A 144,179-nucleotide genomic window follows, 5' to 3' on the forward strand; every position below is an offset into this window, starting at 1 on the left:
CCAACTCATTTGTGAAAAACTGGGTCAGGAACCTTCTTGATGTGTAATGAAATGTGATGGTTGGCAATGAAAAGAGCTTGATGTGATGATGAAAATTGATGCTGCAATGCAGAAAAACCAGATTGCTCCAAGGATAGAGTATGGTTTAGGTGTCAAGCTCCCTAACACCTAAACACTGTAAACTATGTAAAATTAGCTGAATAACTGATCCTTCCAATCTAGTAAACTTAAGAACATCTATAAAATCAATAGATATTAACATTCGAACATTTTTACCAAGGATGGAAAGAAATGGCTCAAAAATGATCATCATCATCATCATCAATCGTATTTATTGAGCACTTACTGTGTGTAGAGCACTGTACTAAGTGCTTGGGAAGTACAAGTTGGCAACATATAGAGACAGTCCCTACCCAACAGTGGGCTCACAGTCTAAAAGGGGGAGACAGAGAACAAAACCAAACATACTAACAAAATAAAATAAATAGAATAGATATGTACAAGTAAAATAAATAAATAAATAAATAAATAGAGTAATAAATATGTACAAGCATATATACATATATACAGGTGATATATATATATATGTATATATATAAATGATGCATTTTGGAATATTATCATGCAAGCTCCTTGAGAGCAGGGACCAAATATTAGCCATTTTTTATTTAATCAATGATATTTTGAGTGTTTACTGGGTGCAGAGCACTGTATTAAGTGCTTGGAAGAATACAACAGAGTTGGTAGACATGTTCCCTGTCTTTGTGGAGCTTACAAGTCTAGAGGGGGGCACTACTGAATGCTATTTTTATTGTATCCTCCCAAGCTCCTAGAATAGTACCAGGAAATATTGATGATGATTACAATATTGGAAGCCCTATGTGGGATAGGAACTATGTCCACGCTGATTATCTTACAACAATCGATGGTATTTATTACATACTTAACTATGTGCATTACACTGAACTAAGTGCTCGGGAGAGTACAATGCAACAATTAGCAGTCATGCTCCCTGACCATAACAACGTACAGTCTAAAGACATGCTTGCATCTGTCCCAGCTCTTAGTACAGATCTTGTCACATAGTAATCATGTAACAAGTGTTACAATTATTAGGATAATTATTCTTGTCATTACATTGCACCAGAGTATTTTACTTTCTCTTGGTTTGCTCCAAGTGTGGTATTAAAGACATCAAATAGGGTGTTCCTTAATATATTTTCCAGAATATGCCCCTGATGCCAAAAAGATAAGATTCAACCATAACCAGCCATTTCCAATCTCCATTTCATATCCTGCTCATCTTTAACTAAGCAGTCTTTGCTTACATTATATGTCTTCTGCTCATGGAATTGAATCAATATACTTCTACAAATGTTTACCAGCTAGGCCCTGAAATGGGGAGAATGAGAGAACTTGTATAAAACAATAAGTCTGGTTAAGAAGTCTCTAGAAAATAAAGATAAATATCCCATGGTTTGGGTGATTTCCCTTGAATTGGGAGCTCAAGATCCTTGTCTCTTGGGAAAATAAAAAATACCTGGTGAAAATTAATCTAGAAGCAGAGAAACAAATATAAGATTGTCTTCACCACCAAAATTATAAATTTTGTCTTAATTCATTTTTGTTTCACCTTTGGCTCCCACTCCCTCCCTTAACATAAGAATTCCCTCAAATGACGAGAAATAGCACAGTGCTATTTCAGCATCTGAACATTGCCTTCTTTAGCAAGCAATATTTCCCTTGAGCTTCCAGATTGAATAAATGAATTGATAACAATCATAACTACTGAGTACTTACTGTGTGCAGAGTACCGTACTAAGCGCTTGGAAAGTACAATTCAGCAATAGAGACAATCCCTGCCCACACAGGACTTACAGTCTAGAGATCAACAGAATTTACTGTGTCCCCATTGTATTCAGAGCACTGGAGGGTACAATAAGAGGTAAGAAACATGGTCTCTGTCCTCAAAGAACATACAATCTAATGGGATTGTAACCCAAGATTATTTAGGGTTAGGAGCTATTTCTGATTATCCATCTGATTATATCTGATTATCTGATTATTCTGATGATCCACACATCCACCAAGCTAGCTTTCTTCCTCCCTTCAAAGCCCTACTGAGAGCTCACCTCCTCAAGGAGGCCTTCCCAGACTGAGCCCCCTTTTTTCCTCTCTTCCTCCCCATCCCCCCGGCCCTACCTCCTTCCCCTCCCCACAGCACCTGTATATATGTTTGTACAGATTTACTACTCTATTTATTTTACTTGTACATATTTACTATTCTATTTATTTTGTTAATGATGTGCATTTAGCTTTAATTCTATTTGTTCTGACGACTTGACACCTGTCCACATGTTTTGTTGTCTGTCTCAATCAATCAATTGTATTTATTGAGCGCTTACTGTGTGCAGAGCACTGTACTAAGCGCTTGGGAAGTACAAGTTGGCAACATATAGAGACAGTCCCTACCCAACAGTGGGCTCACAGTCTAGAAGGGGGAGACAGAGAACAAAACCAAATATATTAACAAAATAAAGGGCTTTGTTCACTTTTCATTCACATTCATTCAATCATATTTATTGAATACTTACTGTGTGCAAAGCACTGTGCTAAGCATCTGGGAGAGTACAATATAACAATGAACAGACACATTCCTTGCCCACAACAAGCTCAAAGTTTGGAGGGAGATACAGGCATTAATATGAATAAATAAATTACAGATATATACATATGTGCTGTGGGGATGGGAGGGAGGATGAATGAAGGAGCAAGTAGAGCAGCACAGAAAGAAATGGGAGAAGAGAAGAGGAGCGTTTAGTCAAGGAAGGCTTCTTAGAGGAGATTTGCCTTCAGTAAGGTTTTGAAGTGGGGGAGGGCAATTATCTGTCTGATATGAGGAGGGAGGGCATTCCAGGCCAGAAGTAGGATGTGGGCAAGAGGTCGGTGGCAAGATATAGTTGAGGTAATAATAATAATAATAATATTAATGGCATTTATTAAGTGCTTACTATGTGCAAAGTGCTGGGGAGGTTACAAGGTGATCAGGTAGTCCCACGAGGGGCTCACAGTCTTAATCCCCAATTTTTTTACAGATGAGGAAACTGAGGCAAGAGAAGTTAAGTGACTTGCCCAAAGTCACACAGCTGACAATAGGCGGAGCCGGGATTTGAACCCATGAATTCTGACTCCAAAGCCCGTGCTCTTTCCACTGAGCTACGGTGCTTCAACAGCCTCTTCCCCATTGCATTCAAACATGTTTTACACATCTCCTATCTTAAAAATAACCCTCCTTTGACTCCACAGCTCCATTTATCACTCCATCTCCCTCCTACCATTCCTCTCCAAGTTCCTCAAAATAATTGCTTTCACCCATTGTCTCCACTCTCTCTCCAATTCTCTCCTTGATCCCCTCCAATTTGGCATCCACACCCCTCACTCCACAGAAACATCCCTTTCTAAGGTGACCAATGACCTTCTTCTTGACAAATCTTATGGCTTCTAATTTATCCTAATTCTTAGACCTTTCACCTGCCTTCAACACTGTGTAGGCCACCCCCTTCTCCAAGAAACTTTATTCAACCTTCGATTCATTGACACTGTCCGCTGTGGGTTCTCCTCTTATTTCTCTGACCACTCCTTCTCAGTTTCTATTGCTGGCTCCTCCTCTACTTCAATCAATCAATCAATCAATCAATCGTATTTATTGAGTGCTGTGTGCAGAGCACCGTACTAAGCACTTGGGAAGTACAAGCTGGCAACATATAGAGACAGTCCCTACCCAACAGTGGGCTCACAGTCTAGAAGGGGGAGACAGAGAACAAAACCAAACATATTAACAAAATAAAATAAATAGAATAGATATGTACAAGTAAAATAAATAAATAGAGTAATAAATATGTACAAACATATATACATATATACAGGTGCTGTCGGGAAGGGAAGGAGGTAAGACGGTGGGGATGGAGAGGGGGAGGAGGGGGAGAGGAAGGAGGGGGCTCAGTCTGGGAAGGCCTCCTGGAGGAGGTGAATTCTCAGTAGGGCCTTGAAGGGAGGAAGAGAGCTAGCTTGGCGGATGTGGGGAGGGAGGCCATTCCAGGCCAGGGGGATGACGTGGGACAGGGGTTGATGGCGGGACAGGCAAGAACGAGGCACGGTGAGATTAGCAGCAGAGGAGCGGAGGGTGCGGGCTGGGCTGTAGCAGGAGAGAAGGGAGGTGAGGTAGGAGGGGGCAAGGTGATGGAGAGCCTTGAAGCTGAGGGTGAAGAGTTTCTGCCTGATGCGCAGATTGATTGGTGCCCACTGGAGCTTTTTGAGGAGGGGAGTAACATGCCCAGAGCGTTTCTGGACAAAGACAATCCGGGCAGCGGCATGAAGTATGGATTGAAGTGGGGAGAGACACGAGGATGGGAGATCAGAGAGGTGGCTGATGCAGTAGTCCAGACGGGATAGGATGAGATCCCACCCTGTGACAGTGGGGGAACCTAAAGAAGCAGTTCTCAGGTCCCTTCTGTTCCCCATCTATACTCCCTCCCTTGCAGAACTCATCTGCTTCCATGGCTTCAACTACCTTGTCTAAGCAGATGATTCTCAAATAGATCTACTTTTCCATCCCTGACCTCTCTCCTTCCCTTCAATCTTGCATTTTCTCCTGCCTTCAGGACATCTCAAACTAAATACATCCAAAATAGAACTTATCTTCCCACCCAAGCCATATCTTTCCCATCATTGTAGACAATACCACTATCCTCCCTATCTCATAAGCCCATAATCTTGACACTGTTCTCAACCGATATCTCATTCCACCCACATATTTAATCTTTTACCAAATCCTCTTGGTTCTACCTTCACAACAGTGCTAAAATCAGCCCTTTCTTCTCCATCCAACTGCTATGATACTGATTCAAGCACTTATGTTATCCCTACTACTCTATCAGCCTCTTTGCTGATCCCCCTGCCTCCTGATTCTCTCTACTTCAGTCTATACTTCACTCTGATGCATGGAACATATTTATTAAAAAGTTCAGTCAATGTTTTCCCACTCCTCAAGAATCTCCAGTGATTGCCTACCCACCTCCAAATGAAAAAAACCTCTTTACCATCAGCTTTGAAGTACTCAATCAACTTGCCCCTTCCTACTTCACCTCACTGATCTGCTACAGGCCAGCCCACTCGTTCCTCAAGTAGAAGGTTACTAATTTTTGCCAGACCATCATTCTCAGCACCATTAAGGTCACATCTCCTCCAAGAGGCCTTCCCTGATTAAGCCTTCTTTTCCCTGCTCCCTCTCCCTTCTGTGTGGTCTATGCACTTGAATCTATGACCTTTAGGCATTCGATATTTGCCCTATATTTAAATTGTGTAATATAAGTGATTTATATTAATATGTGTCTCCCTCTCTAGACTACAAGCTCATTATGGTCAGGAAACATGTCTTACAACTCTGTTGCATTATACTCTCCCAAGTGCATAGTGCAGTGCTCTGCACAAACTAATCATTCAATAAATACCAGTGACTGATTGAGATGCCCTGGGATCTACTCCCAGCTCCACCACCTTCCTGCTGTGTGACTTTAGGCATCACAAATTCTCTGTGCTTCAGTTTCCTCATCTGCAAAATTGGGAGCCAATGCCTGTCTCCATCCTACTTAGACTGTGAGACCCATGTGAGACATGATTTTCTTGTACCTACCCCAGTGCTTAGTTCAGTGCTTGGCATAGTAAGCACTTAACCATACACCAGTTACTTGAATTTAGGGCAGTAGCATGGCTTAGTGGAAAGAGCATGGCCCTGGGAGACAGAGGACCTAATCCTAGGACATCTAATCCTAATCCTAGGTCTGCCACTTGCCTTCTGCGTGACTATGACCAAGTCATCTAACTTCTATGTAGTTTGGTTTCCTTAACTGTAAAACAGGGATGAAAAACCTGTTCTCCCTCCTATTCAGACCATGAGCCCCTTGTGGGACAGGATTAACTTGTATTTACCTCAGTACTTAGAACAGTACCTGATATGTAGTAAGCACTCACCCAGCTCCTGTCCCTAATTACCTGGCCACATAGTTTATCAGCTTCAAACATGCCATAGTGGAAAGAGCATGGGCCTGGGAGTCAGAAGGTCATAGTTTCTAATTCCAGCTCTGCCGCTTGCCTGCTGTGTGACCTTGGGCAAGTCATTTCACCTCTCTGTGCCTCAGTTACCTTACCTGTAAAATGGGTATTGAAACTGTGAGCCCCACGTGGGACAGGGACTGTATCCAACTCTACTACCTTGTTTCCAACCCAGTGCTTAGTACACTGCCTGGCACATAGTAAGCACTTAAATACCACAACTATTATTCCCCCCTCCTCAAAAACCCCCAATGGTTTCCCATTCACCTCCACATCAAACAAATTCCTAACCAAAGGATTCAAACACCTCACCCTTCCTACCTTACCTCCCAGATTTCCTACTACAACCCAGCTCACTTTGTTCCTCTAATGCCAACCTACTCATTGTACCTTGAGTTCCTCTATGGAGGCCTTCCCAGACTAAGCCCCCGCTTTTTCCTCTCCTCCTCCTCCCCATTGCCCCCCAACCCTCCCTCTGGCCTACCCCTTTCCCATCCCCAAAGCATTTGTATATATTTGTACATATTTAATGATGTGTACATAGCTAATAATTCTATTTATTCTGATGGTATTGACATCTTTCTACTTGTTTTATTGTCTGTCTCCCCTTCTAGACTGTGAGGCCATTGTTGGGTAGGGACCGTCTCTATATGTTGCCAATGTGTACTTCCCAAGCACTTAGTACAGTGTTCTGCACACAGTAAACACTCAATAAATACGAATGAATGAATCTGTTTCACCACTGACCTCTCGAACACATCCTGCCTCTGGCTTGGAACTCCCTCCCTCTTCATATCCAACAGAAGATCACTTTCCCCACCTTCAAAGGCTTATTAAAAGCACATCTCCCCTAAGATGCCTTCCCTAATTCCTCATTTGCGATTCTTCCACTCCCTTCTGTGTCACTCTTGAACTTGGATTTGTACTCTTTATTTACTCCTCCTTGATCCCCACAGCACTTATGTATATATCCATAATTAACTTTTATTAATGTCTGCCACCCCCTCTAGACTGCAAACTCCCAGACTGAGCCCCCCATTTTCCTCTGCTCCTCCTCCCCTCCCCATCACCCCTACTTCCTCCCTCTGCTCAACCCCCTTCCCTGCCACACAGCTCTTGTGTATATTTGTACATATTTATTATTCTATTTTATTAATGATCATCATCATCATCATCAATCGTATTTATTGAGCGCTTACTATGTGCAGAGCACTGCACTAAGCGCTTGGGAAGTACAAATTGGCAACATATAGAGACAGTCCCTATACAACAGTGGGCTCACAGTCTAAAAGGGGAAGACAGAGAACAAAACCAAACATACTAACAAAATAAAATAAATAGAATAGATATGTACAAGTAAAATAAATAGAGTAATAAATATGTACAAACATATATACATATATACAGGTGCTGTGGGGAAGGGAAGGAGGTAAGAAGGGGGGGATGGAGAGGGGGACGAGGGGGAGAGGAAGGAAGAGGCTCAGTCTGGGAAGGCCTCCTGGAGGAGGTGAGCTCTCAATAGGGCCTTGAAGGGAGGAAGAGAGCTAGCTTGGCGGATGGGCAGAGGGAAGTCATTCCAGGCCCCGGGGATGACGTGGCCGGGGGTCGATGGCGGGACAGGCGAGAATGAGGTACGGTGAGGAGATTAGCGGCGGAGGAGAGGAGGGTGCGGGCTGGGCTGTAGAAGGAGAGAAGGAGAGAAGGGAGGTGAGGTAGGAGGGGGCGAGGTGATGGAGAGCCTTGAAGCCGAGGGTGATGAGTTTCTGCCTGATGCGCAGATTGATTGGTAGCCACTGGAGATTTCTGAGGAGGGGAGTGATATGCCCAGAGCGTTTCTGGACAAAGATAATCCGGGCAGCAGCATGAAGTATGGATTGAAGTGGAGAGAGACATGAGGATGGGAGATCAGAGAGAAGGCTGATGCAGTAGTCCAGACGGGATAGGATGAGAGCTTGAATGAGCAGGGTAGCGGTATGGATGGAGAGGAAAGGGCGGATCTTGGCAATGTTGCGGAGCTGAGACCGGCAGGTTTTGGTGACGGCTTGGATGTGAGGGGTGAATGAGAGAGCGGAGTCGAGGATGACACCAAGGTTGCGGGCTTGTGAGACGGGAAGGATGGTAGTGCCGTCAACAGAGATGGGAAAGTCAGGGAGAGGGCAAGGTTTGGGAGGGAAAACAAGGAGTTCAGTATATATACTTGTGTATATACAATATATATACAATGTGTATATATAATTCTATTTAAATATTTTGATGCTATTGACACCTGTCTACTTGTTTTGTTTTGTTGTCTGTCCCCCCTTCTAGACTGTGAGCCAGTTGTTGGGTAGGGATTATTTCTATCTGTTGCCCAACTGAACTTTCCAAGCACTTAGCAAAGTTCTCTACACACAGTAAGCGCTCAATAAATACGACTGAATGAATAAATTCAGTCTAAGAAGGGGGAGACAGACAACAAAACAAAACATGTAGACAGGTGTCAAAACCATCAGAATAAATGGAATTATAGCTATATGCACATTATTAATAAAATAAATATGGTAGAATATGTACAGTAAAATAAATAGAGTAATAAATCTGTACAAATATATACAAGTGCTGTGGGGAGGGGAAGGGGGTAGGGCGAGGGGGAATGTGGGGGAGGAGAGGAAAAATGGGGCTCAGTCTGGGAGGGCCTCCTGGAGGAGGTGAGCTCTCAGTACAGCCCACCCCGCACCCTCCGCTCCTCTGTTGCTAATCTCCTCACCGTGCCTCGTTCTCGCCTGTCCCACCATCGACCCCCGGCCCACGTCATCCCCCGGGCCTGGAATGCCCTCCCTCTGCCCATCTGCCAAGCTAGCTCTCTTCCTCCCTTCAAGGCCCTACTGAGAGCTCACCTTCTCCAGGAGGCCTTCCCAGACTGAGCCCCTTCCTTCCTCTCCCCCTCGTCCCCCTCTCCATCCCCCTCATCTTACCTCCTTCCCTTCCCCACAGCACCTGTATATACGTATATATGTTTATACATATTTATTACTCTATTTATTTATTTTACTTGTACATATCTATTCTATTTATTTTATTAGTATGCTTGGTTTTGTTCTCTGTCTCCCCCTTTTAGACTGTGAGCCCACTGTTGGGTAGGGACTGTCTCTATATGTTGCCAACTTGTACTTCCCAAGCGCTTAGTACAGTGCTCTGCACACAGTAAGCGCTCAATAAATACGATTGATTGATTGATTGAAGGGAGGAAGAGAGATAGTTTGGTGGATGTGTGGAGGGAGGGCATTCCAGGCCAGGGGAAGGATGTGGACCGGGGGTCGACGGCGGGACAGGCGACAACGAGGCACAGTGAGGAGGTTAGCGGCAGAGGAGCGGAGGGTGCGGGCTGGGCTGTAGAAGGAGACAAGGGAGGTGAGATAGGAGGGGGCGAGGTGATGGAGAGCCTTGAAGCCGAGAGTGAGGAGTTTTTGCTAGATTCGCAGGTTGACAGGCAACAACTGGAGATTTTTGAGGAGGGGAGTGACATGCCCAGAGCGTTTCTGTACAAAGATAATCCAGGCAGCAGAGTGAAGTATAGACTGAAGTGAGGAGAGACAGGAGGATGGGAGAGCAGAGAGGAGGCTGATAAGTAGAACAGTCAGGATAGAATGAGAGATTGAACCTGCAAGGTAGTGGTTTGGATGGAGAGGAAAGGGCAGATCGTGGTGATGTTGTGGAGGTGAGACCGGCAGCTTTTGGTGACAGATTGGATGTATGGGGTAAATGGAGAGCAGAGTCAAGGATAACACCCAGGTTGCGGGCTTGTGAGACGGGAAGGTTGGTAGTGCCATCTACAGCGACGGGAAAGTCAGGGAGAGGACAGGGTTTGGGAGGGAAGATAAGGATGGATAGGGAATGGGTCTACCAACTTTACCAAGCAGTGCAGTGTCTTGCACACAGTAAGTGCTAAATAAATATGATTTATTGATTGATAGTAAGATCTTAAATACCATTAAAATAACAAATGCAGCAGAGCTGGGATTAGAACCCTGGTCCTCTGTGTCCCAGGCCCATGTTCGTTCTACTGACCAATGCTGCTTCTCTTAACACTCTCTTTCTCTTCTGCTGTTATCCTGACCTGGCCCAGAGGGTGGCTTCCGATACACTGAGGAACAGTCTGGAAGAGTGAATGAGCAATCAAAGGGAGAGGGCAGCTATAAACGGAGAGCAATCTGGGCAAAGAGTGATTTTCATCAGTGAATCATAAAAAAGCCTTTTCAGACTAGTGAATAAGAATAAAATACAAAGAAACATATCCCAGATTGGGAAGGTTTGAAGGGGAAAGAAAAATGAAGGAAGAATGTTGAAGCAACAAGTTGACCATAATTTCAGATGTAAAATGCATTCACAATTTCCTAATATGGACACGATGCCAGATTAAGATTATACTCCAACTTCATCTCACTGAACTTGCCATTAGAATGGGCCTATCCAAAGGGCATTTCAACAGGGAATTGGATTATGGTAGTCTTTAGAGGGCCATCAGTACAACTCTGACTGAACTGGACTGTAACCTTAACAGTGAGAAAGAATAAACTCCAGGATTAGGGCAGGGAAGGACTCATAAGGTTTTAGTTTAAATTTAGAGTTTAATGCTTTTCCAAATTCACTAAACCTCTTGGGTCTTGAAATAGGACCAAGTAGCTCACAAAACATTTTCACATTAATTTTAGCCAGTCCTGCCTGTAAACTGGAATGTGGAAAACAGGCTGGTGAATATTTTGGAGCCTTAAAATTAGTGCCTGGTACAGTGCCAGAGTGCCTGTGGGTACTCAATAAATGTTAATTGGATTGAATTGCAAATGATTTGGTTTTTCTAGCACTAGGCGCCAACTCTGTTTAGTAGGCCAGTTTGATCCAAATCTCCAAAAGTTCAGAGTTGGGGTTGTGCTTGTCAGAACGAAAATCAGGAGGCCTCATTGCATCACTTCAAAAGAAAACAGATCAATATAGAGTGACATTAAAAGGATTTGGCTTGTTCTTAAATGAAAGAAATACCAAGTAAGGAGATGACGCTCCTGACTCATATTGGATGCTTGCTTGGATATAGCTAATGCAACAAAGATAACCAGTTTGGACCAAACTTGTGCAGGTCAACCTAGTAAATATGTTAAAATAATGACAGCAAATATGGCATTTTAAACTCTTGTCCAGTATTATTATTTATACTGCAGCAACCTCCTTGTTGACCACACTGCCTCCTGTTTATCCCGAATCCAGTCCATTCTTCATCCTGCTGCCTGGATCAATTTTTCTACAAAACCAATCAGTCCGTGTTTCCCTACTCCTCATTAACCTCCAGTAGCTGCCCATCTATCTTCCCATCAAACAGAAACCCCTTGCCAGTGGCTTTAAACGCTTAATCACCCTGTCCCCTCCTATCTTACCTCAGTGCTTTCCTACTACAACCCAGCCCACACACATAACATAATCAGATCAGACACAGTTCCTGTCCACAGTCTATAAGATAAGGAGAAGAAATGGTTTTGTACATGACATCCTTGTATGCACTTCACAGTATGTGCACCCTTACCTGATTCCTCACTGGTACAGCCACTGCTGCAGCAGGAAATGACTAGCAGAGATGAACAACCGCGTGTGGCACCTCACAAACCACTAGCCCTATAATCAATTCCTCCCAGCTGGTTCTCCCAATTCCAGCCTTCATGACTGGACTGGGCTTGTATATTGTTTAGGATGGGTGATTCCATCATTTTTTCCATCAAATTTATTTTGTTAATGATGTGCACATAGCTGTAATTCTATTTATTTTGACGGTTTTGACACCTGTCTATATGTTTTGTTCTCTGTCTTCTCCTTCTAAACTGTGAGCCTGTTCTTGGGTAGGGACAGTCTCTATATGTTGACAATCTGTACTTCCTAAGCTCTTAGTACAGTGCTTTGCACAGAGTAAGTGCTCAATAAATACAACTGAATGAATCTTTTGGGAGCGCCTTTAGACTAGGCCCAGGTATCTGAGATAAGCAGTCTGTGGTTTCTTCCTCTCTGTGTTTGCTACTACCATTGGCTTATTTCTCTGTGTACTGTCTTCCGTATTTTGCAAAATATCAATGCCACCTTATATGATTAGGCAAAATAAAGTACCAGCCCAAAGCAATGGAAAAAAAACAACAACAGAAGAGTTGTATTAACATTAAAACAGATAAAATGTGCATACATTTAAAAAGGAGGAGAATAATGGATGTTTTGATGGAAAAGAACAATGCCACCTCTTCCACAATGTATGACATTAAGGCTCCGAAAGAACAACTGTTCATTTTTTTTAATCCAAATTCTGAGGCAAGTAAAGCTGTTGCAATTGCAGTCCTCTGCAGGCCCTCAAGAGTAGAGCTGCTAGTTAAGGTTTATGAGTGGTTTTCACTGAAAGTTGCACAAGGAGCTTGTACTCTGACCCACTCTTCTTTGAAAAGGAAATGATTATTATGAGCAAAAACTACTGACTGAGCTGTGAACATTTTCGGACAAATGACTTTTGTGTTTAAAGTCTGTCATTTTTTGGAAAGATTGATCTATCTAGTGAACAAGAATAGGCTGACAAGGAAGTTAAAAAATAAATACCTGTGTTATTTATTGAGTTCCCACTGTATGCAGAGCAGTGTACTAATGCTTGGGAGAGGACAAGCAATAGAGTTAGCAGATGTGATCCCTGTCAACAAGGTGCTAACAGTCTAGAGGGAGAGACAGTTGTATTACTACAAACTCTCCCTCTCCCATCATCTCAACCCCTGAACAATATAATGCTTTGGACAAAAACTGGCTTATTTGGGGGATACTAACCTGATTATCTTCTATCCCAGCACTTAGTTCTTGGCACATATTAAGTGTTTAACAAACATTATTATTAATCCCTCTAAACTGTAAGTTTGTTTATATTGTAATTCTCCCAAGTGCCAAGTGTACAGTGTTCTGCACACAGTAAGCCCTGAATAAATATGATTAATCGATTGATTTCTGTCACCATATAACCTAGCAAGTTCAGGTAAATCTAATGCTGTTCGTTTTAAGCTGAATAAAGCCAGACTTATTAGTTTTAGGCTGTTACTTTTATTGACTAGAAGGAAAATGAGATCACCGTACACTATTCAAACACCCACTTTTATAAAGCACAGGTTTATCATGGATGGACAAAGTCACCTTTTTTGGTGGGTTTCATCACGTTCTTTTGTTATCGGTGGAAACATTTTAGAAACATAGTCTTGCCTAAAGAGAGCAAAGCTAGTCTACACTACTGCAGAATTCATTTTCATGAAACAGAATTAATGCTGGTAATATTTTTTTTTTTTGTGATCTTTCTGCCTGTCAGCATAGCCTCCCTGTTCAATGCATAGACCAAGGCATGATCTAGAATTTGAAATACAATTATGGAGGAGATTTCCTGAGAAAGTTGAGCAAACGTGAAGGACCCTGAGAAGATTTTCAACCTAAGTGTCTTGTTGACTTCACACCACAGGCAATAGTTAAAACAGGGACTAGGACCCAGGTCTTCTCATTCCCAAATCCAGGTTTTCCATTGCAACTCTGGGAGTCAGAAAACTAGGGTTCAAGTCCCACATCTGCTACTTGCCTGATCCATGACTTCAGCCAAATCACTTACATATCTCCGTACCTTAATTTATTTCCTCACATCTTAGACGGGGATAACACCTATTTCTCTCTACCTCATGGAATTGTGAGGCTCAAAGATGATATTTGATGTGAGGGCACTTTGGAAAGGTAAAAGGTGCTACCTAAATTCAAGGTATTAATATTATTATAGAAACTGCCATTTTTAAATATTACTTATGCCTAGGATACAGTTCAAAGTGAAAAAAAGAAAAGCATGGATAAAATTATGGCCTGGTGTCATATTTGCAAAGTCTCTTCTGATTAAGATGAATTTTAACATTTTAAAGGAAGAAGTAAAGAAATGATTTAGCAGAAACTTTTGAAATGGTAAGGAAAATTCCTTGTCATGAAAGAAATTAACAGTATTTATTGAGTGACTTATGGGTGCTGAGCACAGAAACTAAGCCCTTTGGATAGTAAACTAGAACCTGAAGACACCATCATGACCTTCAGGGATTTAACACGCTAACAAGTAAGACTGACACAAAATAGAGAAGAAATGCTTAAATAATAAAGAATGCAAATTGTTGTGAACAAAAATACTATTGGAGCATACGAGTGCCTAAGTAACAATCAATCAATTAGTGGCATTTATTGTGCCCTTACTGTATGAACAGCACTGTACTATGTGCTTGGAAGAGTTCAATACAACAAAGTATTGCCCACAAGGAGCTCCCTTGCCCCTTGCTCCCTGCCCAGAGGAAGCTTACCACTATGTTCACTGGCTGTGATCTGGGGATATGAAAAAGAAATCCAGGAAAACCTCCTGAAGGAGGTGAGAACCATATTGGCCTAGTGTAAAGAGTACCAAATTAGGAGTCAAGACACCTGGGTTTTAATCCCGGTCCTGCCTTTTGCCTGTTGTATGTCCTCAGACAAGTGACTTAACACTTCTGTGCCTCAGTGACCTCATCTGTAAAATGGGGATTCAATTCCCTTTCCCTCTCTCCCTAAGACTGTGAGCCACTGATGGGACAGGGACTGCATTCAGCCTGATGATCTTATTATATCTACCCCAACACTTAGCACGGTGCTTGGCACATAGCACTTAAATACTATTGTCATTAGCATTGTTAAATGAGATTTTAGAAGGACTTAGAAGATGGGTCAGGGAACATTTCTACCAATTCTGCTAAACTGTATTCTTCCAAGTGCTTAGTATAGTGCTCCATATACAGTAAGCAGTGATCGACTGATTGATGGATGGATGGGGAGAGCTGAGTTGAAATGAGAGAGGCTTCCAGGCAGAAGGAAAGATACTAGTCAAGGTTCGCAGGTGAGAGTGGAGTATGAGGCACAGTGAGGTGAGCTTGGGGGTGGAAGAACAGAGAGAACACCAATAAACTGTGAAAGGGATGTACTATAATAACAATAATAGTGATGGTATTCATTAAGTGTTTACTATATGCCAGGCACTGTACTAAGCACTGAGGTGGCTACAAGCAAATCAAGTTGAACACAGCTCCTGTCCTACAGGGGTCTCAGCCCCAATCCCCATTTTACAGATGAGGTAACTGAAGCACAGAGAAGTGAAGTTACTTGCCCAAGGTCACACAGCAAACTGCAGAGACATGATTCTTTCATTCATTCAATCGTATTTATTGAGCGCTTATTGTGTGCAGAGCACTGTACTAAGCGCTTGGGAAGTACAAGTTGGCAACATATAGAGACGGTCCCTACCCAACAGCGGGCACAGAGTCTAGAAGGGGGAGACAGAGAACAAAACAAAACATATTAACAAATAAAATAAATAGAATAAATATGTACAAATAAAATAAATAGAGTAATAAATATTAAGAACTTACTATGAGCCAAGCACTACGTTTGATACACGCAAATCAGGTTGGACACGGGCTGTCATTCATTCAATCGTATTTATTGAGTGCTTACTGTGTACAGAGCACTGGACTAAGCGCTTGGGAAGTACAAGTTGGCAACATATAGAGATGGTCCCTACCCGACAACGGGCTCACAGTCTAAAAGGGGGAGACAGACAACAAAACAAAACATGCAGACAGGTGTCATAATCGTCCCATGTGGGGCTCATAGTCTCAACCCCCACTTTACAAGATGAGGCAACTGAGGCAGAGAAGTAACTTGCCTAAGGTCACACAGCAGACAAGAGTGACCTTAACCTAGGCTCCTTCCACTAGGTCATGCAGACTGTCTAAACTATGAGCTCCTTGTGGGCAGGGAACACTTCTACCAACTCGACTGTATCGTTCCATCCCAGACACTTAGTCCTAGTTACCCGGTAAACACTCCAGTTTCATCCCTGACCTTCTGATTCCCAGGCTCATGCTTTATCCACTATGGATATTTGAAGCTAATGTGTGTGCAAGAAAGGGAGATGCAGAGACAGATAGAAAGAGAAGAAGAAGATTGAAATATTATAGTGTAAGGAAGGAAAGTTTAGTGGAAAGAAATAGAAAAAAGGCCATTTCAGGTTTTAATATTAATTAAATTTGGAGTAGAGTATACTGCCCAACAAGTTGCACATTCCACACTGTTACTTTCATTCTGAAAAGGCAGAAGGAAAGTAAACAGAAATCTGGGACTTATTCACCTAAGCTTCCAGGATTTGTCATTGAATAAGCACATTCTCAATCCAATGTCCCCTCAACCTCAGCTTCTTACATTTACAATTAGTATTATGGTAATTGATGCTGATAACCAAAGGCATTACCAGATCTTCAAGTGCCTCCTGAATCTCAAAAGAAAGATTAAATCTCTCTATACACAGTTCAGCTTTAGTGTTAAGTGTGATGTTAAGTGGAACACTATATTCTGCTTTATGGTTAATGCATGTAAATGCATGTAAATTACTTAAATTATTTTGAAAATTGCACCACCCCTAGCAAGCAGATGAGCAAACTAAATCTATTTACAATTGTCTGCAACCCTGTTGCAGATCAGACAATTCCCCCAGTTAAATTGTATATGGAAGTCACCGAAAGTGACACAAACATCTGCACTGCAGTCGGCTAATAGTGTAGTAGGGAATCTAGGATCATGAGACCTTCCCAGAGAAATGGCCTGATCAGTTAAAGAGATGCAGGGCCAGAGAAGGATAAACAGATATGACAAATCCTGAGCTTCTTATACATGTGTACAGGGTGGTGTTTGTTATTGCCTGAGTTTAAAATGTCTAAATGTGAATGCAGCAAGGATTACATGTCCAAGACTGAACTCCTTGTCTTCCCTCCCAAACCCTGCCCTCTCCATGACTTTCCCATCACTGTTGACGGCACTACCATTCTTCCCGTCTCACAAGCCTACAACCTTGGTGTCATCCTCGACTCCGCTCTCTCATTCACCCCTCACATCCAAGCCGTCACCAGAACCTGCCGGTCTCAGCTCCGCAACATCGCCAAGATCCGCCCTTTCCTCTCCATCCATACCGCTACCCTGCTCGTTCAAGCTCTCATCCTATCCCGTCTGGACTACTGCATCAGCCTTCTCTCTGATCTCCCATCCTCGTGTCTCTCCCCACTTCAATCCATACTTCATGCTGCTGCCCGGATTGTCTTTGTCCAGAAACGCTCTGGGCATGTTACTCCCCTCCTCAAAAATCTCCAGTGGCTACCAATCAATCTGCACACCAGGCAGAAACTCCTCAACCTCGGCTTCAAGGCTCTCCATCACCTCGCCCCCTCCTACCTCACCTCCCTTCTCTCCTTCTACAGCCCAGCCCGCACCCTCCGCTCCTCTGCCGCTAATCTCCTCACCGTGCCTTGTTCTTGCCTGTCCCGCCATCGACCCCCGGCCCACGTCATCCCCCTGGCCTGGAATGCCCTCCCTCTGCCTATCCGCCAAGCTAGCTCTCTTCCTCCCTTCAAGGCCCTACTGAGAGCTCATCTCCTCCAGGAGGACTTCCCAGACTGAGCACCCTCCTTCCTCTCCCCCTCGCCCCCCCTCCATCCCCCGTCTTACCTCCTTCCCTTCTCCACAGCACCTGTATATATGTACATATGTTTGTACATATTTATTACTCTATTTACTTATTTATTTTACTTGTACATATCTATTCTATTTATTTTATTTTGTTAATATGTTTGGTTTTGTTCTCTGTCTCCCCATTCTAGACTGTGAGCCCACTGTTGGGTAGGGACTGTCTCTATATGTTGCCAACTTGTACTTCCCAAGTGCTTAGTACAGTGCTCTGCACACAGTAAGCGCTCAATAAATACGATTGATAGATTGATTGATCATTGAAGCCTATTCTCTCCGAGAAGGGATACAGTAATCATAGTAGTAATGGTATTTATTAGGTGCTTACTGTGTGCAGAGCACTGTACTATGCAGTGTGAGAGAATTATCAGGTGGGAATTAGATATGGTCTCTGTCCTCCATGAGGCACATAATCTAAGAGTTTAAGTGGAGAGAAGGGATTGGGGATGACACATCAAGATTCATTTAATCACATTATAGAGCACTGCTAAGCATTTGGAAGAGTACAATATAATAATGAGACATTCCCTGCCCACAATAGCTTACAGTCTAGAGGGTTGATGAGCCCACCGTGGGCAGGGAATGTCTATCTTTGTTGCTGAATTGTACTTTCCAAGTGCTTAGTACAGTGCACTGTACACAGTAAGCACTCAATAAATACGATTGAATAAATGAAACACAAAAATATAACCAAAAATGTAGACGAAGTAGGCTCAAAGTCTCAGCGATGGAGGAGTCTGAGAGTGTGGGAACAAGCCAGCAGCAGGGACTCTCCATATTAGGAGGGAAAGCTGCGGTTACCATGGTACTTTTCTTGGTGGCGATGGAGGGGTCCAAAAAGCATGTGAGAGCAGCTTTTATCCCCAGCCCAAGGAGCATGCCGGGAGCAGGGAGACACTCCGTGGCAGGAGAGGAGGCAATTATTGGTTTTATTGCATTGCTGTTTTTTGTTGAATATTTTGATCTGTGACCACAGATTGCACCCATTGTCCCTACCAGCCATCCTGTGATGTGTGTCAATGAGCAAAGGGGGACGGGGCAAGAGAATGTGTATGGCTCAGCTCAAACCATCACGTTCAGTTCAGAAACAACTCAAGTACTCTGCAAACATTAAGTACTTAGTAAGTACCACTGATTAAGAGTATGCCCTGCTTAGAGTAGGACATACCTCTTCCCACAAGCTTAGTACAGTGTCCTGAATATAAGTAACCACTTAACTACTATTACTACTTCAAATGTACAGTAATATGTACTGTTATGTAAAGGTTGAAGCTGTGTATTGTCATAATCATAATTTAATGAGTACCAAATATGCACAGAAGACTAGACTATGAGCTTGGGAGCATCTATCAATGGTATTTAATGAGCTCATACTATGTGCAACTCTGTATTAAGCACTTAGGAGAATACCACAGTAGGTAGACATGTCCACTGCCCACTACAAGCTTACAGTGTAGAGGGCAAGACCGGCATTAATATAAATAAATTGTGGACATGCAATAAAAGCAAAAGAACTGTCTCCTGCCCTTAAGGACCTTGCAATTTAACATTTCCAATCAAAACATTCCAAAGTACAACTATTCAAATTTTTTCTCCTTACAAGCTAACATTCTAACTACTTTTTTCTCACTTCTCTCACCATTGATCTCTCTCATGTTCACTACCTGAACCTCTTTCCTCTTTCAAATATAGCAGATCACAGCACTCCCTATCTTCAAAGCCCTTCCACTCTCCTCCAAAAATCACTCTCCCTCTCCAAGTCATGCCACCCCAAAAATCTTGGGCATTTTTATAAACATAAATAGATTTGTAACCTACAAATTTATTTATACACACCTGAACTTTTAGGCTCCGCTTATTCACTTATTTATTCCAGTAGTCGTCCTTCCCAGGGGGTAGCTGTCCCTCCATCACAGCACACCTGTCTTGGGCATCCTTCCCCTGGTACTTGGGGGGCTATGTTTAGTTCCAGAACTCAGTTATATTGTACTCTCCCAAATGCTTAGTACAGTGCTGTGCAACCAGTAAGCACACAATAGGATTAATCAATCAAACCAAATTTATTGAGAGTTTACAGTGTGAAAAGCACTGTACTGAGCACTTGGGAGGGTACAATATGTCACAGGCCCCAGGTTCGTACGAACCTGGACCTTCCTGGACTGGGGGAACTTCAGTGATACATAGTAGAGTTCAAACCACACCTCTGATTACCAAGGTTACCATGGAAAGTTTTTTACTTAGTTTTACCAACGTGCAAGGGGGTGAAACATACATACATGCACACACACTCACTCATCCACCAAATGTCCAGTACCTGTTTGTGCTCAAAGGAGCCCATTCTGCCAATGCTTCTTCTTCCTGCTTCCAAGTACTGCTGCCTTCTGCTCCAACGTGCCTCCCTTTGATTCTCTACGTGCCTCTGTCTGCAGGTGCCTCGTGCTATTCAAAACGAGCACGTTTTAACTGCCTTAGGCAATGCAACTGGGGCTCTACTTAGCAGTCACTGATTGGTCCAGGCCTGTTACCAGGTAGAACAGAGAGAAAAAGCGATGCCTCCCTCCATGCCCCGCCCCCTTTCTCAGGTAAAGCCCACCAGCTTCGCAAAATCCTTTCCTTGTTGTTATTCACTGCATCATAAACAGTCATTAATAAGGCAGCTTGTCATGGGCTCACCACACAGTATAATAGAGTCTTTTGGACTTTTAAAATAGCATTTATTAGGTGCTTACTATCAATCAATCATATTTATTGAGCACTTACTGTGTGCAGAGCACTGTACTAAGCGCTTGGGAAGTACAAGTTGGCAACATATAGAGACAGTCCCTACCCAACAGTGGGCTCACAGTCTAAAAGGGGGAGACAGAGAACAAAACCAAACATACTAACAAAATAAAATAAATAGAATAGATATGCACAAATAAAATAAATAAATAAATAAATTCATTCATTCATTTAATTGTATTTATTCATTCAATTCATTCATTCAATCGCATTTATTGATCACTTACTGTGTGCAGAGCACTGTACTAAGCGCTTGGGAAGTACAAGTTGGCAACATATAGAGACGATCCCTACCCAACAGTGGGCTCAGAGTCTAGAAGGGGGAGACAGAGAACAAAACAAAACATATTAACAAAGTAAAATAAATAGAAGAAATATGTACAAATAAAATAGAGTAATAAATACGTACAAGAATATATACATATATACAGGTGCTGTGGGGAGGGGATGGAGGTAAGGCGGGGGAGATGGGCAGGGGGAGGAGGGGGAGAGGAAAGAGGGGGCTCAGTCTGGGAAGGCCATGCTCAGTCTGGGAAGACCTCAACTGAGCGCTTACTGTGTGCAGAGCACTGTAAGCTAAGCGCTTGGGAAGTACAAGTTGGCAACATATAGAGACAGTCCCTACCAACAACAGGCTCACAGTCTAGAAGTCAGGCACTGTTCTAAACTCTGGGGTAGATACAAGATAATCAGGTTGAACATGGTCCATGTCCCACATGAGGCTCATAATCTTAATCCTCATTTTACAGATGAGGTAACTGAGGCACAGAGAGAAGTGAAGTGACTTGCTCTAGGTCACACAGCAGGCAAATGGTGGAGCTAGGATTAGAACACAGGTCCTTCTGACTCCCAGGCCTGTTCTGTAACCACTAGGCCATGCTGCTTCTCTGTTGGTAGATGCATTCCTAACCCCAATGTGTTTACAGTCAAGAGGGGGAGAAAGATGTTAATATAAATAAGTAAATTATGGATATATGTACGTAAGTGCTGTGGGGCTGAGGGAGGTTTGAATAAAGGGAGCAAATCAGGTGATACAGAAGGGTGTGGAAGAAGAGGAAATGAGGGCTTAGTCAGGGAAGGCCTCTTGGAGAAGATGTGCCTTCAGTAAGTCTTTGAAGGTGGGGAGAGTAACTGTCTGCCAGATATGAAGAGGGAGAGCATTCCAGGCCAGAGGCAGGATGTGGGCAAAATGTCAGCGGCAAGATAGACAAGATTGAGGTACAGCAAGTAGATTGGCAATAAAGGAGCGAAGTATATGGACTGAATTGGAGTAGGAAATCAAGGAGATAAGGTGGGCAGGGCAAGGTGATTGAGTCCTTTGGTAAGGCAGTTCTATTTGATGCAGAGATGTATGGGGAACCACTGGAGGTTCTTGAGGAATGGGAAAACATGGACTGAATGTTTTTGTAGAAAAGTGATCTGGGCATCAGAATGAAGTATGGAGTGGAGTAGGGGGAGACAAAAGGCAGTGAGGTCAGCAAGCACGGTGATACTGTGTTCAAGGCAAGATAGCATAAGTGCTTGAATGAACATGATAGCAGTTTGGACACAGAGGAAAAGGTGGATTTTAGTGATGTTGTCAAGGTTGAATCTATAGGATTGAGTGATAAATTGACTATGTAGGTGAATGAGAAAGATGAGTTTCGGATATGCCAAGGTTGTGGGCCTATGAGACAGGGAAGATGGTGGTGCTGTCTACAGTGACGGGAAAATCACTAGGACAGAATATAAGGAGTTCTGTTTGGAAAAGTTAAGTTTGGGGTGATGATGGGACATCTAAGTAGGGATGTCTTGAAGGCAGGAAATGCGAGACTACAGAGAGGGAGAGAGATCAGGACTGGAGATTTAGATCTGGAATCATCCACATAGAAGTGGTAGTTGAAGCCATGGGAGCGATTGATTGATTAATGTAGGCTGAAGTAGAGACAAAGGACAAACAGACAGGAGTTAGTTTTCAAAGAAGATAGAGCTGGAAAGTGGTTGGGACTCACACTTCCCAAATCAGGGAATACCGTATAACACAGGACCTAAACTAATTGTTCTGGTCCCCCTCCCTGCCCCACTTTTTCTCCAACTCTAATCTCATCCTCCCTTAGAAAAGCAAATATTTATATGTCTGCCTCCCCCATTAGACTGAAAGCTCCTTTTGTAGTATTCTCCCAACCGCTTACTACAGTTCATTGCACCCAGAGGGCACTCAGTAAATACAATTACTCCTCCTCCATTTACAACTATTTTCACCATTACTAAATTAATCTTTTTTTCTTCCTATTGGTCCCACTATTGGTAAATAATCTGTATTCACCTGTCTTCACAATCAGGTTGTTATCAAATTGAGGGCAGGACCCAGTCTTATACTTTCCCCTTATATGCTCCCAAGTGCTTAGCACAACGCTCTGCACAAAATAGTGATTCAAAAAATAGAACTGACTCATTGGGAAACTACAACATCAGAGGCAATGAAAAGCAGTGAGGTCCTGAGGAAGAGCACAGGGCTGAGAATAAGGAGGCTCAGGTTCTAGTCCAGGCTCTGGCACTTGCCTGCTGTGTGACCCCTGCTTCAGTTTCCTCATCTGTAAACTGGGGATAAAATACCTGTTCTCCCTCCCTCTTAGGCTGTATATCCAAATGAGATGGAAACTGTGCTCAATCTTATCGTGCAAATATCCCCAGCATGTAGCACAGTGCTTAGCACATAGTAAGGGCTTAATGAATACCAATAGCCAATCTGTTTCAAACTACCCCCAAATGATATGCTTTCATGACTTTGGAAATTATCAATTTTGGAACTGCCCCAGGGGAGCAATGGCTTCCCAACACCAGCTTCTTTTCATACAAATAGCTACTAACAAACTTTAAAGAGTTATAAGTTTTTGAGATTTCACAAAGGCTGAAGACTACTTCAAAGCTCTGTCTCCTGTTTCCACTGAGATACTATTCCAGACCTTCTCCCAACTTCAACATCAGAGCTTAAAGAATCACCTGGCACAGAAAATGCCTGAGAGGAAAGTGCTTTCTCCAACTCTCTGATGTCTGAAGATTTATTGTGCTGAAGCAAATGTTGAAATCCTTTTGATGTATTTACAGCACTGTTACCCTGCATTACGTCTTCAAAGAATGTGACGGCCAAATGCCACAAGGTCTCCTCAAAAATGCACCTTGGACCTAATAAATATATAAATATTCTGACATTTCCTTGACATTTACTGACTTCCCAGAGGCTCATGGTATATGAAAGGTTAGCCTATGGAATTTTAAACAGTTCCTGACTGACATAGCCTGTTTGCGGTGATTTTTTAAAATGTCTTTTCCTATCTACAATCACAAAACCCCTAGAGCTAACTGTGAAGAGTTAAAGAGGTATATGGATATTGATGGTGGCTTTAAAGTTGAAGACAAGACAGGCACCCCTTCTTCCTACTAAGGTCAAAAAGAAGCTTTATAAGGGGTTAGATTCTGCCCATTAAACCTGACCTTCTCACCCAGGGTGTTTGAAGCAATTTTATGGTACTCAATCCAGGTTTGGGAAATTTAACTTCCAGGTTCAGCCACAAGTAGAAAAGGCCCCCCTGTTCCCAAAAAGGTTGAAACTGTGCTTGTGGATAGGTAACATCAGACTGAGGAATGCAGGGCCTGAACACACTTTTCAGTGAAGCTCCCTGTTCAGATGTTTTATGTAAAATCTCCATTGAAATGAAACCATTCACAGGATCTTCATAGCTCCCTCTGACAGACATTTTCATAAACATGCCATGACATTTTGTGAGAAGTGCCTGGTCTTCAAAATGACTGGTCTTTCTATCGAGGCTCTTAACAAATGCTATATATAATTATAACCAGATTGCAAAAAATGCTACAGGTTCTAGTAGTAAAGGTAATGTGCAGCTATAAAACAATAGCTTCACAAAACGATCATAACCTGGCTCAGTGTTGTAAACACTCACTCCTAAAAGTGTGATATTAAAGTGCCAAAGAGACATAACTGATGTTGTAGAGTTTCAAATCATAAATGCAAGAGGAGGGATTTTAAAGCTACATGAGGAAACTGGAATAACTCAATAAAAGCCCACTCAAACACCAACTTTGTGATTCAGTGCCCAATTTATTGTTTTAATAAAATGCCTTAAAAAATGTGTGAATATACTGTGGTATTATATTTATCTAATTTGTTCTGATACCAAAGATAGGTTTTAGAGAAGGGTTCTTATTCTAGTGAAGGTGCACTGGATGAATAAGTTTAAGGAGCTGATCTACTTCATTCCCAAATAAGCCTTGCAGGAGAAAGATTACAGGAGGAGGCGGGAGAGGAGAGGCAGGACAGGAAAGGCGGAAAGTCCATCCTTGGCTGGCTCAGGGAATAGCCCATTTCCTTCAAAAGTAAATTTAATTCAGGCTAAACATTCTAATTTCTGCCCTGTGTCACTAGGTGTATTGGCACATTATTGTCATTCCTACCTTGTAGGAGTTAAAGCCTGCGGGGAATCAATCAATTATTTTTATTGAGTACTTGCTGTGCGCAGGGCACTGTACTAGGTACTTGGGAGAGTTGAATACAATAGATTTGGTAGACACATTCTCTGTCCACAAGGAGCTTACAGTCTAGTGACCTTTGGACATTTGATATTCGCCCCACGCCTAACCCTACAGCATTTACATACATATCTTTGAATTATATTTTACATAATATATAATTCAAATTACTTATTTATTCATATTAATGTCTATCTTCCCTCTAGAGGGTAAGTTTGCTATGGGCAGGAAACTTGTCTGTTAATTCTACTATATTATACTCTCCCAAGCTCTTACTACAGTGCTCTGCACAAAGTACTCAATAAATACCATTGATTGATTGATTGATAGTGGAGGGAATCCAATTCCTAAGGTTGACATATCAATAGGGTCAGATTGCCATGCTCCCTGAGATGCAGCCAGATCAGCCAGCACTTCACCAGAGGTTCTGATTTGGTGACTCCTAAAAGATGCCAGGATCTTCACCCACATGATGAACATGACCATACCAGTCAACAACCCACTTCTCCAACATTTCATGCTGCTGCCTGGATTGTCTTTGTCCAGAAATGCTCTGGGCATGTTTCTCCCCTCCTCAAAAATCTCCAGTAGCTACCAATCAATCTGCACACCAGGCAGAAACTCCTCACCCTCGGCTTCAAGGCTCTCCATCACCTCGCCCCCTTCTACCTCACCTCCCTTCTCTCCTTCTACAGCCCAGCCCGCACTGTCTGCTCCCCTGCCGCTAATCTCCTCACCGTGCCTTGTTCTCGCCTGTCCCGCTGTCGACCCCTGGCCCACGTCATCCCCCGGGCCTGGAATGCCCTCCCTCTGCCCATCCGCCAAGCTAGCTCTCTTCCTCCCTTCAAGGCCCTGCTGAGAGCTCACCTCCTCCAGGAGGCCTTCCCAGACTGAGCCCCTTCTTTCCTCTCCCCCTCGTCCCCCTCTCCATCCCCCCGTCTTACCTCCTTCCCTTCCCCACAGCACCTGTATATATGTATATATGGTTGTACATATTTATTACTCTATTTATTTATTTATTTTACTTGTACATTTCTATCCTACTTATTTTATTTTGTTGGTATGTTTGGTTCTGTTCTCTGTCTCCCCCTTTTAGACTGTGAGCCCACTGTTGGGTAGGGACTGTCTCTATGTGATGCCAATTTGTACTTCCCAAGCGCTTAGGACAGTGCTCTGCACATAGTAAGTGCTCAATAAATACGATTGATTGATTGATTGATTGATTCAAAGGATTGGACAGGACCTCCCAGCTGTGGTTATTGCTGCAGTCACCAGGGAAACTGACTGGCTCTGCCCCTAGGGATGCCAGTGTGACAGCAGCAGCAGAGCTCCAGAGAAGCTTCTCCCCTCAACCATATCACCCTCCTAGTGAGACTTAAGGGACCACCCAGTTTCTGCTGTGTGCTTCCTGCCTTAGAGGGCAGATGGATCAGGACACTTCAAGGAAAGAGAGGGGACAAAGCAAACAAACCCAAGGTATTTTGATGATGATAATACTTATTAAGAGTGTTTTCATCTTAACTCAAGCAAGTAGCGCTTTCTGAAATCCAGCCTATACAGTATCAGTGCAATCAATCTATAGCATTTATTGAAAGCTTACACTGTGCAGAGCACTGTACTTAGCAAGGGAATTCTTTACTAAAACAGCAAGTGGAAGGGGGAAGAATGATTGGCCATGGGAAGAAATTAACATCGCTTCTGTTCCCAGAATATCAGCCTATTAAGATATCATTGAAAAGATCAGCTAATGTGTTTAAAGGACTGTAAGCTTGTTGTGGGCAGGGAATGTGTCTGCTTATTGTTGTATTGTACTCTCTCAAGTGTTTAGTACAGTGCTCTACATACAGTTAAGTGCTCGATAAATACAATTGAGTGAATGACCTGCAAGCTCTCCCATTAGACTGTGTGCCCCTTCCTTGATGGCAGGGATCATGTCTACTAACTCGATTGCATTCTCCCAAATGCTTAGTACAGTGCTCTGGGTAGAGTAAGCACTTGATAAATTTACTCATAGATCAGGTCTCTAACTTCCTGCCCTCCCTTCACAACAGTCAATTTGTGTCCTCCAATTTGGGTTCCAAATTGACCTGAGGAGCTGACAGGAGTTCTCTTCTCCTCTACACCCCCAGGGCCTGTGCAGGGGCTCCGGTGGAGCTGGGAGAGTTAGAGGCCACTTCTGATCTCTTACCTGGGCAGCTGCCACTGTTCGCCATGCCTTTTATCAAACATTTACTCTGCGCTAAATCCTGGGATAAGTCCAAGGTGATAATAATAATAATTATGGTATTTTTTAAGCATTTACTATGTGCCAAGCACTGTTACAAGCACTGGGGTAGATACAAGGTAATCAGGTTGTCCCACATAGGGCTCACAGTCTTAATCCCCATTTTGCAGATGAGGTAATTGAGGCACAGGGAAATTAAGGGGCTTGCCTAAGGTCAAACAGCAGACAAGTAGCAAAGCTGGGATTAGAATGCATGTCCTCTGACTCCCCATGCTCTTTACACTGAGCCACGCTGTTTCTATGGTTATTCATTCATTCATTCAATCGTATTTATTGAGCGCTTACTGTGTGCAGAGCACTGTACTAAGTGCTTGGGAAGTACACATTGGCAACATATAGAGCCGGTCCCTACCCAACAACGGGCTCACGGTCTAGAGGGGGGAGACAGACAACAAAACAAAACATGTGGTCAGGTGTCAAGTCATCAGAATAAATAGAAGTAAAGCTAGATGCACATCATCGACAAAATAAATAGAATAGTAAATATGTACAAGTATGACATCACATATATCCCTGTCCCACCAAACACTCAAAGTCTACTTTTTCTCTCGTTGAGGGGAAACGAATCTGAGGCCAGGGACGCTAAATGACTTTCCCGAGGTCATCAAGCAGGCTTTTGTCTGAGCTGGGACTTGAGCTAGTATCTTCTGACTCCCAGTTCAGGGGTCTTTCCACTAGGTCACATGGCAGGGGTGCCCTGGAGTGCCCCAGCAAGGCACAAACGGTGCTTCTCAGTGTCCTCTCTGCCTACCCCTTTGGGAACCCAGGTCAGTGCTTGCTCCTTCCCACCTGCTGTTCTGATCAATCCTCCACCAGCTAGTTGCAGGTCTGGGGCAGCAAGGGCCTGGCTGTTCCCTGTCCCTGCCTGGAGCCATGCCACCCTGCTTTGGCAGCAGGGAAACTGCACTGGGACCATGTGGATTTCTGGACCTGAGGCTCCACTAGCCCCAGAGCCTTCATGTCTGGCACAGCCTCAATGGGGCAGGGTGAGGCTCGGTGTCTCCATACAATTCATACCAGAATGACTGTTGCCCTATTTTTCTGCAACTGCATTCCAGCCCACTCCAACTTGCTTTCACCTCTGGAATCAATCCCTCCATCAACTTCAAGGTGCTTAAATTTTACTCCTAGGGAAACACTTCCTTTTCTGCAAGGGCTGGTTGACCAGATTATTACATTTGCTTTGACAAACACTGAATTTTCCCCACTCATAGCTAAGAAGCCCTCTTGATACTCAAATGCAAAACTGAGTTCTATAATATGAAAGCACACATTCCCATGGGGAAGGAAACATGTTTACCAATGCGAGGTTTCCTCTCCCTCCTCCCGTACCTGCTTCCCCTGGAGTCAATCTGAGCTCTCAGCACACCTAGGCTCTGCACTTAGAGTGAGGAAGTAATAAAAAGCAGTTTCAAGAGATCACTTCCCCACTCTTCACATCTCTCAGCAGTCTTAAATGCAACTCAGTGATTCCATAGCAATGTTGTTCTGAACTTGGAGGGGGATATCTTCCTGCTATTAAGGGTTTAAAGATAATGGAGAGATTTGATCCAAGAACTCAAGTGTGGGAATGCAGCCGAACAACCTGATGCATGACCAATTTTAGTTTTTTAATGGTATTTATTAAGCACTTACTACAGGCCAGGCACTGGGGTAGATGCAAGCTAATCAGTTTGGACACAGTCCAGGTCCCACATGGTGCTCACAGTTTTAATCCCCATTGTTCCATCAGAGTAACTGAGGCACAAAGAATTTAAGTGACTTGCCCCAAGGTCACACAGCAGATAGGTGGCAGAGCTGGGTTTAGAACTCAGGTCTTCTAACTCTTAGGCCCTTGTTCTTTCCACTAAGTCATGCTTGCCTCCTCACGCTGCTGGTATGACTAGGGCTCCCAGATTTACAATCTTCAATTTCTGTGTCACATCCTTTATGGTCCTGGTTCATTAACTTCTCCTGCATCCCACAACTTCAGCTTCAGTAATCACCCTTCTTGTCATAGCTATTAGGAGCTGCCTGATGGTGTTGACTCACTGTTCGGTTTGCTGCACGTAGCTCCCTACATCCACAGTCTTCATGCCTTCCTGGCCAACGGTACTGAAAAACACATCTTAACGCTCTTTAATTGGGACCATGAAAATAGAGGGTTAAGTGAAAAAGCACTAAAAGCACTATAGCATCTCATAAATAATGTAAAGCACATTCATGCTTTCCCAAGATAGCAAAAAATGACCAGAACAATAGAAATTTTGGGGGAGTGTTAAAAAATCACAATAAACCGAATGAAATGGAGAGAGCACCGGCCTAAGAGTCAGAGGATGTTTGTTCTAATTCCTGCTTTGCCACTTGTCTTCTGTGTAAACTTGGGCAAAACACTTAATATCTCTGTGCATCAGTTTCCTCATCTGTAAAATGGGGATTAAGACTGTTAGCCCCATGTGGGAAATGGACTGTGACTAATCTGATTAACTTGTACCCCTGGCACATAGGAAGTGCTTAACAAATGCCGTGAAAACAAAACAAAACAATATTTTTAATTACCATTCTAAAATAATAAATATGAATTAATAAAATATTACGAATTTAAACAAATGAAATTTTTGTATAGCTTGGTTTGATGCTCACCTGAGTCCAGAACTTCAACCTATCTAACTTGGAGGCCATACTTAAGTTCTGTCCAAGTTTGATACCCTCTCAGGATCACACCTGGAGACTACAGCACTCATTCCATGGTAGTGTTCTCTCTGAGCTTCCTGAGTCTGTGGCATCTGCAAGATCTCTGGGTGACCAATGTCCTCTCCTTAGAGGGACTTCACTTCCTGTGTCTCAGATACTTCATCTGTAAAATGGAGATTAAGACTCTGAGCCCCATGTAGGACATGGACTGTGTCCAAACAGATTATCTTGTATCTACCCCAGCGCTTAGAATTGTTCCTGGCCCTTGGTAAGCATTTAACAAATACCATGAAAAACAAAACAAAACAAAAAATGACCTATTAGAGGTGACAGGCTTTGACCAAAGGTCCCAGGTTTGAATTACAGGAGGTCATGGCACCCATTAAGTCCCAGATAAGATTGTATTAATGAAACAATAAAAAAATAATAATAATAGTATTTGTTAAGCTCTTAATATGAGCCAGGCACTGTACTAAGTGCTGAGGTGGATACAAACAAATTGGGTTGAAAATAGTCTCTGTCCTATATGGGGCTCACAATCTCAATCCCCATTTTACAGGTGAGGTAACTGAGACCCAGAGAAGTGAAGTGACTTGCCCAAGGTCACACAACAGACAAGTGGCAGTGCTGGAATTAGAACCCAAGACCTTCTGACTCCTAGGCCCATGCTCTATCCACTATGCCATGCTGCCCTCCATCTTCCCATGCATGGGTGAAACTGGTCTCCTTGTATGATGTCCTCTAGGCTATAAACTCACTGTGGGCAGGGAATGTATCACTTATATTTTTATATTGCACTCTTGCAAGCACATAGTACAATGCTTTGCACACAGTAAGTGCTCAATAAATGCGATTGACAAAAAAAGATTGATTGATGTCTTGCTGAAATACCTTCTTAATAGACCACCTGTGCTAGATCAACATTTATCATTTGTTTTTTTTTTTCTTTGGTAGCATTTATTATTCTGCATCAGAATTGAGTTATAGCATTCTAAATGAGAAACCTGTTGGGAGAAAATTGACTACCCTAAAACCTCTAGATTTTCCTATTTTTCTTCTATATAAGATCATAAACTTCACTAGATTGTAAGCTCCTTGAGAACAGGGTTCATATCTACCAACTCTGTTGTACTTTCCCAAGCACTTAGTACAGGGCTCTGTACACAGTAACCAATCAATCAATCAGTCAATGGTACTAAGCACTTGGGAGAGTACAATACAACATAACTAGATGACACATTTTCTGTCCATAACAAGCTTACAGTCTATTCAGGGAAGACAAACATTAATACAAAAAATTTATAATATATAATTTAAAGATATGTACATACGTGTTGTGGGGTTGGGGCTGGGGTGATTATTAACTGTCCAAAGGACACAGATCCAAGTGCATAGACGACACAGAAGGGAGAGTGAGCCGGGGAAAAAAGGGCTTAATTGCATGAAATGTGACCTTAACAATTCTTTGAGGTGGATAGAGTGGTAGTCTGGCAAGTTGATTGATCGGTTCTCTGCCTTATGCTACGGCATTTGGTGCTTCTTTTCCTCCTAACTTAGTATTTTGATCCTTTTATTATCTTTAATACCCTAGTAATCTAGTGGAGAGAGCACTGAGCTCGGGTTCCTATTCTGGAGCTATCCCTAATTAGATCCCTTCCCCTCTTTCCACCTCACTTTATCACGTGGGGAACTGGAGTATCACTCTTTTAAAAAAATGAAAAACTACATGTTCTCAGAACTTCCCTCCTAGGCAGATGTTGACAGATTACAGATTATTCATAAGAGCTATAAAAATGATTAAGAAGCAAGGGGAATGATTTAAGAACAAAGATACAAAAATCCCTAAATCTACTAAATATGCTACACGGAGTTGAAGGGAGCATGTGGTAAGCATCTACAAGTATTTGAAGAGTGTAAACAGCAGGGAGGGAAGACAAGAGTAGTTTTTTTCCAAGTAAATAGAGCTCCAAGTAAATAGAGCTAGAATAAATGGCAGGGATATGAGAAAAGTAATGTGTAGGTAAACATCTTGAAAAAAGTCTATGTGTTCCTTTAAAATTCATCTATTTTTCTAAAAAAGAAAAATATCTAGCTGAGAAAACAATTCTACTTAAAGAGAATTTTTTTTGTATTTCCTGCTCCTAGAAGGTAGCAATAGCATTTATGGTCATTGCCTTTCCTTAATATGTCCTAGCTGTTCAAATAGTGGAACTATCAGACTTGATCTCCTGTCTAAATGAGACTGGACAAAGCTCTAGAAGATAAAGTGTGAAGAATCACTCTGAATTACCATCACTTCCGACAGGGAAGTCAACAGAAGCCCAGGACACTATGTTTGGGAACTTTGAACCTTTTGTAAACTCAATCTACCTGCCTGAAATTGTGTCTTTTTAACCAAAAACTCCATGATTCGACTGGCTACTTTAATGTTTTAATTCCTTTTGCAAACATCGTCAGCCGTACTAAAATTGTCTTTCTAGCCAAATGCTGCATTAGTTTTTAAAAAAGTATTTGTTAAATGCTTACTATGAGGCAGACACTATACTAAATTCTGGGGTAGATACGAGCTAATCAAATTGGACATAGTCCACGTCCCACCTGTGGCTCACAGTCTTAATCTCCATTTTAAAGATGAGGTAACTGAGGCACAGAGATGTAAAATGACTTGCCCAAGGTCACAAAGAAGATAATTTGCAGGTTAGAACCCAAATCTCTCCGACTCCCAGGCCCGTGCACTATGACTAGGCCATGCTGCTTCTCATAGTCAATTCAATTCAATCTTATTCAATTGGCTACTTTCACGTTACAATTTCCACTTTTCTCCTGTTTCTTAAGGATTAATATTTAAGTTTCTAAATTCCAACAAAATGACCTCAGAGGTTATTATTATGGTAGGTGGTAAGCATTTACTGGCTCTCAAGCACTTTCTAGACATTGGGGTAGATATAAGAATCACAATCACAAAGGTAGGGAATACAGATATATTACCCATATCTTGCAGATGAGAAAATTGAGGCACCCTCTCCAGGTCCACCAAGCCCCAGACATCTGCAATTACTAGGCCAGATCCTGGTATTTAAAGCCCCAGCACTCCCCCTTAGGATAAATGAAGCACCATCAGCCACTGGATCTCACCAAGCACTTGATAGGTCTAGACTCAGCTACTGCAGTGGCCTCTTAACAGACCTCCTTGCATCCAGCATCTTGCTCTCCATTCCATATTTCATTCTATTACCCAGATCTTCTAAAACATCATAGGGCATACATCTTCCCACTTCTCAAGATCCTCCCATGCTGCACATTCCTCTCCACATCAAGCAAAAACTCCTGACCACTGACTAAGGTGGTCAATAAGCTCTCTCCCTCTTCTTATTCTCACCCCTCTCCCACTACAACCAGCTCATATGCTTTGTTTCTCTCAAGCCAACCTACTTGCTGTGCCTCCTTCTTTTATCTCTCTTTATTTACCCCTTGCTCATGTACTCCTTCCAATGAATTAATTATGGTATTTAAGTGCTCAGTAAGTGCCAAGCACTTAAAAATCATATTTCAGTATCTTACTATTTAATGGCCCTTGTCTTTTCAGTGTGCTTACAGAAGCAGAGCAGATGCGTGAACTGGGCCAGGAACAAAGAGGTAGGCTGAAGCTTTCAACTTTTTAAACTTCCACAAACCATCTATCATAGCAAAGCAATAGGGGTGGGTGGCAGAGGGAAGGCTGAAAACAAGGGTGGCAAGATATAGAAAGTCCCAATAAAGCAGTCTAATAAAATGCAATTAATTGGATTTCATCAAGTTGCTAGGCTTAAAAAATAAGCAAAAAATCAATATTAGGCACATAAACAAAAGAAGTCTGATGTTATCTCAAAACCAGATAAAGCTTTCCATTAGGCTCAAGGTTTTTTATACTCCCATTGGGAAAATTGCTTCTCCAAGCTCCTTTCATTTTCCCCTCTCCTGAAGCTCAACTGAAAAGTCAATGATCAGAATCACTTAGCAAAATGTCACTAGGCATGCAAACTCTCTAAATGATCAGTCAATCACATTTATTGAGCGCTTATACAGTGTGCAGAACATTGTATTAATCGCTTGGTAGAATAAAATAACAGAAATATTCCCTGACCACAATGAGGTTACAGTCTAAATACACCTTTTCCCAGAAAATAAAGCCCACCAGAAATCTTGGCCTAGTGTTAAGAAAGGCTGTCCTCTCTATATAGTTTTTGCATTAAAAACCAACAAACAAAAACAATTTCCTAATCTATCCCAAAAGGAAGCCAACCACATTTCAGGCAACATCTGAGTATTTTAGTGAAACTCCCTATTGCTACATTAAGAATCTCTAGAAAGTAAAATCGTTGTAGGCAGGGAACATATCTTCCAACTCTGTTGAATTGTACTCTCCCAGGTGCTTAGTTCAGTACTCTGCACAGAGTAAGCACTCAAATATCATTGATTAATTTAGGATCACTACTGCCTACAAACAGCATTTTCCAAAGCAATTAAAGAATATCAACTTTTCAAGTATCCTCTGTAGAGATGTGATATGCCCTCTTAAATTCACAAGGGTCACACTGGATAGCAGGAATGTTCATATTTCAAAACTGTAGATGTTCATTTCCAATCCCCCATGCATACCACCTTTTCCCCAGACCCATCATTTTGGCAGCTTCTGCAAGCCTGCTTTGCTGAAGTCCTTTTGGACCCAAGAATGGCTTTAGGACTCTTCAGGGATTACACCAAGCTTTGGGGTTGATGTAGCACAGTTCTTGGTGACCCACTGCTGCTGCCATGGGTGTCAACTTCAGAACAGGTTGACTGTTGATACAGAAAATTTCCATAGTAACAGGGTCATTCTGAAGAATAGCGGGGATCTAGTCAGTCAGTAGGGATCCAGATAGGGATGGGTTCCATCTGACCCCCTGAAACCTACAATAGTAGTCATGGTATTTATTGAACGCCCCCTGAAAGATATCACTGTATTAAGCACTTGAGAGGGTATAAAGAAGTAATGTGTCTCCTTCCCAAAGAAGACTTACAACCTAGTGGGACAACTTAGTGGAAGGAAGCAGCACCACCTAGTGGAAGGAGCACGGGCCTGTGGGTCAGAAGACCAGAGTTCTAATTCTGACTTTGCCAAATGCTTGCTGTGTGACCATGGGCAAGTTACTTAACTTCTCTGTGCCTCAGTTTCCTCCCCCTAAAATGAAGATTCAATATCTGTTCTCCTTCCTATTAGACTGTGAGCCCCATGTGGGTCAGGGACAGTATCCAACCTAATTAGCTTGCACCTACCCCAGTGCTTAGAACGGTTTTTGACAAATACCATAAAAAAGAGGGGCAAGAAGGCCAGTTTTGGCAGGGAGTTCAAGTCATCTGACTTCTCCCTTCCAGGTCCATGGAAGTCTCTAACAGAGGAGCCTCGAACTCGGGATCCCTGGTAATCTCTGCACTGGGAAGTCTGACCCAGAAAGCTTCCCATCCTCTCTGGATCATCTCAGGGTTCCAAATCTACTCTTGTGAGTTATTGTAAGGCCAAAGGGGGCTACTGCCTGACCAGTGCTTCTGGGTCTTCTAGCATGGGCAGATTTAACTCTTCAACTGCTTTACCCCCATCACACCAGGGATACGGTATGTCTGCATATCGAGAAGCAAAAGTTTGGATAATGGAGACCCAAGAGCCACTGCAGATGTGATCACAACCACAATAGCAAGTTTATTGTAAAAACTGCAATAAAGAAAAGCAGTAACCAATTAATTAAGGATCTCCAGGTGATCACCAGGACCACCTGGTTAGCACAACCCCAGAGCAATTTGTCAGGGGGGAATTCTTTCTGACAGGTGCATCTGACTACAGGAGACCACAAAACCTTAATAATAATTATGGTATTTGTTAAGCATTTACTATGTGCCAAGCACTGGTCTAAGCACTGAGGTACATAGAATTTAATCATGTTGTCCCACATGGGGCTCACAGTCTTAATCCCCATTTTACAGATGAGGTAACTGAGGCACAGAGAAGTTAAGTGACTTGCCCAAGGTCACACAGCTGACAAGTGGCAGAGCGACGATTAGAACCCACGACCCCTGACTCCCAAGGCCAGGCTCTTTCCACTAAGCCACACTGCTTCTCCTAGCAAAACCTAACTGCAGTTCAGGGAAGGGGAATACTCACAAAAATGACCAGTAAACTATGAGCCTGAGTCCCTGCAACTTCTGCATTTAGTTGTAGAGTCCCCCAGGAATCCCAAAGAGTCGAGTCCAGGCCAACCACTCACCCAGCTACAGAGTGTCTCATGATTGGCTTTAACATGAGTATGTGTGAGCCTGATAAAGCCTTGCGGCGAGAGTGGATCGTTGAGAGCCAAGAGTCATGGTAGTTTCTAATTTGTTGTCTATCGAAGAGGGCCCCCCATTTTTGAGGAACTCAGAAACTGCAGGAACAGAACGTTTAACTGCATGAGCAGGCAGTTTAGGTAACGAGGGCGGGAGAGGGGGAGGGAGGGCAGAGGCTATGCCTACCTGTCCCTTGTGGAGTCCTGAATGGTGGCCTCTCTAAAATGGAGTCAGTCATATTCATTCATTCATTCAATTGTATTTATTGAGTGCTTACTGTGTGCAGAGCACTGTACTAAGCGCTTGGGAAGTACAAGTTGGAAGTACAACTGGGAAGTACAAGTTGGCACTACTGGCAACACTGTTTTAGCCGGACAGAACTGTTTTAGTGGGATGTGCTTAAAGCAGTCACAGCTGAGGGTGGGGCCTTTGAATCCCCATGGGACCTCATGAGCCCAGGGCTGGAGCTTGAGTCCCGTGAGCCTCTGCAATGATCTAGCCCTGGCTAATGGACATCTTTTTTAAAAAAAATCTGCATTATTAAAATAAATTATTATATATTGTACAGTATTTGCAAAAAGTAATCACTTGTTTTCCCCCCTCTCTCCCTCTGAAATTAAACTCTCCCCAGAATCCCAAGGCCAGACTTCTTGCCAAAGTAAGTTTGGGGGCCTGAATTATCCAGAATAGTTATCAGCTACCAATATGCCCCAATTCTCTAGCTACTTTCCCTCCTTAATACCATGACTCTGTAGATCTGATGTTAAACAATGACAACATAAAGACATTTCTAGCCTGACCAGGAGGGATCAGTCCTGGCCTCCCTCTCCTTTTTCTGCCTTGAGGGCCAGAGGCAGGACCAGAGAAGTTGTAAGGGACAGGCAATTCTGCTGTTTGGGCCACAGGAGTCCAGGTTCTACTTGCCAATCAATCAGTCAGTCAGTGGTATTTATTGGGCTCTTACTATTTGCAGAGAACTGCTCTATATTCTTCAGAGATTATAGTGTCACAAAGTTGGTAGACATGTTCCCTGCCCACAAGGAGTTTATAGTTTCGAAGGGAAGACAGGCATTAAAGAATATGTACATAAGTGCCTTGGGGCTGAGAGTCAGATAAATGTTAAGTGCTTAAAGGGTACATATCCAAGTGCATAGGTGCCTTAGAAGGGAGAGGGAGAAAAAGAAATGAGGCCTTTGTCAGGGAAGGTCTCTTGGAGGAGATATGATTTTAATAAGGCTTTGAAGGTGGAGATATTGCTGGTCTGTTGTATATGGAGGGGAGAAGTTACAGGCCAGAAGGCGTAAGTGGACAAGGGGTTGATAATGAGATAGAAAAATTGAGACCCGAGAGCCACTGCAGATGTGATCACAACCACAATAGTAAGTTTATTGTAAAAACTGCAATAAAGAAAAGCAGTAACCAATTAATCAAGGATCTCCAGGTGATCACCAGGACCACCTGGTTAGCACAACCCCAGAGCAATTTGTCAGGGGGGAATTCTTTCTGACAGGTGCATCTGACTACAGGAGACCACAAAACCTTAATAATAATAGGCTGAAGGGGAAGGCTGAACAGGACTGGACCTATTACTTCATTCCATTTGACTCCAGAAGTGATGGGAAATGGTGCAGACAAGATACCTTCAACACTGACTTGGCCAGCATACCATTGTGGAGTAACCTTTGGGATTATGGTAGTTTCCCAGTGGTAGTCAAATGTGCTTAGTAACCACGAGAGCCCAAGTACAAGAGTATCGAATACTTTTGTAAAGTCTATGAATAAAGCCTAGGTCTTGGGATCCTGCTGGCAATAGAGAGCAGTAACTCACCCCAGTAATTCCCTCATTGGCTCTTTTTCTTTTTGAAGATGTTGAGATTAGTGGTGATTTTGAAGTCCTGTGACACCTCCCTACTGTTCCATTTGTTAAGAGAGCTAGCGAGCTAGAAAAGTAAAGATGCCTAAAAGGTAAATCCTCTCAACAAAATCAGACTAATGGATGATTTTACTACTGGATGAACACAGAGGCTGGGAATACCTTCTTCCAGAAAAGTGTTTCCTCCTTAGAACCATGACAATGTATTGGATAGAGCAACAGGCCTGGGAGTCAGAAGGTCATGGGTTCTAATCCCTGCTCTGCCACATCTGCTGAATAACCTTGGACAAGTCACTTCACTTCTCTGTGCCTCAGTTACTTCATCTGTGAAATGGGGATTGACTATGAGAGCCTCAAATGGGACAGGGACTACATCCAACCCAATTTGCTTTCATCCACCCCAGCGCTTAGTACAGTGCTTGGCACATAGTAAGCACTTAAATACCATTATTATTATTATTATTATTATTATAAGGCACTGGGGTTGTACACAGGCAGAGCTAGAAATAAACTGGAACGTGGTTCCGGTAAAAGAAAACATCCCAAATGGCCGCTCTAGTTATTTGGTAACAATAACAATTATGGTACTTGTTGAGCACTTACTATGTGCCAGGCACTGTACTAAGCACTGGAGTGGTTACAAGCAAACTGGGTTGGACACAGTCCCTGTCCCACGTGAGGCTCACAGTCTCAAAACCTATTTTACAGATGAGGTAACTGAGGCACAGAGAAGTGAAGTGACTTAAGGTCACACAGCAGACAAGTGAAGGAGCCAGGATTAGAGCCCATGACCTTCTGATTCCCAGGCCTGTGCTCTATCCACTAAGCTTCATGCTGCTTCTTGGTGGCTCTTTGTTCTGGTGGGGGTTGATGACCCTGTCCACATGGGCCCAGCCACAGGTCCCACCCCCAGCTACTGCTGTCTTTGATTGCCAACTGCCGCAGTGGCCCCCTCTTCTGCTTTAAGCCCATTCCAAAGCCCTGGGCAGTGTGCCCAGTCTGCTCAACTTGTCTATGATATCAGAAGGGGCATGGGCTGGAGTGGAGCAAATAGGTGAAGCCATTCCTTGCTCTCAGCTGGTAGGATGCAGTCCCTGGTGCAGACAATCAACAGTAGGGCACGACCCAGGTCCTCCCACTTGCAGCAGGCTGAATCCATGCCTGACTCCTCTTCCTCTCCCCACATCTCACCACCAATCCCTGTAGGTGGTGGTGCTCAAGTCTGAGACTTTTTTACTTTGATCCCATCTCAGGCTTCTTGAATCTGCCTAAAAAGAATACTCCCCCACAACAGAAATGCTACACCAACATCAGTGCATGTGCCTCAAATCTGACTCATACTGGCAGAGAGAAAGAAAAATCCAAAAGGATTTGGACCAATTCATTACAGGAGTGCCAACACTTGACATGCTGATCATTATAAGGAATTTAAAATCAAGGTGGGGAGTAATGCTAAAGTACAGAAGCAACCACATGGGATAGTAAACTAAGGAGCAATGAGCGTGCCAAACATTTTTTTAATGGCATTTATTAAGCGCTTACTATGTGCAAAGCACTGTTCTAAGCGTTGGGGAGGTTACAAGGTGATCTGGTTGTCCCACAGGGGGCTCACAGTCTCAATCCCCATTTTACAGATGAGGTAACTGAGGCCCAGAGAAGTTAAGTGACTTGCCCAAAGTCACACAGCCGACAGTTGGCAGACCCGAGATTTGAACCCATGACCTCTGACTCCAAAGCCCAGGCTCTTTCCATTGAGCCATGCTACATTGGCTTGTAATTATTGAAATAATCCTTCCAAGTAAGAAAAAGGCAGGTTGTGGATACACCCAAAATCTAAACAACGGTCTGGGAGAAGGGGTCCTAAAAAGTATATAGATCACTGCAGCCAGGAGGATGGCCAGGTGCTGGTCAGGACTGACCATCTGATCTAAAATGCTCCAAATACTTATCCAACAGTATTTATTGAGCACCCATCAAATGAGAGGCACTGTACTAGATCCTTGGGCATGTACACTAAATGTAAAAAACAGTGTCCCTGCCCTTAGTGAGCTCTTGGCTTCTAAATCATTTAAACACACTCTGGAGAATGAAGACATCAGCAAGGCATGCAATAATAGGAGGTCTACTGGAATAAAGAGACCTAATGAAAAGTTCTGTGGTGAATATTCTGTGGATATTTCTCTGAGACAATGATGATGATGATGATGATGATAATAGAGTCTCCCACTGAGAATGACAGGTGAGCCTAGGACCTGAGCCTCCAGAACTAAGAACTTGTATAGAGAGAATTGATAACAGTGATAGTGGCTTGTATAGAACCAACTGTATTCTCTTCCTCTTTCCACACGTGTTCCGGCTGGTGCAGGGATATGTGAAATCAGTAAAAATAATAATAATAGTATTTGTTAAGCACTTACTATGTGCCAAACACTATTCTAAGAGCTGGGGTAGATATAAGGTAACCAGGTTGGACACAGTTTCTGTCTCACATGGGATTACAGTTTTTATCCCCATTTTACAGATGAGTCAACTGAGGCACAGAGAAGTTAAATAACTTGCCCAAGGTCACATAGCAGAAAGGTGGAAGAATCAGGATTATCTTCTCTGACTCCCAAGCCCCTGCTCTTGCCACTAAGCCATGCTGCTTCCCAGTAGGCAGGAAGGGGTCCAGCACAGTGCAAAGTGCAAGCATAGTTTTTTTGTGTTTTTTTTTAAAACTTGCAGGACCCATTCATGGCCCAAGTTATCAGAACAAGTGAGCCATAGAGCCACGACCCAACAGGCAGTTGCTTTGGTTGCCACTGTGGTCTTCACCACCTGAATTAGTCAGCTATTTTTAGGATTCTTGCTAGGCTTGTCCACCTCACGAAATGCCCTCTGAGGAGTTTCCGCCATAAACTTCCACCATTGATACAACAGTTCCAGTAGGCATTCCCCTACTTCCATTCATATAGCTTTAATTCTATTTGTTCTGATGATTTTGACACCTGTCTACATGTTTTGTTTTGTTGTCTGTCTCATTCATTCAATCGTATCTACCAAGTGCTTACTGCATACAGAGCACTATACTATGTGCTTGGGAAAGGACAATACAGCAAAAGAGATAATCCCTTCCCACAGTGAGATCACAGTCTAAAGGGGTGCGAAAACAGACATCAATACAAGTAAACAGATATCAATATAAATAAATAAAATTACAGACATATACGTAAGTGCTGTGGGGTGGGGAGGGGGGGAGAGCAAAGGGAAGTGAGTCAGGGTGATGCAGAAGGGAGTGGGGGATGAGGAAAAGTGGGGCTTAATCTGGGAAGGCCTTTTGGAGGAGATGTGCCTTCAGTAAGGCTTTGAAGAGGGGGAGAGTAATTGTCTGGTGAGTTTGAGGAGGGAGGGCGTTCCAGGCCAGAGATAGGATGTGGGCCAGGGGTCGGTGGCTAGACAGGCTAGATCAAGGCAAGTGAAAAGGTTAGCACCAGAGGAGAGAAGTGTGTGGGCTGGGTTGTAGAAGGAGAGAAGGTAGGTAAGGTAGGAGGGGGCAAGGTGATGGACAGCTTTAAAGCCAATGGTGAGTTTCTGCAGAGCCCACTACTAGTATCCAGGTTGCTGGATGGCCATAGTCGTGTCCTTTCCAGTCAATCCATCAATGGATTGTATGTTAATGAACACATTAAGTGCTTGCTGTGTGCAGAGCAGTGTATTATGTGCTGGATCAACTACAGGACTTCTGAGATAGTCCACTAGGTTGTCATCAAGACTGTGTCTCCAATACAGAGACAGGACAACGACTGACTTCAATTAATCAATCCACGGTATGAAGCAGCATGTCCTAGTGGGTAGAGCACAAGACAGGAGTCAGAAGGACCTAGGGGCTAATCCCTCTCTGCTGTATGAACTTGGACAAATCATTTTACTTTTTGGGCCTCAGTTACCACATCTGTAAAATGGAGGTTAAGCCTGTGAGCCCCATGTGGGACAGGGACTGTGTCCAACTTGATTAGCTTGTATCTAACCCAGCACTTAGAACAGTGCTTGACACATAGTAAGCGCTTAACAAATACCAGTATTATTATAAAGTGCTTACTGTGTGCAGAGCACTGTACCAAGCTCTTGAGAGAGTACAACAGAGTTGCTAGACATGTTCTCTGTCCCCAGCAAACTTATAGTATAGATTCTGATTTGATAAATTCAGCCTGATATATTTACACTTAATACCTGCTCTCCCCTTATTCTTCCTCCTATGCACACTAATTATAAATTATTTTTCCCTTGTCTGTCTTCCACTGTTCTTTGAGTACAGGGAGCATACATCTTGCTCCTGTTGCACTCTTCCTAGCACTTAAGGGAGTGTTTTCCCATAGTATATGTGCAATAGAGACCTCTGATTGACTGATGAAACATGTTATATTAAAAAAAAAACTTTCTACAAAGCAAAAAGTGAATCCTCAACCTTTGCAGCTCCTCACAATCATTACAAAAGAGAGCCCTCTAAATCCTCTGCTAAAGCACAAGGCCCAAATTAAGAAACATGTGTGAATAATATTGTTGGGTTGCAAAGTCTGAAGAAATCTAGGGCTATCCCAACTACTTCCCTACAAAAACCACATAAAAATCAATATGGAAAAAAGCTGGCATTGCTACTTTAGATGAAACTGGTTTTATGAGCATGAAGGCTTCAGAACTGTCATTCATACTAACAAATTCTATTCTCTGTTGTACCCCAAAAAATCCTAATTCCTCCTGTAATGCTAGTACTTTCCTTTAATCATAGTCATGCTGCCATCTAGAGGATGTAGCTGAGAATAGAGGTTATTCTGTTTTAGTGAACTTGTCAAAGATAGAAAGTCCTAAGGTTCATGTCAAACATCTATTTTTTCTTGAAGCAAACCAATCTCTGTGATACCTTGATAGATTTTTCTTAGTAGAGATCAGATTTTCAGTAATGGGTTTTTTTGTTTGGGGGATTTTTTTTTCCTGAGGTATAAGCCAGCTCTCTCGCCTGGCTTGGCTGAATGATATTTTCAAATATTGTATCAGTCACACTCAATGAGCTGGAATACTATTTTTGTTGATCTACTTTTGGTTAGGGCTAAGAAGCTTTTTTCAAAAGGGAAAATGTATTCCACTTAAAGGAAGTGCCATTACATAAGCCATAACATGCCCTTTGTTCAGCTTAATTAATGCACTTTTAAAAACTAGACTCAAACAAGAACACATTTGCTGAGCCTTTATATATTTTCTTTTCACAGACATCATGAGAACTACTGGATGACAAATACTCAACCATTTGGAATAGAATATTGTTACTTCAACTGCTTCACACGTGGAACAACATCATTCAAGATATGGACTGCAAAAGCCCTTGACATTTTCCAGAATTCACCATTTCATCCCTTCCAGTATTGAGCCACATAGGATCTCAGATCCAAGATGCTGTAGGGTGGACAAAAGAAGAAAAGCCTGGACAGTTTTTGGTTTTTTTCTAGAATGGAGGGAAAGATAATTTGGCACCTTCCTCTTTCCTTCTTTGAGGGGTTGTGAGGATATTCTAGGAGAGGAAGGGAATATTAAGTTTGTTTTGTAGTTATAGTAATGGTATTTACTAAGTGCAATGCACTGTACTAAACGCTTGGGAAAGCATAACAAAAGTAAAGGACACATTCTTGGCCCACAAAGGGCTCACAATTTTATGGAGAATCTTAAAATCTACAACACTGTCATCTCAGCACCGTGAATTGCACAAAATAAGCACTTCGTAGATGGCATAACTAATTACTGAACAAGGTTATGTTCTCTGCATATGGGCTAGAGAAAATGGCATAAGGTTGCCCCCAGATGCATTGGTTCTTCAATCCAGCATGTTTCCTAAGAACATAATGCCAATGTAAACAAAATTGAGAGCTTTACAACAAAACTGGAGCCTCATCATATTTTTTTTTCAAGTGCAAGAGACTGGAGTCAGTCAATTGTATTTACTGAGCACTCTCTGTGTGTGGAACACTGTTCAAAGCACTTACAAGACTACAATATAACAGAAAACAGAAACATTCCCTGCCTACAACAACCTTACAGTACAGGGGGAATATGATTGACTGACTGACTGTAACACAAACTCTCCCCCATGTTCTACGGTAACATACAGTTTAATCTCAGATGGAGTAGAGGACTCTTGCAGTCTATAATAATAAAAAAATGGAGAAGCAAGAGTCCTATTCTCTTGAAATAATTATTTAGCATGATTGTGAAACTTGCAGCAGAACTCTGGACTGCTGGGAGGCAAGGCAGACAAGCCAGCCTGGCATGCAGCAATTAGGAATGGGATGGTTTATTTAGAGCTGTGGGTCTAGAAATATCCCTGAGAGCTGAAAAAAAATGACATCAGGCCAAATAAATAGGTGAAAATCTAACGAAGGAGCAGCATGGCTTAATGGATAGAGCACAGGTTTGGGAGTCAGAAAGACATACTACTAATAATAATAATGGTATTTGTTAAGCACTTACTATGTGCCAAGCACTGTTCTAAACACTGGGGTAGAAACAAGGTAATCAGGTTTCCCACATGGGGTTCACTCTCTTAATCCCCATTTTATAGATGAGGTAATTGAGGCACAGAGCAGTTAAGTGATTTGCCCAAAGTTACACGGCTGACAAGTGGCAGAGCTAGAATTAGAACCCACGACCTCTGATCCCCAAGCCCGTGCTCTTTCCATTAAGCCATGCTGCTTCTCAACTTGGGTTATAATCCCAGCTCTGCCACTTGTCTGGTTTGTGACCTTAGGCAAGTCACTTAACTTCTCTGTGCCTCAGGTCCCTCATCTGTAAAATGGGGATTAAGACTGTGAACCTCATGTGGGACAGGGACTGTGTCCAACTTGATTAGCTTGTATCTACCACAACACTTACTATAGTGCCTGGCATAAAAATAAAAAAGGGCACAGTGAGTGAAGGATTTGTCTATTCAGTCAGACCCTGCTATTTGGCTAAAATCTCATTATTGGTAGCACCAGAGGACAACATGACAGAGTATGTTTTTTCATGCTCTGGGGCGTGAAAACTGCTACTCTCCATCCAAATGGTTACTGCATTAATCCAAGCACTTATCTTGTCCCATCTTGATTACTGAATCAGCCTTCTTGCTGAACTCACTGCCTTCTGTCTCTCCCCACTCCAGTTCATACTTCTCTCTGCTGCCCAAATCATATTCCTATAAAGAAAGTGAGTCTGTTTCCTCACTCCTCAAGAACCACCAGTGGTTGCCCATCTACACCTGTATTAAACAGAAACTCCTTATCATCAGTTTTAAAGCTCTCAATCACCTTGTCCAATTCTACTTCACCTCACTATTCTCCTACTACAACCCAGCCCACAGACTTTGCCCCTCTAATGCTAAACTACTCACTGTACCTCAATCTAGTCTATTTCACCTACTTCCCGCCCCCGTCCTGCCTCTAGCCCCGAATGCCCTCCCTCTTCATATCTGAAAGATAATTACTCTCCCCACTTCAAAGGCTTAATGAACGCCCATATCCTCCATGAGGCCTTCCCTGACTAAACCTTTTCCTTTTCTTCCACTCCCTTCTGATCACCCTGACATAGTCCCTTTATTCTTCGCTCCCAGCCCTACAGCACTTATGTACATATCGGTAATTTATTTATTTATATTAACGTCTGTCTCCCCTCTAGATTACAAGCGTGTTGTGGGCAGGGAATGTGTCTGTTAAATTGTTGTATTATACTCTCCCAAGCACTTAGTGAAGTGTTCTGTACACAATAAGGGCTCAATAAACAATTGATTGATCGATGGTGGAGGGGCTTTTGCTGTCTGAGGTGCAGCAGTGAGGCCTTTGTTGCCTGGCAGGGTTCTGAGGGATGAGACATCACAACCCTCAACAAGCTAGTTGGATTCTTAACTACCTGGTCTATGACAGCAGGGCTATCCACGGGTACTGCCCAGGTGGCAGCAGCAGGAGTCTTGCTGGCACAGCTGCCACTGCCAGGCAGATCTTGGAGGTTTCTGACCCGGCACAGTCACGCCCTAGTGACTGCACCTAAAGGCTCTTGGAATCAGTTAGGATATGGCCATTCCAGCTATTGCATCCCATAGGAGAAATGGATGAAGAGATTGTATTACAGAGAAACAACATGGTCTAGTGTAAAGAGCATGGGCCTGAGGACATGGGATCTAATTCTACCTCTGCCAAGCTGGGTAACCTGGTGCAAGTTACTTCACTCTTCTGTGCCTTAGTTTCCTCATCTGTAAAATGGAGATGTTTTGGGAAGGGAATGTGTCTGTTTACTGTTATACTGTACTCTCCAAAGCACTTAGTACAGTGCTCTGTACACAGGTGCTCAATAAATATGACTGACTGACATTAACTATTCTCTCTCCTACTTAAGACTGAGAGCTCCATGTGGGACAAGGACTGTCCCCATTCTGAATATCTTGTAGCTATCCCAGCATCTGGTATAGTGTTAGGTACATAGTTGTCCGCTTCCTCTGATAGTATTTTTGGCCAGCAGCTACCATGGATGGAAGGTGCCTTCCCAACACTCTACTGCAGAGGGACCTTAATGGGCTCCACCCAAAGTTTTCTGGGGCCAGGAAAGAAACCAAAATATATGACAGTCCTATCCAAACCTAGATCTGGTCTCTTTAGCCAACAGTCATAATACAGTGGGGTACCTATAACAACAATGTCTAGACAAGAAAAAAAAATTCATCTAATAATCTTCAACTATGAGTTCTTCAATACCTGGCTCCTGCCCCTACTAATTCACTTCAAAATCTCCTAGGCTAGAGATTTGTTACTATTATTATGCTTAATAGGTGCTATGTGAAAAAGCCCTGTGCTAACCATTGGGATCAATCAATGGTATTTATTGAGCACTTAATGCAAGATAATCAGATCAAAAATTCTCATGTGATTTCAGCTATCTTCCCCCTTTCATTTCTCCAGATTACATATAGTAATTGCCTATTTCCTTGATGCACAACAGGATGCTTCCTTTTTTAAAGGCACTTTCTGAATACCTCCTTCTGCCCAAAAATCTTTTAAGGTACTGGTTCCTCTCTCTCTCACCCAAACATCCTCCTACTCTGGCTCATAAAAAAAGGGAAAGGCCCAGGAAATCACATAACTTTTAAGACTCTAGGCCTAACTCTCCTAGCACCCTAACTAGCAGGCTCAGATACCTGTGATAGAACACAGGCCCTCGCACCCAGCTGGACAACCCTAAAACACCTTCCCAACCTGGAACCATGCAGTGATTTTAATAGGGACCACCATATATAGGAAAGGCAGGATATCCTAAATTCTGATACTTCACAAGTTTTTCTGAGGGCAACATTTGCCATGAAATGATAAAGTAAAGTCTCATCTGAGTTTAGTTGTACAAACATGTCCAAATCCTTCTATTTTGGCCATTTGTATTAGTGAAAACATGCTTTAAATCAGATTACAACGTGCCCTTCCCTTGCTCCAGTGAAAAGTTAACCTCCTTTTGTTTGTGAAATTCTTTAATTATTATGTGGTCTTTTATTGCATTCTAAATTATTACTCACACTGTTATTAATTCAATAAATTTCATCTTTTTACTCTGTATATTCATTTTTAGGACTCTTCACTAATATATGGTTACAATCATTGGATTACCCACACTTAGCATTTGAAACATATGGGCATCTGCTGAATAGTCCATCCCAATATTTACCTATGGCCCAGGAGTTTGGAAAGTATTATTTAGTACCCATAGGCCTTATCATGTTTTTCCAATGTCCATTCTTTAATGACCAATCTATTCAATCATATTTATTGAGTGCTTACTGTGTGCAGAGCACTGTACAAAGGATGTGGGACCAATTCAGAACCAAACATTCCCAACTGAGTTTTGGATCCAAACCACGTAAAAAAACAACAACAGTCCCACAGATTTATGTAATATTCAGGGATGGTAATCACTGCCCCAAACAGAAGATTCAAATCACTACCAAGCCAAGGGCCTGAAAAATAAAGATGCCACATGAAAGACTTCAAGTCAAAAGAAAGACCTGTTGAAAAAACTGCTAAAAGAAACACTACTGTCAAGTGGGAATTACCTATTCAAGAAAACCTGGCAAGGAGAGGGCTTGAGGAGGAACCTCAACTCATCAGACAGTTTACTGTATAGAGAAAAAGAGGGCCGTCACACCTCCTCACTACTAGAAGCTAGATTAATCATTAGTAGAGTACAAAAGAGACAAAAACATCAGTAAAGTTTCTATGCTGCCACTTTTTTCTTTACATCATCCTTCTCCCACTCACTTCTCAAGTAATAGATTAGCTCCATCCCACAGGAAAAGGTAGGAATACCAAATAGAATACCAAATATTGCAAGAAATTTAAATGACTAGATTCTTGTTGTTGGGTAAGGTGACCAGACAAGGCTAAGGCAGGATCCATTAAGGCCCCATTTCTGACATTTCAGAACAGAACTCTCATCACTACAGCAGTAGTAGGAGTAGTAGCCCCAGCAGCTGGCCTTGCTAGTTGAAAAGGAGGAGGCCTTTTTTCAGCAGTCAGAATGGGAACTGCCACCACCGTGTCCTCAACCATCATTGCCACAGTTCAACTGGCTGCATAGAGGCAGTATGGCCTGGAGAAGCAGCATGCCTAGTGGATACAGCATAGCCTGGGAGTCAGAAAGACCTGGGTTCTAATCTTGGTTCTGCCGCTTGTATGCTGTGTGACATTGGGTAAGTCACTTCATTTCTTTGTGCCTCAGTTACCTCATCTGTAAAATCGGGACTAGGACTGTGAGCCCCACTGCAGACAATGACTGAGCCTAACCTGAAATATTTGTATCTACTCCAGTGCTTAATACAGTGCCTGGTACATAGAAAGTGCTTAACAAATACCACAATAAAAGATAAGGTATAGGGAACAAAAGGCATACTTACAGCATTGCATAAATCTGCCCACATCTGGGACACTGTATGCAGTCCTGTTTGCCATATCTAGAGCTGCACAGCTGGTAGTGAGAAGGGCAACCAAGATGATTAGGGTAATGGAGATTTCTTACATGTTCAGACTGAAAAAAATTAGGCCCCTTGATCTGGGAGGATGCCAGCTGAGAGGGGACAGAACTGAGGCCTGAAAAATCACAAAAGAACAGGACAAGGTGAATGCTCACCAAATTGCTCCTTGCCCATGCTAAAACATGGAGACTCCCTTTGCCACTTAAGTGTAGTAGTTTCAGAATAAAGGAAACACTTTTCAGGTAACAGGTGATAGAGCACATGGAGAATGATGTGGGCAGAAATTAACAGTAGGGTCATGAGACTGGTTTGGATAAATTCATGCAAAAGCAGTCTGCACTGAGTTACTAGAGGGTAAGTTAGGGCTATGGAGAGAAAATGATAATACATTTCTAACCACTAGGATCAAGGCCACAAGATTTTTCCAAGCTTTTCGTTGCAGCGGTCAGAGAGAGATTACGGGACCACAGGTCCAACCCTGTGCATTTCTTATATATTTCCAGTTTGCTTGAAAATGTAATTATTTTTTATCTTATTTGTTAAGCACTTACTATGTGTCAGGCACTGAACTGGCACTGGGGTAGATACAAGTTAATAAAATTGGATATAGTCCATGTCCCATGTGGGGCTCACAGTCTTAATCCACATTTTGCAGATGAGGTAGCTGAGGCACAGATAAGTGAAATGACTTCCCCAAGGTTACCCATGAGAGAAGTGGAAGAGTCAGGATTAGAACCCACGTCCTCCTGACTTTCAGGCCCATGTTCTATCCACTAGGCACACTGCTTCTAATGGCCCAAAGGACTTCTGGACTTCCAACATTGCTGCAGCAGCTGCTATATGGCTTGGTAGAACTGCAAAGGCCAGGAAGCAGTGGCAGAGTTGGATAAATAGCACTGGCAATGGACAGTGGCAATAGTGAGCTTGACCTTGGCAAAGGTACTTGGATCTTGGCAGTTACAAAGGTTAAGTTTACCTCCACCACACTCCTTTATCTCCCTTTGCCTTCTCTTTTCCCTCTCCATTCCGTTCCTCTTCCCTTGGTTTCTGTCCCCTCACTCCTTTTATATCCTCACTCCTTTAAACCCCAATAACTTGCCACCTACAATTACAATATCAATGGTACTGGTTTGGGAATAAAGAACTCAGTAGAGAGCAAATGCTTGAGATTTTCTGGGCGCAGTTAACATTTCAGAGAGAAGTGAAATCTCAGTCTCAGGGGAGAAACAACAATTTTACCATTTAATACTCTTATTGGGAAATATAAGTTTTTGAGAACTGAGGGGAACCAAAACTCCCAACTAACTGATCAAAGTATTTATACAAAATGCTTACCCATCCATGGAGCTTGGCTGGGCCCACACAATAACAATAATAATAATAATAATAATAATGATGGCATTTATTAAGCACTTACTATGTGCAAAGCATTGTTCTAAGCGCTGGGGAGGATACAAGGTGATCAGGTTGTCCCACATGGGGCTCACAGTCTTCATCCCCATTTTACAGATGACGTAACTAAAGCACAGAGAAGTTAAGTGACTTGCCCAAAGTCACACAGCTGACAATTGGCAGAGCAGGGATTTGAACCCGTGACCTCTGACTCCAAAGCCCGGGCTCTTTTCCACTGAGCCATGCTGCTTCTCTAACTCAAATGGAAATTAACTAGCCAGTTAATTTGCTCCATGACGACAGGCCTGTTGGATAAATCCGGTCCTAGAGAGGATTTTTTTCACCTGAATTACCCAAAGCTATAGAGAGCAACCAGTCCATTGCTCAATCCTTTACTTCATCTGAGCTATACCAACCCACCATTGTTAAAAAAAAAAATGACATTAAACTACTCATTCTTCAGCTCTGTGGAGCAAAGAAGATGGACCATTACAAATTTTCTTCACATCCCACTTCGTTCCTTTGATTCAGGAAAGACCAAGAATAACCCAGCAATCTATTAAGTCACCACTATTCATAATACATAACTGCATTTTGACTTTTTGTTCTTGTTACCATGGTGATCTGTGAAAGAGTCTGACTTCCCACAGCCCCAGTGCACCATGTCTTGGAAGGATGAGTTTTCAAGCACAGGAAGATATTACTGTTGCTTCCCTTAATGAACAGTAAGATCTTTTCTAGCACTTTTTTTAAAATTTTCAAAAAGAAAAATGTCATATATATTTCTTCACTTGTTTAACAATCATTATGATCCTATAGAATCATATAGGTCCAATGTGAATATACTACTAGGAATGGATATTGGTGGGGAATTACACAGGGAGTAGAAGTGTGTATTAGACTGTGTTTGGATAGAGAATAAAGTAAGATTAATTGCCACTTACTAACTCTCTCCAGCCCACTCCAAATCTTTTCAGTCTAGTCTGACTCGAAAGGTTCTTCTGTGGCTGACCAGGCTGGGGCCACACAAGCCCCCTGGATGTTGGGGTGAGGCACTGGGTGACTGCACTACCTCAATCAAACAATAGTATTTTATTAAGCACTTCCTGTGTGCAAAGCACTGCACTAAGTGCTTGGGTGTGTACAACATAACAGAGTTGGTGAACACGTTCCCTGCCCAAAATGAGTTTACAGACTCCTCACAACATCCTGTAGTGTGGGTGGTGAAGCAGAGATTGGAGGGTCAGTGCTGATTCTGACTCAGGGGAGACAAGGTGGGAAGACAAAGCCAAAGTGCTCCTCTAGTACAAACTCTGTTGCATTACTAGAAATTGAGAACTCCTCTAAATGCTAAATCCCTTTCAAAATGACACAAATACCTTCTGTACCCTGTTGCCAATTTTTCTCCCTTTTAGCAAAAACTTAGGCCATTTCTTCATCATCATATCATCATTACTTATTGAGTACCTACTATATGCAGAACACTGTACTAAGCACTTTGGAGAGTGTAATACAACTGACACATAGTAAGCATTAAACAAATACCATAACCAACAACGAGGAGACACCAAAAAGACATGTGCAGAAGAAAACCTGGGAGTGATAAATGAATTGGGGTTCTCACTTCTTATAATAAGGATTTTAATAAAAATAACATTGGCACTTATTAAGTGCCCACTCTATGTTACGTGTTGGGTGGGTACAAGGTTATGAGATCAGCAATATAGACGAACTGGTTTTCTTCAAATATTCTCAAAGTTTGTGAGACATAAGTGGACATGCTTTATATATGGAATTTTCTGGCCTGTTTAGCTTTTTACCAAAAAAAACACACAAAAAAAAACCCAACACTCTGGAAGGATTCAGATGTTTTTTCCAGTGAACACTAAGCACAAAACAGAGATGAAATTACTGTTGTCAACCATCTGGAAATGGAGTAAAAAATAGCTCCATCTGCTAACCTTGGGAAGGAAGGAATTAATAAGATATAAAATATTTCTAAGTTACAGAAAAGAAATTTTAATAGTAAATATTTATTTAAAAACAATCTTAACCTAGGCAATATGGTAACCACAGCAACCAGAGGGGATTGGTTTTAGAAGAGTGTACTGGAGGCCATTACACCCTTCAGACTGGTGATAAAGCCTTTCATCACTGTTAGTCTAATGGCAAGCCATCTTATCTGGAAGTTAAATGTGATATCCTAAATAAAAAAGTATAATTCCTTTCATTCCAGAATACTATGATGCATTTATAAAACTAGACTGCAGAGATAAAGGCATTTTAAAAACTGTTTTATTTGTTCATCTGGAATCATTTGTATTTATAACCACTCTCAAGCAATCTGATTCTGCTAAACATTCAGTTTGAAAGTCTATTTTGTTATCAACAAAGGCCTTCAATTCACTGAATAAGAATTAGAGATGCCAAAACAATGTAGTCAACATTCATTCCCAAAATACAAAAGATATTTAAAATGCTTAATACAACATAAATACCCCATTAGCTAAGAATTTACATTAAGTAAACTACTAAAAATTATCAGTGCAATGTGTTAAAACTAGTGCAAAGAAAAAAAGTCAAGCATGTCCTTAAGCATGAACTTCGAGCCACACCAAACAGTTTAGTTTTTCTTTTCAGGTGAATTTTGGAGTTATTGAGAGGACAAGTAACACATTTGTACCAAAGTTGCCTCAAACATTATTTGACACTAAAGTCCTGCATTTTCCCTGGCTGCACAAAAACTACTGTCATAGCTAATTCTATGGACACTTGGAAATATTATAAATCATCTTTGGTTCAAATTCATAATTCATAAAGCTTATTTTAGAATGCAAAGATAAAAATATTATTTGCAAAAACTCTACAGGATTTTCTATCATTTAAAAATGTCTACTGGATTTGCAATTTGCAAAGATTCCCCCACTTATAAATCAAACCTTCCACTATTTAAATATAAATTTATATTTAAATAGATACTAGCTGCATCTGATGACTCAGAAAGCCAACAACTGAACACACTGAGTAATAATACATAGTTCTTTTACCTTCATATTCAAGTAGAAATAAACAATTCACTCATTTCTTTAATTTGTTTGAACATTTTAAAGAGAAAATGCTCTAATGAACTATGTGAAGATGGGAACTATGGGAAGATGTTGTTCCCAAATGGAACATTAAAAAAAGGGACAAAAATGAAACTCCTACACAGCTGCCTCTGAATTAAACACTTCTGTTCCATTTGCAGATCATACTGCCCTTGGTTATGATGTCAAATTTGTTCACGGTATCAACTCTTCCTCCATTTGCATTTAGAGGGGACACACAATCAAATCAATGACCAAAGCCACAAAGAGGGAAAGGAGGAAATGCCTAAATAATTGGTTACAGTGAAAGAATTAGAGACCATTAAAGTCCCAAATTAGCTTGCTTTTATTACTAGCTGTAGCAGTATTTTAAGAGCTAATTTATTAAGGCATTGTATAAATGATCATGCATTTTCCCTTTTAAAAAAAACTGTTAAAATGTTAAAATTCAACAGAGTACTTGAACTGATTTGCTTCATACAGAAACCATTTTCATGGGGAAAACAGTATCTCCCAAAAATACTGTAAAACCAATTCATTCATTGAGTCCAGTTGTCAGTGGCAGTAAATATTATTTCTGTGGATAGATTCACTAAATTTATATCACCTGACTAGGCCTGGACTTCAACTTTTTTGTTATATGGGGGATCAAAAGAAGAAATAATGCACTTGTTAATGAGGCAATACAACTTCTGAGAAGTCTGGACTATGACATGAGCATATTCTTAAGGACTGGGAATAGCCTGCCCTCTTTGAAGTGAGAAGACGAGAAAGCAACAGGTAGCATTACTAAATTATAGTAAATCTCACTAAATACATAGACAACAATGGAATCAAGTATAAGGACGGTTCTCTCTCCTTAACCTAGCCCCCCCAAAATCCCTTTAGATTTGGCCTTCAAAATAGGGCCTGGCTCAAAGCAGGCAAAGTTTAAAAAAAAAAATCTCATCTCAGGCTTAGTGTGTGGCTTCTACATTAAAGTTGTCAAACTGTGCAAATTCGAAGGATCGGGTTCCTATTGCTGCCCAGCCATTGCTTGAACCGCTACTCCAGACATCTTTCCAGAGAGGATAACCATTTAACATCCCTGAGGAGTAAGGACCCTGTTCGGAGAGAGGGAAAGGGGAAAGAAAGAGGGAAATAAAAAAGAACAGTATCACAATGAGAATGGCTTATTTTAATTCCCTCTCCTCCCGCTATCTTCAACCTCTCATTCTTGAATGGCTTCTTCCCGTCAATGACACTCAAGACTTCACACTTCAAAATCTTCTCTGAATTGCAAAGCCCCCTCTAGTTATCATCAATCAATCAATCGTATTTATTGAGTGCTTACTGTGTGCAGAGCACTGTACTAAGCGCTTGGGAAGTACAAGTCGGCAACACATAGAGACAGTCCCTACTCAACAGCAGGCTCATAGTCTAGAAGGGGGAGACAGAAAACAAAACCAAACATACTGACAAAATAAAATAAATAGAATAGATATGTATAAGTAAGATAAATAAATAAATAGAGTAATAAATATGTACAAACATATATACATATACACAGGTGCTGTGGGGAAGGGAAGGAGGTAAGATGGGGGGATGGAGAGGGGGACGAGGGGGAGAGGAAGGAAGGGGCTCAGTCTGGGAAGGCCTCCTGGAGGAGGTGAGCTCTCAGTAGGGCCTTGAAGGGAGGAAAAGGCCTTGAAGGGAGGACAGGGCCTTGAAGGGCCCTTTCCCTTCTTCCTACTTCCATTCCACACACAATTGCTCTCCATGCTTCCTATAAACCAACTCTGAACTCAAAAGACACTTAGTAAGAATTGTTGATTAATTTAGAATGCATGTCTACCCAGCCATCCAGTCAATCAAATATCTTTCTCAGTCTCAGTCTGCCTTGGAAGGTGCTCAGGGCAATCCTTGAAATGAGAGGAGGAAGTTCTTCGGGAAAGGTTCTTCATCTCACCTGGAGACAGCACTTGATATGAGAAGAACTCACTACCACCCCTGACTTTGAATAACTCCACTGTCAAAGCAATAGTTGACATTACTTATGCCTAGAATGGAATTTACCATTACAATGCTTCTCCTTTATTATTTTCAATTAAGAAAATCATGAAAATAAAACACGTTGCTATTCCTAGCACTTGTGTATAGACACATACAGGAAACAAACACTTGGTGCACAATAGTTTTTAGGCTACACTATTTAGAAAGTTTGATTTCAAGTTTCCTTTCTACTTGTAACTACTCCTGTTCATACTGATAGGTCAGTCACAAAAATTCAGGAACGTGTGCATTACCAAATTCATTATTTTAACATTAAACCAGAAAATAGTTCCAGATGATTCATGAACTATTTTGTGAAACAGGATCTAAAAATAAACCAAGAAGTTTGACAATGTAGAGGATTTTCTGCAATATTACAAATATGCTATTTTCTTCTACGGGAAGTCTTATAACATTTTGAAAACTGGACATAACAGTATTTCATCTCTCTGCCTACCTGCCTTTCCACCCATTCTTCTCTCAGTGCTGTCAAAACTCTTTCTAATACAACTAAATCACTCTCTTGCCTGTAGAATAAGACTGCCCAGTCTGGTCACTGGTTCAGATACAAGGAATGGGTTATAGCTGAATCCAGGGTCCCCAGGAAAAAAAGGCCTGTTCATGCAAACTTAACATGCTTTTTCTTTCCTTTTGTTTACATTTACAACATAATTTAGTAAGTCTCCATTCCCCAAAAGCAGACATATTATTTTTCTTCCATCAGGAAGCGCAAATAATTTTCTGAGTACTTCAACTGGTTACTTACATCAATTTTCACAGAAAGTGTGTGCCATGTTTTAGCTCTGACTCCAGCTTTTCCTTTGAGCAACACAATGTTTCCAGCTACAAAAGAAAAGCAAATTGTGTCGAAAGTTAAAACAAAATTAAAGGGGATTCATTATTCAAGCACTGATTATCGAGTTCGTGGGATTATCCGCTCTTCTACTCCTGTTTCCCACTACCAGTGTTGTAGACACTTTTTATTTACAGTATTTGTTGAGCACTTACTATATTCCAGGGACTATACTAAGCGCTGAGGTAGATATAAGGTAATCAGGTTGGACACAGTCCATTTCCCACACGGGCTCACAGTCTAAACCCCATTTTACAGTTGAGGTACCTGAGGCCCAGAGAAGTGAAATGACTTGTCCAAGGTCACACAGCAGAGAATTGTCAGAGCCAGGATTAGAACCCAAGTCCTATGACTCCCAGGCCCATGCTCTTTCCATTAGGCCATGCCAAAGAGCGGGACTAAGTCTCTACAGACAACAGGAAAGACAAGGTAGAAATGCATATATAATTTTTAGCCAAGAAACACCTTCCTTGTCTGAAATTTCCGATTGTGTTTATTGGTTTTAATTACCAAAAAATTCAAAGTTGCTTTGTTGCTTTTGTTTAATTAAACCTTCAGAATCTAGGTAATGGCCTGATGGAGACTCAGAACTACGATAACATTTTTTAAGATGGGAATATGCTATTTATGAAGAAATGAAAAGCACCAGCCTGTTGCAGAGTAAGAATACAAATGTACTTACCAAGATCGCCAGTAACTCTGAAGGTACCATCTGCAAAAACCCAAAAGAAAATTCCTTTGGCATTTCGAATCAGCACCCCACCCTTGTTTACTCTTCCTGCAATGAACACACCTCCTGTGTGAGGTTTCTCTATATAAATATCACAGGTTACAGTCAGATTCACCCTGTAGAACAAAGTTAATGGTTCCGGTAAGTTATAGCATTCTGAATATCAAAATAAACATCACAAATATTTTCAAATTTTCAACAGTTTTATATAGAAAAAATTTGGTTTCCTAAAGATGATATCATCTTCATTACAATTGCTAAGTGCTTACTCTGGGCTGAGCACTGCAGTGAGAGCAAAGGTAAGATAGAAGCAAAGTTGCAGTGCACTGGTATGTCAGAAAAACAAGCCATACGATAGCCCGTGTGTATGATGGAACAGATGAGTGGTTTTCCTTAGTGCTGAGCTGTGCAAAATGCAATCTTCATTTAAGAGGAGAAATGAGTATATTTTAAAGTCTAAAGATTTATCTCCCTAGCAGGATTAAAAACTCACTGAAAGAGGCTGTGTATGGCTAACTATGTCCCTTTGGTTCCCTTAGTCTTTCTGGTACTAAATAAGTGTTAAATACCACAAATAGTATACCCAGCACTACAAACTCAGCCTATTTATGAGGGAAAGAAAAAAGGAAATCTCTTTCAACTTCACATATCACAACTCAGAATAAGTGATTCTGGAATTAGAATTTAGCAGGCAATTTTGTAGATAATGAATGAAATAGAATAGAGTGCAGTTTGCTCTTCCACAGCCGTAATCCCTCTACAGTGCTGATGAAAGCAAAAATCTGCCAGTAAATTAAGCAAATTTGAAACTCAGGATGCAATGATCAGATATGTGCTGTGAAAAGGCAATTTTATGGTTGCCATTCTGATATAATCAATGCTTACTAACAAGATGGAAAGTTTTACGCAGCTTCAGCTAAAGTCTGTGTAGTATGCTCAAATGACTATTGCCATTCAACTAAAGCAAAATATGAGAGCAAAAGAATTGCTCTATCCTACTGTCACAGGCTGCCAATCTTTTTTACACTTCAACAAAACTCTAAGGTTTATCATTCACCCATTTCCTATCATTTTTTGGCACAGCCCAAGGAGGAAAACAACTATGATAAAAAGTACTATCTGAATAAGTTTGCACTGAGCGTAGTTCAGACATGAATTCATTTATAGGATAAACTTGTAATTTGACAAACTTGTAATTTGACCAGCTACAATGCTTTGTTTTTGAATCATCTGAGCTAGCCTCAGTTGGGATACTTATAAAACTTACAGATCAATGGCTTTTTTTATAGTATTGCTTCATATTCATATAGATAAATCTTTACTGGGGGTCAAAGACAGCGAACCAATGTATGACCATGGACACTCCAAGACTGTCTCTTGTAGACAATGTCATCTGCCTTCCAGAAGCAGTGTGGCCTAGCAGAAGGAGCACAGACCTAGGAGTCAGAGGACCTGGGTTCGAACCCCAGCTCTGCCACTTGTCTAACGCGTGATCTTGGACAAGTCACTTCACTTCTCTGTGCCTCAGTTACCTCATCTGAAAAATAGGGATTAAGACTGTGAGCCCTATGTGGACAGGGACTCTGTCCAACCTGGCTACATTGTATTTACCCCAGTGCTTAGTACAGTGTCTGGCACACAGTAAGGGCTTAATATCGTAAAAATATGCTTGGTGCCCCTTCCATTTATGCATCTTGCCATCAAAGATTCTGCTCTGCATCATCCTATTTTTGTACAAATGGCTGGCTAGTTTTATGTTCTGTTATCTGGGCATCCTTATTATTCCAGTTAAATAATCCACCTGAATATTCCACTTGAAGAAGAAGCAGCATGGCATAGTAGCTACAGCACAGGCCTGGGAGTCAGACAGTCATAGGTTCTAATCCTGGCTCTATCACTTGTCTGCTGTGTGACCTGGGGTAGGTCACTCAATTTTTCTGTACCTCAGTTACCTCATCTATAAAACTGGGTTAGAGACTGTTAGCCCCACTTGGGACAAGGACTGTGTCCAACCCAATTTGCTCGTATCTACCCCAGCACTTAGTACAGTTCCTGGCACATAGTAAGCGCCTAGCAAATACCATAATTGTTAATTAATATTATTACTGACCCCACAAAACCTACTCTGATGCAGGAGGCTCCCCTCATATATGGAGTTCACAAGAGTCTTGAATAAAAGTGTCCCAGGCAGGCAGAAGACTTGGTCCTCTCAGACATAAAATAAATGAAAAAGCTTTATTTCTGCTGGCCCAGTAAGAATCTTTTCATTCCTGCATTTAATGGGCCTGTGCAAATGTGGTAAGGTATCTGGGATATCTACTGTCAGACTTTTGTACAAGATGAACATTTTTACCCTTGGACAAAAAAATGATATTTTGGCACAAGAGTTCTTAAAGAATGGACAAAACCATATTAATTGACTTTGCAGGATTACTTGTGAAGGACTCAGGAATGACAGATGAACTTTGATCTTGAGACATTAATATAAAAAACCTGCGCAGAGACAATGACTGTAGTTTTAGTGGCTTGCAAAGTGTGTCCCTACCAGTTACATTCCTGTTAGTGCATGACATGTAATGAGCAAGCAGGCAGCCTGGGGTGCAACGCACTGCAAAATGCATGTGTAGTCTTTACCCACAATGACCATTTACAGGCAGTGCGCTCCTCTTCCTTCTGTAAATTATTGCCACTCTTTCCACTCTTTGTATTTACTGAGTGTTTACTGAATTGATAGGCCATTCCTGACTTCTCCCTTTCAGCAATTTAAAAGTCTTTTCTGGCCAAGGAAACCTCACACAAACCACAACAGCATTTTAAAGTCCCGTCCCACAGAGAAAACCTGAAATCAGTTACTGCAAAGATTCATTAAAAACTACTGCATACCTCTTAAAACCAAGGATACCAACCTCACCCCTTCTCAAATAATAATGATGGCATTTATTAAGCACTTACTATGTGCAAAGCACATAGTTCTAATCCTTCCCGAGGGTTCTCCCATAGTCCAGAGCTATAACTGAAGGGTAGAAAGTCTGCACTATCCCCTACAAGCTCCTACTGAAGTGGCTTTTCAGTTTCAGGAGGATACAGATGGAGTGAAACTTTCCCTGACTGCAATAGGAGACTATGGCTCCACCCACCAACACCCTCTCACGGAAGTATCCTGAGGCTAAGCAGTGTAAGAATGGCACGGGCCTGGGAGTCAGAGGACTTGGGTTCTAATCCTAACTCTACCCCTTGTCTGCTGTGTGACCTTGGACGAGTTACTTCACTTCTCTCTGCCTCAACTACCTCATCTATAAAATGGAGACTGTGAGGCCTAGGTGGGAAAGGGGCTGTGTCCAACCTGATTATCTTGTACCTCTACTCTAGTGCTTAGTACAGTGTCTGGAACATAGTAAGCACTTAACAAATGCCATAAAAAAACCAGTTATTGTTCTGGCCTGAGATTGGGGGTTCCCATGGACTGAGTTGTGGAGGAGGGGAATAGGGACTGAGGGTAAGTAATGTTAGAACAGTGTTCCTCAGTTTCATGTGGAGGACAGAATCAAAATGACCCTGTCCATTTTGTTAGCAACCACAAGTTTGGAAGGGGTTTTGCCCTGCACAAAACATCAGAATACTAGAGTAAAGAAGGCTACTTGGTAAGTAACACTACTGCCATTATTACTGCTAAAATCTCTAAACAACATTTAAAGTGGCTTCTTGTTTTTAGAAGGAAAGTGACTTTGTCTTTCAAATGGCTCAGCAGATATCTATCACTAGACATCTCATCTACCTCAGCAGTTTACGAAAAGTTCAGCTAACAATTCATTGCACTTTTTCGAAAAAGGGTGCTGATTTGCCTTTCACCAATGCCACCTACTGGCCAATTGGCAAAGTTTTACAAAGTCTGCTTTATTTCACAGGCTGAATTCAAGCAGGTCTACTTACAATCCAAAAGGTGACAATCTAAGACTGACAGGAACAAATGAGCAATTTCAATCTCCTCTTTGAGGCCTGATGTATAATTACAAATGAAGAGAGTAATTAGATGTAGGTCCCAACACCTGTTTGAAGTCAGGAATCTCTAGTTTCTAAGTCCACATTACTCTTCTCCTGGGAGAGGCACCGCTGAGTTGGGCATGTATGGAGAAACTGAAACAGGCAACTGCAAGTGATACATCACTCTCTAATCACCAAGACTGACGAAAGACAGATGAAGAACAGGGTATCAAAATCAATCAATCAATCAATCAATCGTATTTATTGAGCGCTTACTATGTGCAGAGCACTGTACTAAGCGCTTGGGAAGTACAAATTGGCATCACATAGAGACAGTCCTTACCCGATAGTGGGCTCACAGTCTAAAAGGGGGAGACAGAGAATAGAACCAAACATACCAACAAAATAAAATAAGTAGGATAGAAATGTACAAGTAAAATAAATAAATAAATAAATAAATAAACAGAGTAATAAATATGTACAACCATATATACATATATACAGGTGCTGTGGGGAGGGGAAGGCGGTAAGGCGGGGGGATGGAGAGGGGGACGAGGGGGAGAGGAAAGAAGGGGCTCAATCTGGGAAGGCCTCCTGGAGGAGGTGAGCTCTCAGCAGGGCCTTGAAGGGAGGAAGAGAGCTAGCTTGGCGGATGGGCAGAGGGAGGGCATTCCAGGCCCGGGGGATGACGTGGGCCGGGGGTCGATGGCGGGACAGGCGAGAGCGAGGTACAGTGAGGAGATTAGTGGTGGAGGAGCGGAGGGTGCGGGCTGGGCAGTAGAAGGAGAGAAGGGAGGTGAGGTAGGAGGGGGCGAGGTGATGGAGAGCCTTGAAGCCCAGGGTGAGGAGTTTCTGCCTGATGCGCAGATTGATCGGTAGCCATTGGAGGTTTTTGAGGAGGGGAGTGATATGTTCAGAGCGTTTCTGGACAAAGATAATCCGGGCAGCAGCATGAAGTATGGATTGAAGTGGAGAGAGACACGAGGATGGGAGATCAGAGAGAAGGCTAGTGCAGTAGTCCAGACGGGATAGGATGAGAGCTTGAATTAGCAGGGTAGCGGTTTGGATGGAGAGGAAAGGGCGGATCTTGGCAATGTTGCGGAGCTGAGACCGGCAGGTTTTGGTGACGGCTTGGATGTGAGGGGTGAATGAGAGAGCGGAGTCGAGGATGACACCAAGGTTGCGGGCTTGTGAGACGGGAAGGATGGTAGTGCCGTCAACAGAGATGGGAAAGTCAGGGAGAGGACAAGGTTTGGGAGGGAACTGTTTAACTTACCAGTTATAATCTCCTATAATACTGATGGTCTGGTCTGCATCAGAGGCCCAGGTGATGGGACGTTGAGTAAGCACCTGGCGTAATGTGTAAATATGCTCACCAGGGTCTGAAATATTTATAAAATACTCAAATACTCCTGTTTGATCAGCAAAATTTGGAGCTTCACTAAAAGGTGGATCACCTGCCCGGAAAACAAAAGTTGCATTACAACTTTGGGTTTAAGTTCCTTTTTTTCCTTCAACACAATTTCAAATCCCTCATTTCAAACCCTTTAAACAGAAAATATTTATAAATCAGCCACTCTGTGTCAGAACCAATCAATTAATCAATCATATTTATTGAGCGCATAATGTGTACAGAACACTATCCTATGCACTTGGGAGAGTACAGTACAACAGAGTTGGTAGACACACTGCCTGCTCACAACAACCTCAAAGTCTAGAGCAAAGAACTAGACTCATGTCCTTATTCCTTTTAAAACAGCTATATAATGATTTTAGAGTATTATCTTTGAAATTTCTAACCTTAATTTCTTAAAGAACATAAAATGGGCTTTCTACTCTTTATCAGGGGAATTATTCTAATTGGTTTCTGGTGAATTTTATTTTATATAATTCATCACAATTCACTAGCTATAAATAGCTCAGGAAAGGCTTAAGTAACCCATTTGTAGAATAAGTAAAAAGTGTTACATTTCAATGGATTTTACATCCTTTGCCCCACTCCTGAAACCACCACCTAAATTTCTCGGCTAAATTACCTGGCAAGTGCCCCCAGGCAAGTGCCCCCAAAGAGTCTGTTTACTGTCGATTCTACCTTCATGAATTGTTGAATTTTGCAGAAAAGGAGCTTGCTTTTAGCTCAAAGCTAAATAATTCAGTCAGCATATGTTGTAAGTGGTTGAAATTTCTGAATTGCCCTTTCATTTTCATGGGCGGTCATATAAAGACTTAGGGCTGGTAGATGCCCTGTCACATCCTACTTTACTCTCAGAATCTATGAGAGATAATTTTACATAAAAGGCAGGTATGTTACATGACTAATTATTTAAGGAAGTTATTTCTCAACCAGCAAAATTAGATTTACCAACACACCAACTGAACTCCTCACCAACTGAATTTCCTCAAGTGCAAGGTAGAGCCAAGCAGAAAGTGCCACTGTGGCTGGAACCCAAATCCACTGTGGACCTTACAATAGGAAGGCCACTTGAGCAGTAGTTCAGTTGTTTTATGCCCTGATACGCTATGGAAAAGAGTTATAGATGAGAGAAAATCCCAGCCCTGATACAACCTCAGCTCTCAACTCCATACCCACAATTCAAATCTCTGATAGGTTACCCTGATCAGGAGGCAATGGGATGCCCACCCTCCTCATGGGAGGTACAAGCTGTAAGCCCCTAAAGCCCACCTCTCACCCCACAGAAAAAGGAAGCTGCATCTTCCCTGAAGCCGGATAGGGTTTCCCAACATCACTATTATGGTTTGGAGTTGAACAGGTAGAAAAACTAGCTGGATTTGGCACTATAAAAATAAAACAGTTCACCACACTTCAAAAGTAATTTTTAAATCAGGGAAATAAATTTTAAAAAGCTATTCGGAGAATGTCCTGTTATACCTCTCTGGCAAAGGCATTATGAACAATCTGGGTGCTCGCAGGAGTGGAATCATTTAATGGACTGGTAGCCCCCATTTCAGGACTTCTATTACGACGGGGGGAATAGAAAGTAGTGGGGTAGGCTGTTGGTAAGTGTGGTAACTGAGATATTTACAGGAAAAAACAGTTTATGAATGGATGTTTTTGTGCATTACAAAGGATTACAACTCCTAGTAAATGACATTACGGCAACTGCACCATATATACGCAGTCCCATCATCAATCAATCAATCGTATTTATTGAGTGCTTACTGTGTGCAGAGCACTGTACTAAGCGCTTGGGAAGTACAAGTTGGCAACATATAGAGACGGTCCCTACCCAACAGTGGGCTCACATTCTAGAAGGGGGAAGGAAATGTGCAAGCCCCACTGACCAGCTGGGGCTAAAGGCTCGGTACAGACACTAAGACTTGGGGGGTTTATTTTGGCCCATATAAACCTCTTTTAGGCCCCCAAAACTAATTCTTTGTCCTAATTAATTGCCATCTATGTAACCACAAAACTAGGAAATGCACAATGTAGGATATGAAGAAAATCTCACCCTTCCCCATGGATATTTTAAAATAAAAGGTTAATTCTTATGTGTAATTAAATTTTCACAAATGGAAGAGTTATTTCAACAGTGAAAACTACCTACCAGGAAACTTTTCTTATTTCTGCAAATAAAGGCTGGCTTAGGGTCTTAAAAAAAGAAATACTTACGGACATCAAAATCATCCCTGTACGTAGAAGGAAATGGTTGTGATTTGGGAGGAACTGGATAAGTGCCTTTATGCCCTGTAGTTATAGTTGTTAAAGAATAGATTTCATCCACATCCAGGGATAAAGTGAATGAGCTTTCATTCATCTGCAAGACAAAACACACAAGACACTAAATTCCAGAAGAAAATAACATATTTGTAAAAGACCAATAAAAGCAAATGGTAATCACTTTCCACCAGGAACATTTAGGTTTAAATTTCCCAATACACAGATTTTAAAATATTGCACTGCAAGTGAGGCTAAGGAATCAACTCAAAGATCTTAAAGAAAAATGCAGTCTATTTTTCTAGTTCTGTCCAGAGATAGGAAACTAGACCAGACTATGTCTCTGGGCTTCTTTCAGAAAAATTCCAGTTGAATGAAGAAATTACACAATGTATTCCTAAAAAACTACTCTAAAACAAATAGTTACAAAGTTAAGTAGAGGTTCTGTAATTGCTCCAGGACAACTTCCTAGAAAACACAAACAGGAAGAATTTACCTGGCTTGAAAATGGAACCCAAATATGGCTGAAGTGTGTTTTCAAGGCAAGAAAATGTATTGAGCACCTCTGTATGTAGACCTCCATACTATACACTTCGGAACCACCAACATAAGTAAAAGACACAGTCCCTGCCAGTGTCACTATAACGTATGTCACTATTTGCTTTTCAAACTTCCTTGCAGGTGCACACTACTCATCCCTGGATTGAAGAGTAATAACTGTGGCATAAAGGGAACCCTAGCCTAGGGTTTCTGGGGCATTCTTGGACTAGAAAGAGAACATAAGAACCCAACCAGAAGAAATGTCCTTGCCTCTAAGAGACAAAGTTGGCAGAGGTAAACCAACACTGGTTCTTACCTTTAGAGGAGTCAGTGATTTGAATAAAATGGAGTTCACAGATTTGTATTCCAGTTTGGAATACCACACCTGAAGTGCTTTCAGATCATTCTAGGAGGCAAACACAAAAATGCAAGCAGTTTCCTTAGCCAAATAGGCCATGTAGTCTTCTCAAAATCTCTAATACAAAATTTCTCTTTTTCTCCATTGGCATGCAAAAATTGGAGTTCAAACATCTGAGACAAACATCCCTTAACCAATTAGGGTATACTTTGTGAGCAATCCATGGAGATTTGAGGTCTCTTTTCTAATTCCCAAAGATAATAATCTGGTTTATGTGCATACAAACACACACACACAAAAGATGTAGTGTAATACTTTAATTTCCCAGTAAATAGAAATAATTAATCTTATTGGAAATCAATGTTTTTATAAGCCTGTTTGCATATATATGCAGACATTCCTTGGAATCTAGAATAGGTAGGTTCTAAGAATGTCATCAATAAGATTAAATTGCTTATCTATCCCTCAGTTTCCTAACTGACCTCCAGTCTTTAACTGCAGACAGGATCTCACCACTCCCTTGGCCCTTATGAGGTTCCTGGAGCTTGCTCTCAGAGCACCAAGAGCAAGGGGAAGCATTAAAATTCATGATAAACTGTCCCCTTAGTGTCTGAGCCACATTGTCTCACACCTCCCCTGCAGAGGCTGCATTCCAATTGGAAAAAGTAGGATTTGAGAATTCTAATTCTGCCCATGGAGTTCAATGCCTGTTTTTAGTTTAAACCTTACAACTTGGTTTTCACATACTAGTGCATGTCCTAAATCCCTAATTTGCAATGCTGCCTTATAAGGCACTTCTCTTGAGCCCACGACAGAGACCAGGATGTTTCTCATCCAATGGAAAAAAGGGAATTTGTCCTAAGAGGCCTTCCCAGACTGAGATCCCTTTTTCCTCTCCTCCTCCCCATCCCCCCCACTCCTTACCTCCTTCCCCTCCCCACAACACTGGTATATATGTTTGCACAGATTTATTACTCTATTTATTTTACTTGTACATATTTACTATTCTATTTATTTTGTTAATGATATGCATTTAGCTTTAATTCTATTTGTTCTGATGACTTGACACCTGTCCACATATTTTGTTTTGTTGTCTGTCTCCCCCTTCTAGACTGTGAGCCCGTTGTTAGGTAGGGACCGTCTCTATATGTTGCCAACTTGTACTTCCCAAGCACTTAGTACAGTTCTCTGCACACAATAAGTGCTCAATAAATACGATTGACTGAATGAATGAATCTACCCCAGTGCTTAATACAGTGTGAAGCAGCGTGGCCCAGTGGAAAGAGTATGGGCCTGGAAGTCAGAGGACTTGGGTTCTAATCCCAGTTTCCACATTTGCCTGCTGTGTGACCTTGGGCAAGCAATTTACCTCCTCTATGCCTCAATTACCTCAGTTGTAAAATGGGGATTAAGACTGTGAGTCTCATGTGGGAGAGGGAAGGTAACCAACGTGATAACCTTGTATCTACCTCAGCACTTTGAACAGTGCCTGACACATAGTAAGTACTTAACAAATACTATTATTATTGGTGGTAGTAGTAGTAGTATTACAGTGTCTGGTACATAGAAACTGCATAACAGGTACTATTTTAAAAAGTGAAGAGTCCACACACAAACTTACAAAAGATCCTTTAAGGGAGAAGGTTGCATTCTGTGCTGACACGGTAAAAGCAGGAAGGGGTGGTCTTATGCACCTAGAATGTTTATGGGACTAGGAAAAAAAAGAAATAAAAAGGTCACATATATCATCAATATTAATCTCATTACATGGATAAAAGAAAATAGAGTGTTTTTTCAAAATATTCTTAGCATATTTATACCTATATGACAGTTAAAAAAACAAACTTAGGAGTTAGTAAATAGTTATGGTTAACTTGTCCCTTTCCAGATAGTGCATTTGAAGCTATGTACTGATTACTATCTCCGAATCAGAAATAACACTGAAGTCTGAGGTTCATGATTTCCATGTTTATTTCAAACAGGTGCTGTGGAATGAAATGTTCTCTTTAGGTTTCCCCATTTCCAAAGGGACCAGCCATCCATATACAAAACCAGGATTGTGTGTAAAGAGTAGTGGATACCTGAGACAATGGAAATAAAGACATTCCAACACCCACAGGAAACTGAAAAGGAACTCTGTCATGATGTGGGTGTGGCTGGATCACCTATGTACAGATCTTTGCCCTCACCACACCAATCAGAAATGCACAGTGACAAAGATGACAATTTTTACATAGAAGCAGATTCATTTAAATGTTCATGCTCAGTGTATGTAACATGCAAGTGCATGCTTAGCCTGGGCAGTAGACTGCTTGGGTGAAGAACGAAGTAAGTGATCAACATCACTCTACCTTTTGAGAGGGCAAACAAACAAACCATGGGAGATAAAATGTGAGCATGAGTGTGCGATGGCAGGTTTTTCTCTACAGAGGCTCAGTCAGTCTTTTGGTAGAGAGTCAGTCAGTCGATCATATTTACTGAGTGCTTACTGTGTGCAGAGCACTATACTGAGTACACAGAGTACAATATAACAATAAACAGGAGAGAGGCACTCTGCTAAGGGTCAAGGGTCTGCAAGGAACCCAAGCAACAAACTCAGTTCTGTTCACATAATGGATGCTTCCTGTGGGTGGATAAAAAGGGGATGAGAACTAACAAGTAGATACAGTCCCAGAAACCACCAGTGTCACTTACAAATGGGGAACAGGGGTAGGAGTTGTGCCTGGAATCCTGGCTAATATCATAATTTTTGGATGAGTACCGTTGCCACCATTTTCTTTTTAGGTAAAAGAAAAACAGAAGCTACATATAAGTTTCCTGGAGTCAGGGACAGGTTCAGGCTTTTATCATTTACATTTTATAATTTCTAATCATCATCTTCCTCTTTGTTGATCATTCTATTTATCAGCTTACTGCCAGTGTGGGCTCCCAAAAGCCCAGTTTTCTGCAAACCAAAAGCCCAATTCAGATTTGAGCCAGTGAAATGGGGAAAAGGATATTTCTACTTATATTATTTTTTAGAAGCCAGATTGCGCAGGCTTTCATCAAACCAAATCACTGCTGGGAAGAAAAGGATTAGTAAACATACTGGAACATCAGTAATTGTGTTATCAACTGGGTAGCCAAATGGCCAGCCATAAAGAAAACAAGATGAAGAATACACTGGAAAAGGACAAGTAAAAGTCTCTTCAGGAGAGTCAGAAGCTGAAAAACATGTTCTCTATCATGGCCTCTCCTTTCCTCATCACTTTTTCAAGATAGATTACTGAACTTCACTGCTATTCATAGTGTTACAGTAAGAACTAAAAACAAATTTAATTTTATACCACCATCGTAAAGTTACAGAAAATTTAAATAGGACCAAATAATTATTTAACAAAAAGACTTTCAGGGTTAGCAACATTATCTGCAACAACCACTTAGATAAGCTAATAATATTACCATAGTTTCAATTATTATAGTGAGATTCCCCATGCCATCAGTTAGAGCTACATAGCTTCCTCCTTTCTCTAAGTGGCCAACTGTTTTCAGGTAATGCCAACCTGGTTGAGCAAACTGGGTAGTATGAGCTGAAAAAACAATAAAAAGACCAGAAAATAAGAATTGTGTGTTTCATTTTGAGATAACTAGGAGCCTATGATCATATATTAAACAAGTCTGTCCATTTTCTAAAATACTCCATTTTGGAAGAAACCGCTTGCCAATATTCCCCAATATTAATACATTCCACAAATGTATATTTTAGTCAAATGTCATTGCCTCAGCTGAATTTTTAACACATAACACAACTGATTAGAGTACATGATAAAGCTTTGCATTCAAAAATAAATGAAAATCTACCTTTGCAAAAGCAAAGTAAGGTCACCATGACCACAATATTTCATTGAAGTAGTATTTATTAGTCAATACTGCATTTAAAAAACACAAATGGTTGAGTTTGCAAATAGTTATGGTTAATCTATGCCTCCAGCAAAGATTTAATAATCATTGCTATCCCAGAATCAGAAACATCATTGACTTCTTAAATCTAATTAATTCCAAATGGAGAGTATATCAATTAATTCAGCATACTTTTAAACACTTAATCTAATCAGGCATTAAAAGGCTCAAGGAAAAAGGTTTCCAATCCTTCACCCATATCCTGCTTTCACTGAGAAGCAGATATATGAGTTTTTCCTTATATTCAACCTCCATAATGCCAATGCTATGAAGAACTTATCTTTCATCAGCAGTTAGCAACAAATTTTTTATTAAGATTGATTCACTTTTTAAATACAATTTAAAATTTTGCTAGACAGCCACCTCACTTTTCAAGCAACATGCTTTCATAAGGGAAAATACAAGCTTAAAAATGACAAATCTGTATCTTCTCTCATATAAAAACTTAATTAAAACAATACAAGTTTGGAGAACAGCTGCTAAAAACCTCTGATATTTTTCTTCATATGTCCAGAACTTGGTGTAAAGGCTATTAATTCAAAATTGGGAGATAGTACTATGCTCTGAGAAACCTGTATCTGCTTTTAAGTGATAAAAAACAGAAGAATTGTCAAACTTTAAAGTTCAGAGTTCCTGAGGATTATTGGAGATCATTATGACAAGATTCCATAGCTGAAGTTGAGACCTTTCAACCCCGGTTTGGACAAAACAACAAATAACAGGTTTCTCAAAGCAAAGCACTTCTACACTGTAAGCCCGTTGTTGGGTAGGGACCGTCTCTATATGTTGCCAACTTGTACTTCCCAAGCAGTACAGTGCTCTGCACACAGTAAGTGTTCAATAAATACAATTGAATGAAAGAAAGTACTATCTCCCAATTCTGATTTCAATTGCTAGGAGTCTGCTTTTGTTCCCAGGGATGGGTGAGTCATTCACAGTCCCTTAAATGACTTTCCAAGAGGGTGGGTGAGGGCTTGGCTAGCATAAAATGAGTGGGTGGAAGCAGGAGATGGGAGGTGTGCTCTAGGAAGTATGATAAAAGAGGTAACAGGCTCCCAGACCCGCATTACATACTTGGAGACAGTTGAGAAGAAAAAAAAAAAGTCAGAAAGCAGGGTATAATTGTAAGTTTATAAAGATCAAGTTCTCCATATTGGCATATTTGCTTTTTCTAAATAAAAAGGTACCTGAAATCCAGATAGGTGTTTCTACTACATAATGGCCACTCCATGGCTCCTGGGCTGTCATCAATCCATCCCGACCATAAGGTAGTTGTTCATAGTAACTAGCTAACAAGTTCCAAGAGATTGTGCTGGAAAATATGTGTTTTTTAAAGTTAAACATATACAAATACACATATATATTGTAGCATAATCATTATGACTAAGATTGCCAAACATTTGGGAGAGCTAAGAAAAGAGGGTGAACATTCTAAAATGAGGTCTTATCAACAGTTGGGGTTATGGAAATTTGAAATTAAGGCTAAACCATCCAAGGTTCAGTTTTGGTCAATCCACTTTTAGCAGAGAATGGCAAAAAAAAAAAAATCTCGAGTGAGTCCAGCAACCTAAGGTATTAGCATGACGAGAAACAAGTACAGTGAGAAAGGATGAAAAGAATTGGAATTGCTTAGCCTGGAAAAGTGAAGGCTAAGGGGAAACAAAATGATTTCACATAAAGGAAACAATTTTATAGGTAGAAGGCTGAACTATTGTTTTCTATGTTCACAGAACAGTTAATAGCAAATGGTTTTCAAATGAATAACATGATTTAATTACACAGCTTCTAGACACGTGAGGTGAGAAATCCTAGGAAAAGCTTCCAAGGGAAATTTTCATCTTTTTCCTGGGAGTTATTAAAAAATAAATTGTAAACCATCTGACCAGCCTAGACCCTTATCTGCTTGAAGGCAGAGGGTCAGACCAGATGAACTTGTGAGAGTCCCTGCCCACCCTGTAATTTGAGGACTCAATCAATTGCATTTATTGAGCACTTACTGTGTGCAGAGCCCTGAACTAAGAGCTTGGAATGATGATGATAATAGTATCTGTTAAACTCTTACTATGTGCCAAGCACTGTTCTAAGTGCTGGGGTAGATACAAGGTAATCAGGTTGTCCCACGTGGGGCTCATAGTCTTAATCCCCATTTTACAGATGAGGTAACTGAGGCACAGAGAAGTTACGTGACTTGTCCAGGGTCACACAGCTGATAAGTGGTGGGGCCGGGATTAGAACCCACAACCTCTGACTCCTAAACCCAGGCTCTTTCCACTAAGCCACACTGCTTCTTGGGAGAGTACCATATAACACAGTTGGTAGAAACATTCCCTGCCAAAAATGAGCTTATAGTCTAGAGGAGGAGAAAGACATTAATATAAAGAAATTACAGGCACATACATAAGTGCTGTTGAGCTGAAGTGGGGTGGGAAAAGGGTGCAAATCCAAGAAGGGAGATACAGAGGGATGAGAAGAGGAAATGAGGATTTGGTTGAGAAAGCCCTTTTGGAGGAGATGTGCTTTTAATAAAGCTTTGAAGGCAGGAAGAGTGATCATCTATTGGGTATGAAGAGGGAGGAAGTTCCAGGCCAGAAGCAGGTTGTGGGTGAGGGGCTGGCGGCAGGATAACGAGATCAAGAGATTGTGAGCAGGCTGGCATTAGAGGAGTGAAATGTGTGGTCTGGGCTGTAGCAGTAAATCTAAGAGGAAGGTAAGAAGTGGCAAGGCAATCAAGTCAATCGTATCTACTGAGTGTTTACTGTGTGCAGAGCACTATACTAAGCGCTTGGGACAGTACAATATGCAGAGTTAATAGACATGTTCCCTGCACACAGTGAGCTTATATCTACAGGGAACTTCTGTTTGATGAGGAGGTAGATGGGCAACTACTAGAGATCCTGGAGGGGTGTGATAACATGGTCTAAATGCTAAAAACTGACAAGATTTTGTGCCAGACTGCATATATGGGTTGAGGATAGTGCTACGGTTATAGGCTTGTGAAACAGGGAGGATGGTGGTGAGAAAGTGGGGGGAAGACGGGTTTTGGTGGAAATATGAGGAATTCTGCTTTGAACATATTTAGTTTAAAGTGTTTGCGGGACATCTAAGTAGAGATGCTTTGAAAGCAAGAGGAAATATGAGACTGCAGAGGAGAAAGATCAGGGCAAGAGACGTAAGATTTGGGAATCATCTCCATAGAGATAGTAGTTGAAGATGGTAGAGGAATTACACTGTTTACTATATTAGGAACTCAACTATACAAGCTTTGTGCCTACTCTGAAAAGAACGGTTGTAAATGATAAGTGGGGCCGGACTGACCATCCTGGCACTGTTATATAATCTAATAATAATAATAATAATGGCATTTATTAAGTGCTTACTATGTGCAAAGCACTTTTCTAAGCTGTGGGGAGGTTACACGGTGATCAGGTTGTCAGGGCTCACAGTCTTAATCCCCATTTTACAGATGAGGTAACTGAGGCACAGAGAAGTTAAGTGACTTGCCCAAAGTCACACAACTGACATTTGGCAGAGCTGGCATCTGAACCCATGACCTCTGACTCCAAAGCCCGGGCTCTTTCCACTGAGTCACACTGCTTCTCTAATAGAAGAGTCTGATAGAGTCCATCATCATGTGATTCAATTAAAATGATTTTTTCTTTGATGCATTCCCTTGCACTTTTTATATTGAAGCTCATCTGCCATTTTTCAGCCTAGTCATTTCCTCCCAATTGATATCTGACAGACTATCACTCTTTCCATCTTAGTTCAAAGGTGTAAGACTTTTATCATGACCAAACTCTGAACATTCATGAGGTGACCACTGCAATGATTCAGAGGTATTCCTTTCTCCCTTCTGAGAAGTTTGGGACAGCTGTGACTGAGTCTGGTTAAGAGAAAAACAGATGCTGGGGAGGCTATAAATCTCACATTTATGAGGTTGAGTCCTGGGAGTTTGGTTCTTGCAGAACCCAGCTTTTGTGCCTTGGTGACATACCGGAGGGTCTCTTGCAATCTTGGGTGTGCCATATTTGATTACTGTACATGCACAACCACATAACAGCACATAAACATAACAGTGTATAAGCCCAGAATCTTTTTTTGCTGTATCAATCAATCAATCAATCGTATTTATTGAGCGCTTACTATGTGCAGGGCACTGTACTAAGCGCTTGGAAAGTACAAATTGGCAACACATAGAGACAGTCCCTACCCAACAGTGGGCTCACAGTCTAAAAGGGGGAGACAGAGAACAGAACCAAACATACCAACAAAATAAAATAAATAGGATAGAAATGTACAAGCAAAATAAATAAATAAATAAATAAATAAATAAATAGAGTAATAAATATGTACAACCATATATACATATAAACAGGTGCTGTGGGGAAGGGAAGGAGGTAAGATGGGGGGATGGAGAGGGGGACGAGGGAGAGAGGAAGGAAGGGGCTCAGTCTGGGAAGGCCTCCTGGAGGAGGTGAGCTCTCAGCAGGGCCTTGAAGGGAGGAAGAGAGCTAGCTTGGCGGATGGGCAGAGGGAGGGCATTCCAGGCCCGAGGGATGACGTGGGCCGGGGGTCGATGGCGGGACAGGCAAGAACGAGGTACAGTGAGGAGATTAGCGGTGGAGGAGCGGAGGGTGCGGGCTGGGCAGTAGAAGGAGAGAAGGGAGGTGAGGTAGGAGGGGGCGAGGTGATGGACAGCCTTGAAGCCCAGGGTGAGGAGTTTCTGCCTGATGCGCAGATTGATTGGTAGCCATTGGAGGTTTTTGAGGAGGGGAGTAATATGCCCAGAGCATTTCTGGACAAAGTTAATCCGGGCAGCAGCATGAAGTATGGATTGAAGTGGAGAGAGACACGAGGATGGGAGATCAGAGAGAAGGCTGGTGCAGTAGTCCAGACGGGATAGGATGAGAGCTTGAATGAGCAGGGTAGCGGTTTGGATGGAGAGGAAAGGGCGGATCTTGGCAATGTTGCGGAGCTGAGACCGGCAGGTTTTGGTGATGGCTTGGATGTGAGGGGTGAACGAGAGAGCGGAGTCGAGGATGACACCAAGGTTGCGGGCTTGTGAGATGGGAAGGATGGTAGTGCCGTCAACAGAGATGGAAAAGTCAGGGAGAGGACAAGGTTTGGGAGGGAAGACAAGGAGCTCAGCCTTCGACATGTTGAGCTTTAGGTGGCAGGCAGACATCCAGATGGAGATGTCCTGAAGGCAGGAGGAGATGCGAGCCTGGAGAGAGGGGGAGAGAGCAGGGGCAGAGATGTAGATCTGGGTGTCATCAGCGTAGAGATGATAGTTGAAGCCGTGGGAGCGAATGAGGTCACCAAGGAAGTGCGTGTAGATGGAGAACAGAAGGGGACCAAGCACTGAACCTTGGGGAACCCCCACAGTAAGAGGATGGGAGGGGGAGGAGGAGCCTGCATGCCCCCAAGGCCATGAAAATCAGTCTGTGAGAACAACTTCCTGAGAAAAGCACTGTGACCTACTGGAAAGAGCATGGGCCTGGGAGTCAGAGGCCCTGGGTTCTAATTTTGGCTCTGCCATTTGTGTGCTGTGTGGGCTTTGGGCAAGTAACTAAACTTCTCAGTTTCTCAGGTCCCTCATCTTTAAACTGGGGGTTAAGACTGTGAGCCCCATATGGGTCAGGTACTGTGTCCAACCTGATTATCCTGTCTCTACCCCAGTGCTTAGTTCAGTACCTAGCACAAAGTAAGTGCTTAACAAATACCATTAAAAAAAAAAGAGGAAAAAGAACCTGGACCTTCCTAATGTGATGGTCCACCCAGAGGCAAATCTGAACAGAATTTTTAAAACATTCTTAAAAGGGACATTTTTCTTTCCTTTCATTTTTTAAAACGTTACTCCACATGAGAATCGATATGCTTATCTGCAAAATAAGAATGCTCTTTATCTGGCATTTGCTGCGCTTGCTGAAGAACAGAGGCAAATTACCTATTTAGAATTTTCTTTTCTTCTGCTAATTTATATGCCCAATTACTCCCTAGAAGATACTTCATCATAAAGTAAATGCTTATAACTGAAAGGATGATAGGTGTTCAATTGTATGAGCGAAATTTACAAAATGTATATTTGGCAAAAACATCCTTACGAAGTCATGTGTCCATTTACGTAATTCTGGTTCAAGATGCGTGCCCAGCAGCCTCCACCGATTTCATCATTGAAAGTACTGTAATCTTCAGAAGACCAGAGTTTCTTCCTGGTCTTTATAGCATCTTCTACTGTGCGGGTCCCAGGATAATGAGCCCTAAATTAGTGTAAAAAAGAAAAAAAATAAAAGATGGAGGATATAGAGGTACAGTCAAGACATTCACAAAATGCAGAACCTCCATAGAACTCATAATCAAGGCAAAGGGTGAGAAATATTTGAGTAGTTTGTTTGTAGGGCACATGTGCTTGAAGACGGTCAATGTACCTAATAAATAGCTTTGTCCACAAAACCTTTAGCTACTACCAATAATGCACTCTGTCATCAATTTATCCTACTGTTTGTCCCCACTTGGAAACTATTAGTGCAAAGAATAAAGCAGCACTGCTTCTTTCATCTTCACCCCACTGTCTTTTTCCGGTACAAAAAAAGCAAAAACATAAAAAGAATCGTAAGGACTCTGATGGAGAAAAATAAAATTGGGGCACTACTTTTTTTTCACGATGATCTCACCATTCTTCAAGGAACTAAAGTAGTGCTTCAAGTATATTATCTTACATATTGCCTTAAGGATCACTTGGTAACAAAGGTCACATATTATAATAACCCAAAAATAAAAGAGGTGAGTTACAGAAAAGTTCAGGCTCCTGTGATATATCCCAAGAAATCAGAACTCAGTTTTTCCTACTGCCCACGGGCATGTTTCTGCCAATAAGGTGCACTTCTTTAAGTGAATTAGCAGCTATTCTCCCTCCTGTAGTTCAAAATTTCCAATAAAATAGATGGAGTGATCAGTAAAATACTGCTGTTTATCTGAAAGTAGAAAATTATATTTAATGTAGAAGTATAAAAATTGGTCCTGAAATGTGATGAATAACTAAATTATGATCTACACTTTTCACTTAGAAGTCATTTATAAAAATATGCAGTTTACTTATAATGGGTGGGAAATGATTCCTGCCTACTCAGTGATGTCCATCCTCTCTCACTGCATATACGCAAATGCATTTATTGTGCATTACCCTGAAAATTAAAAAAAAATTAGTGGCATTTCACATTTCCTGTTGAATCTGCCCACATAAACTATGCTTCAGAATAGAAAAACAGGCTTGTATGGTCATACCCACAGTCTTGACTAGGTCAATGAAAATGGTCGAAGAAGAGTGGGTGCAAGTTGTAAGAAGTCAAAGTTCAGAGGAATAGAAAGCATAAATAATACGGCATGAAGTTATTAACATTTTAACACAAATTAGACATCTCAGGCCCAAAAAATAAATTTTCTATTTCAGCCTAATTTATGGTAACTAAGTGACTTGCCGCCCACACCCTTCCTTTGAGTTCCAATGCTCTAGTAGGTGGATCTGCACTAGATGGTCTTAAAAAAAATTGATAGTTCACAAAATTAGAAAATCCAGAAAGTTACATGCACAGATCTAGCCAATAAATTAGGCTATGGTTTCCATTTATGAGTAACCATGTATTCTGTTTTTTAATACATCTACTTCAAATTGTTATTTGTCGGAGACATTCCCTTTTAAGATATATTTCAAATCTATACATCTCACTAACATCTTTCTGCCCCCATAAGTTATCATTATTAACTTCTCTATAGAGAGAAACCAAGGATTTAGGTCAAGACATAAAATTTGGTTACTTAATGTTGGGGGATTCCAACCCGGGGTTGTAGGACTAAACCAATGACTGATTTACTAACCACTGGATATCAAATGATAATGTGTCCTTTTAATCTCTATCAATGTTACCCTCTATTCAGAATATGCAACACCATTTGAGTGGACAAAATGGAAAATCTAGATGCTATCCTGAGCTGCGGCACAACTTACGACCTGGGTCAGATCACCACTCTGTGCCTCATTATCTTCCTCTGTTACAATGTTTCTAGCACTATCCAACCTCAGAGGTCTGATTAGTTAAAGGTTCCTTGCAAGCTGTAAAAGTGAAAGATAGCCATATTCAGTACTTCTGTTTTGGCACCTAACCAAAGAAGTAGAGAAACACTTCCCCACTGGTACCTCCTCAAGCCATTTATTTCATAGCTTTAACAGTGACTTAATGGAATTTATGAACTGGTAAACCAATGGTGCAGTAACTCATAACAGTGACCAATATAAATGACAGAACACATCATTTATCTCTTAAGAACCTACCCACACTACCACCTTCTGCAAAGCTGATTCTTATCTGTAGCTCAAAGGCCCTTGTCATATACAGCTTAAAGTTCACATTTATTTATGTTCGACCAAGGAAACTGAGGCAGTTCACTTGGCCACAAACCCACACTCAGCAGCTCTCAAGCTCACCTTTAAACATGAGAAAAATCTGACATTTAACTGCATTCATGAGTCAACATCTCCACCTCAATTTTGGGATTTCTTTTTCTATCTATTCTAAGAGTCTATTTCTGAAATTAACAGGTTCTATATTTTCAAGATTTGATCCATATACAAATGAATCCTTAGATAGCTTAGCGTGCAGAGGCAGAATTTGTTTTAATTTGAATTTTCTGAGGAACACAATATGTACGCAGAAAAAGGCTAATTTTACACACAGTGTGAAGGGGGTTTTCCAAAGCAAGAATTACAAAGTCCTTGTAAAGTGTCATATCGGGGAACTCCAGCCATTTGTTGTTTATTAATGAACTATAAAAAGCAGTGTGATCTAGTGAATAGAACATGGACCTGGGAGTCAGAAGGACCTGGGTTCCAATTCTGGCTCCGCCACTTCTCTGTTGTGTGACCTTGGGCAAGTCACTAAAGTTCTCTGTGCCTCATTTACCTCATCTGTAAAATCGGGATTAAGACTGTGAGCCCCATGTGGGACATGGACAGTGACCAACCTAATTAGTTTGTACCTAACCCAATGCTTAGTACAGTGCTGGCACATAGTAATCACTTAATACCATTAAAAAAAGCAGAATAATAATTAATCCTTCTGCTAAACAAGAAACAAATTCTCATTTTAAGGTCTATACTCCTCTTGAAAGAGAACCGTAATAATGATAGACCATTTTTTACAGTAATGACTTACTTTGTGCTTTGTTAGATCACCACTAGCAGAGTCAGTAAGAAACAAATACCCCCAATAAACTAGCATTCTGTGCCCCAGTTTCCTCATCTGTAAATCAGGATTCAATCAATACCTTTTCTCTCTCATACTTAGAATGAGAACCCTGGTTGGGACAGGAACTGTGCTAGACCTGAATACCTTGTACCTACCCCAGCACTTAGTACAGTGTTTCGCAAATAGTATGCATTTAAACACCATAACTATTATTACTACCATTGGAAATTTCACTCTGCTTGGCCCCAAGGACAAGAAAACATGCTTCACCAAAAAACTAAACTACCTTTGAATCTAAAGCTTACTCTTTCTTTCTGTACCCATTAAAAAAAAAAATTCTTCCCCCAAGGCTTGGATATGGATGAAGAATTTACTAAAAGGAAAAAAAGTTGTAAACTGTCAATTATATGCAAATGTATTAAAAAACAATGTGTTCCAGGCCAGCTACACCTTGTTATAGTAGCCTGATACCTTTATCTAGCGTTTCCTGAATGTGCCCTGCAAAAATGGCACTGAATTAATTTGTCTTCCAAAGACAGGTGCACATTACTAAAAATCGCAAGCTGATGCGTTAAGACAGGGTGTGGGATCAAACCTCCCCTTACAAAATACTCTAGTTCCCTTCTTCCAGAAAAGGTTTCATAGAAATGATTAGGAAAAAATGAAGGTTGGAGAACAGATGGTAGTAGGTATGCACTGCCTTCTCCATCAATTTGATGGTACTGCATGACTGCTTACTGTGCGCTTGGAAAAGTACAATACGAAAGAGTTGGTAGAAATGGTCCCTGCCCACAATAAGCTTTAAATCTAGCAGGGGAGACAGATGGACTAATATCTAAATTAATGTCTACATTAATATCAAATTAATATAAATAATTTATAGATACGCACACAAGTGCTGTAAGGCTGAAGGTGGGGTGAATACCAAATGCCCAAGCACCTGGGTTCTAATCCCGGCTTTGCCATTTGTCTGCTTAGGAAAGCCACTTAACTTCTCTGTGCCTCAGCTATTTCATCTGAAAAATGGGGATTAAGACTGTGAGCCCTGTGTGGGACAGGGACTGTGTCCAACCCAATTACCTTGTATCTACCCCAGCACTTAGTTCAGTGCCTGGCACATAGTAAGCACTTAACAAATATCATTATTAGTATTATTATTACAGATTCAAGGATACAGATAATACAGACAATATAGGGTATTGGGGAAAAAAAGAAGGTCACTCCATAAATAATAAAGGAAGGTCTCTCCATAAAGTCGACCTCCTGGTGCTATCAACACATTATTCCTTCCACCCACACTCCATCTCCTACATGGTTGCTTGGGTCAAGAGAGGCTTAGATCAGGTGAGTCTGTAGGCATAGGTGGAGCCAGGTCAAGTCTGGAAGTGGGCAGCCAAAGTCATATTTGAGTTTGGGATTAGAAATGAATCACTGACTTCTACATTGTTGACACTTCTGTCGTTCTCTCTGTTTCACATTCCATTCAACTGTACATGCTGGAGATTCTACATGAGCGCAATGTAAAAGCTTTACTAATGCTTAGCCAATGTGACCTGGGGAAATATTTGAGAGGCTGGCCTACAGAGCAACACCCAGCCCAATATCAACTCATATATGCAGAGTAGGTGCAAAATGCTGTACGAAGCATATGCAATATTTGATAAATGTCCTTTTTTTCCACTGCATTGAAAAAAATCACTATTTTAAATAATATCATGGTTGGCTGTCTCTCTGGAAAAAGAAGAGAATTTATATGCAAAATTATCCTATCAGCATTACAAGAAATAAATATTCCACAACAGAAATACCTTATTTCTAATCCCTTTGTTTAGGGAATTTCAAGTGTTTCTTCACACATTTGATTCGATCTAGTGGTGTGCCTTGCTCTTGTAAAGCCTAATACTAGTACTAATAAATGAAGATGACGAATTTTGGGGAATTATTTTAATGGTACTCGTTAAGTGCTTACTATGTGCCAGGCACTGACTAGGCATTGGGGTAGATACAAGTTAATCAGGTTAGACACAGTTCATGCCCCACATTGGGCTCACCGTCTTAATCCCCATTTTACAGATGAGGCACAGAGAAGTTATGTAACTTGCCCAGGGTCACACAGCAGACAAGCGGGGAAGTCAGGATTAGAACCAGGTCCTTCTAACTCTCAAGCCCCACTAGGCCTTGCTGCTTCTCAACATCTAGAAAGTAGGTGACAATTCTCTGTTGACAGGATTCAGAAACAAGAGTCAGAAGGCAACAGAGGAGTCACGTGAGGACAGAAGCCAGACTTCCTGCTTCTCGATCAATGCCCCACTTTAGAACATTAACAGGCAAAAGAGACAGTTTAATTCAGTAAAAACTTTAAGTACACAGATAAACTGCTGGCAGAGAGATAACTTTCACCCAAAAGGAAAGCCATCTAGCCTAATTTTTCTCACATTTTAATGGGAGCTGAAATAGTGAGGTAGGTAAACATGAACTGTAGCTTAGAATTATTAGAATCTTAAATATTACACTCCCATCCTTTTAAGGTTAAAATCTAAGATTTTTTTATAAAGATACATGACATAAAATATAATAAAAGCAAAATGGGAATTAGGAATCTTGATTTGTAATTCCAGCCCCATGATTATCATACTGTATAATGAGAAACACAAATTACGCTTCATGTGGCTCATGTTTCCTTACTTACCACATACAGATTCTGAATGATGCAACCCACCTTTAGTATCAAAGACATGACTGAAGGATAAGGCATGCCTCTATATAGCAGCATGGCCTAGTGGAGAAGCAGTGGGGGCCTAGTGGATAGACCATGGGCCTAGGAGTCAGCGGCCCTGAGTTCTAGTCCCATGATCTGCCACTTGCCCGCTATGTGACCTAGGGTAAGCCACTTAACTTCTCTCAGTTACCTCATCTGCAAAATGGGGATTCAATACCTGTTCTCTCTGCTACTTAGACTGTGAGCCCCATTTGGGACCTGATTATCTTCTATCTACCCCAGCACTTGGTAGAGTGCTTGGCAGATAATCAGCGTTTAACAAATGCCACAATTATTAAGAGATGTATACTCTACTGCTTAATTTCTAACATTCCTCTACACCTAAAAGAACTATAATGTTCAGAGAAACTCAGAACAGATCATCTGGAAACCAGTAATCACACTGAGATGAAGAGATCTGAGCTAGGATCAGGGAACTGAAGGCAGGGAAAATCTCAATCAGGAATGACAAGCAGTAGAATTAGGAAACCAGGAAGAAATGAAAACTGGGAATACAGAGTTAAAGGTAATTTCACTGATGGTCTTCACTTAATGAGCCTTAAAAGTCAAATAATGAATCTCTTAGATTCAAAACTTAGGTACTACTAGCAAGGTAATGAATGACACCTCAAAAGTCCTAGGCATCATTCTATCAACAGCAAAACCTCTAAAAATGATGGCTCACATGAAAACCAATAAACTTGCCTATGTAGTACAGGATCACACAAAAGATAAAAACAAACATGAACATATCAGGCAGTCTGGTGCAGCTGTCTTACCAAAAAGAAGACTAAGCCACATTTAAAAAAACAGATATCTGTTTTTCTGTTGCTACAATCCAGTGGAGGAAGAGAAAATTAGGTTGGAACCATACCTTTGCTGAACAAGTGGTAGAAAGAGAATAGAGCTTTAAAATAAAAGCATTTCCTACCCTATAACATCCACTACTCCATGGAGATCAGAGTCAAGCAGTAGAAAATATGAAATCGGCTGCCACAGGTTATCACTGGCTATGATCCTCACTCGCTCCAGATCTTGCTTATCCAGAATGCTTCTTAGCAGCTTTGGAAATAAAGAGTGACACACAAACACACAAACAATAAAATAAAAAGAAATAGAAAACAAGTTTTTAAACAATTTAAAATGATTATAGAGCATTTTTACATAAATGATAAAATATGCATTGGAGATGACTTACAACTTCATAGACATTTGTTTCAAGGTAAGGAAAACATAGCTCATACAGAATTAACTTACCGCTGCAAATGCATGTAAACCTAAAAAAGATTATTCAAAGGGAAAGCATTGCCCTGAGGTGTTAAAAAATACCTCAAGGCCAAAATTACTTTTTACTTCACTAAAGGGGGAAAAACTAAGACATCCTGTTTCATCAGTGGCCACAAGTCTTTCACCACTGTCAGAAAAAGCAGCAGGGAGGAGGGGTGGGGAGAGGAGAATGTGAAGGTGGTGAAGGTTGGAAACATTAATTCATTCAATCGTATTTATTGAGCACATACTGCATGCAAAGCACTGTACTAAGAGCTTGGAAAGTACAATTCGGCAACAGATAGAAACAATCCCTACCCAACAACAGGCTCACAGTCTAGAAGGGGGAGACAGACAACAATACAAAACAATAACATCAATAACATCAAAATAGATAAATAGAATTCTATATACATACACATCATTAATAAAATATGTACAAATATAAACAAGTGCTGTGGGGTGGAGAAGGAGGTAGAGCAGAGGAAGGGAGTAGGGGCGATGGGGAGGGGAGGAGGATCGGGGGGCTCAATCTGGGAAGGCCTCCTGGAGGTGAGCTCTCAGTAGGGCTTTGAAGAGCGGGGAAGAGAGCTCCGGATTTCAATCCCGGCTCTGACACGTGTTCCCTGTGTGGCCTTGGGCAAGTCACTTAACCTCCCCGTACCTGTTTCCCCAGCTGTAAATTGGGGGTAATAATACTTAAACCCTACCTCGAAGGGGTGTTGTGAGGAATAACTAAGTAATAATAATACTGTTGGTATTTGTTAAACATGGTGAATGAGTATACATAGAAGATCCTATCTGCTGCTCATCCAGCTACAGATCTCAATAAATGATAAAAGCTGAAATGAGAGCTTTGCTAACTGAAATTTCAACACTACAATACTCCCAAAGCACACAAAGTGAATCACTCCTTGAGAACACATGACAACACACTGGCATTGAAACATTTCCACAATGAAGACTTGATATAGTCACCTGAGAACTTAAAAACTGGAAGACTGGAAAGGTGTCCTAAGGGCAGGACAGGGTATGGTAAGGAATGTGGTGCTGGAGTGGTCAGATCCAACATCAGAGTTGTGCAGGTTCTTTAAATGCAGGGAGCTCAAGCTCCCAGGCCTACCTGGCTATTTGGATAGGAGTCTGGGCCTTAGAACAGAGACTATGCCTTACAGACAGGGCAGAGGGTACAGAGGCCTGCTGCCCCATTGCCAATGCCTTACAAGAGCACCAAAAAGTGGATATATGTTCAAGCATCTGACAGCATATGTGTGGGTGGGAGGAGGGCAGGTGCACAGACATATAATAATAATAATAATAATAATAACAACAATTATGCCATTTGTTAAGAGCTTACTATGTGTAAAGCACTGTTCTAAGCACTGCGGGGATACAAGGTGATCAGATTGTCCCACAAGGGGCTCACAGTCCTAAACCCTATTTTACAGATGAGGGAACTGAGGCTCAGAGAAGTTAAGTGACTTGCCCAAGGTCACACAGCAGACATGTGGTGGAACCAGGATTAGAACCCATGACCTCTGGCTCCCAAGCCCATGCTCTTTCACTGAGCCACACTGCTTCTAAGTAGCAGAAATAGTATGACAGAAGTAGCATGGCTTAGGGGATAGAGCACGGGCCTGGGAGCCACAGGACCTGGGTTTTAATCCCGGCTCTGCCACTTGTCAGCTGTGTGACCTTGGACAAGTCACTTAACTTCTCTGTGCCTCAGTTACTGCATCCAAAAAATGGGGATGAAGACTGTGAGCCCCATCTTGGACATGGACTGTGGATCCAACCTGATAAGCTTGTACCCCAGTGTTTAGTACAATGCCTGGCACATACTAAGCACTCAACAAACACCATTAAAAAAATTGTGGATTTATACAATTTTCCATGGAAATTTTGACTATTTTATAACTATCCATTTGAATCTTTCAAAACTTCGTATTTTGGATGCTATATCTGGGAGTTGTACTGTCTAAAACTGTGAGCAGTAGCTCATTTCTGAAACTGAATTGATACTTATTTAACCCAAGTAACCACAGAATACCCTGGCACATTTACTCAGTTTATTCTTCAGCATGTTCAGTGGGCTTTCATTAAAGAGCTCCCTGCCTCTTAATTAAGGTAATAATTCTTTCAATTATGGTAACAGCCTCAGAATTTTGGGATTCCATTCATGTCCTCCATGTCCAAACACTTAAAGTAATTCTTAAATAGAACTACTCAACGAGTAGCTACATAACGGACAGGGAATGTGTCTGTTTATTGTTGCACTGTACTTTCCCAAATGCTTAGTACAGTGCTCTGCATACAGTAAGTGCTCAACTGAATGACTGAGTGAATGAATGAATGAATAAATACATTTTGGGAAAAGATTTGGTTTATGCCCTTAAAATTGTATAAAAAGATTAAACTAATGTGGTGACTTAAAAAAAGTTAAATGAAGCAACCTGACTACTAGTAAAGTCAGGCAAAAGCCTCCAGATTCAGGAGCTTATTTACTTTATAACAGCATATATTCTTGCAAAAGATCTAGACCTTTCCAAAAAAAAAAAAAAAACAGATCAGAAGCAGATTTAGATTCTTACCCACAAAGAAGCATTCTGGCAATGACCTGATGCCTGAATATTTGGTCATCAACAAATTCCAAATATTTGGTCATTATAGAAATGAAGTAACTCTTCTCCAAATGTCATCTGAGATTTATTTGTAGCTGAACAATCCAGAAGCTGATGTTCTTTGTAGGTACAATTATTCCACATAATTATTGAACTATAAATGGCTCAAAATTGGGGATATGTCCTAAGAAAGTTCCACCTTACTAAACGCAGAGTTTGGGATCTGCTTTAGAGTTTCCGGAAGTTATAACAACATATTTCACTTGCTGGAAAACATAGGATTATTGGGTGAGGATCATGTATGTATAGAAAAAAACCCACAGACTCCAAGGACACAAATAAGGATTTCAAAACCCTGGCTAACAATGAAAATTTAATTTTGTGTTCAGAGGTAGTTTTTTTTAATTGTATGCTGTCCTTTGGGAGAAGAAAATAGTTATGTCTAAAACAAGGGAAAAAACTTTCAAAAAAGGACAATTTACTGAATTTTCCTGAACAAAAATATTTCACTTATCTACCTTCCATTAGAGAGATAAACAGTAAGAAAAAGTGATGAAATCAGCCTTATCACTACTTGCCCTGTCTAAGAACATGCAAATGTAAGAATTATCATAATGAATCAAAACACTGGCCAATCCAACCCTATAGTTCCCTGCAAAAGTGAACTGAAAGATGCTTGGGGGGAGGGGGGGAGTGGGGGAATATAAAGTTTGCTTTTTTTGATATCTGACCCATGATTAAAGATGTGCCTCCTAAGGTTTTTCTAGTAATATATTTTGGCAGTGTTGTCTTTTCCTTTGCTGGTGTCTCCTACCCATAGCGATGCCATGGGCATATCTCTTCCAGAACGCCCCACCTCCATCTACAATCGTTCTAGAAGTGTAACCATAGAATTTTCTTGGTAAAAATACAAACATGGTTTAACATTGCCTCTTTCTGCCCTCGACTGTCTCCCATAGCTGCTGCCCAGGACAGGTGAGTTTTGACTTGTAGCAGTTTGTCTTCCACTTGCAAGCCACTGGCTAAGCTAGGAACAGAAAGGGTATGTCTCTGCTTGACTCTCCCTCCCGTAGTTGAGACTGGTAAAGTACTGGAAACTCTCCAGGTAGGACCCTGAGAGTGGGATGGCAGTGCTACTGTTAAATTGTTAAGATCCTTGAGGGCAGAAATTGTGTCTTTTACCTCTATGTACTGTTCCAAACTCTGCTCTGCACACAGTTGATGCACATAAATACCTACTCATAATAAGGGCCAGCTTTTTTGCAACCCCAAACAGAGGAAGGATTACTAAGTGGAGAATTAAGTCTAGCAAATAGGGGAGAAGAAAAAAAAAGGAAGAAAGGAGAGAAGGAAAAGGTAAGAGGGTATTTGGGACTGCATCTTCTACTTCTATTGCACTTTCCCAAGTGCTGCATACAACAGGGACTCAAAGAATTAATGTAACCTTTTCCCAACCCCCTTCTTCTCTTCCTACCCAAGTAGGAAATTTCTAAAAACAAAACTATGTGATTGGAGTCTATATCTCTTTCCTGACACTACCATTCTTCCTTATCCAGCTCACACCACTTACATTGCTAAAAGACAAAAAAAAATAATCTTTCATTCCTTCCTCAAAACTGGGGGCTTGAGAGACGGGGTGAAATTAGGCGGTAAAAGCTACTATCTGAGTAAAAAGGATAGTACTGATTGAATGACTGTAAACTCCCTGAGGTTAAAGGATTAGACCAGTGCTCTGCACACAGTAAGAACTCAATACCATAGCTTGATTAAATGATCAACACATCTTCCACATACTGATCTAATGCCTCTTGATCCATTGTTGATAAGGAGACATTTCACAGAAATCCAGACAAGAAGCATACCGGATATTCATGGATCCTTTTACTTTTCTATATTCCCAAACATGATATACTTCTAAAAACCTTTGTACCTAGAACATTAACTATACTTTCTATATTCCAAAACATGATATACTTTTAAAAATCTTTGTTTCTAGAACATTAACTTAAAAAGTAAAGAGGTGCAAGATCTGGAACTGAGTACCATAAAATGCAAAAAAAGTCACAAATATTTCTTTTTTTTTTTTAACACCTATGAAAAACAAACCCTAAATAAGTGTTCTCCAAGTGCTGGTTTTAGGGAGGGCTGGTCCTGATCTTACTGCAGGTGCTGGCTGCTTAATGTACTGGACTAACCCCATCTAAGCCACCTTTTGATAAGGCCCCAATGCTGAATTTTTAAAAAAGAAAGAAAAAGATCCTTTCAACGGCAACTGTTTTCTTCTTAGCAGAAAGAAATAATAAGGTATACTCAGGAGATTTTTTTTTTATAAATTGCCCTATCCTAGTGAAGGGCCAGAACTTTCCATATTAGTTTTATAACCAGCTGGCTTTTTAACCAGGTAAAAAGTATACAGATAAGTTCATTACTATGTCAATATGAAGCAGATAAAGGAAAATGTGCATACATCGCAAAGTCTAACTTGCACAGGACTCCTCAAATGATGTTAAACTGGATCATTGAGAGTTAATATATTCCGAGCAATCCAGATCATTAAGACGGTTTCTTGGATTACAAACCCAACCAAAGAGCACAGACTTCTTTAATTCTATTACAAAGTCGTATTGGTGAGATTTACGGCAACATTTTTTGCCTAAATAAAAGGTGTGTGAAGCAAATTATGTTATGCAAAGCACTCAAAGAACAACAGATCAACAACTGTGCGTACGGTGGAAACTGTAGGGTAAAGAGGAAGTCCAAGAAAAGGAGAGCAGCTTCCATTCAAAGGGTTGGTGCAACTATAAAGACACTATACACCACAAAAGAAAACGGCTGGTGTGATGAGGAAATAGTGGTTTATTCTCAAATGCAGATTCAGAATAAGGAAACTACGCCCTTTGAAACACCATCATGCCTTGTTCCAGGACTTACCCCAGTATCTGAACAGTATGTTTAAGACACAGATCAACTAGCACTGCACTTGATATCTCCCAATTTCCATCTGCAGCGATGTTACCAAAGTCCTTAAAACCCACTTTGTCCAAAGTATGACACAGAACCTTGGTAACAGCTGTTACACTTAATGCAAAAAACTTGTACTGACAAACTCAATTAACAATAGTTTCAACAGCAGATTTGGTATAATCAGGAACATCCTTTAAAAAAGAGACCTTACCTAGCAGGACTCATTAAAAAATACTTGAGCAAAACGTTTCAGATTCAAATGCCCAATTTAAATCTCACTAAATCTCACAGCATACAGTGTTACATTTACCATGTACACCACCTATACCTTTACCGTATGCCTAGAAACTCTTACAAATAAGCCTACAATACAATTGGGGAACATTCCTTGAAAATGTGGTTTATTTTGTCTATCATGGGATATTTCTCCATACTGTTTCATGGAATTAATTACAATTCTTTCTAGCTGAGCCCTACAAGTACATATTACACTGTAAACCCCTCTCCTTCCCTTGCCCTGCTTCCCCATCACCCCATGACTACACCCCAACTCACCCTATTTTCCCCTGGTCTTTCCAGCTTCTCTACCCAATTCTTTAATGTTTTATTTTTCTTAAACTTAAATCAAAGCTATAGCTGTTGGCACAAGCAAAGGCAATGACCTCTCCCTCTCCTTGCATTTAGCCAAAAGGCCAGGAATAGGAACGAGGATAGACTAGGAAGGGATTTGAAACAGGGAAGGCAAGTGGGAAATAGTCCTCTCCCCTCATCTCTCCCTGGCCCATTCTCTTCCCCATCGCAAAGGCTTTGGCCAGGGTAAGGTAGCAAAACCCACAGTAATAGCTATAACTATGATTCAAGTTAAAACAAAGAAAAAAATGCTGGAGCATAGGGGAGCGGTGGAAAGAACCAGGGCCACCTGGGTGAGGCAGGGATGAAGGACAAGAAAGACTGAGCGAGGAGAGGGAGCAGGAAAGAACTGACCTTCCTTCGGCTACTAGACGCAACCCTTCTGTTCTCCATCTACACGCACTTCCTTGGTGACCTCATTCGCTCCCACGGCTTCAACTATCATCTCTACGCTGATGACACCCAGATCTACATCTCTGCCCCTGCTCTCTCCCCCTCTCTCCAGGCTCGCATCTCCTCCTGCCTTCAGGACATCTCCATCTGGATGTCTGCCCGCCACCTAAAGCTCAACATGTCGAAGGCTGAACTCCTTGTCTTCCCTCCCAAACCTTGTCCTCTCCCCGACTTTCCCATCTCTGTTGATGGCACTACCATCCTTCCTGTCTCACAAGCCCGCAACCTTGGTGTCATCCTCGACTACGCTCTCTCATTCACCCCTCACATCCAAGCCGTCACCAAAACCTGCCGGTCTCAGCTCCGCAACATTGCCAAGATCCGCCCTTTCCTCTCCATCCAAACTGCTACCCTGCTCATTCAAGCTCTCATCCTATCCCGTCTGGACTACTGCACCAGCCTTCTCTCTGATCCCCCATCCTCGTGTCTCTCTCCACTTCAATCCATACTTCATGCTGCTGCCCGGATTATCTTTGTCCAGAAACGCTCTGGGCATATTACTCCCCTCCTCAAAAATCTCCAGTGGCTACCAATCAATCTGCGCATCAGGCAGAAACTCCTCACCCTGGGCTTCAAGGCTCTCCATCACCTCACCCCCTCCTACCTCACCTCCCTTCTCTCCTTCTACAGCCCAGCCCGCACCCTCCACTCCTCCGCCGCTAATCTCCTCACCGTACCTCGTTCTCGCCTGTCCCGCCATCGACCCCCGGCCCACGTCATCCCCCGGGCCTGGAATGCCCTCCCTCTGCCCACCCGCCAAGCTAGCTCTCTTCCTCCCTTCCAGGCCCTGCTGAGAGCTCACCTCCTCCAGGAGGCCTTCCCAGACTGAGCCCCTTCCTTCCTCTCCCCCTCGTCCCCCTCTCCATCCCCCCATCTTACCTCCTTCCTTTCCCCACAGCACCTGTATATATGTAAATATGTTTGTACATATTTATTACTCTATTTATTTATTTTACTTGTACATATCTATCCTATTTATTTTATTTTGTTAGTATGTTTGGTTTTGTTCTCTGTCTCCCCCTTTTAGACTGTGAACCCACTGTTGGGTAGGGACTGTCTCTATATGTTGCCAATTTGTACTTCCCAAGCGCTTAGTACAGTGCTCTGCACATAGTAAGCGCTCAATAAATACGATTGATGATGATGATGATAACCATGGGGCTGAGTAGATGTATTCATTCAATTCATTCAACTGTATTTATTGAGCACTTACTGTGTGCAAAGCACTGTATTAAGTAAACAAGCAGTGCAGGGCATGGTCCTGGGGCAGACATATTATGTCATAAGCCACACTCAAAATATCCAAAATGGAACCTCATCTTCCCACCTAAATCCTGCCTTCCACCTAACATTCCCATTATCTCACAAGCCCACAGCCTTGCATCATCCTCAACTCATCTCTCATTCAATCCACGTATTCATTCTGTGACCAAATCCTCTCAGTACAACCTTCACAACATTGCTACGACCTGCCCTTTCCTCTCCATCCAGACTGCTACCATGTTAATCCAAGCACTTATCCTACCCTGCCCTGAGCCCTGCATAAGCCTCCTTGCTGGCCTCACTGCCTCCTATCTCTCTTTACTCTAGTCCATACTTCACTTTGCTGCCCCAGTCATTTTTCTACAAAAATATTAAGTCCGTGTTTACCCAATCCTCAAGAACTTCCAGTGGTTGCCCACCCACCTCCGTTATCAAACGTAAACTCCTACCCACAACCCAGCCCACACACTTGACTCCTCTGTTGCAAACTTATTCAAAGTAGTTTGATCTCATCCATATCACGGCCAACTGCCTTCGGCCTGGAACAGGGCCCTCCCTTTTCATATCTTAGACAATTACTCTCCCTACTTTCAAAGCCATATTGAAGGCACACCTCCTCCAATAGGCCTTCCCCAACTAAGCTCTCATTTCCTCTTCTCCCAATCCCTTCTGAGTCACCTTTACATTTGGATCTATAGCCTTTACTTGCCCCTCCCTCAGCCTTACAGCACATATGTACATATCTGTAATTTATTTATATTAATATCTGTATCTCCCTCTATATACTGTAAGCTCACTGTGGACAGGGCAAGTGTCTACCAACTCTGCTATATTGTACTCTCCCAAGTGTTTAGTACAGTGCACTGCAAATAGTAAGTGCTCAATAAATATAATTAACTGATAACTTGGGGTGCACCTACACTGAATTGGGGCTTAGAAACTTGACAACAGTTTAAGTGCCTGAATCCAAGCTGTAAAAATAAGGGGCAGTCAAAGATATAAGGACTTGGGGACGAGGGAAGATTTTTCCCACCTTTCCGGTTAAAAAGGATAATGCATCTTAACTTTCCAGTCTTGAAGAGATGAGCAGCCAGAAATAATAAAATACTCTCACATTCTGGCACACAGCTGATCCACCAATTACCACTTTGGAAACCCTCAAAAATTAAAGTGCACCTCTTAGCTATGCACTCAATCACCTGGTTCTATGGTTCAAACACTCTCTGTTCCCCTGGCCCTCCTCTCAGACAAGGGCTCCTAGCAGAGAAGTGAGCCCTGCAATGCTTCTACCATGGAGCCCCACACATAGATCCTCTGCTCCCCCAGGCAGGGGAAGGGGTCCCAAGCTGCCTCAGCAGTCCTTCCCCCCTACCCCTAATTGTTGTCTAGGTTGAGCTACACACTGTGGGGAAGCTCAGGGATTCAAGCCACTTCGTCATCCCTACGGTCCGAGCTTGGCCCCCACAGCACACAGAGGGGACTCCAAGCTGCCACTGTCATGGAGCTGATGAAGCCTCTCCACTCCCCTGCCCCCCTTCACCTGAGGCACACTCTGATGGCCAGAACCACCACTGTTTTGGAGGGCATCTGTGATGTTCAGTGAGTGCCTCTGTGACAGCACACAGTACACTCCCCCCTGCCCCCCGCCACTCCTTACTAGTCCCAGGGCCCAGCTCCACTGTTTGACTGGCTCCACTGGCCCAGGACCGCTGCCCCCTCCCCACAAATAAACACCCTAACACTGAGGTACCATGAAGTGTTCCCAATTACAGCCCTGGAGCACCCTGACACCTCAGGATACCGAGATTCCTCCGACCCCCAGCCTAACGTAGCTTGGGATTGACCCCAATGCCCTGTGTTTCCCCAATGCCTTGGTATTTTGGGGGTGCCCACTGTCCACCACCAGCCCCAGGCCTCATGGCTCTAAGATGGTGGACTGGGCCATGAGGTGGAGCTCAATGGGCCACTGAAGAGGGAACTAGGGAACTAAGAGTAATGAAAGGGGACCATTGGAGACTGAGGGATGCCAACTTCCTGCTCAAACATCAGCGGTAAGTCATGCAACCTGACAGCCTGAGGACTAATGAGGTTTCACTACCTTGGAAGCATCTTCGAGAGGGCCAAAGGAGGTGACTGTTTCAGCCTGGGGCAGGCTTACGCAAATGAACAGATGTGTTCATTCATTCAATCATATTTATTGAGCACTCACTGTGTGCAGAGCACTGTACTAGTGCTTGGGACAGTACAACATAACAATAAGCAGACACATTCCCTCCCATGATGAGCTTACAGTCTAGAAGGGGAGACAGACATTAATATAAATAAATAAATTACAGATATGTATCTGAATGCTGTGGGGCTGGGAGGAGGGATTAATAAAGGGTGACAAAGAAAGGAATGGGAGAAGAGGAAAAGAAGGCTTAGTCAGGGAAGGTCTCTTGGAGTAGATGTGCCTTCAATAAAGCTTTGAAGGGTGGGAGGGAGAGTAATTGTCTGTTGGATTTGAGGAGGGACCACACATGTAAGCAGAGCCACGCTCAGTAAGCTTGGACCGGAGGCCATGTGCTGAACCCACCTAGTGACTGACTTGACGCGACCTGCTGACTCTGTGGTCTCTCTGCTACACCTCTCTAGGAATAAATCCACTCATACCAAAACTGCATCACAGTTTCATTCATTCATTTCCTCAACAGTATTTACTCTGTGCTTACTGTGTGCAGATCACTTGTACTAGAGACTGAAAGAGTAAGACACAATTCCTAACCTCAGAGAGCTTCCCTCTGCTCCCAGCCTACCCAAGGCTGAACAGCTCCCCTTGGCACCTACCCTCAATCCTGCTCCAGGCCTGCTCTCAGGTTTACCACAAGATCCACCATGCTCCCCACCAACTACCATGTTCACTCCTTTTCCTGTTCGTACCTCTCCTATTTCTGGTGTCCCCAGTCCAAGCCCTGAGCTTCTCTCTCATCTTTCTCTCTTCTACACTGCTATCAGTGTAGAGAGGCAGCGTGGCTCAGTGGAAAGAGCACGGGCTTGGGAGTCAGAGGTCATAGGTTCGAATACCTGCTCTGCCACTTGTCAGCTGTGTGACCTTGGGCAAGCCACTTAACTTCTCTGTGCCTCAGTTACCTCATCTGTAAAATGGGGATTAAAACTGGAAGCCCCCCGTGGGACAACCTGATCACCTTGTAACCTCCCCAGCGCTTAGAACAGTGCTTTGCATATATTAAGCACTTAACAAATACCAGCATTATTATTATTATTATCAAGTCCTGGCTGCAACACTGGCTGCCTAGCTCCTGCAATCTAGTGTCACAGAGGTGCAGTAGATGGGGAAAGGACACAATGTATGAGATGATGCCTTCATTTTTTAAAAAATCCTCTATTTTGTAAGGTTCTATAAATACAAACAAAATATAGGTTGACAGTCTCACAAAATGGTGAAGAACCAAACATTGAAGAAAGCTATTTGTAAGCAGTGTTAAAAAAGAAAGTGTAATCAGAAATGCGCTACGGGGTGCAGATAAATTAGAAAACACTAAACACTTAAGTGCTTAGAGGAACAATAATTAGAAGTCAAGAAATGCTTTGGCATTGCAGTTTTACAAAGACCAATGTAGGCAGGGGTAAAAACTCTCCCTTAGCAACAAAAAATAGTTTCCTAAATTATGGTATAAAACTGGCAATTTATTGCAGTAATAAACCAATTATATCTCCAGTGAGGTAAGAACACTATTTTCCAAATAAGCATAAAGGTTGAGTTAATAATTATGCAAGTGTGAAATGGCTGATCACAAACAGATCTTCTTATGGTGTACATTCCAGAAAGAAACATGCAGTAACATAATGAAGCAAAGGGTGATCAAACAACTTTGACTAAAAAAGTAAAAATGTGTCTGGTTTCCCAGTTCTTGGTTTTAATAACCTACTATCTGGACTCCATGTCTAAATGTTTAGCCACCATTTATGGAAATAAAACCTTTCCCTTTAAGACCTAGAAAAGGGCCAGTCATCTCTGTAAACTAGCAATATCAGATGTAAGATCCTAGAGGAGAAATGAGGTACCACTTACAGCTATCTGTTTTGAATGATGGAATTTCCTTTTGTGCAGGAAGCAATTTCCAGTCTGCCTGCCAGCTTTCTCCTATTCTTTCCTTTTTTTGCAGGTTAGGCATTCAAGTCTTGAGCTGCTAAGCTTGTTTGCCCAGGTGTCATCCCATCACTGTAACTGCTGAGGATTTCTCACTGAGACTATGTGGACCATTCAGAGGATTAAAGCCATAATATAAGGCTTATGCCTTTTTAGAGACCTAAGCACTTATTGCAATTTTGCAAAGACAAAAAAAATTATCTGATTTATCTAATTCTATTCCATCTACCAATTAAATCTCAGCTTTATCACTGCTTTTCAAGATGAAAATGCCCTGCTGAGAGTAAAGAAGGTACTAAGAGGGAGGATGGTGAATGTGTAAATACCCCATTCCTAGTTAGCCACTAATTACTGTCACTGACTAAGTCAGGACTTCCTCTTCTCTGAGAAGATAATGATTGCTTGGCACAGCTGCAAAAGCAAACTTAATTTACCTCCTTTCTTTCCCCACAGCACCTGCATATACGTATATATGTTTGCACATATTTATTACTCTATTTATTTATTTATTTTACTTGTACATACCTATTCTATTTATTTTCTTTTGTTAGTATGTTTGGTTTTGTCTTCCCCTTTTAGACTGTGAGCCCACTGTTGGGTAGGGACTGTCTCTATATGTTGCCAATTTGTACTTCCCAAGCACTTAGTACAGTGCTCTGCACACAGTAAGTGCTCAATAAATACGATTGATTGATTGATTGATTATACTTATTTTGTCACAAAACGTTTTAAAATCTAAAGCTGACAATGACATGGTTGTTTTGTTTCAGGATTGTAATATATTAAATTGTTTATGGTGTTGGTGATCCAAGTTTTTAAAAGTGAGAAATCCAATTCCTCAAAAGCTTTCCAAAGTTACATATGAAAGGCCATGAAACAAACATGAAAAAATCAAGGAAAGAGGTAAAAGATATTTGAAATAGTCCTGAGAATCACATCAGCAGAAGAAGCAACTGTATATGCTACTCCAGAGGATAGTGGCCAAACTGACTCAGTAAATAAGGGGCAGTAAGTGAGTGTTTCAACTGGCAGTAAAGAAATGACTGTGGTAAAAATTCTACAGACCTTAATGTACTGGACGTCAAAGGATCGCTCATTCCAAATCTAAGAGACAAAAAAATGGAGAACAATAAAATGAATAACTTTAAGCCTAAAAATACTAGACCTTTTTCATATAAATTCCACACTACTCATAAACCCCAGCCATCTTCCAGATGTTACAGTGTTTCCTCTTTCCCAAGAAATTGTCACCTTTATGCAACTTCCTCCCTCATGTAAATCATTCAAGGCAAACAAGGAAATGAAATGTATTATTGTCATATATATAAAAATGTTTTAATCAAAAATTTCCAAACCACAGCCAATTCAGGAAAGAATTACATTCTCTGACCTACCTAAGAATATCCTGAAAAACCAACTTTGTTATAATATTGGAAAGCCAACTTTGCAGCAAGCTCTCTAGCCCAGAACAAAGAAAAGCTGAGGGAATCCAGAGTCAGACAGAACAGCCAAATCCTTAACTGAGAGTGGAGGAGCTGGAAGTGCAAGGGACGGGGGAAGAAGCAAGGATGGACCAGTGTAGACCAGTTTTGGCTCCAATGTAATAATATACTTAAGGAGGGCAAGCTTCTTCCTTAAATCCCTTCCCCATAGAGTTACTCTTAGGAAGTGTGAAACACTATGCCTCCCAAAAATTGTCTGAATAAACCTGGTAGGTTACTTAAGACTGCTTCACCAGGACTAAAATGAACTGGTAATAAAGATGAAAAAGTGTTTCTACGTGTCAACAGTGCATGAGGGAAAACTATCACGAAACTATCATAAAACCCTTTAACCACAAATTTAAGTACACTGAAAATCTCAAGTTCAGATTTCAAAAATAAGTTTTGTGAATGGTGGGTGTATCAGATAATAAATGCAATTTACATGACTACCAGAAAGCACCCCCACACTAAGTCCTAGAACCCAGGAAGTGTTAACCGACGAAATACAGGAAAAATGACAGTGGGGTGAAAATTAAAGGTAAAAAGGTGTTGAAAATATTTTTACTAACCCCAACATAATCAATGTCCAAACCATGATACTGTTTAGCACCCAGAATCCAGGCTACAATATAGCTAGCAGTAATATCCGGGAAGTCATAAGGCCAGTTTTCACCCTGCCCTATCCATCCAGGAAATGCCCAGGGTAACCCTGCAGAAAGACAAAGTCAGAGCACCAAGTGCTGAGTGGGCAATTCATCTGTTCCAACTGAAGACCAAAAGCAATGCTCAGTTAATCCCTGGAAGGACATAAATTTGCACCTACTTCTACATAACGTAATGGAATAGTTAACCACCAACAATTTCCTCCAGTTCTATGATGGGAAGATGTCTTAAAATTGTTTACTGTTTTTTGACATGTTTGACATGTTTTTTGACATGTTTTTTGACATACTGTTTTTTGACATGATTCTTAAAACAATCACTTCCCTTGAGGGCCTTTCAATCAATGGTATTCATTGAGTGTTTACTATGTGCAGAGCACTGTACTATGCGCTTGGGAGAGTACTTTCAGCATGTTTAGCAAAAAGATTCAAATTCTGAATTTTAATTCAGACCTAATAAAAGAGTCCTGACTATTCAACATTGCCTTGGAATTGTTTTTGCTGCATAATTTTGGTTCACCGTAAAGAAAATGAGCAGTAAAGACAAACTGCTACTTCAGACAAAGAATACATTTAACCTTTCTACTAAGGTTACTGAAGATGCAATCATGGATTTTAGAATAATGATTTAAGAATACATTTTAGCTTCTTCATAATCAACTTCAATGTAAAAGCACTGTAAATATGTGTTGTAGAGAGTTCCTGATGAAATAAATAGAATTAACTTTCAGCAGATTCTCAACATTTTAAACAATTATTTAAGTGGAAAATCAATGAGTATAGTGAATCAATGTCAGCTCTTGGGTGTGTCTAATATAGTCCCACATTGTTAATAAACTGAAATAATCCCACAAGGAGACCATCATAAATAGTATCAAATGTTGACTACATTTCTAAATAAGGTTATAATTTATAATACCCAGGAATTAAAATAATGCATAGCCTCCACTTTTCACCAGCACAAATACATGGCAACTTGTACTTAACTATACTGTGAAAAGTGCTTTCTCTCCTGGAAATTTCAATTAAAGTGTCAGCTTGTTAATAAACATTATTTGGCTGCCCACAAAACAAGAATGACTCAACTGTTTAAGACTTTTCAATCGATTGTTAGTATTTATATGAGTGCTTACTGTGCACACAGCCCTGTACTAAGAGCTTAGGAGGGTATAATACAACAGAGTTGGTACCCTGAGCATCCAACTGCAAAGCACCATACTAACTGGGAGACTACAACAGAAGCAAAAAGCATCTTCCTGACCTCAAAGATCTTATATTCTAATGCGGCAGACAGACAAAAATCTTTTCTAAGAATTCAGGGAAGAAACAGAACTTCAAATACTTACCAACAAGTGTAATATTGGGGTTCCTCTTCTTTGCTTCCTTCATCAACCACCATTCATAACCTCGGAAATAATTCTCATCACCTTCATAATGCATGTGTGAGGGCTCAGTGCCATCTGAATAGGACAAGAAAAGAAAATACAACATTTTTCTACCCAACTCAGTTCTAACATATATGCACATTCCTTGTTTTTTGTTCAAGTTCTAATGCAGAGGGTTCCAAGAAACTGGATAGGAATACACTCCTGAATAGAAAATGTTCAACTTTAAGCCATCCGAAGGTGAGGGAACAGACTAAATCCATGCTCCACAATCTTCTGCAAGAAACATCTGTGGCACCTCTCCCTCCCAAAACCCTCCTAGACCCAATTGGAACACAAAAGGGCAATTGAGAAAGTTGCTCTCACAGACCAATTCTCACGGTGGGACACAACAAAAAAGAGATCTTGGCCTTAAACACTATGGACTGTTCTAAGTGTATGCATGTACAATACACAAACATAGAGCACCCAAAATTGCAAGATAACCTCTAAGATGTGTCACCAAGGCACAACATTTGGGTCTTGCAAGAACCAAACTCCCAAGACTCAACCCCAGAAGTATGAGATTCACACCTTGCTCAGCACCTGTTTTTTTTCTCTTGGCCAGAGCCAGTCACAGCTGACCACACTTCTGAGAACTGCACACCTCTGAACTATTGCAGTGGTCATCTCATGAATGTTCAAAGGTCTGTCTTGACCAAAGCCTAACACCTTTTAACAAAGATAGGGAAAGTGGTTGTCAGTCTGATATCAAATGGGAGGAAATGACTAGGCTGAAGAGTTGTACATGAGTTTCAGTGATATGGAATGTACCGAAAGAAAAATAATCTAAATTGAACTATATGATGATGGACTCAGAGTTAACAGATTATTTCCCCAAGTTATGCCTGAGTTGTTGTTGATTGTTTTTTTTTTAATCACTGGTTCAGTATGTGACAGCAGCCAAAAAGACAATTCAGACACTGGGCATCATCAAGAAGGGGATAAAAAAAAAAAAAAACAGCCCAATTTTGCAGGTATACACTTAACATTATAACACATCCATATCAGGCATACTATGTGCAGTTCTAAATACTACACATTAGGAAGACATAGAGCTGGAGATCATCATCATCATCATCAATCAATCTATCAATCGTATTTATTGAGCGCTTACTGTGTGCAGAGCACTGTACTAAGTGCTTGGGAAGTACAAATTGGCAACATATAGAGACAGTCCCTACCCAACAGTGGGCTCACAGTCTAAAAGGGGGAGACAGAGAACAAAACCAAACATACTAACAAAATAAAATAAATAGGATAGATATGTACAAGTAAAATAAATAAATAAATAAATAAAGTAATAAATATGTACAAACATATATACATATATACAGGTGCTGTGGGGAAGGGAAGGAGGTAAGAAGGGGGGATGGAGAGGGGGACGAGGGGGAGAGAAAGGAAGGCGCTCAGTCTGGGAAGGCCTCCTGGAGGAGATGGGCTCTCAGCAGGGCCTTGAAGGGAGGAAGAGAGCTAGCTTGGTGGGTGGGCAGAGGGAGGGCATTCCAGGCCCGGGGGATGACGTGGGCCGGGGGTCGATGGCGGGACAGGCGACAACGAGGTACGGTGAGGAGATTAGTGGCGGAGGAGCGGAGGGTGTGGGCTGGGCTGTAGAAGGAGAGAAGGGAGGTGAGGTAGGAGGGGGCAAGGTGATGGAGAGCCTTGAAGCCCAGGGTGAGGAGTTTCTGCCTGATGCGCAGATTGATTGGTAGCCACTGGAGATTTTTGAGGAGGGGAGTAATATGCCCAGAGCGTTTCTGGACAAAGATAATCCGGGCAGCAGCATGAAGTATGGATTGAAGTGGAGAGAGACACGAGGAGATGGAGATGGTGCAGAGATGGGCAAACAAGATGATCAGGTAAATGCAGAAGTTAAGATCTTTCAATCAGGAAAGAGGCAAGCTGGAAGGTGACAAGAGATCATTTCCCTTCCCTGCCCTTCCTTCATCATCATCAGCTATGCACTTGAACTGTACTCCTTAAGCACTTTATAATCAGCCCAAAGTACTTCTACACAACCTTATACTCTGCCTTTTCCCCCTAATTGTAATTTTTTCCAATGGCTGTTTCCCACTCTAAACTATAAGCTCCTTGTGGGCAGAGCTCACATCTACCAACTCTACTGTGCTGTACTTTTCCCAAATGCTGTGTGCTGTGTTCAGAACACAGTAAGACCTCAATAAATACCATTGAGCGATTTAGCCATGCATGACTTAGCTTGGGAGTCAGAGGACCTGGATTCTATCCCCAAATCTACCACTTGCCTGTGGGCAAATCATTTAATGTGTTTGGGTCTCATTTTACTCATCTGTAAAATAGAGATTCAATATTATTCTCCATCCTATTTACACTGTGGGTCAGGGACTTTGTCCTCTCTGCTCATTTGTATCTACTCCAATGCTTAATTTAGTGCTTGGCAGATAGTAAGTGCTTAGCATTCATTCATTCATTCATTCAAGTGTATTTATTGAGTGCTTAATGTATGCAGAGCACTGCGCTAAGCACTTGCGAAAGTACAATACAACAATAAACAGTGACATTCCCTGGCCACAATGAGCTCACAATCCAGAGTGGAGAGACAGACAAAAATACAAATAAATTCATTCATTCATTCAATCGTATTTATTGAGCACTTAATGCGTGCAGAGCACTGTACTAAGCGCTTGGGAAGTACAAGTTGGCAACATATAGAGACGGTCCCTACCCAACAGCAGGCTCACAGTCTAGAAGGGGGAGACAGACAACAAAACATATTAACAAAATAAAATAAATAGAATAAATATGCACAAGTAAAATAGAGTAATAAATACGTACAAACATATATACATATATACAGGTGCTGTGGGGAGGGGAAGGAGGTAAGGCAGGGGGGATGGGGAGGGGGAGGAGGGAGAGAAGGAAGGAGGGGGCTCAGTCTGGGAAGGCCTCCTGGAGGAGGTGAGCTCTCAGTAGGGCTTTGAAGGCAGAATAAAATGGCAGATATGTACATAAGTGCTTTGGGGCTGAGGCAGGGCGGGGAGAGCAAAGGGAACAAGCCAGGGCGATGCAGAAGGGAGTGGGAGACGAGGAAAAGTGGGGCTTAGTCTGGGAAGGCCTCTTGGAGGAAGAAATGCCTTCAATAAGGATTTGAAGCAATTATCATTAACGCCTTCTAACTAGACTAAGACTAACTACAAGCTAGTGCCTGGACAAGAGAGTCCATGGTTAAGAACAAAAGGGTCAGAATGCCCTTACAATTCTACTGGGAAATCCACAGCATAAAAATTTAGATGGGGTGAGAGCTTCCAAAGTGGAAGCTCTTCTAATTCCAAGGCCTCTCCAACCCAAATCCATTCACATTGGCTCCAGCTGGCACTGAGTCTTTTCTGATGCCCAGAAGGGCCAATTCAGCCCCAACCACCCAACTCTGTCAGAGCTGAGATATAAAAGATCAGGATAATCTAGGTTAAAAAAAAAAGGTCTCTGAAAGTGATACATGAAAAAAAATAATAATAATAAGGCTGTGTAATAGCCTGAAAGAATTCAGGTCTCCCCCTAAGAGGCTTAACCTATGCTCAGGAGATAGTCAATCATATTTATTGAGTGCTTACTGTGTGCAGAGCACAGTATAAAGCATTTGGGAGAGTACAATGTAACACTATAACAGACGTATTCCCTGCCCAGATAGTATACATAGATAGAACCTATTCTTTTCTGTTGCAGTCAATTGAATGATTTACCAATAGAATGAGTCCCACTTTACTTCTTATTTCAAGTAATGAAAGGCTTTAAACAACCAAATACAAAATGTTGCACCAATTTAAAACAAAAAATGTAAGTGCAAAAGAACCATTTTATTCTTTAAAAAAACTGATCAATGGCATTTATTGAGCACTTACTGTGCACAGAGCACTGTACTAAGCACTTGGGAGAGTACAATATAGCAGAGTTGGTAAGCACATTCCCTGCCCACAATGAGCTAGTTGAAATCAGTGGTTACTTTGACCTGTAAAATTTCATTCCTAAAGCCTAATTTCTTCACTTTTCAACCTTTGAGTCTTTATGTTCATTCATTCATTCAACCGTATTTATTGAGCGCTTACTGTGTGCAGAGCACTGTACTTAGCATTTGGGAAGTACAAATCAGCAACATATAGAGACCGTCCCTAACCCAACCCTACCGGGGCCGCCGCGAGGGGCAAGGACCACAGCCGAGGAGGCAAGTGGGTGATTCATTCTTCAATCATATTTATTGAGCGCTTACTGTGTGCAGAGCACTGGACTAAGCACTTGGAAAGTACAATTCAGTAACAGATAGAGACGGTCCCTACCAATGGGCTCACAGTCTAGAAGGGGGAGACAGACAACAAAATAAAACAAGTAGACAGCTGTCAATGCCATTAAAATAAACAGAATTATAAAATTATAGATATATAATAATGATGGTATTTGTTAAGCGCTTACTATGTGCAAAGCATTGTTCTAAGCACTGATACACACCTATAAGTATATATATACATATGGGGCCCGGCGGGGGAGGGGAGGCGGAAGGGGCGCCGTGAGCATCATCCCCCCCCGCCCCCGTCCCCAGCTCACCTTGTACTGGACCCCAACCTTGTCCTTCAAGGTGCAGATCACCAGGTAGACACCGCCGGGGAGGCTTCTAGGGCCGCTCCGCCTGCAGCCTCCAGGCCGAGGCAACGCCTTGTCCATCTGGTGGCCCAGGAACAGCACGGTCTGGGTGCCTCGGCCCCAGTGCCTCAGCCCGAAAGCTACCGATTCACCACCTCCACATCACACTGGAGCTTCATGACGGCCTCCTCGGCGGTGGCGGCCGGGGCCCCCTCAGCCTCCTGCTTTCAAAGCGGCCCCTTCCCACCCCTTCCCGCCACCACCGCCCCGCTCAGGCCCGCACATTGACTGCTTCTAATTACTCCAAATGTTAATTGATGCTTTTACATGAAAAAATTCAACATCTGTCAAAGTCTAAAAAACAGAAAGAGGGGGAAAAAGGGTGTGGGGGAGGTGGAGAGAAAAGGGAGATTGTCTAGCCATGTTGTAATAATAACAATAATAATAATTGTGGTATTTGTTAAGCACTTACCCTGTGCCCTGCAATGTACTAAGTGCTGAGGTGGATATAGGCAAATGAGGTTGGACCCAGTCCCTGAACCACATGAGGCTCACAGCCTTAATCCTCATTTAACAGATGAGGTAACAGACACCCAGAAGTTAAGTTACTTGCCCAACAGTCAAGAGGTGAATCAGAATTAGAACTCAGGTCCTTTTTACTCCCAGACCCATACTCTATCCACTAGGCCATACTGTTGAATCAGTAATATGAAACCAACTATGTGCAGGATGGCCTATGAGGTGCTAAGTGTAGCCTGAGAAACCATCAATCCCCACCAATTCCTACCTGTTGTCTGCCCATCTCCGCCTATTTCAACTTTCAGGATATGCAAGGAGGCACCAAAGTTTGGCTAGGGAAAAGAATTAAACAGAAATTATACAATGCTTAGTTTAAGTAGGTCAAGGTCCTACTTATAAACAAATATGCCCTTGCTCAACAGATTAAAAACAGCAATAACTACCAAAAAAAAACCAGGCAGTGAAGTTAAATGATTGACTATCTGCTGGAGGAAAAGCCCAAGATGTATAGACAGAATTATCATTTAATGCCAAAGGGGATTTGTCACAGGGACTTTGAAGCCTAGGGGGAACCAACTGGAGTCTAGAGGACCTCAACTGCTCTAGTGTACATGTGAGGAAGGCCTGGAGAAGTCATCCATTTTTAGAGCCAAGGTGAATACTAGATGCTTGTTCTGCCACAGGCTTTGAGCATGGGTGTTGGGAGCCTATGCAGTAGATAATTATGGAACTGCTTCGTAGTAAATTTATAAAATCTTTTAAATGTCCTACTGCTCAAATACACCATGCCTTCAGCAAGATGGTGGTTTTGAACAAACAGGTACCCTACAAAATAATAATAGCATTTATTCAGGGCTTACTGTGCGAAGAGCACTGTGCAAAGTACTGGGAAAGAATATTCAGATGGGAATAAGACAGGGACTGTGTCCCCCGCCGCATCGAGGGGCTCATAATCCATGAATATAGGAGGAGCTCAGGAATGGAGACAGACGCATCGAGAGCAGTGAAACCATAAAACACTAAAATGGCAAAAGATAAGGAAAAATACACAACACAGGCTTAAATACCGGTTGGGTTAGGTTTTTTTTAACCAAAAGGAATTTACCTTAAATAAATAGTCCAAGATTTGGGAGCGATATGGCTCAGGGTAATTCACTAGAAGTCGAGAAGTTGCCTGAAAAAAAAATGATGGAAGGACGTGAGCAGATAGATTTAATACAACCTTGTAAGCAAAAAGATATCCAACAACTTACTCTTAACCCAATACCAACATCTGACCATAACTGGCCTGCCTAAAACAGTACAGATGATGCCAAGGAAAGGAAAAGATTTCCCCCATATTACAGTCTTTGCACTTAGTAAAGCCCTTAGTACAGTGCTCTGCACACAGTAGATGCTCAATAAATACAACTGAATGTTTTTTTTTCTGTTGCTAAGTTATGTCCCCTGTTGTGATAAAATGCGGGCTTTAAACAACAGTACTCTCCCAACCACTCAGAAAGTAGCAGAAGCAGTAGTCTGGCACCAAGGGTTGCCAGTCTGGCCTCTCCTTTTACTTCTCTCCCCTATCATTGCCCTCACTATTTTTTGAGTGCTCACGGGATTCATGAGCCAGCACTAGATGCTGAAAAGCCCAAGCTAGTTTTGGTGCTGCCAGTTCAGAAGCCACAGTAGGGTTGGAAGGGGGAAAGTATGAAAGCACTTAGTAGTGCTTTCACTAGCAGTTTTCACTACTGTCATTTAAAAATAAAAATTGAATGTGCAAACATCGGGCATCACATTAGGGAATCAATGCATTATGGCTTAGTGGACAGATCATAGACTTGGGAATCAGAGATCATGGGTTCTAATCCCGGCTCCACCACTTGTCACCTGTGTGACCTTGGGCAAGCTACATAACTTCTCTGTGCCTCAGTTACCTCATCTATAAAATGGGAATTGAGAGTGTGAGCCCCATGTGGGCAACCTGATTACCTTGTATCTAGCTGATTACCTTGTACCATGATACCTGTTACCTTGTACCCCAGCAATTAGAACAGTGCATGGCACATAGTAAGTGCTTAACAAATACCATAGTTATTATTATTGCAACAAGCTGCAGAAACACTGGTTTCCCTTGCTCCAGTGGCTTTAGAAAATAAAATTAATAATACTAAAAATCATAATTGTGATATTTGTTAAGTGCTTAATATGTGGCAACCATTTTACTAAGCACCGGAGTGAGTGACCGGACTCTTCTGGGTCCGTGGAAGTGGAATTTATCCCAGAATCTTTTACTCCTTGGTCCTTGCCCATCCCTGCTCCACTCGCCTTACTCCCCCGCCACCCTTGGGTGCCAAGGCTTTAGCAGTAGCAGTCCTGGAATCAGTCCCCGGAGCCACCCTCCACCCAGACCCTTTGCAAACTCTTCGTTCTCCTTTGTGGCTGACTGAGGTCATCGTTGCCCCCAGATTGCCTCAGCCTCTGATTCAGTAGCTACCTGTCTGCCCTTCAATTTCTTCTCACACCTCGTAACTCAGATGAGAAGCAGCGTGGCTCAGTGGAAAGAGCCCGGGCTTTGGAGTCAGAGGTCATGGGTTCAAATCCCAGCTCCGCCAATTGTCAGCTGTGTGACTTTGGGCAAGTCACTTGACTTCTCTGGGCCTCAGTTACCTCACCTGTCAAATGGGGATTAAGACTGTGAGCTCCCCGTGGGACAACAACCTAATCACCTTGTAACCTCCCCAGCGCTTAGAACAGTGCTTTGCACATAGTAAGCATTTAATAAATGGCATTACTATTATTATTATTATTATACAGGATCATTAGGTAAGACATAGTTCCCCATCCTTCATGGTGCTCACAAACTAAGGGAGAGAGCGAACAGGTATTTAGAGCCCATTTTATATATTAGAAAAGCAAGTACAATAGAAATTCCATAATTCCATAGACGGTTTCTGATCTTCCCATGCCTCATGCCGGGGGTTTGTGTCTGGGGGGATGGGAAGGTATCACAGTTCACTGGACCAAAGCAATTGTCCGGTACTTTTCATAGATGAACTGATATTCCACTGAGCAGCATGGCTCAGTGGAAAGAGCATGGGCTTTGGAGTCAGAGGTCATGGGTTCAAATCTCAGCACCGCCAATTGTCAGCTGTGTGACTTTGGGCAGGTCACTTAACTTCTCTGTGCCTCAGTTACCTCATCTGTAAAATGGGGATTAAAACTGTGAGCCACCCATGGAACAACCTGATCACCTTGTAACCTTCCCAGCAGTTAGAACAGTGCTTTGCACATAGTAATTGCTTTACAAATACCATTATTATTATTATTATTCTTTCTCCAGGAATAGTGGCTTTCATTTGAACCTTCCATTTCCTTCCCTCCCAGTATGTTCTAGTAGAGAAGCAGTGAGGTCTAGGGAGTCATAGGGTCTGGGTTCTAATCCCAGCTCCACCACTTATCATAATAATAATTACGGTACTTGTTAAGCACATATTATGTGCAAGGATCAGTACCTTAATCCTCATTTTCCACTAACCTCCTCACTATACCTCGATCTTGCCTGTCCTGCTATCGACCCCCAGCCCATGTCCTCACCCTGGCCTGGAATGCCCTCCCTCCACACATCCCGCCAAGCTAGCTCTCTTCCTCCCTTCATAGCCCTACTGAGAGCTCACCTCCTACTAGAGGCCTTCCCAGACTGAGCCCCCTTTTTCCTCTCCTCCTCCCCATCCCCCCGCCCTACCTCCTTCCCCTCCCCACAGCACCTGTATATATGTTTGTACAGATTTATTACTCTATTTATTTTACTTGTACATACTATTCTATTTATTTTGTTAATGATGTGCATCTTGCTTTATTTCTATTTGTTCTGATGACTTGACACCTGTCCACATGTTTTGTTTTGTTGTCTGTCTCCCCCTTCTAAACTGTGAGCCCATTATTGGGTAGGGACCGTCTCTCTATGTTGCCAACTTGTACTTCCCAAGCACTTAGTACAGTGCTCTGCACACTGTAAGCGCTCAATAAATACAATTTAATGAATCTTCCAAAGAAGAAGGCCCAGAGAAGTGAAGTGACTTACCCAAGGTCACACAGCAGATAAGTAGCAGAGAAGGCAATAGAACCCATGACCTTGTGACTCCCAGGGCAGTGCTCTATCCACTACACTATACTGCATCTCTGCAGTGTGACCTTGGGCGAGTCACTTTACTTCTCTATGCCTTAGTTTTACCCTCTGTAAAATGGGAATTAATGATAATAATAATAATGCTGGTATTTGTTAAGTGCTTACTATGTGCAATGCACTGTTCTAAGCGCTGGGAGGGGACACAAGGTGATCAGATTGTCCCACGTGGGGCTCACAGTCAATCCCCATTTTACAGATGAGGTAACTGAGGCACAGAGAAGTGGCTTGCCCAAGGTCACACAGCTGACAAGTGGCGGAGCCGGGATTGGAACCCATGACCTCTGACTCCCAAGCCCGGGATCTTTCCACTGAACCACGCCACATTTAGCCCGTGAGCCCCACGTGGACAGAGACTATGTCAATCAATCAATCAATCGTATTTATTGAGCACTTACTGTGTGCAGAGCACTGTACTAAGCGCTTGGGAAGTACAAGTTGGCAACATATAGAGACAGCCCCTACCCAACAGTGGGCTCACAGTCTAATGTCCAGTCTACCTTGTATTTCTCCCCGCACTTGGCCCTGCGCTGGACACACAGTATGCGCTTAACAAATACCATCACCACCAACAATGAATCAATCCAGTGGTCTTTATTTAGCGCTCCCTATATACGCTGAGCACTGTCCTAAGCATTTGGGGGAGTACAACGAAAGAGAAGTAGCAGACCCGTTCCCGCTAGACGGGCAGGCGTAGGGCATATTGCAGAGAGACCTCGGGTAAATAGATATATAAATAATGATGGCATTTATTAAGCGTTTACTATGTGCAAAGCACCGTTCTAAGCGCTGGGGAGGTAACAAGGTGATCAGGTTGTCCCATGGGGGGCTCACAGTCTTAATCCCCATTTTACAGATGAGGTAACTGAGGCACCGAGAAGTTAAGCCCCTTCGGGGAAGCAGCGCGGCTCAACGGAAAGAGCACGGCCTTTGGAGTCAGAGGTCATGGGTTCAAATCCCGGCTCCGCCACTTGTCAGCTGTGTGACTTTGGGCAAGTCACTTCACTTCTCTGGGCCTCGGTTACCTCCTCTGTAAAATGGGGATGAAGACGGTGAGGCCCCCTTGGGACCACTTGATCACCTTGTAACCTCCCCATCATCATCAATCGTATTTATTGAGCGCTTACTATGTGCAGAGCACTGTACTAAGCGCTTGGGAAGTACAAATTGGCAACATATAGAGACAGTCCCTACCCAACAGCGGGCCCACAGTCTCGCTTAGAACAGTGCCTTGCACATAGTAAGCGCTTAATAAATGCCATTATTATTATTATTATTATTAAGTGACTTGCCCAAAGTCACACGGCTGACAACTGGCGGCGGGATTGGAACTCCTGATCTCTGACTCCAAAGCCCGTGCTCTAGGGTGGCCGGGCCTGCTCCCTCCCGTCGCTTCCCCGCACTCACCCCTCCGCCGCTGAGCCCCCCGATCCCGTCGAACTCCCGGGCGAGGCCGGCCGCGTCGTCCAGCACGTAGCCGGGGCCGGGGGCTGCCGGGCCTGGGCAGGCGCAGCCCAAGAGGAGCAGCGGGCCGAGCCACGGGGAGGCCGGCGGGGTCGCCATGGGCAGCGGGCAGCGCGGGGTCCGCCGGCCCCCGGACACTGTCTGGGTCACAATACCGCGCAGCCGCCGCGCACCTGACTCACGGGGGCGGGTGGTCATAGGCCGCCAAGCCCGCCTCAGGCCGGCCCCGGCCAAGAGGGGCGGGCGGCCTCGGGAAAGAGGCGGGAGGCCTCGCGGAAGAGGGATGGCCTCAGAGAAGGGGCGTGGAGAAGAGAAGCCCCGTGGCCCAGTGGAAAGAGCCCGGGCTTTGGAGTCAGAGGTCATGGGTTCAAATCCCGCCGCCGCCAGCTGTGGCCAAGTCACTTCACTTCTCTGGGCCTCAGTTACCTCATCTGTAAAAATGGGGATTAAGACTGTGAGCCCCCCCGTGGGCCAAACTGATCACCTTGTAGTCTCCCCAGTGCTTTGCACATAGTAAGTGCTTAATAAATGCCCTTTATTATTATTAAGGGGAGGGCGGCCTCGCAGAAGAAGGAGGGCCTCGGAGAAGGGCCGGGCGGCCTCAGGGCGGTCCTCGGGAAAGAGGCGGGAGGCCTCGCAGAAGAGGGGTGGCCTCGGAGAAGGGGCGTGGAGACGAGAAGCAGCGTGGCTCAGTGGAAAGAGCCCGGGCTTTGAAGTCAGAGGTCATGGGTTCAAATCCCACCGCCGCCAGTTGCCAGCTGTGTGACTTTGGGCAAGTCACTTCTCTGTCTCCCCCTTTTAGACTATGAGCCCACTGTTGGGTAGGGACCGTCTCTATATGTTGCCAACTTGTACTTCCCAAGCGCTTAGTACAGTGCTCTGCACACACTAAGCGCTCAATAAATACGATTGATTGATTGATTCTCTGGGCCTGTTACCTCATCTGTAAAAATGGGGATTAAGACTGTGATCCCCCCCGTGGGCCAAACTGATCACCTTGTAGTCTCCCCGGGGTTTTGCACATAGTAAATCCTTATAAATGTCCTTTACACATTGTAAATCCTTATAAGTGTCCTTTATTATTATTAAGGGGGGTTCGGCCTCGCAGAAGAAGGAGGGCCTCGGAGAAGGGCCGGGCGGCCTCAGGGCGGTCCTCGGGAAAGAGGCGGGAGGCCTCGCAGAAGAGGGGTGGCCTCGGAGAAGGGGCGTGGAGACGAGAAGCAGCGTGGCTCAGTGGAAAGAGCCCGGGCTTTGAAGTCAGAGGTCATGGGTTCAAATCCCACCGCCGCCAGTTGCCAGCTGTGTGACTTTGGGCAAGTCACTTCTCTGTCTCCCCTTTTTAGACTATGAGCCCACTGTTGGGTAGGGACCGTCTCTATATGTTGCCAACTTGTACTTCCCAAGCGCTTAGTACAGTGCTCTGCACACACTAAGCGCTCAATAAATACGATTGATTGATTGATTCTCTGGGCCTGTTACCTCATCTGTAAAAATGGGGATTAAGACTGTGATACCCCCCGTGGGCCAAACTGATCACCTTGTAGTCTCCTCAGTGCTTTGCACATAGTAAGTGCTTAATAAATGCCCTTTATTATTATTAAGAGAAGGGCGGCCTCGCAGAAGAAGGAGGGCCTAGGAGAAGGGGTGGGCGGCCCTCGGGGAAGGGATGGGCGGCCTCGCAGAAGAGGGGTGGCCTCGGGGAATGATAATAATAATAATTGCATTTATTTAGCGCATACGATGTGCAAAGCACTGTTCTAAGCGCTGGGGAGGTTACAAGGTGATCAGTGCTCTGCACACAGTAAGCGCTCAATAAATACGATTGAATGAATCAGGTTGTATCGGGGGGGCTCACAGTCTTAATCCCCATTTTACAGATGAAGTAACTGAGGCACAGAGAAGTTAAGTGACTTGCCCAGCGTCACACAGCTGACAATTGGCGGAGCCGGGATTTGAGCCCATGACCTCTGAACCCCAAGCCCGGGCTCTTCCCACTGAGCCTCGAAGAGAGGGGTGGCCTCGCATAAGAGGGGTGGCCTCGGGGAAGAGACGGATGGCCTCGCAGAATTGGGGGCGGGGGGGCTCGCAGAAGATGGGGGGCCTTGGGGAAGAGAAGGGCGGCCTCGAAGAAGAGGGGAGGGTCTTAAGGCGGACTAAGGGGAAGGGGCGGGCGGCCTCAGGGAGGACCACGAGAAGGTCTCAAGACGGGCCTAGGAGAAGGAACCCTCGGGACAGGACGGGCAGTCCGAAAGGGAACGCAGAGGCCCTTGCAAGCTATGCGTCCAGGATCGGGGCTGGTCGCCCACTCCCGACCTTTTCCTCCACGAGGCCTTCCTGGACTAAGCCCCACTTTCTCTCATCTCCCACTCCCTTCGGCGGCGCCCCGACTTGCTCCCTTTGCCCCTGCCCGGTCCCAAAGCCCCGCAGCACTTACCTGTAGACTGTGAGCCCGTTGTTGGGTAGGGATTGCCTCTGTTGCTGAATTGTACTTTCCTAATGCTTAGTACTGTGTTCTGCACACGGTAAGCGCTCAGTAAATACGATTGAATGAATGAATAGATCTGTCATTTTATTTATTTGTATTGATGTCTGTCTCCCTCCCTCTAGACAGTGAACTCGTTGCGGGCAGGGATTGTCATTCTTTATTGTTGTACTGTGCTATCCCAAGCACTTAGTATAGTGCTCTGCATGCAGTAAATGCTTAATAAATAAGATTGAAGGAATGAATTTTCCACATCCCATATAATAATAATAATAATAATAATAATGGCATTTATTAAGCACTATGTGCAAAACACTGTTCTAAGCGCTGGGGAGGTTACAAGGTGATTGGGTTGGCCCACGTGGGGCTCACAGTCTTAATCCCCATTTTACAGATGAGGTAACTAGGGCAGAGAAGTTAAGTGACTTGCCCAAAGTCACACAGCTGACAATTGGCGGAGTGGAAATTTGAACCCATGACCTCTGACTCCAAAGCCTGGGCTCTTTCCACTGAGCCACGCTGCTTCTCTATCTCATTCCTCAAAAAGTCATCCTTATCCTGCCTCTGACCCCAGAATGCCTTCCCCCTTCATCTACGACTCACCAACGCTCTCCCCACCTTCCAAACCTTATTAAAAGCATGTGTCCTCCAAAAGGCCTTCCCTGACATTTTTTTATGGTATTTGTTAAGCACTTACTACGTTCCAGGTACTGTTCTAAGTGCTGGGGTAGAGACAAGCTAATCAGGTTGGACACAGCCCCTGTCCCAAATGGACTGACAGTCTAAATCCCCATTTTCCAAATGAGAGAACAGACGCAGAGAAGTGAAGTGATTTGCCCAAGTTCACACAGCAGTCAAGGGGCAGACCTAGGATTAGAACCCAGGTCCTTCAAACTCCCAGGCCCATCCTCTCTCCATTAGGCCACACTTCTTCTCAAGCCCTCATTTCGTCTTCTCCCAGTCCCTTCTGCGTCACCCTTGCACCTGGATTTTCACCCTTTATGTAACCTTCCCTCAGCCCCACAGCACTTACATACGTAATCATAATTTATTTATATTAGTGTCTGCCTTCCCCTCTAGACTGTAAACTTGTGGGCAGGGACCGTGTCTACAAACGCTGTCATATTGTACTCTCCCAAGTACTTAGTCCAGTGCTCTATGCAGAGTAAGTGTACAATAAATACCATTGATAGATTGCAGTTTGTTCTTGCCGTTGGCGCCTAGTTACTGCACTGATTCCAGGAAGGCCAGAGGGCGCTTTCTCCAAGCCCCAGGCCAGAGGAGCCCCCTGTCCTCTCCCAGCCTTTTGTGGCATGATGTAGGGCCCGCACCCCTGGTGCCACTCATTGGCCTGCACTCTCCCTGCGGGTCCAGTCCAGCCTGGGGAAGGGCTGTGGCTCCCTTCCCACCCTACCGCCATATCATGGGAGCATCAGAGGACACACTAAAGTCAAAAACCGGGAGAGCCGCACCCTCCGTCCTTCCTGCCCAGGAAGCCCTCAACCCCGGTGTTGTTCTGGACTCCTCATTGTGTCTCAAGTCTCACGTTCATTCTCCTGCCAAATCCTGGTGGTTCTAACTACAGAAAATCTCTCTAATCCACCCCCTTCCTTTACACCCAAATAGCTTCCTCTTTGGAACAAGCTGTTCCAAAAGCACCCTGGCCTGGTGGATAAAGCAAGGGGTTAGGAGTGAGAAGGACCTGGGTTCTAATCCCTGATCCATCATTTCTTTGTGTGACTTTGGGTAAGTCACTGATGTTCCCTGTGGCTCAGTTACCTCATCTGTAAAATGGGTATTGACTGAGCCCTATATGGAACAGAGAGTGTGTCCAACCTGATAAATTTGTATCTACCTCAGCGTTTAGTAACAAATACCATAAAAAAAAGAAAGAAAGCCCTGATCGCATTGCAACTAGACTACTGGGCCTTCAGGGCTTCAAACCCTCCCCTTTCCAATCTATACTAACTTGGTACTGCAAGGATTATCTTCCTTGACTTCCCCAATCATCTCTCCATATCTTCAATCTTATAACCCAACAGTCATCATCAGCATTTTTTCTATCTACCTATACTCAGGCTCAGGACTTATGCATATGCATTTATTCAGTTGCACATTCAATTACCTATCGTGATACGTTTCTGTAAATTTTTTTTCCCTGTCTACCGCATTAGAATGCAAGATCCTTGTGGGCAGGGATGTATCACTTGCTCGTTTTGTAATCAATAAATCAATTGCATTTAATAAGCATTTACTGTCTGCAGAGCACTGTACTAAGCCCTTGGGAGAGTACAGTATAATAGAATTGGTAGACATCTTCCCTGCCTACAATGAGCTTATTGTCTAGAGACTGATTTGATTAATTCAGTCTGGCACACCTACCAACCCAAAGCTTCAATAGCTCTTCAAAGACTGAGAGATCTTGCCTTAAGATCCTTGTATGTATACAAGGATGATGGGAATCTAGGTGGGGGGGGTTGCACATCTGATCATAAGAAATCACTGAAAAATTTTTTTTCTTTTAGTTGTATTTGCACTTACTATGTGCCAAGCAACATGCTGGGGTAGATTCAAGCTAATCGAATTGGACGCAGTCCATGTTGCACATGGGGCTCACAGTCCCTGGCCCATATTGTTACTCACAGTCTTAATACCCATTTTACAGAGGAGATAAGTGTGGCACAGAGTAGTGAAGCAACTTGTCCAAGGTCACAGAGCAGACAAGCGGCAGAGCTGGGATTAGAACCCAGGTCCTCTGACTCCCAGGCCCATATTCTTGCCATTAGGCTATGCAGCTCTCCACGTCTTCAACAAATCTGAAATAAAATGACGTTGATTTTCTGCAAGATTATGCTTTGCCATTTGTTTCTTTTAGTTGATGAAGTTAGCACAACAAAGCAACTAAAAGTAGTATGTTCTTAAAGGGTATTTGCAAAACTATTTAAAAGTAGTTCAAATAAGCATCTACTGGCACTCTACAAACAGATGAAAAACTTACCTATGACAGTTTTTGTAATTGGACAATATGTGAGCTGGTCTGTTGCCTAAGGGGCTGTTTTGTTATTTCCACATTATCAAAGCACTTGGGGACTCATCCTTCTCACTTCTTCCAAAATCAGTATGAACATAACTTTAAACTCAGTTGCTTCTCCATACCTGTAATTTATTTCAGTATCTGGCTCCCCCATTAGATTATAAGATCCTTGAGGGCAGGGATCGTATCTACTAAGTCTAGTGTACTCTAGTATACTGCTTATGACAGTGCTCTTCACAGAGTAAGTACTCAATCGATTCTATTGATTGATTGACCTATGTGTTCCCGGGACATGTAGTCCTAGGCCTGGGAAATGGACTGTATTTCTAGGACTGTATATGCTAGAAACTCTAAGAATGGAGTAATCAACAGTGATATAGGTCAGACAGGAACAACTTAGCAACATGCATAACAGGGCCCTGTGCCTCCCCCACCCCCACTGTCATCATCATCAACAGTATTTACTCAGAGCCCACTAATGATAAACATACTGGTCCACAGATACTTATCAGGCCACCAGCAAGGGGTGTATGGTGTATTACCTGATCATATGCCTGAAATGTTAGAATACCTAAACCCCAAAAATGTGGAAGACAAAGATGAGAAGCGGGAAAAGGGGAGAAAAGCTGGACTTTTTTCTTCATTATTACTTTTTTTTAGGAAAATGGTTTTTTTTCCCAAATTCCAGTCAGGCAGCAGGACCGGAGTCCCTACTAGATTGGTGGCTTTGTAGCGTAGAGAGTTAGAGTTACTCCTCATGTCAGAGCTTTGCCTCCTTGGTGCAAGGATATTTGGCACCTTCTAGACTGTAAGCCCGCTGTTGGGTAGGGACCGTCTCTATATGTTGCCAACTTGTACTTTCCAAGCACTTAGTACAGTGCTCTGCACACAGTCAGTGCTCAATAAATACAATTGAATGATTGAATGAATGAATGGCACCTACTTTCCTCTCAGAATAAGACAGAGGCCTGTGGAGTGCTGACATTTGGATAATGTAACCAGATGTTAGAGAAGCAATGTGGCTCAGTGGAAAGAGCCCGGGCTTGGGAGTCAGAGGTCATGGGTTCTAATCCTGGCTTCACCACATCATCATCATCATCATCATCAATCATATTTATTGAGCGCTTACTATGTGCAGAGCACTGTACTAAGCGCTTGGGAAGTACAAGTACCACATGTCTGCTGTGTGACCTTGGGCAAGTCACCTAACTTCTCTGAGCCTCAGTTACCTCATCTGTAAAATGGGGATTAAGACTGTGAGCCCCACTTGGGACATCTAGATCACCTTGTATCCCCCCAGCACTTAGAACAGTGCTTCATACATAGTAAGCACTTAACAAATGCCATCATTATCATTATTATTAGATGTAGTAGTAGAGGAGTAAAGTTATTTATTGTATACCCATTGGGCATGATGCACTGTACCAAGTGCTTAGGAAATTATAGTCAATCAATCAATCAATCAATCGTATTTATTGAGTGATTACTGTGTGCAGAGCACTGTACTAAGCGCTTGGGAAGTACAAGTTGGCAACATATAGAGACAGTCCCTACCCAACAGTGGGCTCACAGTCTAGAAGGGGGAGACAGAGAACAAAACAAAATGTATTAACAAAATAAAATAAATAGAATAAATATGTACAAATAAAATAAATAAATAAATAAATAGAGTAATAAATACATACAAACATATATACATATATATAGGTGCTGTGGGGAGGAGAAGGAGGCAAGGCGGGGGGAATGGAGAGGGGGAGGAGGGGGAGAGGGGGCTCAGTCTGGGAAGGCCTCCTGGAGGAAGTGAATTCTCAGTAGGGCCTTGAAGGGAGGAAGAGAGCTAGCTTGGTGGATGTGTGGAGGGAGGGCATTCCAGGCCAGGTGGATGACGTGGGCCAGGGGTCGACGGCGGGACAGGCGAGAATGAGGCACTGTGAGGAGATTAGCGGCAGAGGAGTGGAGGGTGCGAGCTGGGCTGTAGAAGGAGAGAAGGGAGGTGAGGTAGGAGGGGGCGAGGTGATGGAGAGCCTTGAAGCCAAGAGTGAGGAGTTTCTGCCTGATGTGTAGGTTGATTGGTAGCCACTGGAGATTTTTGAGGAGGGGAGTAACATGCCCAGAGCATTTCTGGACAAAGACAATCCAGGCAGCGGCCTGAAGTATGGGTTGAAGAGAGGAGAGACAGGAGGATGGGAGATTGGAGAGGAGGCTGATACAGTAATCCAGACAGATAGGATGGGAGCTTGAATGAGCAGGGTAGCGGTTTGGACGGAGAGGAAAGGGCAGATCTTGGCAATGTTGCGGAGGTGAGACCGGCAGGTTTTGGTGACAGCTTGGATGTGAAGTATGTATGTAACTGAATACAGTTACACTGACTGAATACTGTGAATACTGTGAATCCTGTCTTGGATGTAACTGAAGTATGAGACACATTCCCTCTCCACAAGGAGCTTACACACAAAGAGGGGATTCAGACATGAAAGTATTTACAAATAGTCAGAATAAATAAGTTGACTCTCAGTTGACCTTACATATAAATATACATAACTGCTGGGAAAGTTTAAATAACTATGTAAATACTAGAGAAGTGGCTGACAGGTTGATGGAGGAAATGAGTCTTCAGTAAAGCTTTGAAGGTGGAGAAAATAACTGTCTGTCAGACATGAAGAGGAAGGGCGTTCCAGGCCAGAAGCAGGATGTGTCAAGGGGTTGATGACAAAAATAGATTATCTCAAGATACGGTGAGTAGATTGGCACCAGATGAGTGAAGTGTATGGGCTTGATTGTAGTAGGAGAGCAGCAATACAAGATAGGAGATGGCAAGGTGAAGGGGGCAAAGTGATCTAGTACTTTAAAGACAATGGTAAGGAGGTTCTGTTTGATGCAGAGGTGGATGGGCAACCTTGAAGAGTGGGGGAAACATGGACTGAACGTTTTTGTAGAAAAATGATCTGGGCAGCAGAGTGAAGTACGGACTGGATTGGGAAGAGACAGGAGGCAGGGTGGACAGCAAGGAGGCAGGATAGGATAAGTGTTCGGATAAACATGGTAGCAGTTTGGATGAAGAGGAAAGGGTGGATTTTAGCAATGTTGTGAAGGTTAACCTACAGGATTTGGTGATAGATTAAATATGTGGATTGAATGAGTGAGACAAGTCAAAGATAACACCAAGGTTACAGACCTATGAGATAGGAAGGATGGTGGTGCCATCCACGGTGATGGGAAAGTCAGAGGAAGGACAGGGTTTGGGTGGGAAGATCAAGTGTTCTGTTTTGGACATGTTAAGTCTGAGGTGTCAGGAAGACATGCAAGTGGAAATGTCTTGAAAGCAAGAGGAAATGTGAGACTACAGAGAGAGAGAGAGCAAGAGATGAGGGCTGGAAACATAGACTTGGGAATCGTTCACAAAGAGGTGGTTAGTTGAAGCCATGGGAGCAAATCAGTTCTCCAAAGGAGTGAGAGTAGCTGAAGAATTGAAGGGGACCCAGAACCGAACCTTGAGGGATTCCCCCAGTTAAGGGGTGGGAGGCAGAAGAGGAGCCCATGGAAGAGACTGAGAATGAGTGGCCAGAGAAAGGAGGAGAAACAGGAAAGGACAGTGTCAGAGAAGCTGAGGCTGGATAAAATTTCCAGGAGAAGGGGGTGGTTGACTGGGTTGAAGGCAGCTGAAAGGTCACAGGATGGGAAGGAGTCATCAAAGGGTGAGAGGTTAAAGATAACATAGAGGGTGGAGAGGAGAGTGGGAATAAGTGCTTTGAGGAGCTGAGAGGTACAGATGGAGGGAGTAGATTTAAAGAGCAGGAAGGAGACCTCCTCGGAGAAACAGCAAGAAAGCAATGAAAAAGAATGAAATGGAAAGAGCACAGGCCTCAGAGTCAGAGTTCCTGATTTCTAATCCCAGCTCCATCATTTGTCTGCTGTGTGACCTTGGGGAAGTCCCTTCATGTCTCTCTGCCTCAGTTACCTCATCTGTTAAATGGGGAATAAGATTGTGAGCCCCTTGTGGGTCATAGACTGTGTACAACCTGATCAGCTTGTATCTACCCCATTGCTTAGTACAGTGCCTGATGCACAGTAAGCACTTAATAACATAAAAAAAGCAGGAGAAGGAAGGGAATGGTGGGGAAGAGGTGGGAGAATTTAAGGGAATTCACTTATGACAACTTTGACTTCACTAATAAAGTAGATAGTAAGTTGGGAAGGGTAGTCATATAATTTGGGGCTCCATCTCACCACCCAAAAAGCATTTCTCCCAGTGGCAGAAGGGAATCTTTCAGACACACTGGTGATGGCAGTAGCAGTCAACTGAGAGCAAGAGATGGAAGAAGCTGCCACTACCATCAGCAGCACTCAGTTGTTCTGGCTTATCCTGGGGTAGGGTAGCAATAGACATTTCCAGGTCAGCTGGAACTACATGTTTCCAGTCACACCAGAAATCCCTTTTTATACACAGTCCCAACTCCACCTCACCTAAAGTGATCAGAATTCTGGGTATCTTGAAGACAGCATATCCGGTTATGGAAATATCTATTTCTGCTATGGTGTTAATGTCTTAGCTTATCCTTGATCCTAATTTGAAGAAATTCTAAATACTTTGGCTATACATATCCAGGAACTGAGAACTTACTGCATTTTGACATGTGGTTGGACGAATGGACGAATTTCATGAAGAAAACTGGTTCAGGTAACAACTCAGGGATTTTTGCTGCAGTGGTTAATTTCCATGCTTTCTGGTAAGTTCTCAACAGTCTGTCAGAGCTTATCAAGAAAATCACCAGGAACTGCTTTGTTTTGAAACAGGCATGTAAAAAGGAGTAAGCTGTTTAAATCAATTCCAATCAATCATATTTATTGAGTGCTTACTGTATGCAGAGCACTGTGCTAAGCGCTTGGGAGCTTACAGTATAACAGAGTTGATAGACATGTTCCTTGCCCACAGTGAGCTTCCTCCTGAAGCACATAGTTAAGCGCTTAATACCATTATTATTATTATTATTATTAAGCACTTGAAAGAATACATTATAACAATACGACAAACACATTTCATGCCTACAATGAACTTACAGTCTAGAGGAGGGGAAGACAGACATTACTATAATGAGTAAATTACAGATATGTACATAAGCTGTGGGTCCATGAGGGCAGATGAATAAAGGGAGCAAATCAGGGCAACACAGAAGAGAGTTGAAAAAAATGAAAAGAGGGCTCAGCCAGGGAAGAGCTTTGTGTGCAGAACACCTATATGAAGTGCTAGAAGAGTACAATATAACTGAGTTGGCAGACACCTCCCCTGCCCATGAGGAGCTGCCTCTGGTATAAATTTCAGGTTAACCCTGAAAGCTAATCCTTGCTGGGACAAATAGATTCTACCCCCTTATTTTCTCTGATGCTGAAGTATTTCATCCTAAAATGTATAAGTGCAAATGAATTATCACATGAAACTTACTTGTTCCATAGAGTAGAAATTAATGTCTTTCTAGCTTAAACCCATTTGGTTCGAAGAAAGCCAAATTTACAGAACTGCTGGTCTGAGATTGCACCAAGCAGTCTATTGGATTTTGCTGGGATTATTTGAATAGTATGGATTTTCCTTATTTAGGAAGTTTGCTAGAGAAAGAGAAAGAGAGAGAGAGATACCAGCAAAGTTCTACAGAATTGACCCAAAATGATTCAATGTGATAAATAAAATAAAATTTTGTAACACTTTTCCAGACGTTTCATTTTTCTTATCAAACCATGCTTCCTCATTGCTTTTTTTTTAAAGCAAGTTGTTGTAATTTCCTGCTGCCTGCCCAGACGGCAGTTTCTGTTCTTGAAAGCAAGCAGATTTACTAAACTCCTCAACTGAAAATGCTGCTTCCCTGAAACCCCTGGTAAGACTAATAAAATGAATAAGGTTGGGGAGAGAGGCATAGATTGTAGGTTATATTTTGATTCTTTGCAGTAATTTTAGCATTGGTAATTTAAAAATGCTGATGTAGACTGTGATATTAAAATCTGGCAACTGATAATGAAGAAAAATATACCGGAAATTTTCTCTCTCATGAACGGAGGTGAGGTGAACAGGCTGGGTTTTAAAACCAATTTAAAATTGCCTAGGGAAAATCTCTACTCAGGGATGAGCAAACAGTTCATAATTTTGATGTATTGACAAGTTCCTCCTCTAGAGTTTATTTAAATTTAGGAGAGGCTTTGTGTTCTAAAAGAAAGATCACTAGTTTGGAGGGTCAGAAGAGATTACTGTATCTTACATCAACTTAGTTTTTGTACCTGGGACTCAGCTTCCCATCTGTAAAAATTGTCTAGTAATATATTTCAATTACTTTGCATAATAACTATTGTATAAATGTGAATTTTTAAAAAAAAAATCAGTGGATTCTTAAAATGGGTGAAAATTACAGTACTCAGTCCATTGCCCTGCTCCCACTTGGGGGTGTGAGGGTGTGGGGGTGTGTGGGGTGTGTGTGTGTGTGTGTGTGTGTGTGTGTGTGTGTGTGTGTGTGTGTGTGTGTGTGTGTGTGTGTGTGATATTTTCCATTGTTAATAACAGCGGCATTTTAAATTTGATATTTTAACATTCTATATGTTTGTCTCTCCCTTATATTGTTCACTTCTCATGGACAAGGGTCATGTGTTTTATTGCCTTTTATAATTTATCTAATACTTAGTATTTTCTACTGCCCTGAACAAAGTGGGCACTTAACCTTGGTAATGACAATAATGATGATATTTACCACATAACTACTTATTATGTGCACATCCCTGTCTCACAAGGAGCTCATAGTATGAGAGACACGTACACACATACACACACAAATGCAGAGAGAGAAAGAGAGAGAGAGGGAGATCCAGTATTTTATCCCCATTTTACAGTTGAGGAAGCTGAGGCACAGGAAGATTAAAGGACTCACCCAAGATCCCTGAGACTAGAAAGCAAGTCTCCTGACTCACATTTCTGCCCTAATTATTTTTGTTATATTTCATTCATTGCAGATTAAAATCATATTTAAGGAGAAATAAAGTCAGGGCTGAAAGAAATTTCCATATTTTTATCCAACCAGCCATTTCTAGGTTGAAAGATTAGGCTTAATTCTGCCTAGATTAAAAATGATAGCCTTTTCAAGATCTATGTTTACTATATTTACTGCTCAAAGATGATGTTCTTAACAGTGAGGCTGGACAAGTATGATTGCAGAGTCTATGTCCGAACCCTGGGCACACAAGGCACCCAACTGTCCCTGTCCCTCAGGAGGGGGAAGGGGGAGAGAAAGCTCTTCTGAATCTTTGAAAAGAACAATATCTCTGGACCAGTTCGCACAGAACAGTCACCCAGCTCATCTTTGAAGTTTCAACATAAACAGATGGCATTCATTCGTAGGAATGGTGTGACTTAGTCGACAGAACACAGGCCTGGGAGTCAGAAGGACCTGGGTTCTAATCCTCGCTCCTCCACGTGTGCTGTGTGACCTTGGGCAAGCCACTTCACTTCTGCTTCAGTTACTTCATCTGTAAAATGGGATTAAGAGTAAGAGCCCCATGTGGGACAGGGACTATGTCCAACCTGAATAAGTTGTATATATCCCAGCGCTGAGAACCATGCTTCACACATAGTAAGCACTTAATACCATTATTATTATTATTATTCATTCAACCACATTTAAGTTCTTACTGTGTGCAGAGCACTGTACTAAATGCTTGGGAAAGTACAATACTAACAATAAACAGTGACATTCCCTGCCCACAATGAGCTCAGTCTAGATGTAAGGAGAAAGACATCAATACAAATAAATAAAATTACAGATACATACATAAGTGTTGCGGGGCTGGGAGCGGGAAAGAACAAAGAGAGCAAGTCAGGGTGATGCAGAAGGGAGTGGGAGATGAGATAGAACGGGACAGTCTGGGAAGACCTCTTGAAAGAGATGTGCTTTCAGTAAGGCTTTGAAATTGGGGAGAGTCATTGACTGATGGATTTGAGGAGGGAGGGCATTCCAGGCCAGAGGCAGGACATGGGCCATGGGTTGGCAGCGAGACTGGTGAGATTGGGGCACAGTGAGAAAGCTAGCACTAGAGGAGCAAAGTATGCGGGCTGGGTTGTAGATGGAGTGAAGCATGGTGAGGTAGGAGGGGGCAAAATGATGGATTGCTTTAAAGCCAATAGTGAGGAGCTTTTGTTTGATATGGAAGTGGGCATATTTTCTTATGGGTCTCCAAGCAAGTGAAAGCCAACAATGAGCCAAAGCTTTGTTTCTCTCCTGCTTCTAGGAAATTACTTCCACAGCCACGTTTAAAGCAATGGGGAATTCCACCTCTCAGATATCTCGTTCTTCTCACTGTGCTAATGAACAATATCAGCTGGACTCCTACTTGTTTCCAATTATTTACATCATCGTGATTGTAATCAGTGTTCCCGCTAACATTGGATTTCTATGTGTGTCCTTACGGCAAATGAAGAAGGAAAACGAGTTGGGTGTTTACCTTTTCAGCCTATCTTTAGCAGATCTTTTGTATTCAGTGACTTTGCCTCTGTGGATCCATTATACTTGGAATGGAGATGACTGGGTATTCGGTGCCACCACGTGCAAAGCCAGTGCTTTTTTGATGTATGTGAACTTTTACAGTAGCTCTGCATTCCTTACCTGCATCTCTGTAGATCGATACCTAGCCGTAGTCTTTCCCCTGCAATTTTCCTACCTCCGGACAAGAAGAATAGCCATCTATGTCAGCATAACAGTCTGGGCAATAGAATTACTATTCAACTCAAAGATTTTGTGGGAAAATGATATGTACATTGAAAACTGCCAAGATGCCACCAACTATACTCTGTGCTATGACAAATACCCTTTAGAAATCTGGCAAGCTAATCTAAACATCTTCAGGACCTTTACAGGGTTTGGGATCCCTTTAGCCATAATGATGTTTTGTAATCATAAAGTGTATCGAGCTATAGTGGGCAATCAAGCCACAGACAACCACGAAAAGAAGAGGATTATAAAACTGCTCTTAAGTATCAGCTTGACTTTCCTCCTATGCTTCACCCCCTTCCACATCATGTTACTGATTCGCAGTATTGGGGAACGAAACAATCAGAGTTTTGGCAAGCACATGTTCAAACCGTACAGAATCACAGTTGCCCTGACAAGTTTAAACTGTATCGCTGATCCAATTCTCTACTGCTTTGTGAGTGAAACAGGGAGATCAGATATGTGGAATATTTTTAAATACTGCAGCAATAAGCAGCAATGTAATATGTGCATACCAAAAGATTCCTCATTTTCTAGGTCAACAAAGAATACCGAATTAGAGATTGAGCACTGAATTAAACGGAATATTTATCAAAGCACTGAGTTCCACAATATCAGAATGGGACTTAAAACTAAAACGATAGGTTTTTTTTTAACCTCTTGAAGTTTTTCTCCTAGGCTGTCCAAGTCCTACAGAATACCACACATACAACAGACAATCACAGAATGATAGTCATGAGGATAATTATAAAAATTCAGACTGTTAGGCTGAGGAAAATAAATGCAATATCATGTGTCCAAAAGGGCCTAGATTGTACACTACAGTGATAGCACTGTAGGCATTTGGTAGGACCAGGTGAAGAGAACATCTGGGCCTTTGACAAAGTGGAAGAGATTCATGACTCTTAATCCCACTTGCTGAAATAAAACTTGTCCCTTTTCTAAATCTAAGATCCTGTTGGATTTGATTTTTCAGGCTGCACTATCTGGGCAGCTTTCATGGAGGAGTAATTTTGAAGGAAAGGAGTGCAATGTCAGCTGAGAGAATGCAAAGGTTTGGAGGTGGACCATTGTGGGTCAGGGACAATGTATACCTTTGCTTCCTTAAAGATAAAAGCATGAGCCAGGATATGGCAGGAGGATGAAGCAGGTAGGTATGGGGGAACCAGTAGGTTCAGAGCCCTGAAGTAATGGAATAGAATTTTAATTTGAGTATTCATTATTTTTAATTATTGTGCAAGGTTCTCCTCATAATATCTTAAAGGGGCCCCAGCAAAGGTGAAAGTGAACAAGAACTTCATTGGACCTATGTTTCAGATCAAAAAATAAGTTCTGGAATGAGTATTCATAGGAATTTTTCAGAGGACCTAAGTCTTGCTCCTCATGCTCCTCAAGCCTCCTACGGGGGCTTGCAGAGAGTGAGATTTGCCATGAATGGTGTGTTGGAGTTTGGGATTGGAAATGCTTTCGAGAAATACAAGATGGGCAGTGGGCAGTTGCTCTACAGCCAGACCCAACTCCACCCCTACCCACAAACAACCCCTCCCTGCCCCCCGATCTGTCCGGGTATCGCTATCCCACTGACACTCCTAATCCCTGCTCCCCCTTCTAGACTGTGAGCCCGTTGTTGGGTAGGGACCGTCTCTATATGTTGCCGACTTGTACTTCCCAAGCACTTAGTACAGTTCTCTGCACACAGTAAGCACTCAATAAATACGATTCAATGAATGAATGTGCCTTTTAGGATGTAAAGACAGAGTGCTTTGGGTATGAGGGGGAAAGGTGCAGAGAGAGATAAGAGTCCCTTAGACTTTCTGTCTCTTGCCCAATGGACAACTCCAATCCCAACTCTCCCCATAACATTGCCTCTCTGATTTTTATCCTGGTCCTTGTGTTAATAATAATAATAATAATACCTATGTACCAAGCATTGTTCTAAGCAGTGAGTTAGATATAAGTTAATCAGATTGGACACAGTCCCTGCTCCACATGAGGCTCACACTCTTAATCCCCCGAGAAGTTAACTGACTTGCCCAAGGTCACAAAGCAGACATGTGGAAGAACTGGAAATAGAACACAGGTTCTTCTGACTCCCAGGCCTGGGCTCTATCCACTAAGCCAATTTGGGCCATCCCATGGCAACACAACATTATACATAGTGTGCCATCCTGTGACACAACATTATACCCAGTGCTCCTTGCCTAATTGTGTGTGATGATACATGTGTCTTTTCAGTGGCCACCTTAGTTCCTGGTCTTTCATCAGGTAAGAATTTATTTATTTATTAATTTATTTTTACTTTCACCCCTGGATCAGTAACTGGGCTCACATGGGAGAGAAAACATCTCCTCTTTCTGTGGGGATAGATAGGTCTCTTAAGGGGATAATCACTCTGTATCCACTGGAAATCCATGGCTGCTAGTAAAATCGTTTTCCTCCACCCATTGTACAGGAAATCCTGCTGGAGAGCAGAGTGGGAGAACAACCAGAGCCAGGCCAGAGAATCATAAGTCACATTGGGCTGCTACAAGGCCTTCATACCCATGATCCCCCAGCCTATGACAAGCACAGTGAACCCCATGCAATACTGCTCCCAGTGTTCAATTGGCAGGAATAAGCACTGGATTAGGAACAAAATCAGATCAGACATAGTTCCTGTCACACAAGAGGCTCACAATTAAAGAAGAATGGGAAACTCCTACCCACTTTACAGATGAGGAGAGTGAGGCTTATAGAGTTTAAGGGGCTTGCCCAAGATCCCAGAGCAAACCTTGTGGTACAGCTGAGTTGGGAACCCAGGCTTCCTGATTTTCACTCTTATTGTCTTTCTACTAGTAGTAGAAGTAGTAATCATATTTATTAAGTGCTCACTGTGTGCAGAGCACGGTAATAAGATAGATCACATTACTTCTCTAGGAAAGCAGTGTGGCATAATGAAAAGAGCATAAACCTATGAGTCAGAGGATCTGGGTTCTAATCCTAACTCTGTCACTTACCTGTTGTGTGATGTTAGGAAAATCACTTAACATCTCTATGCCTCACTTCCCTCACCTGCACAATGGGGACTCAATAGTCTTACTGAGTCACTTTCCCCAGTGGTCATTTTGGACAAGTCTACACTTGTACTTCATGGTGAGAGATAATCAATCCCAATAAGTGTCAGAATGGGCTTAGCTCTGTTCAGAATGTTTCCATGCCTCAGTCCCTGCCCTCTAGGAGCTGATAGTCTCTGGGGCAGGACTCATCCATCCCACAGACTGTAGTTATGTCAACTTAAAAGTCCCATATAACTATATTCCAATCCGTCACCATCATTTCTAATCTTCTAATTTAGAGACTAACGACCATCATCAGGTTTAACCTGACCTAACTGCCTTGAACCCCCAATCTTCCCTCTAAAAACAGATTCCCCTACTGACCTGGCCTACCTCCACTTACAATTTTAGTACTGGAGATACACACAGTGTCCTCCAAGCATTCATTTTAGACTCTTTGGTAATGATCAAATAATGTAACCAATTTAAATATGAATTACCTCTTTCCCTCCCACCACCCCATATGTAAAAACAAGCAAAATATTTTATTTTTGAACTCCCACAACATTAGCAATATGACATTCTCTTCCCCATCCAGAGATCTGCATTCTCTTCTTAATCTAGTTAAAGCCATCCTTAGGTTGCTAGGGAATTATTTGTCTAGTTACAGCATGATGATGTCTAGGAATTAAAAGACAGTCCCTTGATGTGACAAGCAGCACATGAAAAATCAACACTTAGGTCATACCAAGTCTTTTACAAAGTTTCCTGTAAATAGATTTGTGAAAATATACACTTTCTCATGTTATTGCACTGTAAAAAAAAAAGTTAGTGCTTAAACTGAAAAGAAAAAAATCAGGAAGTGAGATGGTTTGTGTACCATTTCATTTGAGAAATAAGGAAGTGGGATAGTACAAGTGCAGGCATAGATTTCCTCCCCAAAGGTATTGAAATAGTTTAGAGCCCTTTTGAAAAGAAACAGGATACCAGTTTCACTTCATACTACTCCACTTTAAGCACTGCCCCCTTCTACTGTATAAAAGTTTTAAATGCCAAATCAAAAGTCCCCCAGGGCTGACTTTGACATCAGCTGCCTGCTTTCATTTTTAGCCTTCCCAAACCAGCAGGCAAGATATTAACGGTTAAAGTTCCTTTTTTTGTCTAGCAATTGGCCTTTATCAGAAAGAGCTTGGAGAAGCAGATGGCTCTTTGAAGTTTTCATTATTGTTTATTGATGGCCCATAGTTAGTTCTATTTAGGTTTGTTTTTTTTTCTTTCATAGCCTTAATGGTGGTTGTAGGTTTCCAACTGAATCAAAAAGAAAAAGATCTGTGCTTAATTCAGTATTGTGGGAATCTGGGATAATCTGAAGTAAAATGATTTATTTCAGCTAGTCCTTTTTCTCTTCAGTATACTATTTCATTTTTTAATATTTCATTCGGCAAACTGATGCTTCAGGCTTTTATTAGCTAAACTACCAACTAGCTATTTCCTATAAAATTGAATAATAATATCAGGTGAAGGTGGGAGACAAAATTGTGTTTGTGTGTTCCCCTTAAATGAAGTCATTACTTTTCCATTCATTCATCCATTCACTCATTCATTCAATCCATAATGTGCATCTGTTTCCTGCAGGAAAATCATATCAGAAGCCCTGCTACCACTAGATGCTGATCTTGCTCCATGTACCATGGGAGAAAGGGTGGATTTTTCTTCCGAAGCTCAAACTTGTAGCCATAAGGAGTTGCTTAGTCTTGGACTTGCCAAATTAAAGTGAAAAGGGAGATAATGATGAAGTATTTATTACACACTCTTGCTTTGTCTTATGCTGTTGAGTCGTCTCAGCCCCATAGTGACACCATGGACACATCTCTCTCAGAACACCCCACCTCCATCTGCAATCATTCTGGTAGTGTATCCATAGTGTTTTCTTGGTAAAAATACAGAATTGGTTTACCACAGCTTCAACTATCATCTCTATGCTGATGACACCGAAATATACATCTCCACTCCTGTTCTCTCTCCCTCCCTCCAGGATCGTATCTACTTCTGCCTTCAGGACATCTCCATCTGAATGTCTGCCCACCATCTAAAACTCAACATGTCCAAGACGGAGCTCCTTATCTTCCCTCCCAAACCCTGTCCTCTCCCTGACTTTCCTGTCACTGTAGACGGCACTATCATCCTTCCCGTAGTGCCCAAGATCCTTGTGTTAATACTACTACTAAGAATACATCCTTCCCGTCTCACAAGCCTGCAAACTTGGTGTCATTCTTGACTCCATTCTCTCATTCACCCCAAACATCCAATCCATCACCAAAACCTGCCGGTCTGCTGGTTCAATCACCTGCTGGTTCAATCACTCATCCTATCTTGCCTGCATTACTGCATCAGCCTCCTTTCTGATCTCCCATCCTCCTGTCTCTCCCCGCTTCAGTCTATACTTCACTCTGCTGCCTGGATTACTTTGTACAGAAACGATCAAGGTATGTCACTGCCCTCCTCAAAAATCTCTAGTGGTTGCCTATCAACCACTGCATGAAGCAAAAACTCCTCACTATTGGCATCAAAGTTCTCCGCCATCCCCTTGCCCCCTCCTACCTCACCTCCCTTCTCTCCTTCTACAGCCCAGCCCACACACTCCGCTCCTCTGCCACTAACCTCCTCATTGTACCTCGTTCTCATCTGTCCCGCCGTCGACCTCTGGTCCACATCCTATCTCTGACCTGGAATGTCCGCCCTCCACACATCCGCCAAACTAGCTCTCTTCTTCCCTTCAAAGCCCTACTGAGAGCTCATCTTCTCCAGGAGGCCACCCCAGACTGAGCCCCCCACTTTCTCCTCTCCTCCTCCTCCTCCCCTCCCCATCGCCCCCCTTCCTCCCTCTGCCCTTTCCCCTTCCTCTCCCCACAGCACTTGTGTATATTTTCACATATTTATTACTCTATTTTATTAATGGTGTATATACCTATAATTCTATTTATTCTGTTGGTATTGACACCTGTCTACTTATTTGGGGTTTTTTTTTTGTCTGTCTCCCCCTTCTAGACTGTGAGCCCATTGTTAGGTAAGGACCATATCTATATGTTGCCGATTTGTACTTCACAAGCACTTAGTACAATGCTCTTGCACACAGTAAGTTCTCAATAAATACGACTGAATGAATGAATACCACTGCCTTTAAATTACTCAATCATTTTGCCCCCTCTTACCTCACCTCACTACTCTTCCACTACAATCCAGTCTGCATACTCTTCTAATACTAACCTACTCAATGTATCTCGTTCTCATCTATCTCACTACTGACCTCTTGCATACATCGTGCCTCTGGCCTGAAACTCCCATCCTCTTCATATAATAATAATAATAATGATATTTGTTAAGGGCTTACTATGTGCAAGGCACTGTACTAAGCACTGGGATGGACACAAGCAAATTGGATTGGACACAGTCCCCGTCCCATGTGGGGCTCAAAGTCTTTATCCCTATTTTACAGATGAGGTAATTGAGGCCCACAGAAGTGACTTGCCCAAGGTCACACAGCAGACAAGTGACAGAGCAGGGATTAGAACCCATGACCTTCTGACTCCCAGGCCCATGCTCCCCATCTTCAAACCCTTATTAAAAGCACATCTTCTCCAAGAGGCCTTCCCTGACTAAGCTCTCATTTCCTTTTCTCTTATTCCCTTCTGCATCACCTGCTTCACTCTTCCCTCAGCCCCACAGCACTTACATACATATCCATAATATATTTATATTAATTTCTATCTCCCCCTGTAACTGTAAGTTCCTTGTGGACATAGAACATGTGTACCAACTCTGTCGTATTGTACTCTCCCAAGCACTTAGCACAGTGCATAGAGAAAGAGCTCCATAAATATCACCAATCCACTTACAACAGTGCTTGGTACATGTAAGCACTTAAATACCATTATTATTACTATGTAGGTAATCATTTTCTCTTCTTTACATGGAACTTCCATAGCTTCACACCTTTAGTCTAACTCAAAATCTACTTTCTCCTAAAACACTAGATTTTATGAAGTTAAAAAATTAGCTTGTGATTATTTAAATTATGGCCCAATCATGTGTGCTGACAAGAGAGCCATTTGCCTAAGGAGTAGGTAAATGAACTAGTGAAAACTTTTCTTCCCTGCTCAGTGCCAGGTCTGGAATGATAAAAAAAAGTTGGATCAATTATCCATGAAATGCATTCACTATCAATACAATAGCAAATGGATTAAAGACATTTTGTTTTCCTGTAATATGACTAGTACAATATCAAGAAAGGTGTTAATTTTGAAGGTTTGTATTTCAGTTTAATGAGTACAGCCTCTCTATAATGTGGCTTGATTTCCAACTGGCAACTTCAATGCTGTTGGGCCCTAGTCCAAGCTCTGTTCGAGCTTGCTGAATGCCTGTGGCCTGTTGTTCAAACTCTCTGGCCTTTGGGTTTTTTGACTGTAGAATAGGGGAAAAGTTTGGAAAAACAGAATAAAATGCTGTTGTAAAATAGGCTCCAGGGATAAGTGCCATGCACCTTCTGATCTAGAACACAGTCATGGACATAGGTGCTTAAAAATGTTTTTGATTTGGTCCCTCAAATATTCTCTCAAGGCATACAAGTCCTTAGACAGAGAAATTCAACCTGGAGATGGTTTGCATTGTGGCAGACCTAACATCTGGGCCTAAGTGGTAGGCCAGGCCCCCCTGGCCTTCTGTGCTCACAGGAAGACCTACAAGGAACAATGAAGGAAGTCAGGCTGCTAGATAGATGACTTGGCGCTGTTCTGAGAATTGCCTTAGGAACGTGCTGATCTAAGCATGAACTCAGCCTTGCTGATAAGCTCAGCCTTGCTGATAAGCTCAGCCTTGCTGATAAGCTTGCAGTCATCTGCCTGTCACCTAACTCCCTTGAGGCTCCTCACTGTATAGAATCCTCCACAGTGTGCTGAATAAACAGTCTCCTTGTCCACCTTGAGACTCGCTTGGCCTGTGTTCTTCCATTGCGTGTGCCCGTCTCCCCGCTGCGCCGGACGTGTGGAGGCAGACGGCAACAAATGGCGCCCGCACAGGGACCTGAACCCTGCACCCTCAGACTCAGCACCGCAACCCTCACGAAGCAACTCATCACTGCGCAGTGACTCACTAAGGAACCGAAGAGGTGAGGGCATTTAAGTTTACTTTCATTTTCAAACACCAGGCTTACAGCAGGGAAGAAAATGGGACAGATTCAATTCCGCTTCCAGGATCACTATATTCAGTTGTTAGAAGATGTAGTGAAGGAGCGTGGGCTAATTATAACCACTGCCCAGACTGAACAATTTTTGGAATGCGTGGAAACTTACACTCTGCAAGCATATCAACAAATAATGATAGCCGGGAAAGCTGCATGGCAAAAGCTCCCGGCGAAAGGAAAACAAAACTCTAGTTTTACAGAAATATTACAAGGACCGTCAGAACCATTTGAACAATTTGTCAGCTGCCTGATGATGGCTATCCAGCGCAGCGTCAGTGATAATGTGGCAGGAGTTATTTTATTGACAGCTGGCTTATGACAATGCTAACCAAGACTGCAAGCGAGCCTTAGCTGGGGGCAAACGGACCTTGTCCATCACTGACATGGTAATGGTACGCTGATGTCAGGATGTAGTGACAGCCTCTTTCAATGCTAATCTAATGGTCGCAGCAATGCAAAGACAAATTAAGGCAGACATGGCGTGCTTTTGCTGTGGAAAGAGTGGACATTTTGCGAAGGATTGTCGTAGCTCACGACAGAACTCTTCCAGACCGCCCGATCTGGATACCCACAAAGAACATATGTCGCGTCCTTTCTACAGCACGCCCTCCCTCACCCTGCATACTTCAGGAGCTGACAGAGAACCAGGATACAGACTCCGCTACTCTTCCTCTGGAGGATCAGCAGCAAAATTCCTAAAAATCATGATCGCTTTCCTGATCCTCGCTTTTTCCACCGTCGTGATTACTGAGGACTATTGGACTTTTGTTCCGTACCCTCCGTGGGTGCGGCCAGTTACGTGGCAGGACCCGGTGGGAAATATTCTCACTAATGCTTCTGACCTTGTAGGGGGGGATGAGATTCCATGGGAAGGACCAGGAGAAGAGGCACTTGTCAATGTCTCCCTCCTTGCAACTCGTACTCCTATATGTTTTTCTGCATCCACAACCCCAAGTCCGTGTTTGTCTCTACTCCCTCTAATCACTTGGGCTGAGTCCCCTACGGATTCTGCTCTGCAGATGCTAGCTGATCATCATCATCATCATCATCAATCGCGTTTATTGAGCGCTTACTGTGTGCAGAGCACTGTACTAAGCGCTTGGGAAGTACAAGTTGGCAACATATAGAGACAGTCCCTACCCAACAGTGGGCTCACAGTCTAAAAGATCATTTTCGTATTCCAAAATGGCGACATCGTCGGTTTGTTGGATTGTTAATTACTGGGTTTATCGCTTTGGCATCCCTTATTATTGCTACCACCTTATCCTCTATTACCCTCCATACTGAAATAACACAGGCCTCCTTTGTTAATTTCCTTGCAAGAAATGTTTCTGATGCTCTGCAAACACAGTTACGATTAGATAAAGCCTTTACCGCTCGCCTCTCTCTTCTACAGCATTCCCTTATAGAATTAGGAAATGAGGTTGATGCTCTGCTCACTCAACTTTCTTTTCAACGTTGTGATTATCGTTACCCTCTTATCTGTGTGACCCCATATTATTATAATGCCACATTTCCCGGGTTTTCGTGGTCCGCAATCTGAAATCGGCTCCAAGGAGCATGGCATTCTTCGAATGTCTCCCTTGATTTGTCACACCTTGCCTTACTTTCCGATGCTATGCAAAATACCCCTTCCTTGACCATTCCTGCCGATATTGCTTCACCGATCATTTCTTGAGGCTGTTAATCCTTTTAATTGGCTCTCAATGCTGCTTTATAGTCTCCCATATATTATTTTGTTGATCTTGGCCCTGTTTTGCCTGCCCTGCGTTGCCCGATGGCTATCTGTTTTCCTTCACCCGCTTCTTACTCAACTCCATGCTTTGCAATTGTTTCAAAAACAAAAAGGGGGACTTGTGGCAGACCTAACATCTGGGCCTAAGTGGTAGACCAGGCCCCCCGGCCTTCCATGCTCACAGGAAGACCTACAAGGAACAATGAAGGAAGTCAGGCTGCTAGATAGATGACTTGGCACTGTTCTGAGAATTGCCTTAGGAACGTGCTGATCTAAGCATGAGCTCAGCCTTGCTAAGCTCAGCCTTGCTGATAAGCTCAGCCTTGCTGATAAGCTTGCAATCATCCACCTGTCACCTAACTCCCTTGAGGCTCCTCACTGTATAAAATCCTCCACAGTGTTCTGAATAAACAGTCTCCTTGTCCACCTTGAGACTCGCCTGGCCTGTGTTCTTCCATTGCGCATGCCCGTCTCCCCGCTGCACCGAACGCGTGGAGGCAGATGGCAACATTGCATGAAGCAAATTTCTCTCCATTTTACCTCAAATATTCTTTGGCTTGCCACTGCTGCTGCTGTGATGTCCATTGCCAGCTAGGTCGAGCCTCCAGTTTGGTTGGTGCAGGGGTGGATAGGCATTAAGATCTGCTCCTCCCTCCTCTGACACTGCTCCTGGAGCCCTGGGTGAAGTGTCTGAAGTGAGGCCAAACCTTGGTTTGAACACAAAACACAACAGAGTTTTCTTACGGAACTGCAGGAATTCCTTTTCCAAATCCATTATTGATTAACATTGCTACAAGACATGAGAGAAATATATTTAATCTCTCTTTATCTTGATCAAAACCTCACTGGGACAAGGATACCAATGCTGGCAGTTAGAAGAGAGTGAGAGACATGAAATGATTGGGGGCCACTGGATAAGACATTTGATTTGCTTTTGAAGTAGAAGTAAGGAAATTTACACTAACATCCAGTTTTCTAAACTTAAGATTTCCCATTCCTGAGGTGTGATGAAATTCAGAGTGGCTAGAAATGTACTTTGTAAATGAAAATCTGGCTAGTACATGATGAAAACTTCCTTGCAGGCCAGGAGATGAGGCAATTATTTCTTTCTCTTTGAGAAAGTCACCTCCCTTTCTCTTCAGACAGACCTGGGGGTCCACAGCCTGACTTGAGAGCCCTGATTGTCTCCTCTGGTCCAATTCTCTCCCAAAATGAATGCCTTCAGCAGACAGCTATCCAAGTGACATGACAGGACAGTTGGAATGAAAACTTTGACTAAATGGTTTTTGGAAAGAAACTCCAACTGCTGGGCATCATTTCAGAGACAGTGATACTGTAGGCCCACCCCTCCCTCCAAAAATTGGTGTTGCTTCCTAAGCTTTCTGCTTCTCCAAAATAACAAAACAAACCAACAATAAACCTTTCTATGTCCAAACATATGTCCCATTTTCCTGATTTTAACTGACAATAGGAACTCACCCATGTATTTTTAGAAAACCAGTGAGGCATATTCTCTTGACTACACCTTCTTCTCTGCCACATGTCCACCTGAAAGTGTGGTATCAGGAAAGTGTTTCATTGGGGAGTTTGGGGATTTTTTTTAGAATTTACTGGTAGGCTGTGACCTAAGAAATCAAAGCCATTTTGAGTGTCACTATCATCTTGGGTCATGACTTGTAGTGATAGTGATTGTGGCATTTGTTAAGTGCCTATCACTTTTCATTGATATACTATTTGAACTTATTCTTTTACTCCAACTCTCTTTAGTGACAAATCCTCTTGCCCCTTCTCCTCCACTGTGCCTCTTGCTGGCAGCTCTGCTTGCCCCTCACTGGAAACTCCTGGCCAGCTAGTCAGTAGCTCAGTGACTGAATGGGTCAGAAAAAGATGAGATCGGTGCCAGAGTGACCCAGTGAGTCACCAGGAGACCAGGGCAATGCCGTGGTGACCCAATGGGCCTAGTCAACACTGTCCCTCTGAGTAGGATATTCCCCTTCCCCACCACTGCACCCCAACTGGAAAAAAGAAACCCTTTTCCTACCTTTACTTTTAAATTTGTTTCATTCTGCCTTTAGATATCAAAATAACCCCCCAAAATTACAAATATATTGCAGATGCTGAAACCTATTCATCAGTATTCCACCACAGACAGTTTTAGGTGATTTCAGTGGTGATGCAGTAATGTCCCCCACAAGTCAAGGGACCACATGAGTTGCCTGACTGTTTTCATGGATTAAATGTGCAATACTCTCTCAAAAATCCAGATCTTCACAGCCACTGTCTCACCATTGGTGTTAACAGAACTGAGCCCAATTTCGATCATGCACCATAAGGTTTACCATGAGAAAAGCAAGCTGTTCCCAGGTGAATATCCAGCAGTAACCAAGGATTATTCTGATGTTTAATCAGAACATCAGAAAACTGATACCTTTTTTTATGTTTTCCCCATAAGCCTGTTTTCTGAAATTCTTGGGTAGAGCCTTGGGGTGGACTGAATTCCTTCTCTGCATTAAAAACAGAATTAAAAACATTGTTTATCTGAAGTGTTTTACTGTCATACAATAGTCACATAACTTTCTTGGGCTCAATAGCAAAAAAAAAGTTATATGACTGTCCATAATACAATAATAATAATGGCATTCATTAAGCACTTACTATGTGCAAAGCACTGCTCTAAGCACTGGGGAGGTTACAAAGTGATCAGGTTGTCCCACGTGGGGCTCACAGTCTTCATCCCCATTTGACAGATGAGGGAACTGAGGAACAGAGAAGTTGTGACTTGCCTGAAGTCACACAGCTGACAAGTGGTGGAGCCGGGATTTGAACCCATAACCTCTGACTCCAAAGCCCGGGCTCTTTCCACTGAGCCACACTGCTTCTCTCTATAGGTCCCTAAATTCTGAATGAAACTAGGAGCACAGATGGGGATTATTGAAAGCAGAGGAATAAGGATTGATTAGTAATGAGCAATTCCAGTTTTCGTCACAGTTAAGTAGGCTGGTCCAGGCCCAGGAGCACCTCCTGAGACTGGTGCTGGTGTTGGCAGCAGCAAGTCTTTCTCACCTGCTCTATCAGTTTCTGCTCCTCTACCCCAGCTCTGAAGGGGAGTGGTTGTGTATGTCTAAGCAGGATTGGAAAATGCTAGGAATGTGTGTGAGGTTGTGTGTTTAGTACTGTGCAGCATGGGAAGAAAGTTACAGGAGTATGTGTGAAAAAGTGTGGGTCCTACGAGGAGAGCAAAGGGGTTGTTTGTGTATTAAGGAGGGTGGGTAAGAAGGAGGAGAGATATATATGTGGGGAGGGCTAGGGATGTATAGTGCGGCAATGGTGTGAAATGGTGGTTTAGAAGCCAGTAGGTACAGCAAGCATATGTGAGTTGTTCTAGTCTTATAGTTGGTCCATTGATCCAAGGAAGCTCTGCACACTACGAACTATACCTTGGAAATGTTCAGTCTGCTCTGGGGTGCATACTGGATCTACTCGGAGCTGGCAGAGGAAAAAAAAAAACCTCTGAAGAAAACAGGGAATGTCTAGTGCCAAAGATTACCCTTCCACGTTCCCCACAGAACTGTCACAATTTTGGCTGGCTCAGGAGTGCCCACCCATCCTGCTTATTGTAAAGCCCTCAGGCAAGGCTGCGACTTTCACTTACATTTGACAAAGAGCAGTTTTAGTCATTTGCTCTGAACATCTGTCTTGATGATCCTGTGCAGACACCATCTCTTTGAACCATACAAAAACCAAATCCACAAACCACAAGGAAGACCATCACTTGTGAGATAGGATTTTCACAACTTTTATTCCTTAACAGAGGTTTGGGGGAAGAAAAGATTTTCTCTGAATATCTGGGGGAGGAGGAACAGGATGTAGAGGTGGGGGGAGGAAGGGGGAAGGAGGGGCAGGGACAGGTGGGACGGAGGCTCTGGGGGTGGTCAGAAACAACCCCAGGACCAAGAAGACAACCCGAGGCTTCGGTCTTCAGGTTGTGTGGGGTTGGGGTGAGGTCAGGAGAGCTTCAGGATGGTTGCCCTCCTGAGGCCTGGGTCATCGGGTTGGCGGGGGTTGGGGTGGAGTCAAGATGGCTTCTGGATGGCTTCCCTCAGGCTGCGGAGAGTCCAGGAGGAAGGTAGGGCTTCCATGACTGAAGGGCTGTGGTCCTCGAATGTTGGGGTGCTGTGGAAGCAACATTTTTGACTTGTATTTTAGGGAAGAAAAGGGAAGAAGGAGAAATGGAAGTGGCTGGAGAAAAAGGAAGGGAGGCGAAGAGGGGAAAAGTGAGAGAAGGGGTCCGCGGCAACACCCTCCTCCGTGCCGGTCCCTCCCCTGCACTCCCACGTTCCCCCCTGCAGCAGGCTTCCCACCGAAGATCAGGGGGCACCTAATGTCAGTGCCGCCGTGGGCATAGACCCTCCGTCCCAACTCCGCAGGCCTGGTCCCTCACCTCCCTCCTCCTCTAGTCCGTGTGGTCGTGAAGTCAGTAGTGAAGTCACGTGAAGTAGACGTGAAGGCATGGAAATGACACTAAAGTTCAGTTTTACCAAGTGAGATATGCCATTCCTGGGGTGCGCGAAATACAGAGGGGCTTTTCCAAGGAGGATCTGGTTAGTCGGGGAGGAAAACTTTCTCGCGGGCCAGGAGTTGAGGCAATTCCTTCCTTCTTGGGCTTCTCACACACAGCTGTGGGCCCACATTCTGACTTGGGCCCTCACCCTCCCCTCTGGCCCCGCTCCCTCGGAAATAAATCCCTTCAGGAGAGCGCTATCCCAGTGACCCAAATGAGGAGTCGAGGGACCATTTGGAAGGAACGGTTTGGGGAAAGAAAGGCGACCCCACCGGGTGTCATCTCAGTCAGAGACGGTCAGGACGGAGGGTTAGCCCTCCCGCGAAACGGGACTTGCTTTCTGTTTCTACGTCAATTTTTTCCTCAGATCTGGTCGGGCAGCCGAGTCATTTTGTCTTTTCTGAGAATGTTATTCTCCCACGGTGTCTTTGGGTGCCCATCGGCTGATGTGGGCTATCTGAGGTGATTTTTTTTTTTTTTTACCATTTCTCTCCCCCCCACCCCCTCACTCCGTCCTTCCTGAACCTGCCGTCGCCCCTCAGAAGGGCTTTGAGGGAGCCAGCGGCTTTCCCGCCCCGCTCCTCGCCTGCGGCCTCACCAGGGGCCGCCGCCGCCTTTCAGCTCTGCCTGCTCCACACAGAAAAACTCCGCCCGCCGGAGAGAGGGAGGTCGGGGGGGAGGAGCCAAGGAGGGCTCCCTCTGGGGCTTCGCCTGGAGGCCATCGGCTTCTAGAAGCCCGCCTTCTTCACCCATTCACTCCCAGAAAGGGAAAGAGAAAAAAAAATCAGTACATAAAATGGGAAACCAACTCCTCAGGTTTTCCCAACGGTGTGGGCTTTTCTCTTGCGAGAGACGTAATTTGGAGCCTGGACAGAAGCAGCGTGGTTTGGCGGCAGGAGCACGGGCTTGGGAGTCCGCGGGTGCAGGTTTGAATCCCTGCTCCGTCCCTTGGCTGCTGTGTGTCCTTGGAAAAAGACACTTAACTTCTCTGGGCCTCAGTTACCTGGCTTTCCTTCCGACTCCCCTCAGCGACAGAGCCCCTATCCGCCCCCCCGACCCCGTGCCCTCCGCTCCTGCCTACTTCTGGCAGCTCCACTCGCCCCACACTGAAACCTCTCGGCCGAGGGCTAGTCAGGGGCTCAGTGACCCAATGACTCGACAGGTGAGGCCGGTGCCTGAGTGGCCCCAGGAGTCACCGGGAGGTCAGGTCGGTGACCCTATGGGTGGAGCCAAAGCTGTCCTTCCGCTTTCCCCTTCCCCACAGAGTACCCCGATTGGGGGGAAAAGACACCTACCTACCTTCCTACCTTAAACCCGATTCATTCTGCCTTTAGATATCCAAGAAACCCCTAAAACTCGCTAACGTTTGTCCAATGCTGAACTCTCTTCGTTAGGATTCCACTAAGGACAGTTGTAGGAGATTTTTGTAATGAATACTTTCATCAAACCAATCCTCAGACTTAAAAAAAAAGAGAAAATTTTAAAAAGACATGGTTTTTTTCTGCCCTGGACAAAGGTCTCCTTTCCCCTATTCCTTTCCCTTCAGTGTCACCTCGGGCACAACTGGCTTTGTGCTTTAAAAGCACATTACTAAAGTGTTTGGACGTCTAGCCTCACATAGCAACCCAAGCGCTTAGAAGGGTGCCGGGAACGTAGCGAGCACCTAACAGTTACCCCAATTCTAATGGTGACTATTGTTAAATCGGGGGGAGCGATGGAGTCAGTGTATAGGTTGATGTTGGCCATTATTGTCACCCAGCCGGCCAGCAGGAAGAAGTCCCCTTCCCATGTTTAACAAGGGGTGGTGGAGCCAAGTTCCCCACAGGTCATGGGACCAGATGAGATGTCCGACTCTGTTTTTAATGGGATAAAACGTGCAGCGGTCTCTCCCCAAAACAGAGATCCTCAGAGGTGCAGTTTCACCGTCTGGGTTACCTTACAACTGACTGAGAGCTCAATCTCCATAAAGCCCTGGAAAGCTCTCTGGGACAATAGCAAGCATTCACCGGCTGAATGGCCAGTAGGAGCCAATGATCATCCTGATGTTTCATCGGAATATCAGAATACTCCTCTTTTAATGTTTTCCTGTAAGCCTGGTTTCTGAAATCCTCGGGGTGGAGCCTGATAATTCTTTCTCTTCATTAAAAACACAATGAAAAACACTGCCTATCTGAAATGTTTTACTGTCATACAGGAGTCACATAACTTTCATGGGATCAATAGTAAAAAAAAAAAGGGAGCAAAGACTGTTTCCACAATATGAGGAAGGAAGGATTTAATTTTCTGCGGCTATTCTACAGGTCCCTACATTTGGAATGGTGCTAAGAATACCAGTGGGGATGCTTGAAAGGAGAGAGATAAGGCTTGATTAGTAAAGAGCAATTACAGTTTTTGCCCTGGTAAAGTAGGCTGGTCTAGGCCCAGGAGCAACACTCGAGAAGCACTGGGGAGTGTGGGGGTAGGGTGGGGGGAGCAGCAGCAGCAGCAGCAGCAAGTCTTGCTCACCTGCGGTACCCAGACAGCAAATCTCATCTGGCAAAGAAAAAAAATGTGCCCAAAACGTAACTGGTGAAGAAAAGGGGGCATACTGCCAGCTCATCCGTCAAGGGGTACGAGTCTCACCTGAGGCATGAGAGGTCCCGGGTTCATATCTCGGACGAGCCCCACATGGGACAGGGACTGGGTCCAACTCGAATGCCTTGTATCCGCCCCAGCCCTTAGTACAGTACCTGGCACCTAGTAAGCACTGAACCAATACCATCACCATCTAGTGCCATAGATCACCCTCCCATTCGCTTCACAGAACTGTCCTACCATTGGCTGGCTCAGAGGTAGAGTCCGGAGGGATGGTTGCCCTCCTGAGGCCCGGGTCGTTGGGTTGGCAGGGGTTGGGGTGGAGTCAGGATGGCTTCTGGATGGCTTCCCTCAGGCTGCAGAGAGTCCAGGAGGAAGGTACAGCTGCCGGGACTGAAGGGCTGTGGTCCTCGAATGTTGGGGTGCTGTGGAAGCAACATTTTTGCCTTTATTTTAGGGAAGAAAGGTAAGGAGGAGAAATGGAAGTGGCTGGAGAAGAAGGAGAGGAGGCAAAGAAGGGAAAAGTGAGAGAAGGGGTCCCCGGCAACACCCTCCTCCCTGCCGCTCCCTCCCCCGCACTGCCACCGTCCCCCCGCAGAGGGCTTCCCACCGAGGATCAGGGGGCACCTGGTGGCAGTGCCGCCATGGGCTTAGACCCTCCGTCCCACCTCCGCAGGCCTGGTCCCTCACCTCCCTCCTTCCTTGGTCCCCACTCACCGAGCTGCCCCTGCTTCCCCCGCCCCCCACCTCCAGCTGCAATAAGGGGCCGCAGGGACAGAGGCCGTGCCTCCGACGGCAGATACCATTCGCCACACTTGAATTCTCCATCTTGACCTGCCGGATGCAGCTTCACTTCACCTTGTCCCCTGGATCTGGGAACACTGATTCTCTCCTTGCTGAATGTGGGGAACAAAAACCTTACCAGCAGATTTGGAAGGGGAAAAGCTAAGGCAGGTGTAAATGCACTGACATTCATCAAGGCAACACTTTGCCAGGTCCCAGGGCCACCCTGAGGATATCCCTTGAATCCTCCCTCCCCTCAACCAACACCTTCCCCAAACACCCCCTTCATAGGAATTGGTACATTTAGACCTCCAGGCCCACACTTACCACTGCTCCTACCAGTGCCTACCACAGACAGGCAAGTTCCAGCCCCGAGTAGCAGCCCCCCAAATCTGTACAGATGCAAAACCTTGAAGGCAAAATGCTCCATATGACAGACATTCTTAATCAAAGTCAGTCAAGTCAAATTGCTTGGAAATGGGACTGAGTTTTCCCTTGAACTTTCATTTTTTGGGGGGGGGGGGGGCGTCTACAGCGTTATAGTCAGTTTGTGTTCACAAAGCCCATCATCTAATCCCGTTAGAAAGAACAGAGAGATCAGCCTCGCCATTTTTGGTCTTCCAAGGCACGGTTTTGTTTTTTTATCCAAAGAAATCCCAGACGTCTATGTTCAACGGAATGAGTGCTGTATATGTATTTATATGTCAGTGATTTTATATGTTAGTGATTTTACTATTAACTTTGATTTTAAACTATTTTATTGTATTTCACTGTACAACACCTAGTTGCTTTTTACATTTGTTTAGATTTTATTTCATTTTATTTACCTATTTTATTGCTATTTAGCTATTTTGAAATGCCGGTGGGATGGACTGCATCAATCTTTTAGTTGTTTTATGTCAACCGAATGAGTGAAAAATAACATTCCATTGACCATTGAGTTGGGCACCCAGGATTTAGAGAAGGACAAGGAGTTCTCTCGGTTGTGCTCTCCTCAGACGGGTTTTGAAATGGTAATCCTGACATAACACTGTAGAATTGGTTGGGAAAAGGATTTCCCTTGTAAAACCAGACAATCGATTTGCACGGAAAACGAGCCCACATGGTTGAACTGGAGCAGCTCTACCCTCTCCGATAACCAGAAGGCTCACAAGAGAAAAAGCCCAGATTGTCTAGGAGGATAATCTCTTGGTCCAGAGGTGCAGCCACAAAGACCAACTGGGGATTTCTTAGACAGCTGGACCATATCTTTCACGAGATTCTGCGAGAAGAGCACCTCCCATTTGCCCCTGCAGAGGTTCTCTGGGATTGCCCTCCCTCCCCACCACCCACCACAAAGTCCAGAGTAGCCAGGGCGGGAAGCTGATGGAACCAACGGGAGATTGTTGCATGAAGCTACTTTCTCCCTACCCACCCCTGGGCCGTGAAGACCCAAGGCAGGAGATCATCAGAGGAGAGAGGCTGTTCCACATGAAGCTGAGCTTTCCAAGGATCGAGCAAGATACACAATCCCTCCTCCTCCACCTCAAATTGTCTCCTATTGCCCTCCGCGATCCTGGACCCGAGGCTCGAGACTGAGCCCTGGGTCCAGAACACGTTCCTCTTAACCAATAGCCGGAATTTCCTCCAAACCCGACCAGCATCTGATTTACCTTCATCCTCTGTTCTTCTAGAGGTGAACATACTGTGGAGGAAGAGGGCCCTTTCTGGAGTAGTGCCGGAGCAAATTTCTCCACTTCTCCCTCATATCTTCAATTTACAGGCCTTAAAGACCTCAGGTTGAGAAAAGCAGGGGCTTTTCGGCAGGAAGTAAATCTCTCCTTTTCCAGCTCACATATTTTGTCTTCTGGTCTTGAAGACCTTAGGTAGGCAAATTAATGGGATCATTTTTGCATGAAGCAAATTTCTCCTTTTCTAGCTCAAATATTCTCTTTTCAGGCCTTGAAGACCTGCGGTAGTGAAAGGAAAGCTGGAGATTTTCTGCTCAATGGAAACTTCTCCTTTTCTACTTCAAATGACCTGGATCCACCCTCAATTACAAGGCCTCCAAGGCCTGAGGTGGAGAAATGGAAGGGCTGGAGATACTTTGCATGAAGCAAATCCCTCCCTTTTCATCTCATAGCTTCTCTTTTGAGGCCTTGAAGACCCCAGGGAGAGAAATCAAAGCAGGAAACTTGGGGCATGAAGCACATTTCTCCTTTCCCATCTCAAGTATTCCTTATTCATTCTCAATCAAAAAGCCTTGGAGGCTGCAGGGAGACGTATGTTCAGGAGAACATAATGTAGACGAAGAAAATTTCTCCTTTTCCACCCCATATACCTTCTCTTCAAAAGCCCCTGAAGGCCTTATGGAGACACGCTGATGGGAGAGTTTTTGTGTACAGCAAATTTGTCTCTCTCCACCTCAGACATTCTCTTTTCAGGCCCTGAAGACCTGCGGTAGAGTAATAAAACCAGAAGGTTGATTGCAGGAAGCAAAATTCCCCTTGTTCACCTCAAACTCCGTCTAAATGACAAGGCCTTGGAAGCCTGTGGAGGAAAA

The 144,179-nt window shown here is 42.8% G+C and overlaps 2 protein-coding genes and 1 long non-coding RNA gene across 4 annotated transcripts; 1 reads left to right on the forward strand and 2 right to left on the reverse strand.

Annotated features, from left to right (window-relative positions):
* Window positions 1-52,861: 52,861 nt before the first annotated feature.
* On the reverse strand, window positions 52,862-109,659 carry GALC (galactosylceramidase). Of its 2 annotated transcripts, XM_038746233.1 has the most exons (17): window positions 109,400-109,659; window positions 104,930-104,998; window positions 104,093-104,156; window positions 98,617-98,730; window positions 97,178-97,317; window positions 96,190-96,228; window positions 82,709-82,839; window positions 75,882-76,037; window positions 70,965-71,089; window positions 69,280-69,407; window positions 67,460-67,549; window positions 65,797-65,886; window positions 64,896-65,040; window positions 62,541-62,721; window positions 57,236-57,399; window positions 56,467-56,543; window positions 52,862-54,772 (listed from the first exon to the last, which is right to left on the reverse strand). In XM_038746233.1, the coding sequence occupies exons 1-17, from the start codon at window positions 109,652-109,654 to the stop codon at window positions 54,626-54,628; spliced, it is 2,115 nt and encodes a 704-aa protein (XP_038602161.1). In that variant the 5' UTR covers window positions 109,655-109,659; the 3' UTR covers window positions 52,862-54,625. The 2 variants fall into 2 exon arrangements, with proteins under 2 accessions (XP_038602161.1, XP_038602167.1); XM_038746239.1 differs by lacking the exons at window positions 104,093-104,156; window positions 104,930-104,998; window positions 109,400-109,659 and adding an exon at window positions 99,229-99,485.
* An 11,115-nt stretch (window positions 109,660-120,774) lies between these two features.
* GPR65 (G protein-coupled receptor 65) lies at window positions 120,775-124,656 on the forward strand. The gene is made up of 2 exons (XM_038747718.1): window positions 120,775-120,839; window positions 123,232-124,656. Exon 2 carries the CDS (start codon window positions 123,262-123,264, stop codon window positions 124,282-124,284), a length of 1,023 nt encoding a protein of 340 aa, XP_038603646.1. The 5' UTR covers window positions 120,775-120,839; window positions 123,232-123,261; the 3' UTR covers window positions 124,285-124,656.
* Window positions 124,657-137,527: 12,871 nt separating this feature from the next.
* LOC119928551 lies at window positions 137,528-143,750 on the reverse strand. The gene is made up of 3 exons (XR_005451091.1): window positions 141,658-143,750; window positions 141,095-141,279; window positions 137,528-137,892 (listed from the first exon to the last, which is right to left on the reverse strand). It is a non-coding gene; the product is annotated as an uncharacterized LOC119928551 (long non-coding RNA).
* Between the last annotated feature and the right edge of the window lie 429 nt (window positions 143,751-144,179).

This window comes from Tachyglossus aculeatus, chromosome 1, assembly GCF_015852505.1.
Source record: "Tachyglossus aculeatus isolate mTacAcu1 chromosome 1, mTacAcu1.pri, whole genome shotgun sequence".
Lineage (NCBI taxonomy): Eukaryota > Metazoa > Chordata > Mammalia > Monotremata > Tachyglossidae > Tachyglossus > Tachyglossus aculeatus.

Excerpts from the sequence above, each read along its gene's own strand:
- GALC (XM_038746233.1), bottom strand. The coding sequence starts at position 109,654 with ATGACCACCCGCCCCCGTGAGTCAGGTGCGCGGCGGCTGCGCGGTATT. Across the intron at positions 82,840-96,189 it reads TTGACGTCCAGTACATTAAG|CTGCTAAGAAGCATTCTGGA; the intron begins GTCTGTAGAATT and ends TTATTTCCAAAG. Across the intron at positions 76,038-82,708 it reads GGAGTAGTGGATGTTATAGG|GGCTCATTATCCTGGGACCC; the intron begins GTAGGAAATGCT and ends ACACTAATTTAG.
- GPR65 (XM_038747718.1), top strand. The coding sequence starts at position 123,262 with ATGGGGAATTCCACCTCTCAGATATCTCGTTCTTCTCACTGTGCTAAT.